The sequence below is a fragment of the Dermacentor variabilis genome, chromosome 11, assembly GCF_050947875.1.
Source record: "Dermacentor variabilis isolate Ectoservices chromosome 11, ASM5094787v1, whole genome shotgun sequence".
NCBI classification, from domain to species: domain Eukaryota; kingdom Metazoa; phylum Arthropoda; class Arachnida; order Ixodida; family Ixodidae; genus Dermacentor; species Dermacentor variabilis.
Genome location: NC_134578.1, coordinates 22,619,622 through 22,763,800, shown reverse-complemented (window position 1 = coordinate 22,763,800; position 144,179 = coordinate 22,619,622). Strand labels below are relative to the sequence as shown.

The 144,179-nt window shown below is 44.3% G+C and overlaps 1 protein-coding gene and 2 non-coding genes across 3 annotated transcripts; all 3 read right to left on the bottom strand.

The window, feature by feature from the left end:
- Window positions 1-1,098: 1,098 nt before the first annotated feature.
- Window positions 1,099-1,182, bottom strand: TRNAL-CAG (transfer RNA leucine (anticodon CAG)). The gene has a single exon. It is a non-coding gene; the product is annotated as a tRNA-Leu (tRNA).
- Window positions 1,183-1,311: 129 nt separating this feature from the next.
- On the bottom strand, window positions 1,312-1,395 carry TRNAL-CAG (transfer RNA leucine (anticodon CAG)). The gene has a single exon. It is a non-coding gene; the product is annotated as a tRNA-Leu (tRNA).
- Window positions 1,396-37,635: 36,240 nt separating this feature from the next.
- Window positions 37,636-121,508, bottom strand: LOC142564489 (galanin receptor type 1-like). The gene is made up of 5 exons (XM_075675506.1): window positions 120,973-121,508; window positions 56,335-56,544; window positions 55,189-55,339; window positions 39,679-39,944; window positions 37,636-38,083 (listed from the first exon to the last, which is right to left on the bottom strand). The coding sequence occupies exons 1-5, from the start codon at window positions 121,506-121,508 to the stop codon at window positions 37,636-37,638; spliced, it is 1,611 nt and encodes a 536-aa protein (XP_075531621.1).
- Window positions 121,509-144,179: the final 22,671 nt, after the last annotated feature.

The following is a 144,179-nucleotide window of genomic DNA, read 5'->3' as shown; positions in this document are numbered from 1 at the left end:
GGTCGCGTAGGCGTTCCTGGCACACCCACCGCCCCGGCAGTCGTTTGCCCTTGCGGTTTCGGTGTTTTTGTCGCTGTGACCTTCGCTTCGTTGGCGCTCCCGGCAGAGGGTTCCTCGGCATCCACTTCATCCATAAGACGTTCAGCACTTTCATCCGCAGCCGTCGTCCCCGTCACGTTTGCGTATGTCCTCGCGCACTGCGACTCGTCATAGCCGTGACGACGACAACGTGCGCAGCGCGGGACGCGGCAGTCGCGCTGGATGTGTCCTGTGCTGCGGCAAAGAAGGCATAGCGGTGCTCTTCCAGGAATCACCACGAGAGCTTCCGCACCGGCCATCCGTAACAGATCAGGCACGTCGTCCGCCCCCAAGCACTTCCTCGGCATCAGGTTGATCAGGCACGTTGAAGAACCTTTATCCTGAAGGCCATGCCCCCGCCACCACTCTCTGGCCACATCCGTCACTGACATCCGTCAAGGCGCCAGGGCTTCACCAATATCCTCGTCTGGCCCATTGTGCAGCATCCAGTGTAGCTTGAGGTGCATTGCTTGATTTCCAGGGTCGACGACGATGCATGGTCTGTCCTTCACCTTCAAGTCGTCTGCCTGTAGCAGTTCTTTCATTCCGACACTACTTTTGAAAGTCACGGCCCACACATGGTTCATTCGATACGCCCCTAGGGTGACAACGTCAGAAAGCAGCTTCATGCTTGACAGCATGTCACGGAAGTTTTCCGCGCGGTATGGCCTTGCACGCATATCAGCATGCAAAAATAAAGTATTCGTAACAAGTCGCCCTGTTGGTAGTTGAGGCAGTAGCAACTGATAATCACAATCCTCATTGACAAAAAAACCTAGACCGCGGCCCTGCTGGGCCACTGAAGCCGCTCCGATGGAGCTCCTCACAGCCATGTCCGTACACTACAGTGGCCGGAAGTGGAATACCGGCCATCCTGACGGGACGCATTTAGAGTGGAACGTGCAACAGCGCTACACGTACTTTAGCGTTGGTTTTTCAAGAAAGTAGGAAAAGGAAAGACACGAAGCGATACCTACTTTTTTCTATTAACATGAGACGAGTGGTAAAAGAAAGAACATTTGTCAGAAGTGGGATTTGAACCCACGCCCGGAAGACCGGACTGCGACCTGAACGCAGTGCCTTCGACCGCTCGGCCACCCTGACTGGACGCATCTAGAACGGTATGTGCAACAGAGCCGCGTTGTTGTTCCAAGAAAAGAGTAAAAGGAAAGACATAAAGCGATACCTACCTATTTCTGTTAACACGAGACGAGAGGTAAAAACTAGAACAATTGTCAGAAGTGGGATTCGAACCCACGCCCGGAAGACCGGACTGCGACCTGAACGCAGCGCCTTGGACCGCTCGGCCATCCTGACTGCACGAGTCTACAGCGGAAGGTGCAACAGAGCCAGCCATATTTTAGCGTTGCGTTTTCAAGGGGAAAATGAAAGACATGACGCGCTACATAATCTTTTCTATTGACATGAGGCGAGAGTGAAAAAAAGAAGCTTTGTGAGAAGTAGGATTCCACCCTACGCCAGGAAGAACGGACTGTGACCGCAGTGCCTTCGAACGCTTGTCCATCCTACTAGACCGGACGATGAAACAGAGTCAATCGTACTTTAGGGTTGCGTATTCACAAAAGAGGAAGAGGAAATAGATTAAGCGCTACCTACCATATTTTTTTCCATGTGGCGACGATGAAAAAAAAAAAGAATATTGATCTTTACTTGGATTGGAACGCACGCCTGGAAGACCTGTCTGCGACCTTAGCGTAGCGCCTTGGACTGCTTCGGCTGCCCTTACTCGACCAGACAAGAGCGGAAGGTGCAACAGAGTGAACCGTAGTTAAGCGAGTAGCTTAACCAAGAACAGCACTATTGCTGTTCTTGGCGATTTGTCACCAAAACTGCACGTATTCATTGCCGAAATTGTCGTTAGCCTTTTGCATGTCGTGTAGACGCCGCGTGTAGACGAATGCAAAAGGTTCAGTGCCGCTGCCAACATTGAAATTTCTCTCCGCAGAGTCTCTAAGCCATCTCCTCTCCTCTTCCTGTGTTATATCCTTGCTCTACTCTGATGATTGTTTGAAAACTTTACCTGCACGAACGTTTTCCTATGATACAATATTTTTGGGAACATATTCTTGGATGCAATATGCATTTTTGCGAGGTGGTGAATGTGGCTTGCTATGTTCACCGTGCTCGGACATACAGATCGTGGCCCAAGTCATTTTGTCTCCACGCCACTGAGGTTTCCGCCACCTTGGCTAGGAGTTCAGTTATAATGGGAGCACACTGAATTTTATGTTTATATGCTACCTTACGCTAAGCGAAATGTTCCGCATGCACTACATAAGCCGGTAATTGCGTACTTGCGAAAGAAGAAGACGAACTTTCTGTAAGTCAATGGGGATCACCGGTATGCCAGGCTTCTGCCCGTAAATCGAGAAACAGTATTGTGAGCAAGCGTCCCTATTGAATTCACACAGCTGCATCCGAAAGTGGACAGTTTGGGCTTTCGGCAAAACTTGCTGTAATTGCAATGCTTGTTCCCTGTTGTACTTGTCTTGGACCCCTTGCTATAGATTTTCGCTAAGGGCGCAAACAGTTGTCGTAATTACATTGTACGCTTTATGTCAAATAAAATTGGTAATATCATTACCTAAATATGGCTACGAAGATTTTCGAGATGTTTTAAACCACCAGCGGTTTTAGGGGAGGTTACAGCTCGGGAGCTCAAATCTATATTCATTCAAACAATGAACTTTTGCTTCGCCTAAACCAGCACATCGTCCTTTAAGCGGTTTATAAAATTTTAATGTGAACCGTAAGATCTTGTAACTGAAGGTGCATATTGTCAGTTTATTCTATGAATGCCGAAGAAAAATTCCCCACTATTAAAAAAAAGATATATTTAGGTAGCAATTTGTTTTAATTTGATTTTATTGTATTTCCAGTGCACTACAAGCCAGAGGAAGGTGTGGCTCAAGGCATAAAAGACTACCTCGCTATGGCCCTTCCACCCATGGACTGTTTAGTCGTAGCGTGAACAAAAATTTAACAGTAGATTGCAGAAGCATAGTACGGGCAAATAAACTTGGTACATCAAAATTAGTGACAAATATTGTGACGCACAAGAAGAAGAACGTAAAATTTATTTTCAAATCAATGAGATCCGACCTCGGCGTCCTTTAGTGGGTCTCGGCACCCGCCGTGGCCTCGGCTCCGAGACCTTGTCTCGAAGCGGCTTCCTCGGCTCGCTGGACGGCCCAGAGTTGTGCTGTCAGGTTCGAGCTGAGCAGTGCGCTCTTCCAGCCCGAGCGAAGGCTGGCGGTGGAAGAAACGGAGGGGTCGGCACTGCCCGACTTGTTAAGTCCTGGCACTCCCATAATATGCAATTAAGTGTGGTAATCTAGCCACACGATGTGCACCTGTTTGTGGCGTACATGTCTGGATACATGGCCTGCACTAGTCTAGGGTTTCTGTAAACTCCGTTTGTAATTGTCTGTAGTGTACTGCTTGCGTCCTGTTTTACCTAGCGTAGGGAATGGGTATACACTTCTTTGTAACTGATAGTGTGTCGTGATGTCGTGGAACCTGGTCATACGATCCTCCAAGCCCAGATGTTTGCAGTACCCCGCGATAGCTCTTCCGCCGATGATGCTCGGTGAGCGAGGCCTCGAGCAGCGCGGTGAGCCGCTTCGTTGGCGGTGCTCAATCCAGTGTGTGCCGGGATCCATAGCAAATGCCTACGGTTATCGAAATCGGCCTCTCTCTGGTGAATGTCACACATGAGAGAGAGAGAGGGAGAAATAACTTTTATTTATATAGCCGGCAGATTGGTGGGGGGGGGGGGGGCAACCCCGCCTAGATGGCGGCAAGAAGCCCTTGAGCTCTAGCGGCATCCTCGGCCTGCTGGACAGCCAAAAGTTGGTCTTCGGGGGCCGAGCTGAACAACACGGCCTCCCACTGCTTCCGATCCTGAATTTTCTGGCCCTGTCGGGGTGCCCGAGGGCAGGCCCAGATAATGTGATCCAGGTCCGCCCTTTCTTGACAAAATTTACAATTGGCCGAATATTGGTCTGGGTAACAATGATTATAAGTCACCGGATTTGGATATGTATTTGCTTGAAGGAGGCGCCATGCCACCGCCTGCTGCTTATTAAGTGATGGGTGTGCGGGAGGAAAACGCACCCTTCCCAATCTGTAATGGTTAGTTATCTCCCTGTAGCCAACCATCCGGTCCTCTGTCAGCCCCAGCCGGTGGCTCAGCTTGCGAGTCCTCGAGCCACGGTGTCGGCCGCCTTATTCACGGGGAGGGAGGAGTGCGCAGGCGCCCAGATGATATGGACAACCCGCTCACCACGGAAGTTTGCCAGGATACGTTGCAATTCCGGCGAAATGCGCTCTTTGCGTAATGTAAAATGGCGGTTTTAGAATCACTGACTATTATCGTGGCCAGTGTGGAAGCCACAGTGTCACACACACAAAATATTTTTTTTACATACATCATACACTGCATGGTGCTAGAGGTCATATGCATTCTGTGACGGTGTAGAGGACAACACAGATTTCACAACACTTTTTGAACGCGACGTTGACATACATTTTTTCCTATTAGAACTTCCGGGTTAGATTTTGAGAAAAAGAAAGGTGTTAGGCGCTTGGGCTGTTTAGTTCCATATTTGGTTATATAGAATGGAACATGAAAGAGGCTATATCTTTGTTGTCATTGCTTGATATTAGCTAATTATGTGTCAACAAATGCAGCGTCATTTTTTTCGAACTCTGCGGTGTGATCGAGCCATCCGAAGTTTTCTATGTGGCGGACAGCTTGTTCTTTAGGGATTGTGAGCCCACCTCAGTCTGTTTTGATCGTGGTGCCCCAAACCAATAAGCAGTAGTATCGATTAGAATGGATGAGTGAGTAATACAACTGATGTTATGACCAAGTAGGAACCACATGTCGGAGTTTAGAAAACATGCGGTTAGACCTAAAGATGCTAGAATATGTTTGATTTATGTGATGAGACCAATTCAAATTTTCTCCGAAAAGTACTGCTAGAAATTTAAATACAAGTACCCCTTCAATTGCGCGCGGAGCAAAACAAAGAGAAATATCAGTGATATCAGGATTGTTCCTAGGCTTAAACACAATAAACTTTTTTAGAAACATTTACTTAAACTTTATTGAGATAACCAAATTCGCTACTCATGTAACCAATCATTTCCCACTGTTTGTAATTCCTCTAAAGTACGACCGAAAAAAAATTCACTGCTATCATAGACGCTGGGGACCAATTTAGGTGTAAGCGGTATATTTACAATATCACTGATTTAAATTATCAAAGATATGGGACCCAAAATGGGCCCCTGTGTTGCACTTCACTTCCTATCACTTTTGTGGCGTACAAATGGAAGACTATCGGAAAACAAAACTGCGAATCAGATTTAAAATAAAAGCTGTGATTTCATATACAGGAAGCGTTTGAAACCTGATGTGATGCCTAATAGAATAATAAGCTTTTCTGAAGTCAAGAAAAACTATGATAGTGCATTCCTTATTATCAAAATTAAGTATTACTGCGTTATCCGAAAAAGTGACTATTCTGTTAAGATATTCTCGCGAAAATCCTACTGATTTTCGACAAGTACCTGTTTTGATCCAGAAATACGGTTAGCCTGATCTTTAAAATTAGTTCTAAAACTTTGAAGTAATAGGTAGCACAGATTTGTACCTGTAATAATTGAGTTCGTTTAAGAATTCACTTTTATGCAGAAATACTGTTCTGGCTATTTTCATACTACTAGGAAAAATCTCTGTAACCCGCACATTGTCGCATATGTGACCTATCGGGGCACACAAAATACCAGCAACGCGACTCATTGGTCCTGCTTTGATTTCTTAATATCCCGTAACACAGTCTATTTTCATTGACTTAAGTAAATTAAAGACAAACTTCACTGCCCGAGGAAAGAAACCGGGTTGGTACTGTCAACTGATGCACAATCATACAGATCTTTTGTGGAATAATACTTGCGAATCTCATTGGCAACCCCACCTTGGAAAAACTGACCATTTAATTTGTTTACTAGTGAAATGTCAGTATATTCTCCATTTTCGAAAATAAGTGTGCTTGGGATCAAACAGATTTTGTGGACCTTGAGTCCCCGAATTGATGTCCATACATTTGAAGCTGTTTTTGTATAGACACAAACATATCAGTGGTATCAGGTTGGGCCTGGTATCACTTTGGTATGTCAAGTTGTGGAAACGTCGAAGTCTTCTTTTGTCTGTGAAATATAACAAATTGAATTAAAGAGAGTCTGGCGGTTGTCTCGTGGTGCTTTCCTGCATTTGCCAGGTTTCTAAATTGTGACATTGGAATCACCCCTGCGCTGAAAGCTCCTGTTATTGCGCGCTTCGCATTGTGTGCATTTTTAAGGAAGAAATGTTTTGGCAGTAATGCAATCCGGAACCATACACAGCCATAGAACTCCAGTTCATTCGAATGCTGCAATACATCTACTGGAACCGCTCAGGTAACTAAACATTGCAATTTTGGCTGCACATGTGAAATTTAGTATATGAGAACCCTGACCCTGCAAGTACCACGGCTAACACAACAAGCATGGGCTTTACAACAACGATCGAGGCAACATCATTCCAACCACGGAGAAGGAAGAAATGAAAGAACAAATAAACATTTTTGATGCTAACGTCGACTCCATTTCGAGCGCCACGACAAAGGAACATTCATATAATAAGTAATCAGAGCCCATGCAAATAAAATTCGCACTCCTAAGAGGTACACGCGACGGTGTGGTCACAAATACTTGAACAACGAAGCGAAACTTCCAGGGAAAAGATCGAATATACGTTACCGTTAGTAGCTTTCTGAAAATCCGGACAACTTAAAGCTGCAGAGGTAAGTACGAAAAAATACCATGAAACTAGCAAGGCACAAAATCGTAAATTCCGACCAAATGTCGAGGTAATACGTGGATTTCGACGCCACAAAGGTATATATATATAACCGGTGAAAAATGCGTGCATACGGAATGTCCAACAGCGGTTGGATCGCTTCGACGTTCATTCCAAAGTTTGTGAAAGGGCGATGAAGTAGCCGGCGCCTTAAATTGTGCGCCAACATCTCCTTATATCATATCAATAAAAAAAAAATACAACTGTTCACGCAGTATGTTAACGGCACATTAATAGCACATTTTTTTCTTGTTTGTGTACGAATCATATGCGTTTCAGAGTTAATTAAAGGGGACAATCATCGCTGACAAAATCCTCTCGCAATGTGCAGCCGAACACGCGGCGAACTCCAGCATGACATGCAGCGGCAAAAGGCAACCAGCTCGAGGGGACAGTGGATTGGGCTTCTGGTCGCTGTCACAAGACAGGAGACAGAAGCGCATAAAGAACGTCTTCTGCGCCTCGGGCCAGAGCATGCGGGACTCGTCGCTCAGGGCCTCTGGTCCGAAGCTCGCAAGCAGGCCCTCGTAGGCCAGCCGCAAGCTGAAGGCCTGGAGGTACATGGCGTGACGCTGCACTTCGCCGCTGCCGACGGTGTGGCGCTGCAGACTAAGTGGTTGTGCAGCCGTTGCAGGCACTGGGCGCTCGCGTTGTACTTGCTCGCGGCTGTTTCTTGTCGTGGCCCAGGGCCGATAAGCGCTGCAATGCGGTGTCCTGTTGAATGAACAAGGGCGGAAACAAAAACGTTACTGAAAGGCAGGAAGTGTCTCAGGTCGGTTATTCGTTTGATTATGGTAATTGCAGAGTCTCCCCGCGAGACAATGCAAAAAAAAAGAGACCAGATCCTCCCGACACCGGAGGCTCAGGGACATTCCGTCGGGAGGACTGACAGGACAATGATTCCGAAACCGAATTATTTTACACAATAATAACCTTATATATACCAATAATAAACTTCACGCTAATATCCCCTCTCACCTCTTGTATACATGTTTCACACCGAAAGAGGGAGCTCACGACCACTTAAGACAAAACAATAAACCAGTAAAGTACAAAAGTGAAATAACCATTCTTTTTATTGAAATGTAGATAAAACATGGAAAAAGGAAATTCAAGTAGAGGAAGAGACACGTTGCCGATAGTTAGAACAGGATTCACCTGACTGACCCTCCCAAGGCTGCATGTGAAACACGAGCACAAATGCCCCAAAATTTCGTACAGAGGCGTGGTCGCTGCGGTAGCTCAATAGTAGAGCATAGTATTTGTAATGGGAAAGATGTGGGTTGGGCGTTAACCAAGGTAAAAATCGTATCTTTATCCAATGTGAAGTCATTTTGCCAATAATATACAGATGCCAGTTGCGTGAACGACTAATTTCTCTTGCTGTTCATGGCTTCATTATACTGGCGTCTCTCGCTTTTAAAAATAAAAAAGTATCGAGACCATTCGCTACCCTCACTCTTGCTCAACTCCACATGGAAGAGCACTCAACTTGTGAATTTTCAATTTCAAGATGACGCCCTTTCGAACCGGCCACTTTTCAGTCTTTCTTTTGGGGGAACAGCCTCAAGAAATACAGTGATGCTGGTGGCGTCAGATACTTGGGGCATGATACACTGGCCGAAAAATTGCTAATATTCAACATTTTTGCCGGTTTTGGGAATATTCTCTCGACTAGAAATGTATCAATGAAAACAAATCACATTTTTTGGTGTGGACTGTATTTATCTGTCAGCAGGACGTGGGGACCTTCGAATCACACGAGCAGACATTACAGGCGGACAATAAAAAAATGTGAGTTTTACGCGAAGGGCGAAACAGCGAGAGAGACATTTAGCGTGATGTTTGAAATCGATGAGTCTATATCCCAGAAGCGACGCAGCAGGTAAAAAAACTGCTGTAGAGCCAAAGGAAGACAGACCCGGACGCTACCATGCATGTCTTGCAACCCTTACGTGATGAAGAGCTTCCCCAGTAGTTTTGAAACTGCAGCGTCATACAGGTACTCGAGAGGGAATTCTGACGCTAGTGTCTAAAGAGTTGAAAGCAGGGCAGACCAGCCAACGTGGCAGTGATGGGTATTGCATCGATTTGCCTAAATTTCATCCTTCTGGTTTGAAATTGTAACGTGCCTTTGTAAAGTAATAATTTTTGAAAAATATGGCGTTTAAAATATTTGAATGAGCATCGTCAAATTGTCCGACGCCAGGATTTGCACTCAGAATCTCTAGCACAGTATCCCGATATTGAAACCCATTACACCACGCACGCTTTTTTTCTTTATTGCCGACATGGCAACAAACAAAACAAGACATTTTCACAATACTGGAATGTAACGGTAAAAATATCTGCCATTGGTAGGCTGACACGGAGGCTAAAAGCGCTTGAAGTTCTCACGTTCATTCATCACATTGAGCCATGCTTCTTTTTGCAAATTATACACTTACTTTATATAACAAAGGGTTTTGCTGAAGTATTCTCTAACAGGCCGGGTGTTTATTTCAGCATGTCGCATGGCCATACTAGTTTTCCATAAGCTATGCAAGGATAACAGCACGAACATGTCATACAAGTACGCTGTCTCCATTTAGAGTAGGCTAGAAACGAATACCCTATGGCGTAATCGGTAAATCCTTCTTAAGGGTTCTCTGTAAGATATACCAATGAAATACGGCATTCCAGAAGTCAAGAAATATGTGTTCCACTGTTTCGGGTTTTCGGCATAGGCAGAGATTAATTTTTCAGGAAAAAACTGAAAAATGCTGAGGCCTCAGCCCCGTAATACAAATCCTCTCAAAGGCGATCGTTCTTCGCATACATTAGTCCTGACGCACGCCCTGACGCCCAATTACGCAAGAAATAAACAACTAGGCGGAAATCAACTTTTTAGATAAACTGAAAAATGATACGCCTATACCCCATAATATAATTTGTCCCGAAAGGAATGGTTCTTCGCATGCGTCACTCCTGACGCACGCACTGATGCCCATTTATGCAAGAAATAAAGAAATTGCCTCAGATAATTTTTTTAGAAAAAAATTGAAAAATGGCAAATATCGTCTTAGCCCCAAAATATAAATTCTCCCGAAGCGATGGTTCATCGCATGCAGGAGTCCCCACGCAGGCGCTACCACCGATTTGCGCGATAAAGAAAAGAATAAGCTCATAATTATTTTCTAGAAAAAACATTAAACACCAACGGTAATTCTATAGCCCATGAAAGTTTGTAGAGCTGATGGTGAAGCGTCAGAGGGCATGCCGTCTGATGGCAGGCAACGGTTCGCGGTCACGAACTAAGAGATTTGGTAAGCTCCAATTCTGTGTAGCCAAATTTCACATGGCCCTCTTTGTTTTTTACTCTATTGCAGTTTCTGAATAGGAGGAAACATTTGTTTTCTTGTGTCATGATTTATTGTTTCTAATAACGTCTATAACCTTTCCTCACTTGCAACTGCCCCTATGGAGCTGAACACCAAGAGAACGGAAATACGCACATATTTTGTAAATATTCCTGCATTACCTTAGAACCGTGGCTTCGGCCCCACCTAGAACGCTTTTAAAGTCTCAAGGCTCCGAGGGGACACGGTTGTTCGACGTGAGAAACACGGGGACACAGCCGGCAACAGCAAGCACGTTGTGTTTTTTTACAGATTTGGTTTACTTAGCGTTCGTTACTGCACAAGTATCACGGCTATACGAATAATAGAATGCTAATAGACAAAGGTAGATTCCACGTACTAAACAAATGTAAAATGAGACAACTGATAAAGATTAAAGGGCAGAAAATAAAGCCGCTAAGCTCGCTGCTTGATGGTATGCATGCACCAGAGTTCAACTAGCGAACTACTGTCTGCCGGCAAACTTGGGCCAACTGCTTTGGCGCGATCATGACGTAAATGTAAAAATTTTCAGTGGACGAAAAATCATCGACAAAAATCAACGGCGCATAGGTTCATAATAAAGGAGAAAGTTGCAAGTGTGCTGCGAAAGCGCGAAGTGCGCATTGAGGGCCTCCTACATGTCTAATGCATAAATTTAAGTGTACAATTGCAGGGTTTAAGGATGGAAACATGAACATGTGCAAAGTGCAATGAAATGCTAAACACTGACTTTTCATCTCAGGAAAACCTAATAGCGTTACTTACGAGCTCCTGACTGCTCTTCGTGTCCGATACGAGCTTACGAGCTCTTCGTGTCCGATAGCACTAAAGGGAAAAACAAGTGCCAGACTGAATTTTACGAGAAACATGTAGGGGGCTGATACACCTTACCTCGACAGAACCGAGCTCCTTGATCAAAAAACAAATGCATGAACGAGGTTCACTCTAAAGCTCAACGTCAGTGATCACTTAAGCGAGGCCACAACAGCGAAGACACCGTAGCAACAACAGTGACGAATGTGAACACTGCCACGATCATACATAACACGAAGGCGACCAAAACAGGGTTCGCAGTGAATGTCTAGATGTCACGCTCAGGATGTCGGCCCACGTAGAAAACGCTGAATATGCAAATAGACGTGCCGGCTTCTCGATTCCATTCAGAAGAACATCCCTGCTGTTTTTCTTTTCTCTTTAGGTTATTCTTTCATCACATAACCATTATTTCTGATGTTTGCGGTGCCGGCTTGGTAGCGAAATTAATAATTTCTTCGCTTTTCCCAAGGACGGAAATGCAAAGTGGCATTTCTTTTCACGAACTGCCGTCGTTGCTAAACCATCGCGGCAGCCCGTTGACAACATGGGTTTCGTTCGCTGGTTGCACACAGCGCGTTGGCCAAACATCAGCACCTCGGTCACGTTTGCCAGGCAACAACAGACACGGCTCCGAGATCTGGATAGCAGGCTGCATCCAAGGCTATGCAACGGAACGAACCCCCCCCCCCTCCCCCCGTCTTCTGTCGGCGTCGGAAATGAGGCTTGTCTCATAGCAGACTGCCGACACCCACGCAGTGGCTCCGGTGTTGTAGCGGTTCCGGTGCTCAAATATGAAGGGACCCGGGAGAGCGTTCGTGCTGTCCTGGCGACGACGGATGTGCGCGGAAATTGGGAAGAAGAGGAATGCGGGCCCACTGTGGTTGTCGTGACCTTCATGCAGGGCTCCTTCTAAATGTTCCTTTCTTCTTTAGATTGTTCACTCCTTAACCGCTTCCTCGCTTCTTTTCTTGTTCGTCCTCCAGGGCTGGTCATCTGGAAGACCATGACGGTGGAAAGTGAGACGTATGGAGGAGCATCTATGGACGCGGTTCTGTCAAATGTCACCGAGCCACAGCACGAGTGATTTGGCCTGTCAGCAGGGCGCGTATGGGTACTTGTTTGATAATTTGCATGTTTTGAAGGCAACGAGCCTCACACCCATGCGGGCGCGTACACACTGACAAACGCACACACCTGTACACACATGCACACCCTCACGCACGAACGTGAGCGCGCACGCACGCACACACATACTAATCAATACTGGCAACTGTCGATACGCCGATCTCAAAGTTCTATTCTGGAATCTCCGATCACATGTTTTTACACTGCAGCCACGCCTACACATGAGAAACGTGTGTGTTTTAAACATCAACCGCTCCCGAGCTGTTTAGTTTTTCGCACCTAAATTCATACACAAAAGTTTATGCGGAGCACAAATCTCTCGCTTCTTCTCTGCCAAAACTCGCGGGGATTGTACTCGCGTAGAGAACAGTTACGCTAAACAAAAAAAGGAACACACAAAAGCGAAGAATGCGTACATTGCAGAACTTTTTTCCGCTTGGAGGTGGCACGATAACGGACCGAATGGATAAGCAAAATAATAACTGCGTTTACTCTCCCTCCCTCCACCGCCCCCCCTCCTTCCGCAATCTCAATGGCCTGTGTCTTTTTATATCGGCTTTCGGGCGAATGCGGATCTGTCACAAACAGAAGTTTCGGATGTAGGCGGAACAAAGGCAGCGGAAGAGGCTTATGCGACAACTTCATTCGCAGTATGCAAAATGTCGGCCACCTACATGTACTTACCGTTTTTCTGCAACGTTAGAAGCAGCAGCAGCAGCAGCGACAATCCTTGCATTGGGAAAAGTGCCATGCTTTCAGGAGTTCAGCATGAGAGAAATACGTCGCAAACGTTTTTTGCGACAGTCCTGGTTCAAAGAATGGGATTGGCGGGTAGCATTGCTACAGCATGCGGTAGAACTGGCTGAAAAAAAATAAAAGCTCTTCCTACTCAGGCGGCCAAGTAAGGAGACCGGTGCGTCACGTCTTTTTGCACGCGTACCAAAGCTATCTCGCGGTTTATGCTGGGATTTGTTGCTGACTTTCTTTTCCAAAAATTTGAAACTCATTCACTTTTCCGGGCAGGACATCGCACTGTAAAATGTGAAAAGTCAGTCGCGTTAGCTCTGCAGAAAGTTGATGGTAGTTAATCTGCAGGAATAGAGTCCCGGCAACGGCGGCTGCGTTTCGATGTGGGCGAAATGCAAAAACACCTGCTCACATAGATTTAGGTGCACGTTGAAGCACCCCAGGTGGTCCACATTTCTGGAGACGCTCGCTACGGCGTACCTCATAATCAGAAGGTGGTTTTGGCATGTAAAGCCCCCAAATTTTTTTTTAGTTAGTCTGCACAACGGGCTCAACCGGTCGTTACATTCTCCTTAAACGAGCTGCTATGCGCGATTGCGTGATGTCGCTAGAAATCTGCTGCTGGGTCGTGCGCTTTTACGCACATTATGCTAAGGAATCTCGGAGCGATTGGTACAGCCACTCTTTTTGACATATTTATTGCAATGTAGATAGAAGAATCTGCACCTGAATCTTGGAAGATTGCTGGTGCAATTCCAAATTCGAAACCGGGTATGACATCCCTGTGCCTGGACTCCTTCCGCCTCATAGCTTGACAAGCTGCTTATGCAAATAATTGGAGATGATTGATAGCCGATTTCAGTGGCGGTGCTAAACAAAACTGGTGAGTTGTCCGATTATTTGGCCGTGTTTAGAAAACAGAGGTGCATAATGCATAGCATAATTCGTTAATTTCGTTAATTCAAGTAAGCATTTTTATATCTCGTGTAAGTAATTACGGCCCCATCCAGTAATTTAGATCACAGGTTAGAACTGTGCTTTCTTCTACAGGCAATGTTTTTTGTTGAATTTGGCGCTGCTCTCTCTCTCTCTATATATATATATATATATACATTGCTCTTTGTATTTATTAGGTTTGGGTAAAAAGACACTAGCAGTTGAACAGGAGAAATAGAACACAAACAAAAATTATGATAGTCCCTCTCCCTTATACAGAGATGAGCAGACTGTTTCTACTAGGATAAACAGGGTGGTCAAACCCTGAGCCCATAGATAGCTTGAAGCTACCTGTATAGTTTATGAAATTTTAACATTGTCTATAATATTAGGACAAATGTTGCTCCATTGTCCTGATGCTTGATTCCCTAACTGCTACACTTTATCCACGACCTTTCAACAGTACGAACGTTTGTCGTTAGCTATATATTAAGCAAATGCATGTTATAGTTATTAAAACAATTATATTACGTTATTTTCTAAACATAAATGTATTCGCTTCATTAATTTGAATCTTGAAATTTTTTGGGGGGTGATGAGTTTTACAGCAATAACACTCCCATGTACATATCCGCCACACATCTAAGTGATACAAGCGCGTACGACCGCTGGTGCGCATACATGTACGGACTGAACAGTCCACATATAAAAATGTTTTTTTCTGTATTAATGCAATAGAAACGTATGTGCAAAGAATGCATAACCCCTTTTGTGAAACTAGCTGTTGCAATAAAAATACCCGTAGTTGATCACATAATTATCATTATACGCCACTATAGGTTATCACTCATTTAAGTATTGCGGTCACGCATGCTGCTCCTTCGACCACATGCTCTGGCTGTGCCTCTACAACGCGAGCTCCGAACTTCAATACAAATCCAAATGGGACGCCTCGCCGAAGAGCTCGGAATTCACTCAGTAACTACAGGCCGTCCAGAGGGCCCATGACGTCGCAGAGAGTCACCACCTCCCGGTCCCGCCATGGGCGACGCCACCAAATCGACTGGCGAGCAATCAAGTTCCTTAGGACACTTGAATAAAGTTCTCGTCAATTGTCAATTGTAATAGCATTCAAGTGGCCGCTAGCCAACTTCAGTGCTTTTAGGATGTCTAGCCCTTCCGCTTGGGAGAGTTGTACATGTTATGACCGGCGTCACGCTGTACAGTGTAACCTGTAGGTGGCGCTGGGATGGGAGCAATTGTCAGCATTTTCTGTGAGGCCTTGTTTGTCTTCTGATAGCCACACTACTTGTCCTTCTCCTGCTTTTTTTTATAAAGGCGTCTAATAGCTGCATTGTTAGTATGGCAATGTCGAAGTTCGTTCCCCTCACCTAACAAACTACCCGAAGTATTGAATAAGTTAAAGTTTTCGTCGAACAATTCAAAAAGCGCCACGAAGTGTTCCATTACCACCGCTTCCTGAGAACAGATAAACAGTAGTCAAAGAACCCAAAGAAACGGAGAAAAAAAATCTTCCAAGTTATGTTTTTGCCAGTTAAAGTCCCAGAATACATTGGGCGGTCACCTAAGGTCACCAAAGCAGCGTTCTGATACGAAGGGTCCGATCAAACTCTTGCTGTCCGATGAATACGGAGCAAGCAACCGTACGCCTAACTACAGAAAAGAAGATAAAAGGAAGCATACAGACACAAAGACACACACACACCGTAGTGAAATCAAGAAGCATCTCCTGCAGTCGAAGGCATTGCAAAACATCTTCCTCGCAATCCCTTTAACGGTCAGTGACACAACACGTGAGCCTGCGAACCTAAAGGAAACAGAGCGTCCAAGGGCCAAGTCCCAGGTCACCGCACCGAACAGCTCTGAAACACAAATCACTACCTCCCCGCCTCCCCGCCCCTCCTCTGACGGATACAACGGTAAGGTAAACAAATTACGGATACAGAATACATTGCTCTAAGGAGCGCAAGAATATGCATGAATGTGCCGAAGTGTTTCGTAGAAGACACGAAGGCGCTCAGCGCTATTATCAGCAAGAAAGCGCAAGCATAAATACCTTTTTCCCACTCGCAAATGCCTCCAGCCTTGTTGTTACTTGTTAACGGAAACAAGAATTTCGATTCCCAAGAGCGCCGTGGTTTTGCAAACACATACACAAGCACTTCGGTGGCAACGACAGGAATACTACGGCTGTATCGATTGACGTTGCCTTACGTTTTTCGGTGACTCAAAAGTACTGTTTATCCAAGGAAACGTGAAATTTTTTTCACGAAAATGCGCTGTCTCCTCTTTGGCTCGGTAAGTGATGGAAGTGGTGAAGGAAAAGGAAGGTGACAAGAGCGTGTCGCTGTGTTGCAATGGACAACACTGGCCAGTGACAAGAAATTTGACGAAATGGGTCCCAGCAGTATAACCTGAGAAAGAAAAAAAATGCCAGGTAGTTGGAAGTTTCGCGGCTGCAGTTTAACTTGCTTGATTCCCTGGAGCCTGATATCCAGGACGTGCAGCGTGATCCACTGTGAAAAAGAGCGGTGCTCTAGCGGGGTGGCTTTTGCTTTTTCTTTCTTTTCTTTATGTAAGAATGCCCTCGCATGGCTCTTTGACATTGTCCTGACTACCAGTATCGGCAAAGAGCTGCGTCAATGAAACGCACAGATGCGGAGAAAAATGGCAACGCCACCAGCCACAGGAAAAGGCTGCTGAAAAGCTGGGTAGTTGTACACACTAGCGAGAGAGAATAAATGGCGCGTGCTCTAAATTCACGTGTTCTCTTAAGCATGTATCGCGCTGCATGGAACCAGAAAGAAAAGGTTCTGTTTTTGTTTTCATCTGCGGTTTCCTGGGATTAAAAAACAGGGCTAAAGCGATTTCTACTAACGAAGGTTTCTGGAATGTGGCGGGCGTCAGAATATCGTGCGATAATGACTAATACGTATATAAACAAAATTTTACTCAATATTTTGCTATAGTTTGGGGGGATTGCTCTTGCCACGCGAGTGAATACAGCCGATAATCAAATCGCAGCATTTTCCTAAGAAACAGTGGGCCTGGTACTAGTGTCTAGAAATATAAGTGCAAGATTAAAAGTGAAACCCATTCTTGTTTTGTAATTAAGATGCATACGAGTATATTGTCTAAGAGAGTAATACTCCAAACTACCGGCAAGCAATACATCTTCGGTGCGTTGCCACCCGGTTACATAAAGAGCTCCTTCAAGCAACGACCTTCAGTCGGGTCTCACCGTTTCAAAGGGAAGTCAACTTTCTTCTTTTTTTCTTTTTTTCATTTTGGTAGTTTGGTACTTGTTTCATATATTATGCTACAAGCACTTCGACTGCACTTTTCGCTTTTGGTGCTAGCAAGGATCTTACGCATGAGCCGGCGTAGAGCGTCCCCCTCCCCCCCTAAATAAAGAAGAAGAAGCGCGAGCGTTCTCATGTTCCTAGCCGCAGCTAAGCCAGTCAAGCCCTAAGGGTCTAAGTGAAATAATAAAACAAGAACAGCACTTTTTTACAGAGATAGGAAGTAGTAGCTGGTAAGTAAGGGAAGTGATTCGAGCCAAGACGGGTTTTAAACATCTGAACTGGAACAACAAAGGACTCAAGTAGATAGACAAGGACGTTGATGTTTAGTGGAAACGAGGAACATCGACGTCCTTTTCTGTCTACCGTATTCTTTTGTTTTGTTTCTTTAGTTCACCTGTTCAAAACTTGTCTTAGCTATAACCAAAGAGCTTTGTTAAATACTATTCTAATTCAAGCTATTGGAAGACCATTTGTGATCTTCAAGAATCAGGAATCGCTATAAAAGCAAAAATCAAAATGTGGACTGTCCTCTTTCGCTAGGTAGGTTAAGAAAATTGTACAATGCCAAAGCATTCTGTAAGCACAAAAAATTTTAGTCTTTGGTCTTTCGCTTTGGTTAAGTGAGCATGACTCCACTCAAGTCAATTTGCATGTCACTAGAAGCCACGACGGAACAGAAAAGATAAAGAAAGGTTACTTTCTCTCGGTTTGTTTCGGTGACGTTTCGCCTTGTCACAATACTTGCAACTATGGCACAACGACAGAAAAAGACAGAAAGTTTGAGAGAAAAGGGGAGGGGGGTTTAGCAGATGACGAAATTCGACATTATGCTCAGGCACGTGTACACAAAAAAGGAAAGAAAGGTCAAAGCATTTTCTATTTTTCGACGCTTTCCTTCTCGAGAAAGGGTATTCCGCAATATTGATGTTACGCAAACCGCCACCTGTGACCGACGATTTGACTAAGCTTCGAAGTTTGTAATCCATAGGCACCTCTAAAATAATGATAATAATGAAAATAAAGAAACAAACCCGATAGGCATGTGCTGGGGCCGCACCTGTTCAACAACGGTGCCCTGAAGACGCTTCGCCTGAGGACGCCTTTTGTCTTGGGGATGCTCCGGGGGCCCTCACTACTTCATCGCATATTAATGAGAGTTCCCTTTCTAACGCCGGCTTCTTCGAAAAGTGAGGAAATCGGCTCTCTGGAGCCTCATCTAGGTATGAGCCGAAATTAGCGCACCCTCTTTAATAACACGCCACCAGCCCTAATTTCTGATCCAGAGAAGCCCTAGACCTCGGATAGAAAGGGGATGCAATAAAGACAGAAGTACAGGATACGAGGTGCGCAAAAGGGAACGTTGATTCTATGAGTTGTGGATATTCATTTTTACGCATTTGTTATAGCGTCACCCCCATACAGCACATGGCAATGCAGCTTGTATATAGGGGCAGACAAAAAAACTTATGTATTGTGCAAGTGATCAACAATGTGTAATCAAGAGAAGCCAAAGAACGAAATGGAGGCGTTGAGCAGTAGAATTAAAATTTTTTACCTTGTTTACTGCGTTTAATTTTGTTTGTTTGTGAATAAATGTTTACTTTTCATTTTTCAAGCTTAAGTAAACGCGGTTGAAATTGTGGTGTTATTTCCACGAGCAGCTGTCACACACCTGATTGAGCTCCATAAGGTTCTCTCCTTCGGCACAGAAAACAGATCACAGAGATTCCACTTTTGTATAATTCTTCCAATATTCAAAAGTTTCCCATTGCCCATTAGCTAAGGCTGCAAGAGAAGCACGAAATAATTAGGGTACAAAAAGTTTAAGATAGTTTCTAGTACGAAAGCGTCTGAAAAAGTGGAGTGCTTTAATCAGATGTATGTCCAATTGCGTCGACAGCATCTAATCAATGAAGAGTCGAGAAGTGAATGCCATAAAAATAACGCTTTCGAGACGGTTACTAATCCTTTCGTCGCATCTGCTCCACATGCTCATCCTATCAATGCACGCTCAAAGTTACATCCTGCAATGTCATCAATCGAAAATTCGGCCTCAAGGAGGTGTTTTGAGCATTAAATATTGCTTACGAGCCAAGTTTGAAAACGCTGAGAACGCGCAGGGATCAAGCGTAGGATGCTCTGCATGTATAATATGATAGGTTACTTCTCTTGATACACAGTCGGTTGTATTTATGAAATCACGTAATGAACGTGTTAGGACATTTCTTCGGATATCGTGCTTATACGCCAAGGATCAGAGGATTTATGCGAACTATGCATGGAACAAGGGGTTGCCCAGCTCAGTGAAGCCAGCAAGTAAGCTTTCAGGTTTTCATTATTAGTAGCACACTCTCGGGTGCTGCTGTCCTAGCGTCCTGAACTTTCTGGCATCTGTCGTCCTGTCAACAAAGGAATTTCTCTCCAACCTGTCAAGCCCAGCTCACAAGAAGGCGCGGATCGACAGGCCACTGGAATACCGACAGAACTGTCACTCGTCAGATGGTGCAGGCGCACCAGGAACCTTGCCTCGAACAAACCATGTTCACGAAGAGAGGCATACAAGCAGTGAACAAGCAGCAGGTCGTCTGTTTCCCATGCCGCAGTGCGCAAATAATGTTGTGGAAAATGGCTGCTCAACTTCTGGGTAAAAGCGCACGAAAGACACGAGACAGAATGAAGGCACGGTGAACACAAGTGCTGAATGCGAACTCAGGTCTAATTCTAAAATGGTCCCTGCCGATTTAGCGGCAAATTAGAGAGAAAAGCGTTATGGGGGCATCATGTCGCACCTATTTGAGGTTCCTTATTCATGATTTGTGCCGCGTTCACCGCTGTGTTAAGAGGAAGCGTTAGCTCGGGCCCAACTCCGACGTGGCCTTTTAAAATACATGTAAAAGGCAAAAAAGCTTTTCTGAGATAACCCATGGGGCCAATTTTAATGAAAGATGTTGCATTTGAGAGAGAAAGTTAAATTCTAGCGACTGTTGGAAGCGAAATTTCCATTTAGGGCTTGAATTTTGTTAAAAATGATTTTCAAATATCCGACAGTTTGAAAAAAGTAGAAGCACGAAGTTTATACAAATTCATAGCTCTGCATCAAGAACAGATATCGTGGTTCTGTAAACGGCATCCATTACATCATTCAACGCAGACAAACTCGATATGTCATTTTACATGTTATGTGAATTTGTTACGTAGTTTAGACGGGTTCTGCAAAAGGTGTATTTCCATATTAATAATTTTTTTACATTCATGTGTAACATATGAATTCTGTCCGCCTTAGATGTACTTTTACTTGCAATTCACAGAATTGTATTATAACTTTTCGATGTTTAGTTACGGAGTTGTAAACATGATAGTATCGTTTTTTGAAGATTTTCGATTTTTTTGAAATTCCTAATAGAAAATTTACCACCTAATTCAAAAACTAGAAACCAACAGTCACTAGGTTTTAAGTTTTTTTTAATGCAGCAAACCTCGTCAAATTTGGTGCAGTGGTCGCCGTGAAAAACGAATTCTCCTTTTACAAGTAATTAGATAGGAGCACCCGAGCTAAAGCTTCCTCTCAAGTGGAAGCTTTAACTCGGGTGCTCAATTAGGTCATCGAATGTTCAGTTTCGAATGTCTCAGTTAGGTCATCGATTTTTTTATTAAACATTGTCGGAAATGGAAATTACCTGAGAAACGAAACTATCAACTTTACAACTCCGCAACTCAACAACGAAAAACGATAATACATCGTTATCGTTACATACATATTACCTAATACATATTATCGTTCAGCCTTCTTCCTGTCGTCGCGCAGTCATCACAACGTGGTGATTTTGCAGCCGTCAAAGTGCCGTCATCTTCGGGCAGCTGTCGTCGCTCCGTAGTCGTCACGTGTTGTCCCTCAGGAACCTGCAGCCGCCATCACTCTGTCACCGTCAGTCCATCTTCGTTCCGTCGTCGCGTGCTGCCGGCGTCGTCATTCTTTTGTCCCACGCCGTCGTCGTCACTTTGGCGTCGTCATGCCATCGTCATCATCCCGTCGTCTTCACATAGTTGTTATCATAGAGCAGTGATGCCTTCGTAACGCGCAGTGATCTGCGCATCATCAACGTCAGGCAGCTGTCACCTCTCTTCCGTCGTCACGTCTTCGCTGTCAGGCCATCGCAGTTCCATCGGGATTGTTCTTTAGTCATATGATCACAACGTTGTCATTCAGGGCCCATCAAGTTGTCGCTGTACACCTCTCGTGTACTTCAATTTAAGAGGATCTTAAGTAACCCCAGGGTGTTACAATTATTTCAACCTCTTCCAATATGGCTTGCGGCCAAATAATATCGTAGTTTGTGCACGTAAAATCTTAAGATTTAAATTGTTTTCTCACTTTTTCAAAGACCACGAAATATTTAAGAAGCCATACCTCTACGCACTCACGTGCACTTGAAGGTGCTCGCAACTGCTGCAAAAATGGTGATGCGGCGCCAAAAGTTCAGTGCGCGCACACTCTAAGACAAGGCGACAGCTATTGCCACTTCATCCATACCGACACTAAGGCGATACGCTGTCTAGTTCAAGGGGGCAGAGCACACATCGGTAAAGCTATCTACGGGCCTGTTTGGGAGAGTTGCATTCTCGTGCGGCTTAGTACGGGTGGGCACGTAGTCATACATTATTTTTCCCGTGTCGCGGGCTTCGTTTTCCAGCCAGAAAAACAGCGGACGTGAAGAGTTTCTTGCTAGAATCATACCACTCTGATGTTTTCTATAGTGATACAACATTTTTGACACCTTGACAATTATAAAAGAAATTATAGTTGCATTGCGTATAATAACTGTGATTATAATAATATTTACCGAAGCAGCTCCCGAAGTCAGGAACTGTAATACCACATGCTGTACAAAGTAATGATAATAATATGAAGTACAGTTGCAATGCGAAAATAAAAATAGCTGCAACCTTATGACTAGTCAAGTAGCTCATTGCAATAAAGAGTGCATAATACTTAGGACCCCATCCTCTACATAGCGTTATAAGAATGAAAGACAACGAAAGACAGCTTTGTTTTCACAAGAACGCGAGTGGGCGTGGCGGAAAAAATGTACGTTCGGGTCCTGAAAGATGGGGAGAATGCGACGTGGGTCATTAGTTCTGCACGCCAGAGCGCCTCAGTCTACTTCGCCACTAAGATCGCTTGACACGCTTGTCTCGCACACGCCCGAAAACACGGCCGATGCGCGTCCGTCATTCGCGTGGAAGCGATTGCATAATGAATGTGTTTTTCGCGTCCCATTGAAGGGAGAATTTCCTTACACGGATCGCGGGAAGGACGAGACAGGGACGCAGAGAGAGAAAGACGGAGGGAAAGTAAGTGGCGCGCAATGCGGCTCACTCGGAACTAACTCTATTACCTTTCAGGTCATGAATCTTTCGTCACGTGTTGCCGTTCTTGGCACGTTGCTACGATTATCGCGCTTTCCATTCGCGCTTGCGCTCAAGCAGCGCATCTTACCGTTTGCGCCCGGAGTTTTACTATTTTGTAGCCTTTTATTGCGTCATCGCGCTGTGATAAACGTCCTTGGAGACGCATCGACTGAACGGGTACAAGCCGGCGGAACGTAAAACATTCATGTCTTTCCACACGGCACGTATTTCGGGAGAGTTCAAATTTCAAATCCGCGGCAGGCACTCAGGCGTGGAAATCGCATGAAAGAAGACGCACAGAGAAACGCGCAATGTGGAGCTTTAGAACAACAGCCACGAAGTTCGGAGCCTCTGCGAGCTTTAGTCCCGGCCGGAAAATATTGTACGCAAGAAATACAAGTTTTAGAATTGGGTGTATTTTTCTGGGATACCAGCGCTATACTGTGCTTCAGATACATTTTGAACAATATGTTAGCAAGAGCAAACGACACATCCTGCTTCAGCATGTTTCATAAATATGCTTGACTGTTGTCAAACGATAAGCGCCGGTTTTAAATTGCATAAGTTTCGGATACGTGTTCATCTCCTTGCGCTCGAATACCAGCGGCGTAACCTTTCCGTTACAGGTCTACCATCTGTCAGAGCTAAGAATTGATCGGAGAAACTAGAGGTGTCGTATCGTCTTATCAGCGTAGTTTACGTGAGGCGAAAACCAATTGTGACTTCCGCCAAGATTCTTTGGCATACTAACGTTACATATGTACTAGCGTTTTGTTGGCGAGTGCTGTTGGCAATTTGCTGGCCGCCTTCCCTAGTAATACATGGAACGTTGCGATCGGTTGGGACATGTTCTAAGGAACAATTCTAGCGCAAAAAGCTTTTTTCTATGTTTTCGGGCCTTGATCTAGTCGACGGTAGGTAAAGGTGTCGCTTTGAGAGCACCGCCACATTTGTTGACGTAGAGTTACGAAGCTAATTTTTTTATCGTCTCACTATCGGGAAAATAGCCATGCTCGAGGTCAAGCGCAAACGCTGTTTGTAGCTGGCGCCTGCGCAATGGAATCAGCCTTAATTTTTTAGTGTCTCGAAATATTTTGTATGTCCAGTTCAATATATTAAGAGTAGTAAGAGTAAGACTAGAAGTAGCAGTAGTAGTTGTTGTAGTAGTATAGTCGTAGTAGTAGTAGTAGAAAAATAAAAATAAATTCTTGGGTTTTGTGTGCCAAAACCATGATCTCTTTATGAGGGACGCCGCCGCAGTAAGGGGTTCCGAATTAATTTTGAGCACCTGTGGTTCTTTACCGTGCACCCAATGCACGAAACAGGCACGTTTTTAGAATTCCTTTATTATATTTTTAGAATTTAGAAATGTGAAATTGTTTTTGGTGAATTTGTCCCTTGATCTTCAATTTGAACTTTTGCGACCCATCTGCTACTGCGGGTTTTCAGTCATGCTGAAAATTCAAAATTTGTATAAAAGCGATGCTTTTCAGCAGGCAGAATTATTCAGTCCATGTAAATTACGAACAGCCTCAAACTTGGGCATGGGATCCTATTCGCGTCGAGCTACTGCATATCATTGCCTCGCGTTATTTCCTAGACACCAACTAGGGCTTACTTTTGCCCTTCATAGACCATGCCTATCAAGTTATCTTAGTAAGCATCCAGAGAAAGAGGGCAAGAGGGAAGTTCTGGGAGAGTCGTGCAGCTAAAGGAGATGACAACTTTCCCTAGGATTGCGGTTATGCGAACCAATCTTTACCCAACGCGGGGGATAACATCAGTTCCGCGAATGCGATCAATATTAGCCCCTCTTTACGCCTATATTGGTCCAGCATTGCCTGCGTTGCTAAAGGTAACATTTAGCGAATAACATTCCGGGAAATAGGGCTCACATATCAGTGCATTTCGTAACGCTGATCGGTTACGGATTGGTGAGCCGATACTTCGGCGAAACCGAGAAGACATGAGTACGTGGAACAAGGCCGTTCTCCTTTCTTGCTGTTTATTGCGCGATTTTTTTTTTAGGGTCTCCGGCGTCGCATATTGAGTTCCTCTTGCGGTAACGTTCGGGTTTCGTATTCGCTGCGCAATTGTTGGCGTACGTGTTGACGTATGCCTTCAGATGGCTGGATGCTTTGCCCAGCCGCTTTCCGCGGACCCCAGATTCAATGCACGTTTCGAAACGTTCGAGCTAGCCCCCTATTACGTGATCCATTGAATGCTTCAACGGGCAAGTGGTTCGGGTCTTTTAGCGCACGTTTATTATTTTCTCACGTTTGTTTCAAAGAAGGCTTACGAGTTAGCTATTTTAGTATGTTTTGTTTGAAATGGGAAACTTGTGATTTCGAGCGAGTATATTGCGTTCCTGAATTTATGCTTTGATCAGCTTGTTTCTTGCCACTGTGCAGATGGAAATTATTTTCTCAAGCACTACATAGGGATATCTTTATCATAAACAGATGCTTTGTTTCTTCAATTTTGGTAAACAGACGAATTGACAATCTGTGTAAAGGAATGGTCAGATGAAAAGGCGCGAATTTCTGGCATTACTAATCACATTGAAGTTTACGATATGTAAAAAGACAAATAACTTCATAATCTGTGTGTATTTGCGTTAAAGCAGATGCTACGTTCGTGTAATTGAAACTAAACAGTTGCAAAGTAATATGCGCTTAGCAGAACTCCGTGGCTTAGACCCAGGTTCAAGAACAAAACGTGCTGAAATTTTGTGGTCGATGAGCTTGCCGCTACAGCTGCGTTTGATCGGAACTACGTTATAACACAAACCCGTTTTTATTCATAGAAATATTTTTTTTTGCTGATTCCGGCAGCTGATCCTGGCACCCCTTCTGGTAAATGAGCCTATTCCGTCAAATATTGACGAGAAAGCTTTTGCTCGGGAACTCCTACGTAAGTACACGGGAATAGAGAAATCGATTTACTCGGCTACAACGGCGTCGACAATGACAAAGCATCTTGCATTTAAATAAAAAAGTGAATATCTGGCAATTGCGGGAAGCAGTATTATTATTCAGGCTGAAAGATTCTTAAAAATTGGAACAATTAAATAAAGCTCTACTATGAAATTTGCAACTCTGACGTGCCTTTTAAGGTAATAAAGCTGAATAAAGGAAGAACCTGCGATTTGCAAGTTCGAAATCCCAAGGTAATCGCAGCATGCACAACATGCTTTACACGTCGTTGTTTCATAAGTTCACAGGGTGCCGGCGTCTTTCTTGCACATGAGGCGTTTCAATAGGTCGTCTGCTTACTTACTTTCTCTTAGAACCGTTTCTGTTTTTTTTTGCTTCGAGAATAAAGTGCGATTCGTTCTGTCCAGCCCATTACTTGAAGATGCAGCAATAAGTTCGCAGCTGCAATTAGCCATCTAACACGCCAGATCGCATTGCCCACGTAGCTCAAGAAATAGAATCCCTAATTAACATTTTTAATTAGTCACCTTGGCCACATATCGTAACTGCGATATTGTAGCGGCGCAGCAACGTACGCTCTACTTACCAGAAGTGAGAAGGCTAGCAGCATTTTCGAGAGGTCCGTGCTTGAGGCGTGCTAACAGTTGCATTGTTCTCCACTTAACAGCTTCCCAAAACGTCCATCTAGCGGTCCGGATGTTCTCATGCAGGCAATTCGACGTCTTTCAGAAAGCCATCTAAAACGGCCTAACGCAATGTCACAGTTAACTTTAGAGAGATCGAGGGAGAGAGACATTGGAGCTAACCGTAATGCACGTAATTTGCTCCAGCACACTAGAGGAGGGGGAGGGGAAAGCAGAAAAGAAAAATAAGAAAGAGATGAGAAGAAATCCATAGGCACAAGTGGTTGCTGAACCTAGTCGTCTCTGGAAAGTGCCGAAGTAGCCTTCTGCGTGCAAGACGATCAAGTCCACGTTTCTAACACATTTTGGTCTATGTCCATATTGTAGTCGAGCTCTGTAAGGGTAAGTGTTCCTTCTAACGACTTCGTGCAATGCCTGTGTCATATGGGCATGTTAAACCGCCGTAGAACTTGATCGACATCGATTTTTTTCAATCCCAATGATAAGGAATGCTGTTACACGGCCCTATAAACCTTATCGTACTGGATGATTTCCAGCTGATTAGACATCGACTGTGCGAAGCCAAGGAAGCTGGCGACTTTTTCTGATATGCATAAAAACCATCGTGCGGACGCCGCCTATATACCATAACGGTCGACAAGCTCGATCGTGATGCCTGTAGTGCGGTCGAGTAGTAACGAACCGAGCAAAGTTGCGATCGAAAGGGCACATGAGTCACCAAAATAAAATGTTTGACGTTTTTCTGTCGAAATATGGCCCATCAGGGAATGGTCAGAACCCTGCCCAACAAAGCGACAGAACAACAGACACTCGCAAAGCAATAAAGTGTGCCCGTGAAAGACGGAGCGGAAGTTAGGGCAGCTCCGAGAAGTTTTCATCGCTTTGGAACCAACTGCTTTGGTATCTGCATCGCATTGAGCAAAGGCCATTATCTGCAACCATAAATCTGAGGGCGCCAACGACGAACCTTTGTTCAGCGTCAATTTCGTTTGTTCTTTCTATGAATTGCTGCCAATTTCCCTTCCTATTTTTCACGTCTGTACGTCTGTTCTTTACGGCTTGACCGTTTGGTTGCATTCACTTCTCTTGGTCATAGTCTGTATGCTTAGGCCTACTCGCCATAGCACAGCTCCTACAGCAATCGTATACTCGAGTGTCGCCTCGCTAAATTTGTGCACTACTGCTGAAGCTGCAACACAGGATGCCAGCCAATAAGAGAGCCGAAATGCAAGCGCTGGCCGCAAGTAGCAGTGGTTTCATGTTGCCCTCTACACTGCCTCACCCGTTCGGTCTCGTGACTGGCTGACCGAAGTGTCGTCGACCTTAGTGGAATAGTTACACTGCGACTAGTGAGAAATAATTATTTGCCAGCAATCTTCCAGCTTTTTTTTTGTTTTTGCCGTAACGTAGTTTTACAATTGCAGTCTGTACCTAATATCTTTCTTTTAGTTTCGTGATTGGCCGAGTCTACTATTTTGTTTTGATGTTATCCGGGTGCACATACTCTGGTCAATCCTGAACCATTATTAGATTAGCAACAACTCAAAGGTTTCTTGATCACATGATTGACCTACTATTGCACTCCGTGATGGCTGTGTTTTCGTTTGGGCTTATCGTGACGTGCCAAGAGTACGGGTTACCGCCAATTATACGCCTTCACTATCTGCCAATATTTCTGACTCACGAAACTCTCCTACTATTCATCCACGCACGGCTCCGTTCCGTGATTGGCTGAAGTGCATGTCATCTTTTCATGAAAATTTGTTACCTGCTCATAGCATAGAGCTTGCCTCGTTCGTAACCCTGTTTGACGAATAGAAACTTCAATGACGGGCTTTTCACTACTTTCTTGTGTAAGACCGCATGCCAGGTCATTTCTTTGGTGATGGTTTAGCTGAGTAAGGCGCCATTTTTGTTACTAAATTTGGGAATTGATTTCCTTTATAACGAGCACAAGACAGTTATATATTGTAGGCACATACTAGGGTTCTATCTTCTGGGGTGTTTTCTATTACTTTACTATATCAACGGTCACCTTTTTTTTTTTTACTGGCCATCGCCAATGATGAATCTAAACCATTTTTTTTTGCTATCACCTAGGCTTATTGCTCGCCTACTTGGCTCAGAAGAATTCTTCCCCGCACAACACTGTACAGATTTCTGTCGCGGGAGCTTAGGTGGAGGGGTTTCGTTGAACATGCCCCCGGGACGTTCTGCGTCTGCTGGTGTGTGTGTGTAGCGTATGCGCTGATCTGCGTGCGTTGATATGAGCGCACATCTTTGTCTGCGAGCCCGTTTTCTTTTTGGCGACGGCGGCCTCAGTGTTCCTCGACGCCGAGGAAAGCGAGTTGCTTTTTGTTTGCCCGTGCTTGGGAAACAGGACACACACCTTCTGCGCCTCTCCCCAATGCCTTGGACTAAATCCTCCGCATGCGATGTAGCGGCGAAGCGCCGGAAACGACAAGGCGCCGCATCTCTACCGAAGTGGAACAGACGCCCGAGGAGAACTCTTTCAGAAAGATCTTTTCACGGACCTCATGCTTCCGCTTGGAAAAGAAGTTGGCGTCTTCACCCTGGTGTTTGATAAAGCTAGGGGCGCCATTCCGACAAGACGGGCAAAGGTCGAGCCCTTTCGCGAAAGAGTAACACCACCGTCTCTTCCGGTATTGCGCCTTGCTTAAGAGAACAAAAGAAAAAAAAGACATTTCTGGTGGATATGAGCCAGCTGTCTTTCAACTCGGCCTTTGTTACAAAAAGATTATCCCTCCCTATTTCATACATTTCGACTGTAGTAATCTTAGCTGAACCATAGCTTCCCCATAAGTTGGAGATTATGCACTACAGAGCAAAATACCAACAGAGTAAACCATCCTGTACGGGGCAGATATACTCTATAGTCTTGCGGCAATGGCAGAGTAGCGCCAGGCATATGGTTCGGCATATACATTTGTGTTACATAATAACCCAAACTTGGGCTAACTTTACAAAGATTTTATATCGTAACTGTTTATGGCTAGGAGGGTTCCGTGAAATTTTCCTGTGTGCGAGCAAAAACTATCATCATCAGCAATGGCTCGTGCCCCTGCACACGTGTTTGTCTTCTTCTTAGACAGCTGGCTCCGTTGCCGCTCATTATGCCAGCGTTCCCATATTGCCGCTCGCGCTCATGACACTGCTCGCGCCTTCGTCGTAGCTTTCTTCCACAGCTGGCTCCGATGGCGCTCATCATGCCAGCGTTCCCATACCGTCCCTACCTGTGCAAAGGCGTTGATGGCACTGGTCCACTGGCAGTGGTTGCGGTATTTTGGTCTCAAACTATTTGTCTCAGTAAATCGCTAAATGAAAACACGAATTCGTATAAGGAATGCGTATAACGAATGTATAACGAGAATGGACGCGAATGTATAAAAATAAATGTGTACGCGCAGCTTACGTTACGATGGTCACCGATCAAGACAACAAATGTGTTCGCAACTTTGTTCGAAATTCCGTGTCACCTCTTTGTCGTTTGCTACACAGCTTCGCTGGTCGTGTGCCTTCAAAGAGTGGAACACGTCATGACTTGTTTGTTCTCATGCGGTTTCAATGATTGACAGACAGTCTTCACTAATTATGAATAACTGGACGTATTTACTGACTGTCTTATACATTTTCCCTATTGCAATCTGCGGTGCTGTTAGAAACAATTATGGAATAATATTTTTTTCTGCCTGTAAGTTTTCGCCTCCATTCACCGATCAATGTAAAGCAAAAACGTAAAAACACCATTACATTGCGTGAATGAAAGCGCCATAATTTGCGCTAGATAATGCTACACAATCTATATACTCCTATTCTCGTTCCACGTGGGTCCTACTAAGGTGAGCATCATTTGCAAATTGTTCCACTTGTTAAGTGGAGCTGGGGTGGATGGAGCTAATGCCCTTGAGGTTTGCCTCAAGCTCGTTGAAGCTTCTTGGCGCTGTTGCTATAGCACTCCGAATGCAGTTCCACGTGAATTTTACTACGTAAATGTAGCATCTTTATCTTTTTGCACGTAGGTTCTCCCAAATAAGTGTAACATACTTGTGTGAACGGTGAATGTTCAACTTACTCCGGGGAACCGTAGCCTCCTACATTTTTCAATGCCAGCCCAGTGAAGCCAAAATCATGGGTCACTAAGGGGGCGCTCTTTCCCAGTAGTTAGTCAGAGTTTATGGGAGCATGGCTTGCGTCACGTCAACTATCGATCCTGGCACTTGATGGGACTTCATGAAAAAAAATATAGGACTAATTGGCACGGAGTGGCAGCCGCGCCGCGCTATTTGTCCATTATCTAGCATTGGTAGAGTTCAAATGACTGGTAATAGCGGGCCACCACAGTAGGCCAATGGCTCCCATACATTGCGGAGCGTCCGGCCACGCATCGAAAAATTTAGGAGGCTATGGCAGAACTGAATTATGAGAAGATTATGATGTCCCACTTAGTTGAACTAATGAATTCTTCGTTTCATAGATTGCGGGAAACGCTGTGGAGTCTAGGCAAGTAGTGCGACCATAGAGGTCTCGTTTCGTACGATTTGAAGTACAGGTGTTCTTAATCAGCACTTTTTTCTACCCAGTAACAACGTCACCCGCCATGGTTGCTTAGTGGCTATGGTGTTGGGCTGCTAAACACGAGGTCGCGGGATTGAATCCCGGCCACGGCGGCCGCATTTCGATGGGGGCGAAATGAGAGAACACCCGTGTACTTAGATTTAGTACGTAAAAGAACCCCAGGTGGTCCAAATTTTCGGAGTCTCCCATTACGGCGCGCCTCGTAATCAGAAAGTGGTTTGGCATGTAAAACCCCATAATTCATTCAAGTAACAACATCAAATATTCGAGATACTTCTGGACGTAAGTTTACGTCAAGTCACGCAATAATTGGGCATAAATTTGCTTCTAGTAGGCGGCGTACTATGTTTTGGTCACGGCGCAAGCAATGTGCTGCGGCTGCTAGACGCAGAAACATGTTACTCCGCTCGTATGGTGGTAAATAGCTTTAGATATGCAACGCCCTTCATGAAATAAACCCGTAATATTTTGCAGTGTAGAAGCAGTGGATATTATGTCGTTCAAATTGCATGGCGAATACCTAATACTTTTCTTTCATGTGTGACACACTGCTTGGTCGCGCATGCTACGTGTGAGAGAACTCTCCCCAGCCTTTGAATCGTTGCCTCCCATCTATAAAGCAGAGTAAAGAAACAGTTTAAACTTTAGTATTTAGCGAAACTTGTGGGGAACGAGAATAATGATGTATGCTTAGATAGAGCCCCACAAGCAAGGGCGGACGGAGAGACGGTGGCACACGATCTATAGTCACCAACTAGGTTTATTTCTATTGACATCGATTATTCGATTATCTTACTCTCATAAGCCACCAGTAATCTGCTCTACGCAATACATGGCGTGCTCCACACGCTTGTCCATCCTCATTTCAAGATTATTTGCCGATGTTTATTTTCTAGCCCATACACCCTTCTTACTCTCTCTTAACGTTGCGTATTTCACTTTTTTTCCTGCACAACAATTATGAGCTGTAAGAAATGCGCTGAAGACAGAGTTACCTCTCTTTCCATTAGGCATTAAAGAGAGTCCACTGACTACTGGTCTTTATTTTTGCTCAAATTTCACTTCAAAATTGAAATTTGTGGTCCGCATTGTTCAGTACCGAACTCGGTCCAGATTCAGGTGCCCCCCCCCCCCCCCCTGGCTCGTCAAAAAATCGAATTCGCCTTCAACTGTCTATAGGCCGCAGGCCTAAAGACTAAAGGCCACAGGCCTAAAGACTATAGGCAGCAGGAACGTGCTTCATCTGGAAGCTGTAGTGTGGCCCGTAAAGATAATGTTTGTGACCCAACCAGACTAGCCATATGACAGGTTCATAGCACAATATATTGGTCTATAATGTTCATGATCATTCTATGTTAGCAGGCATTGACAATGCCGATACTAGAGGGAAATTTGCACACACCTACAGCGTCTCTATGCTCATCGCTTTTGATGAATTCATCTTACCACATTTTCACATTTGATGGCAATAGCTTTGGGGATCATGGGGCGGGTCCCAATTCCCAGGCGCAGGTTTAAGATTGGAGCTTCATCTTGCAATTCTTAAGAGACACTGATGCGTCGGCTGATACTTCGTGTGGCACATACGGTTGTGTCTGTTTTTCTGCTGAGACTATTCACCACGGGCTCTGCATCAGGTCACTGCAGGTCTGGTAAGTGTGTTTTCTCTAAACATTCTGTATCTCGAGGAAACAATACTTGTAGTGCAAGCAGGTGCACAGAATCCGCTGCGACTACTAGATTACATATCACGACAGCTGACTATCGCTTTATTTTCACGCACCTTGTCAGCACCTGATTGTACGCTATTCATATTGTTTTGTTTTGTTGACTTTTTGTTAGCTATTTACAGTTCTCTGCAATTCGTGTCTTGCGTACGTGCGCGCGTGCATGTGTGTGTTTCTGTGAGTATGTGTGTGATCCCTGCTGAAATATATTCCAATAATTGTAATGTACTTAGTTTTAAATATTGCAGGTTTAGTAATCGTTCGCTGGCGCGCTGTTTGAACAGCCATAGGAACTTTCAATACATGTTCTCCCCTTGCGATTAAAGTCCTCTAAACAGTTGATTGAAGAGTTTTTAAACAGTTATCTCAGCGTCATTTTTTTTATAAAACAGCACGTTTTATTAGTTCGACAGAAAATAATCTCTGACAGCTCTGAAACAACAGCATAAAAAGTTTATACAGAACAATTTTCCCATGCTTTAACAAGCACATATGAAGATACGTGACATTGAATTACGGAAAATACAGTATACGTTAACAATAAAAGACACTTTACCATATGGTATGGGAATATTTGCGCAGAGTCACACTGGGAGTCATTTGCTTGAACATAAAGTTTTGTTTTACTTTGTGGTAATGTTGCGTTTAAAAACCAGTTCAATTTATTCTTGCGCGTCTGTTTCGAGCAACAGTACAATTTTTTTATCCAAGTCCTCATCTGTAGGCACACCCTATGTGGGGACTGCGGGTTAATCAAGAGTCACCAAACGGCCACAATGCCACGACGCACGAATGCCAGCGGCAAGCATGTGAGACAGCAGGCTCTTCTTTTGTACCTCCAGTTCCCACAGTGCCCTAATAAAGATGGCTAATACCTGCAGTGCAGCAAAATCTTGTTTATAGCAAGTCAACTATAAGCATTTAAACTTGAATGCACGATTCCGATTTATGTATTAGCTCTTTCTGTATCACATGGCGTCGGTTCTATGGAGAATGTTGTCTTAAGATTTTCAACCACATGGAATGTTGTCGATTCAACTTGGGCGCTTCTTTCTTTGGTCGGGGCGTATGTCTTACGCTCCGGGATTATCCAGGCTTGAATCTCACATCTGTTACAATCAACGTAAGTACACTGTGGTTTACAGCTTAACGATGCAGTTATAGAGTTGTTATTATTCCGCATAAAGTCTGACGCTAAGCGACGACACGCTGAAACTAGTGGCACGTAGATCCCATGTTGTTGACAGGCATATGGAACATTTCTAAAGCAAGTCTAGACAGGATCTCTCTTCCTATAACGACGCTTAGCTGTGCACAGAAAAGTGCTAACATGCTTCGTGCCCCTTCGTTAACAATTTAAACGGTTTACAATGTGTGGTCGTTTTCATACCTGAATAATATCTCTAAGTTTTCCTGCTCGTTTACCTCATTGTTGAGCAGTCTTATGTATGCGCTTCTCCAGCTGGTCTTGTTTGTTCACAAAGCAGTGCACTTGAAAAACTAACATGCAGCTGACAACGCTGATTACTGACTTTGTCATGTTAAAATTCAAGTTATCAATGATCTTCAATGAGTGCTCTCTATAAGACTGGTTTCGCAATGCTTTTAGCCATATTAATTTATTAATATCTGAAGTTGACAAATCAGAATATACCTTGTGATTGTGTGGGCTAAAATAAAGTTCATTGCCTGCCTGTCTGTGTAGCCTATTTTATATTATAGAGCTTATTACACAGTTACATATAATGATCTGACAGAAAAGTCGGGTGAAACAGTGTGTAGATATTTTGGTTGTACACATTTCACTTCACCGAACCACACACATCAGTGGCCAATTACTTGAGTACATTGTGCTCAACAGAAGGCAAAACATTTGACCGCTGTTCAAATAAAGCTTGCTGCAGACAAGTCAACACATTTCTACATTTCTGCTACTTTCTTGTCTGCTACATACCTGTTCTTATCAATAAAAGGCGTTCTCGTACCACTTTTTTCAGCCCAGTGGGACAAAAGAAAATCAAGGGATTTGAACAAAAATTGTGTGTTGCCTTTCGTGTTGTGAAACATATTTTGTGGTTAACCTAAGGATACAACACATGGACTTTGCTGTTGAGTTGACCAACCATCTAGGCGGTAAATCCGCTCCACATAAGGCATCATCAACCTTCACATCGGTCAACTTCCTGAAAAAGACGAAAATTTTCAAGAACATTTCATGTGTCCTTGTAAAATTTTCTGTAGGATTCGCTTGATGCTCTCCATGGCAATTTACTTGCCTGTGACGTAGAAGACCCCTTTCTAATTTACGGCTTACCTTCAACAACACTGAGCTTATTATACCACTCAACAAGCTAAAGGTAATTTTCTTACACAGTGCTTTACGCGCAGTGATCTTCATGCTGACTTTGTAAGAACAGGCATGGAGTTGCTGTGTAAGAACAAAGCGCATGCTACTAATTTCCCTTGCGGGCCTCACATCTTGTAGAAAATTAACCCAAATTTCTAGACCTCCTATATTAAGTGATAGCCACACTTCAGCAAGTCTAATGTTATAAAAGACGTAGTCCTTCGGAATAATGAGGAAACATAATGAAAAAGTAAAGCTACACTGTTTTGTTAAGTATGGGACAGCCAGTCACTCGCACCAAGTAATCACCAATAGTAGCTTTGTTTTTTGTGATGATGTCCGCTTTGATGCACACATCACTTAAGCATAATCAAAGCCACGCAGAAAGGGCTAAACGAGTGGATTATGTCATAAACACGTATATCGAAGTGCATGATGGCTCATAAAGATGATGACTCGACTCACTTTCCGACCAATGTCATCAAGAAATAGAACAGTCAGATATACATTCAGGCACACAATATTCACTATATTCAATACAATGTCATTGAGCACCTTATATTCATAGTACCGCCGTGCTTCTAGCCACCTTCAACACAAAGATGCTTCATAAATGTGGCCTTGAACGGTGCTTGCAGGCCGAGCTTTTTGGTTTTCTAACACGTTGTTTTTGTACAACATGCACAATGCAGATGCTCATGCGCATCGTGCATGTGCGAAATACATCATCATACCACATTGTTTTTGATGGCGCTTAAAATGATACGCAGTACAGACGCCATGTACAGCAATGTTGAGATGGTTCACAACGTTGATCTGCCAGCTCGCACGACAGCTTATAGCGCCAAAAGAACCAGTGTCCAATAGACAATGGCATTCGCGTTTTTTAAAGATTATTTCTTGCAATTGCTTTGTAAGGATATCTCGTCTGATCACATCAAGGACGGAATCATTTTTAGTTCATTTTTAGTGAACAAACTAGACGCACAACACTTCCAACGTAATGAATTTTACATATTCACATTCGGCCTTAAACTTCTGGATGTGTTAGAAGACTTCTTAACAGACACTGCTCAGTTACTAAGGCTTACTATTTTTTACCCTTACTATCTCTGCGCACATCAAACCATTCCTCTTCCTCAAAAGGTTAGTAAGGAACCACTTTCTGAAAACTAGATTGTATACTTGAGAGGATGGTGTTTTTTATAAAAAAACACAGACACTTTATTTCGCCCACTTATAGTGTACATTACTCAGCACCGTTACCATTGTATATTCTATGAACTACAACACGGAACTGGAACTTCGCTCGCGGCAATTTCAAGTGTCGGCTCTTTGACGCTCTTTCTGTACCCTATGATGAAGACAGAATTGTTCCTTAGATGCTATACTTTCTGTTACGGCTAACAGTGCTTATATAGAGCACTATGTTGGTCTTTTCTTCCCTACTTGCTACACCCTTGCGCGCGTTCTCCTGCAGGGTAGCACGCCCCCAAATATTAACCTCTGAACAAGCTTCCTTTTTTTCCTCTAGACTCTCTCGCTTTTGAAGCAATTCGCCTGTCCCGTTTTCACGGAAGCTTGAAACTAGCTGCGGCCACTTGCAATCATATCTCCATCGTAGGTAGATTTCCTTTTAAATCGAGCACCAATACTTAATTACAACCTTGAAGAAAAGTTCAAGCTGCACAACAGTTCCATCTCTATCCTCAGAGCACTGGTATACGCGCCAGATAATTTGCAAAATATTCTCATTATTCTTCTCTATAAGCTTATCATCTACTATAAAATCCCTGTGCAGAGCAGCCGCGCAGCTATCATATGCTGCCGGCAAACGTCTGTATCTCTCATTGGAAAGGTTCTATTTGTATACATGCCTTTGCGATGCCCAGGACACAGATAAACTCACGTAGCACCCGGCTTATGGCCACAGATTGAAGGGCCATTGTTTTTGCACATTCAACCTATACTGCCATTGTACATGCACTGTTGTCTTAAATTCAAACTTAGTTCCCCTAGTTATGTCATCGCTAATCAACACATTTCTTTGAGAACACAGCCGTCACAGGCTTCCGATGGCCTTAACATCCGGAAATATTGCTTCCATCTAGTGACTGAGCAGTGTCGTGCCATTTCGCGTTGACCGCATATAGTTCTCAGAAAAACACGGTATCGTGTAAGTGAGCTGCAAGTAACCTTACAAGGGTAGCGATATGGGTTTGTTGCCGCTGTGTGGCCCCCAGGCCTTTTTTTGCCCTTATATTTTTCTGCTTTCGACTTCCCTTCAGTCAAGTATCCTGAGCAGAGGTAGGACCATGCATGACTCAGAAGATTTTGTGAGCTCACATAGATCATTCAACTTCTGAAGCGAAAACGGTTTAAAAACCTGTACCACAGCCTGAACATTTCTTTCTTCAGCAGTGCATACCGGCTTACCGATATGCTGCAATTATTGTCTTTTTACAGTGTTCTCAAACACGCAAGAAGACTCGAAGACTTCTATGTCGAAACCACAAGCTGGGCAGTCAGGCTCACTCTTCAGTGCCCCAGTCGGCAGATCTCCCCAGGGACGCCTTCAAGCAAGACTTTCTCAGGGACTGGTGAATAGATATCTCAAGGCCGCTAGCTGAAATCTGGGCATCATTGGGTGGTGCCTCGTCGCTTGGACATCGCTCCTGGGTCGACGACCTCCGGCAGCTTCTTGGCAACGGAGGGCAGGCTTCCGTTCTCGCAGCAGCAGCCGTTATGGCGAGTCAGCACCGAGTCGCTGAGGGCCCGGCGATGCTGCTCGGTGATGGGGTCGTCCTTGGCCTTCTTGGAAGCGACGGCGCTCTCGAGGGAGAAAGGTACGGTTTCCATGGTGGTGGCCGCACCTCCCGTGTGGCCGCTTCTGGTGGCCAGTCTAGCCTGCTTCATGTTCTTCAATGCCGCCGACGCCACTCGATGCTGCGGGTGAGTCCCCGGGAGTGCCGAGTGGGGCAGGCTGTCGCTCTGCGACCCACTGGACGCAGTCGACAGCAGGCTGGTGCCGTTCGCCAGCCGATGGAGGCGAAGCCGGAACGACGATGAACAGGCGGGAACCACAGGCCTGCGAGCACGGCCAGAGAAAAGAAGAGTATAGCAAATAAAAACAAGTTGATCAGGCACCCGTACAGCAATAGCAGAGGTGATAACAAAGTGCCAAGCAGAAGGATGCCTAAACTACACCCTCGTGAACATGCATCGACTCTCAACGCAACTCCGTGTGGTAATACATCAAATTTTGAGCCGCTAGAAGTTACTGTGGGACAACCATGATACAAATGCCACAGAAATCGCCAAATTTTGGAAGCGTGCGTAATTCGAAGGAGAGGCGCCACGCTCGACAGCCTAATCTGCTTGACAAGAAGTTAAAGTGTTTAGTTTTGTCGTCTGAATAGACAAAACTGCCGGTTCTCGCCACCAATATTATTATTCTTTCTACATTGCTATTTGGTACCACACTTCGGCAAATTCGACTGTTTCTATAACCATACCTTCATTCCGAGTATACTAATGTGTATATTCAGATAAATGTCATTATTTTGCCCCGTGTCCCATATTTTTGTTTCTCCCCAAAATATTTCCCCTAATTATTGACAGGCTCAGTTTTCAATCCTTCAACGAAAGCCAATGCAAACGTTCAAGCTGCAAAAAATCTTCAAGCTGCAAAAACAAAAACTTTTGCTTTTCACAGCCTCAGCTAACAATAGCACCTCAAGCAACAACCTCTTTGAAGTGTCAAGATTTAACTTCGTTTTAACTTTTCCCATCCTTCAACTTTTTCTTCAGTAGAGAAGCTTCTTTCTTGGTTAAGCCGTATGGGTTTCTCCTGTAGGTTCCTGCTTCATGTGCGGTGACGGTGGTCAGCAGGAGGATATAGCCGAGTAACAATAGCGGAAATAATGAAATACTCACAGAACCTGTTCAAGCTACATGCTGCACTAATGCGTGTGCGTTTCTGTACGTGTTCTTCTCTCATTTTTTATTCACTACATGCAATTCAGTGTTTGCGGGCTTGTAAATGTTTGTAGCACATTCATTTCCGGTTATGCTGTAGAGAGCTTTAAAGACGAGGAGAGTGTCAGGCGCAGCGATAAACGCACAGGAGCTCTCCCGTTTGTTTATCGTTGTGCCTCACTTTGTCCTCGTTTAGCAAGACGACTTCTCTTTTTTATACTCATGAAATTTTTCACGTTCATGAAGAACTACGGAGTTAGGGGCACATGTCTTGGTGAACAGCACCGCTGCGGAGGTTACAAGCACATCTGCTTGATAAACTACGGGGTTAAGGGTACGTCTTCACGGTCAACCCGGGGTTAGGTGCGCATGCGCCGGATAAGCTGCAGAGCCTGGAAATTAGGTGTGCATGTGCCTTATCAAATGCACACGTTTGAAGCGATTGATGCACTTAAATTTGAGATGCAGATGTACCGTCTGGCCGAGACTCATGATGCCTATACGTCAGCAATGCATCATGTTCCACTACAAATGTCATGGAATAAGAACTTATCGAACATTTAAATGAATAGAACATACACTCACTAATATTGCCCAACGCATAATTTGTGTGGGCCAGCTATAGATTGTTCGCTAAGTAAGTCATCGAAAACTGCAAGCGAACAATTGGCGGTGCGGCTCACTGGCCTTGCGGTTGGCGGCCACCTGGTTCCGGACTGGCAACTTCCGGCGCAGGAAATGGGAAACAAGATCCTCCGGAAGCCACCGCGGAAGCGCCTGCTCATGGCCGCGTAGATGAACGGGTTGACGCAAGAGTTGATGAACGCAAGCAGGTTGATGCTGAGCATAGTGAAGAAGTAGTTCTGCTTCTCCAGATAGTTGGTGCCAAACTGGGTCCACATGGACACCAGGAAGTACGGTGTCCAGGACAGGGCGAACGCAGCGGCCACGACCATCACCATCTTGGCGACCTGCGAGAACAAGAAATTTGGTGGGGTCAAGTTTAATAACAGGAGGGGGAATTTCGCAGCGTCATAATCATCAACTCGTTTGATGTCCTGTTCTGGAAGAAGCCCTCTCCCAGCAGCATCCAGAAAACCCCCAGCTTGCGAAAGCTGGAACCGTTTCACGCCTGCGATTTGCCTCCATTTCGGCACACCACCAATTCTTCTGTTGTCACCAACCCATTCTGCAACTACAACAGACCAACGGTTATCTGCACTTGGCAACACATGCCCACGCAGACTCATATTTCCTCTTAATGTCAGTTAACATTGACTACCAACGTTAGCTCTCATATCCACGCCGCTGTCTTCCTGTCCTTTAACGTTATGGCAGAAAAATTTTAGGTTGATCGCTGGTTGCGTGTTCCGCAACGCCTTTAGAATATATTGCTATGCTCCAATCTTCTTCCGTAAATGTTTCACCGGTTGACTGCAGTGATTGCGCGCTTTTGCTTTCTTCAAGGATAGCAGGAAGATTTTGTTTTAAGCAACACCATAATCAACACGTCTTCCTACTTATAGTATATAGTATACTAAACTTCCGCTTAACCGTCTTGCGCATGTAGTTCTCGTAAATCAAATATCACTCCCTATTAGCAATGTTCTCGCATCGAGGCCTTTTTTACTCGCTCTCCAGGACACATAAACTGCTTAGCCAGAAACATTCGCTCATTTCTGCTTAAGAAAATGTTATTGCACTTGCTCTGGATGAGTTTTCGCTTTTACTTCAAATTTATTAGAGCCCATATTCATTGCTGATGTTTGAATCTTCTTTAACGTACTTTCTTTTCAGTTATTCGTACGGTATTTCTTCGATGAAGAAAAATTACAAGTGTGCGCATCGTAAACTGATTTTTTGGACGAAACACGCCCAATTTGCTGAAATGCACTTGTCAAGGCGCTGTGCCGTTTCGATACAAAACTTCTTGCGTTCAAGGGTGGTCAGTGCATTTTTCACAGCATATTTTCTGCTCAATGTCTTAAATATAACGCCAAACTACTCTGCATGCCTGCTCTAACGCTGTCACGTGCTCAGAAAAGTTTGTGGCGCTTCCTCAACGGAAATAACATATCTGTGTCATTAGGTAGCATCAGTGAACGTGTGATCTTCACCATAACATAGTACTCTAAATTCGCATAATTCGTGCGGTTTCGCATTAGTTCTGTCTAAAATTGCGTTTTGTAAGCACAGCTTGCTGGTAGATATAGAGAGGGGATGTTTTGATTCGTGAGCCTTCTTTATAGTTTTATTGCAGCCGATTAAGTTTGCATTACTCTTTTTAATACTGCCCAAACTCTACACCAGTTACTGGAAAATGGCAGCTTGAATTGATCAACTGTACTAAAGCAAAAAAATACCAATTTCACTTTACGTTTCGACAATGGTACTCGTCTTTGACAGGGCTTGTTTTTCTTTTTCCACAACGGCGTTTCTTATTGTGTTTTCTTTCATGTTATCACCCCTCACCTGCTTTCGGCGTATTTGCGAACACATTCTCACACGAAAGCCAGCGAAGACAGCGCAGTTTTGAAGCGATGCTCTCGAAGCATGGTAATTAAGGCATGAATTTCACAAGTTTCGAACAACGATCCAGACGGCAGTGAACCATAAGGATTAAGACACAGTGCGTTTCGGAGATACGTGAAAGGTCGGGTGCTCCAAGCGTATTTCGATCGAAGCACAAGGCAGGTTTCTCAGTGCACACGACAAGGCTGTGAAGTGAGAACCACCCTATCTCTGCTCTGCTGAGCGCAAATCACGAAGTTTCGCTAGGCCGACGCTTGAACAAGCTCACGCTATTAGTTCGGGAAGCGCATTGAGTAGACCACTCATCGCGAAGCGCGTTAAGCTAGAGAAGTAGGTCAAAAGTTTAGTTGAAATAATAGCGGGAGTATAGAGTGCCTCGGCGGCGCACAACTACGCAACGAATTCGTCCAAAGTGTTCTACGATGAGCGCGGTGAACCGAAGAGCGTAAACATGACACAGCCCTGATTATGTGCCACAACTGCACCAGAGCCTCCTTAAAAGGGTTTTAAAGTTAGCTCTTTGGCATGAAGACAGGAAAGCGCTCGTCATGTCTTCTGCCTATCTCGTCCCGGTTTTTAGCGCTGTCTTCTTCGGTGGACTAGAGTTGAGACTTTGCTAAAATTTTATTTAGAGTACATTACGAACAAACGTTTTCTTTTCGAGTGTCACAGTCTCTCTGGTCTACTAAGTTGACATAGGCGGAATACGTAAAACGCGAGGGCCTCAGTGGTCAGCTGAGTGAACAATTCATAAATCAAACCTCAGCACACTTGATCAATTTATTCAACGCAGAACTCACTGCGACGCCAGCAGGTTCTAGAAGCAGCCATCATTTGCATCTGAACGGCGACTGCATTGCGAGAACAGCAAATGTCGTCTTGATCGTTTAGGGCACGGGCATGTTGTGGCCTTCGAAACACTTTCACATATGGGTATACAATCCAGAGTCTCTGTGAGGAGAAAACTTTCTCTTTGCGATGCACACAATTGCGGGCTCATACAACACGCCAGTCCCTAGTGCCTCTGAAACTCAACATACACCCCACTATTTCCAAGGTCTTTGTGGATGGTCCAAACATACGCATACATTAACCAGCGTCACAGCTTTGCGATAGTCCAATAGATGTATCTTATATGTGGGCGATGCACGTGCGAGATTCGCGCTGCATCTCATTTGGAGTGCCGTTTGAAAGGTGTACTTTAAGGCTTGTCCGTCGGATCATCATTCCTTCAGGACGTCAGCACGTTGTTTTCTCCTTTATGTTACAATCGGAAACTATTCTTTTGAAAACATAGTTTAAGAAAGGGGGTTGTTTTGTGCCGCGGTTTACAAACTGTCATTTCTATCCACCTGCTGAAATAGCTGATCTCTGTTGAGATGTATAAATGCCGTATGCTTATATGATATGGTCCAGAGAACAATTCAGTAAGACTTTGATATTACATCTTATACATTCTATTTTCTGTCTTTTCGAACTTTATGTGACTCATCGTAATACATTTTTACGTCAGTTGTCCCGAACAGCCTCGCGCACCGTAGGATGTGAGACAAACGTGTTAAAACACCGCCAAAGACACAGTAGTTCTTTCGGCCGAACTGGATATCTTTATCGGAGGTTCGCATTTTCAAGCCTTTCTTGTGGACGCATGTGTTTAGCATTACTTTCGAATTTTTAGCTGTTTGTTCTTTCTTTAGCATATCTGTTTCCTTGCGCCAACTTTGTAAAGTGATCTCAATATATTTTCCTCTCATTTTTGCTTCTAATATATTCGTGGTCTTTAGCAGAATTTACATGTTATTCAGCAGAAGTAGCCGGAGCCTTCTAAAGGGCCACCAACTCCATGGCGACAATTAATAAACCCTCAAACACCCACACCACCCACGCTCGTGTAACAAACGCAGGACCATGTTTTCCTAAGAGCATGACACTCTAGAGGGACAACATTTGCACCCGTCGAGAATACATCATTCCTGAACTGCCGGGAACAATTGTTACGTAGCTCATTCTTGCAACTAATGGTACTGTATATTTCCTAATCATTGTTTCAGATATGATCATCATTTCAACTAGAGCTATCTCGAAGGTCAAGAGAAGTGGCTGCTGCCGTCGACAGGCAACAAGACATCCTTGGAAACAGATAAGAAAAGCATGCACGCATGCACGCATGCACGAACGCACACACAGTGACACATCCATACAACACACACAGAAAACGCACACAAACTCACACACACGCACGCACGATCACACACGCGCTCTTCCTAACGTCTCTGATATTCTTACGCGACAGCGCAAGAATATGTATTATCTTGGCATCCAAATTATGCAATCGTGCTTGCGAAACGCTTGCAACACTGTGTGGGGCAAGGGCTCATAAAATATACGAGCAATGATGGAAGACGCAATGGGTGGTGCGTTTACAGAGAGCCAGTGATTTCCAGCGAGCATGCTTAGTAACGCAAGCAATGAGAGCATAAAACGTGCATGAAGTCGCTTAGTGAAACCGAAGCACCTCCGTAACACAAGCGATCACGTCTTCAGGAGGCCACCCTAACGCAAATAAAAAGTGTGTTTTTACGCGTCAGAACAACGATTTTATAATACGCCACACCGTGCTAAGGGGACTCCGTGTTAAGTTTGACCACTCGGGGCTCTTTAACGCGCATCAAATGCACGGTACACTGGCGTTTTTGCATTTCACACTCCATCAAAATGTGGCCGCCGGGGCCGGGATTAGATCGCACGCCCCCGGGCTTAGCAGCGCAGAGCCAGAGCCAAATTTAGCTTTAACTTCGCTGTACAGAGTATTTCCAGTAACTTCCACCGAGTACTTAAAAAAAGGGGGAAGTAACCGCAGCTGGGTAAAACCAACGATATCCGGTTTGCCGTCATGTGGCGTTGCTCAAGATATCTCTTGTATTCCGCTTGATTGGGTGATTAACTGAGATCAATTAGTCAAAAATTTAATACTCATTTAGGGCCAAGTGTGTTTCCTTACACTGTCGAGGGGGTTCAGAAACAACCGATCCAATTTTTTCGTGCGAATGTGTATGCTACGTGGTGATTCTATTTTTTGTCCTGTCATTTAAAGAAAGCCCGCGAATTATAAAATACACCCACGTGACCTCGCTCATGCGCTGTCGTATTACAGCACTCTCAACCATGCTCTTTCTTTTACATCTTTTTTTTTTCAAGTTGCGCAAAACACAAGGTACATGAAAGCGTAGTGCCGGCATGAAAAATCTGTAAAGCTGTAAGCACTTTTATATCATGCAATAAAGTTTATATTTAGTTATTTAGCCGTATTACTCCTTTCGTTGATTAGACGAGGCTTAATGGAAACAACAATACCCGCAACAAAAACTGTTTTTATGTCAAACAAAGTTTAAGTTTCAGTTGCAGCGTGAGCCGTGTATCTAACAGCGCCAGCAAGAACATTGTTTAAGTAGCGTCAGCTAGGATTTGCACGGTTCGCCGCGTTACATCGAAAATATTGCATGAATCATTTTTTTTTATTCAAGAATAGCGTTTTCCTGCCACAACTGAATAGCACGTGCAAACGCGTCACAGCCGGTGCAATAGAGATAGAGTATTTCGGCATGGGTTTCTCAAGTCGTTTGTTTTATTCTTTTTACGCAAGACTAAATATAAAAGGTCAGTTTTGTCCATGAGCACGGCACAGAGCCAATCGGGGGCAGTTATTGTCTGTTTTTCTTACTTTGCCTTTGCGTCCAGAATGACGCAGTAGATGTGAGCAAAACGCACTTTCCTGCCGCTTTTACAGCTTTCACGCATGGACGCATATAAGCGCATGTCGGCCGTAAAACCGGTGTTAGAAATTTAATAACTCAGTCACTTTTGTGCCTTATCAAACAATATACACACACACACACACACACACACACATATATATATATATATATATATATATATATATATATATATATATATATATATATATATATATATATATACACACACGCTAACCCGCATGCGTCTTTCTTTTTCTTTTTTACACGGGAAACGCTGCCAGAGAACGATATCTGATATCACGAAGTAAAGCATTACTCGGTGGCTGCACGTTTTATTATTATCTCTTTTTTCGCACGGGCGCTGGTATGAGGGAGTTGTAGGCGTTATGCAATATTATCTTTACCCACCAATGCTGTTATTGATATGTGAACTGAAGCTAACTCGTAGACATAAATACAAGCACACGCGCGCAGACCCACGCAGTCATTTATTCCGTGATTTTATTACTAGCAAGATATCAATGAATGAGTTCCTTTTATCCAGCGGCAGTCACATGGCAGTTTAGAAAGCTGCCAGTATGTCAAGAGGGTAAAATATCCAATTTGAGATTACGCGAACGAATTCGAGTTGAGGAGGTGATGCATTGCATAGAGGAGATAACCGGTGGCCTACCAGAGTACCGAGTATCAGAGTCGCGAATGAGTACCAGCAGAAGATAAGCGCAGGCGTGAATGACAGAGTAGGAGGCAGTGGGATGAAAGTAGAAAATTTGCCTCTACAGGATATAATCAGCTGATTGAAGACAGAGTTAATTCCATATCACTGGGAGAGGTATACTAGCTTCGGAGTGTGCATCAAACAGGTTCGGAAATGTCTTAAGGGTTCCCGATTAGTTGACGTTGGTGTAATCGGTGTTTTTCTTAATACTGGTTGTATCGTAAGATTTCCAAGTTCGTATTGCTAATGGGTTTCTTCTTCTAGTGGTGTTCGATATTATTTTTTATGGTAACACATGTTATTCATGTATTGCGCGTGCCTTTCCTGCTAATCTCCTCTACTGGATGCAGGACAGGAAAAATTTACCGAGAAATAAGAACGTACCAACACGGGCAATACCGTACACGGATGGGACATGTTGTGTAAGGCTGCACAGCGTGGATATTTTTTATGACCAACGAGTTTTCTTGCTTGTCGGAATAAATAATTTTTAGGGCCTCGTAAAGCGGCACTTTCGACAGATCTCGCCGCTACAAGATAGATGGGTGGATGCTATGAGCATCTCTTCGAAATAGGGTGGCGGATTGCGCCACCAAAGCCTTTTTCTCATTTTGCCCAATCCTTGTCCAGCCCAGCCATGTTCCTTGGCTGTTGTATTTATCTGTGTAACATGTTTGTGCCGTTGTCGGTATTTATTTTACTACTGGGTTGCATTTTCCGATTTCCAAGTTTGTGTTGCTGCCTCTCCGCGGCGAACGCGCCCTATTGGCTTCAGAATCTGTGTTTACACAGGTTTTGAAGTGGCAGCACTTGCATTTTCGAAAGAGCTCATATTTTTTTGCACACGTCACTCAGAAAATATTACGGTGCGCCGCTGTGGGTCAGTGGCCGCAGCGTAGCGCTCCTGAATGCGAGCTCACGGGTTCGAACCAGCCACTGCAGCCGCATTCTGATATGGGTGGAATGCAAAACGCTTGCGTGCTTCATTCACCGTGCACGTTAGAGAATTCCTTGTGGTGCAAAGTAACACAATGTCCTCAACTACGGCGTCCCTCATAAGCTGCGGCTCAATGACGGGAGGTTAAACCTCGGCATCTGAACTCTAATAGCGAGCGTAGTTTCATATACGTAATTTACAAAGAGATATCCTGTCATGATATTTAGTTGCGTTTGCTCATCCCCAGTATTACCAACTATAAACAGAAGCGATTCCAAAAGGTGAGGTTAAAGTTTGTAGTAAAATTGCGCTTCATGCCACTTACCTTTCTTTTTGTATAGAATAGTAAAAAACGGTGCTTCGTACTTCCTTGTGGGCGTTCTTACAATTGAAATAATTGTTGAACTGCCTAGTCAGCCTTGCTCACGCCGCTGGAAAATCAGTGCGTTTAAAGAGTGAATCGAAAAAGCTTGCGATAACGAAAAATACACAAAGCGACACAAAATTTATCGGGTAGGCTATGCATTAGACACAGCCGCGGTTGGGTTTGGGAAATGTGTGATGCGTGCGGCTCAGGGTTAATGGGCAATAGTCACCTTGCGGGGCCGTTTGAATGCGACCTATGTTCCATCTACAAGTAAAACTCCGCGGTAGACAGCGGCCATTCGTCCGTAGGCGCCTTGCTTTGAACGTGTTCGGAATTGTCAGCACCACCTGGAACAAACAGCCTAACAAATTTTGGAAGCAAATTGGCAGATACGTTCACCGTGACACTTTCGGTCACTTATCGCGAGACACTTCTCTCGGAGTTGTGAAAATGACGAAGTGCGCATATTCTGCACATGACTGCATGTGTTTTCGATCGACATTAGAAGCGCGAAAAATCGTGAGCTTGATCACATCAAAGTGCAGAGCATAACGCTCAGAAGAACTGCGAGCCAATATTGTTGGGAATGGCGTATCATTTTTATTGCCTCTCTGGCAGTCCGTGTCGCTGACGCTGGGGCAAAAAACGGAAAAATGTCGTAGCGCATCCTGAACAGTACAGGTGCACTTTAGAGTGCAGGAAGAACGTAACCTTCACACGCGGCATTTATTCACGCATTAAAAGGATTACATGCTTAAATTATAGTACAGCTAGTGGGCCTCCTATGGTCTGATGTTTCAATCGCGCTCGTTTCTTGTTTGTAGTAGAGCCGCGGTGAATAAAATGCAGGGCGCGCATTGGTGTCCTTCTCTCCTGCTACCCGAGCCTCTCGACGCCGTTTCTGTACTATACATGTTGAACGTTGTAGCGCCATAACCAAGGAACAGTCAAGTTGCTTGTACAAATTGTACGCTTCCAAGCCATATAACTCCTTATTACCACAAATTCGAATTTCACGGAAAATGCCCACTATAGTTGAGTGAGCTTTGGCAAACGCGACCACTAACGCTCGTATCGGCCGACCGTACTACCCAGCTACGCGTCTCTGAAAGCCGAGCGAGAGGCTAAATTTAGTTCCAACTACGGAATGCTTGGCGCGAAAACTGCGCCATCTGCGCAAGCGACGCACTAACGATTGAGTAATAGCCCCTTTCTTTAAGCGACCTAGCTTCTCTTATTACGTGTAACTTAAGCAAGTGACCTCAATGCTAAACAAACTGGAAGGTGTCCCACGTCAAAAGAAAAAAAAAGAAAAGAAGAAGAAAAACGAGAAATACTTCAAGTAAGGCTTGATTATTAAATTACTCTTAGGCCATAAATTAAACGTCACTTGCCATGAGCAAGACATGTTTCTTTAATACCCTAAGCGTAAAATGTCCTCAGCAATATAGCTTGCCTTGTTATGCTGTAGTGAAAAACAGAGCCAGAGCACGACTGATTAGAAAACGAGGCGGTGACCATTCCAAGACGCTTGTGATTTTCCTGTTCTCCTTTTCTTGTGTTTGATGTTCCTTAGCGCCGTTTGCCACTTTAATGGACCAACTAGCCCAACCGAGTGCTTTGTTCTGCTGATTCAGCTCATTGTCGCATTCATAAATCACAGTTTGACTGCCGGTCATGACTCCGTGAAAGAATTTATCGCTGAGGTGTGAAGATTTTTTTTTAATGCAAAAAATATTTTCCTCGCAACTTTTTCTCAATATTCTGCAGTTCCGGCATGATCTTGGAGCCAAGCGCCTTTCATTTCTAAATTTTCAGCCAATATCGTGTGAACGCAAACTTTTGCCAAAACATGTGCATCAATTAGAATTATAAGTATCGATTAACGGTCACTGTGCGCAAGAAAACGCTCATAATTGATACTTCCCCCATCATGTGAGGACGAGGGGCGTCCTGCTCCTACGTCGCCTTTGCCGTCTTCAGAACTTTCTAGAAAACACTCGATTAATTTAACACCGTTCTTTTCTTTAGTGTATCCTTTTCCTGGGCCTTTAGGAAAATTGAATGAACTTCATTATCCATCATTCTTCTGCAGTTTCAGATCAAAATTTGATATTGAACATTTATTTATTTATTTATTTATTTATTTATTTATTTATTTATCTATTTATTTATTTATTTATTTATTTATTTATTTATTTATTTATTTATTTGGGCCGAACAAATACAAGCTTTGCCCGCAAGGTAAGGCAAAAGGAGGGCGTAATCCTCCTGACTAAGGCCTTTACCATGCTGGAGCAGCAGAAGTAGCAGTTTACTAATAAAACAATATAATCTAATAAGACAATTTACAACTATCAAAACTATTTACACCAAAATTTACACCAAAACGTCTGTTTGTCACCTTCATTTGAAAAGAGAAAGCGTCAATCAAGTGCCTATGCTAAAGAAGAGAAGACCAACAGAAATAGTGGCTCAAAAGACTTGTTGAACTCAATGTTGATTATGTCTGTTTATTCTATTGCAACAAAGCTGTGAGCCTCTCATTCGTCGGCATTTTTCACGTTCGCCGCCGTGGGCAAAAAATGTGCGCCGATCCTGGAGGTTGTGCAATACCGGGCCTATCTGCGGCCCTGGTGAAGCAGGCTTCAAGCACCCAGCAGTGTGCAACTATATGTGCATGCGAACGCATAGAAGGCACCGGATACATTGGGATCGCTCGCGCAAGACGGCTTGACGAAAGAGCCGGCGATGTAGCCATGTATGCAAAGGAAACGTTTTGCTATAGAACCATAAGCTAGAGCCACGCACCAATGCCACCGAGTATGCTGACGTGTGTGGTGGTAGTGATGGTATGCTAATCTTTACAATGTACGTCAACCCTGGAACATCCAAAACAGACAGTGAGAACTTTACGCGAAAGCACTTTGCATAGGTGCGACAAGAGCGAGGCACACCTGCGGTTATTGTGGGCGACGCTGATGTTTACATTGCGAAATCCGACAAGAAGGACGGGTTCCTCTCATTTGTCAGGGACAACTTTGGCCTCGCACGCTACAATGACCCCAATCAACCGACCATGCGGTACAGATCATGTTTGGACTTGGTCATCGCCAAGAATGTAGCGAAAAGTGTCGCCGAAACCATCACGCTCTACCACGGCAACCCCAAAGCTATTATCACTACCATTACTCTAAAGTAATAAAGCATTTCATACCCCAATTAGCAGTTGCAGGACTTTTGCAACAACTTCGCTGGGCATGCCCTGTCGCAGGGCCAGGATGGTGAGTCAACTTTTTCTTTGCGTCTACTTACCATGTCAATTATTCCATAATTTCTTGCAAAGTTAAACCGACCACGCCTTCTTCTGCGTCGACACTTGCTTGATATTTTTTTTTACCAGGTAGCCAAGTGGGATGATCCTGAACATTATGCAGTCACTAAAGCACTGTGAATAATTGTCGACTATACTGGCACTAATTACGCCTACACCGTTAAGTTTACCTACTCTGTGACTAATTCCAGCCTCTTGTGAGCCCCACCGAAGCCACCTTACAGACACCACTACCTCGCACGAACCCTGAATTTAGTCCAAGTAAGTGGCTCCATTGCCCAAAAGCTACTGGTATGGCAGCTTCCCCTCAGCGAGTCTGCATCTACGGCGGTGCACCCTTTACAGAGCGTAGTGCGATGCGAGTAATATTTATTAGATCGGCGTTAATTAAACCTATACCGTGGACTTTCCCTACTCTACGACTAATTCGCGCTTTCTGCCTTGTCGAGAGCTCCATTTTAGTAGCTCTTGTGCCTGGCTAGCACGCTTTCAAGGGGTGAAAGGGCCTTTTTTTATTGCAAGTGATTACAAATTACCTAGATTCGAGATACGGCAAACCCGTGTGATGTCAGCAAAGAAGACATTGTCTGCAAAATTGTTTCGCCAAAAAAAAAATGCACGCATAAGTTTCTGCTGTGCCATAGAGCAGTTCGGCTTGTAGTAGAGGTCAACCAGGTCCTCTCCAGTGGAGAGGTCGAGAGAGCGGCACGACTACAATTTCTCCTACCTTCTTGCACTCGGTGCGTGAATTCTTGAGACAGGTCTCGCACGTACGTGCGTACGTACATACATACATACATACATACATACATACATACATACATACATACATACATACATACATACATACATACATACATACATACATACATACATACATACATACATACATACATACATACATACATACATACACGCGTGCGTAAATTATAAATTCGTCACGTAGTCTGGAATGTAAGCGCAACAAAGGTTAAATCACTGCGCGAAAAGCGCTATGCATGCTGTAATAAAAACCAGCTGAAGCACTTCTCATATACACTCAATGAACTCGATGAAATGGACCTAATGACTTGGCGTTAGGAATACTGCCTTACTTAGCAAACGCGCTAAGAAGATACAAAGCTGATAGAAAATATTTGCCAGTGGTGCTTTTTAAATCAAGGCAAATTACTCTCACAACTTCAGTAGGTGTCTCTCTAATCTGGAATAATTCGTAAGCTTCGTAATAACGTCGGTTAACGCGAACTGTCACAAGTAGTTTTTTCAAGCAAGATATTTGAATACTTGAGCACGAACGCGGCATTCCTCATTTGCATTTCTCACGTATTGCTGATCTCTGCTGAAAACGCTGTGTTTTCTGCTCGAACTTCCTTGCGTATATCGCGAGACTTCATTGGTGACGAAGTTTAATGTATCTTTGCTCCCAATTTCGAGGTAACCATCTAAACATAGTGTAGTCAAACCTCAAGTGCAACTTCGTTGTGATATCACTGCGGACGCTAAGCTGTATCGCATTATCCACGTGAATGTTGCTTGAGCCAGGATTAAAAGGGATTTGTTCGGCGCGCTTTGGAGAAATGGAAACAGCAGTGCTAATTAACAGCCGTTCAAGCGAAGACTCTACACCTCAAAACCTAATTGAAAGAGAGATGGAAGGAAATAGCTCAGTTGTATTTCACGTTACAGAAAAAGCAGAATAAAGTCTGGCTTTGAAAGTACGCGGCAGCCATACACAGCAAGAAGCAGCGGATGCAACGAAGGAATGTCGCTGACACCTTTGGAATTTTAACTCAAGGAAGGAAAATGCAAGGTTTAACGAGAAGGTAATTTCCAAAAAGTCAAAGCAAAGCGTGCGTAACTGAAGTTGCACAAGCAGCATTTTTCAATTCGCTTACTATGAGCTTTTCTTTTTTTTTTGCTTACGAGAAGGCAATTCTAAAACGTCGTCTGCAGAACGCTGAGAATGCATGCGCTTCTTGGGGGATGCATCAGGAGAGAGACACAATTATAAATTCGTGGAGCCTGTTCGTCATGCTAACACGTGGTATTACGGACGGTAAAAGCAATCATGCATTCGCATTGGGAACGTACAAAAATGGGCCGTGAGAAGCAGTATTCACGCTGGTATTAAATTTTCAGGCCGAGGTTATCAGCCGTCTCAGCAGCAGCTTAATCACGTCTGCTGCAGGTTAAATGCGTTTGTCACTCCCTGGTATATTATGATTATTCGTTGAGATATTAGTAATATAGCTGCGATAATATGTTTTGCATTTGTGCACCACTAAAAGTATAAAAACGGCTCGAAAAATAGCTTGGGCATCTAATGATCCGAAAAATTATACAATTAGTTACCATACGGCTTTTCCTAGATTGCTTTTGTGTTATATACCACTCATTTACAAACAATTCACCTGAAGCCAAATTTTCTTACAGCTGGCCTTCAAAGCTATAGTACAGTACATATAAACAATTTCATAGAAACTATATCACAACAGCTGCCGATACAAAGCGATTAGCATAGAAACAATGTAATGACGCGTTTTATTCTCAAATGCTTCACTTCAGTGCATCCGATGTCTTTATTTTTCGTTACCAATATGTTCACTTCCCTGTACCCCAACGCTCTACGCTCAACGCACGTTCTGGTCTCATTTTGTTCCCTGTTCTTAGCTTTACACACTCTACTGCTGTTGATGTTGAAGTTTTGCTTCTTTGTAACTGACTTCTTCAATTTTCTATTAAGTTTTTCAGTTCTAGTCACTTGTAGAGCTTGCTAGCCGAGATCCTACACAGCGACACATATCCATGCGGCATGGTTGGCCTCAAATAGGTCATCATTATGTTAGTAGGATTTTTGCAAAACCCTTGTAAAAGATGTAATAAATTTGCCTGTAAGTCAAACTGATATTTCAAATTTCTCTGCTTTATATCCTTCAACAGATGTAGTATGCAGAACTGCCATATCTGTTCTTGATGCAGAGCTGCGAATTTCTAAACTTTGCTCTACTATTTCTTACAACCTATTAGTTCTTGAAAATTTATTTTAATAGTGCAGTTCTTAGATGAAGATTGCGCTTCCAGTAGTCACTAGAATGCAATTTTCTCTCCCAAAGGCAACAGATGTAACTAAAATCGGTCAAGTGGTTATCTCAGAAAAGCGTTTCTGCGTTTCAGTGTACTTGAATTGATGGCATCGGAGTTGAGCCTGAGTTAACGCTTCCTTTTAACAAGTCATAAGAAACTTTTTATTCTCTTAGCCATCACGTTACCCATGAATGTCGTCAAATGACTACTACCACTTATCCAGCCACATCACTTTATATATTAATTTGCCGCCACTGAAATCTTTTTCTCTATTTCTTAGTATAATTGACGTTTTTCATGTTCACAGGTTTTCCTCTGTGTACTAGACATTTACCCGAATAACGGCTGCAACGACCATCGTGGCTCTTGCGCATGTTCTCGTCACCATAGCCACGTGTGCATTTTTCATGTCACCAATACAAGCAAACTGTGCTGATACATGTTGTTTCCAAAAATTACTACGCCATCATTAGTAGGGCAACCTCCCCCACAGGAAAGCATCATGAAGCAGCATAATCATGTAAATGGTTTACGGTTTTATGGATTTCGGCACACTACGTGGCCTACCTAAACCTGTTTCTTCGAGTTGCACTATATAGGTATATCACCTACACACTTATGCTCTCTAGCCTTTGATGCAGCCAATTACGCTTTTTCGTTACCTGCTCCTTAAGTGGCTTTTAGCTTATGCTTAAGCTTCTTTCTTGTCATCTCTGTTTCCGCTTCATAGATCGGTGCTTATAGCATGCGCTAGTTGTATACATTTTTCTTCAAGGATAGCGAAAGAAAAGAATAGAGGAAATTAAGGTAGCAGAGAAGACCGTTGTTGAACTGTTTGTGGGTAGCAGAGAAACTAGGGTCAGCGAGACAATTGAAGCAATAAACTGAAACTAACTTTTGTTGCTATGCCAGAATTAATTTTGACCTTGAACAATAACAAAACTTCACGATGCATACGGGTAACTAAAAATGCACGAAAGGTATACTACGCCTACTTTACTAATAAAACGTGCGTTTAGATACCGCGCATATGTAGCTTTAAGTAGAACCGTATTGTAATAACGTTTGTGAGAACCCTTGTCTGTACTGCTTGTGGGCAGAACAGAATCAAGGGTCAGTGATAGAATTCAAGCAATGACTCAAAATTCAGGCGTTGTTCCCATGACAGATTTCGTTTAGGCTTCGGGAAAATGCCACCATGGATGTGCGCAAATAAGAACGTCCGAAAACTTTACTCGGCCTATTCTACAGATAACAAGGCCGTATGTTTTCATAAGAACCCTACATAGGTTTCAGCCGAACAGTATTAAAACACCTACTGTGAGGGACGATTGTGAAGCTTGCAGGCCTTGAGTTCTAGCTTTCCGTTGGCTTCCAGGGCATAAAATCCTCACTCAATCAGGCAATCAATCAATCAATCAATCAATCAATCAATCAATCAATCAATCAATCAATCAATCAATCAATCAATCAAAGTTGAGGAGTCACCTTTCTGCGATTGGCCTCCTGTCGGCGCAGGCTTCCTTGCCTGGTGAGAGCAATGCCTTTGAGCAGACAGCGGGCGATACGAGCACACGTCCAGCCGATGAACGCCAGGGGCAGCAGGTACATCAGCACGAATAGGCTCGCGTAGTAGCCCCTGCATTGTGGTCAAGGCGACCGTTCCTTTAAATAGACAATTTCATTTTATCTTTCTGCCTTCGCGTTCTCGTGTTTGTGTCCGCGTTCAATCAAGTTTGATCTCCCGTGCTCGCGTACAAGATGCTCCCAACAGAGCATGACACTTCATGCCCTTTTGCAGACGATCAGAAGGCACTCTAGCACACATCCTTGCCGAGTGCACTAAGCTCAAGAACCCCCCACCATCTCTACCCCCCACCCTCCCCAGCCCCAGCCCCCTCGAGCAATGGGAGGCCTTGTTGTCCAGCCCCGACCTACCGACCCAGCCCGCGCTGGCGGCTAGGGGCCAGCAACTGCTGGACGCATATGGGACCTGAGAGGAAGGTTTCACACCGTCTGGTGCCAGCGTCCACCAACCTTTACTAAGGGCTCAATAAAAGTTAATTCTCTCTCTCTTCTCTCTCTCTCTCCGCATGGAAAACGTAAATTTTCTCAAATTTCGGGAATATTTCTTTTGCTCTTTGTAGGTAAAAAAATTGTGTCGCTGTGCGGTTTCCCTATTTGTGCCTTCTATTTATTATCTGCATAATTTCCAGCCCAATTATAATATAGGAGAGGAAGTCGACACAATCTGCATGCGCGCCTAACTCTCTGTATAGAATAATAAAGGATCGTCCAATGACAGCATAGGGTAAGAATTTTACATCAGCTACATATTTTTGAGCATTTTATGTAGTAGTATTGAATAACAAAACTCTTCGCGCTATTGTTTTCGGCGTTCAGGCATTTATTGTGCGTTGTCGCAGACAGAGAACGGAAAAGGGTACTCGCGCGCTGTGTTTTATACGTGATTCTAAGGTTAATCTTCACTCAAGTGAAAGCAAATGGCCTCCCACTAGATTCCAACGTGGCCATCGTATCAGTTTTCGTTAGTGTCACTCCTCTGTCATTGACAACACAAGATGCCGCAGTCTGCCGCGACTTGGCCGCGCAGGTGGCTTCAGCCAAGCTCACCTCCTAAAGCTTGGATCGAGTGTTATGAGGCAGCTTCGTCTCGAGATGCTGCCGTACTGTGACCACAGAGTGTCAGACTCCGCTCTCGCCGGCTGCAGGAATGGTGACGCAAGCAGGCACGGGGCCGCCCAGACTCCCAGCAGGATGCGCTTCGCACGGGCCTTGCTCTGCTGGGCTCGAGATACGAGAGGGTACACGATGGCAAGATACCTGCGGGTCACGCCAGGAACAGATGTCACCGATATGAACCGTCCATGTGGTAGGAGAACGGGCTATCGCGTGAATATAACCAACAATCAATCAATCACATGATGGCACATATGTCTATTGCAATTGCATTTTCTGCGCGCCCCTGCTACCTCTCCTGATGTGGAAACCAACAGGTGGCCTTTAGAGTCAGGGAGTGAAGTGAGAGAAGATCAAACACAGACAGGCAAAATGCTAGGCTGCTATGGATGCACGTGGTAAAAATTGATTAGTGAAGCAGGCTTGGTAACTATACAGTGCTATTCGGTTTAATAGGGGATAGATACACACATAAAATCCCCACTACATGTTTCACGAGATAATGCGCGAGCGCGCACCTCGTAGGAAAGGCGGATCTCATCGCCTTTCACCCATCTCGAGTAGTGGTGACGTCACTGAACCCGTCATTGCGAAACGTGGTGGTGGTGGTAACAACTTTATTGATAATCCGGCAAATTCGTGGCCTGGGCCTAGGCCGCCCCCGAGGAGGTCCGGAGATCCTGTCTCCTCGCCGCCTCACGGGCTTGCTGGATGGCCCATAGTTGATTTTCGAGGTTTGAGCTGCGCAACGCGGCCGTCCATCGCGCCGCAGCTTCATCTGGGGAAACTGCATTTTCTTTGCATATAATTTCACATTCCCAGAGAATGTGTCTAAGAGATGCGTGAGCCCTGCTGCATAATTTGCAGTTATCATCTGAGTAGATGTCCGGATATATCCTTCTGAGATGGACGGGGTTGGGGAAGGTCTTTGTTTGTAGCTGCCTCCAGTCTACCGCTCGGGCCCTGCTATGCATCATCGGGGTTTGACAGACGAGAACAGCTGAATCACCCAATAAGAGACCCAAGATGCAAATACAACGCACAAGACACAAAACAAGGATAATTGCATAGAACGGTTAACGAATGGAATTATAAAAGGTACAACCAGTATGTGTTAACAGGGAGTTGACAGTAAATACTGCATAAGATATATTCACATGTGCGCAATATCATTTCAGCTTTTCGTACTTCCGAAAGGATTTCCCAAATTTGTCTGGGCACATGCAGTATTGCCACTTCAAGTGGAATCTGGAAAGGGCAGACATTGCAATCATTTCAAAATATTGTTAGTGATATATCATTAGGTCTTACTGATCATCTTATTCACTGGGATTGTTTTGGCAGATGATGGAATTGCGGAAGTGATGCCGGGCAGTGCTGAAGTCAAATATGCTTAGCGGAAGTTATGAGTGCCAAATTTTTCAAGGCATCCGCCTCCATGATATGTTAATTAATGAACTTGCATTCCTGCTAACCATTTCAAATGCCGAATATTTCCGCCAAGGGCATATTGCTTTCTTTAGTAGCTGGGTTCCTTTCTCCTACTAAAACGTGTACCCCAAATTCAACAGCCTAGGAGTGAATTATAAATAGTAAATAAATAACTTGGTTTCTATTTGTGGCAAAAGTGATAACCAGGCTCTCTTCAACTGGGAGGTTTTTAAATACTTTGCTCGAGAAAATAATCAGGAAGCGTGCAAAGCGCAAACGACGGAAGGGCAATGGAACCTTGAATTCAAATTAAAGATCAGTGTGCTCTAACACACTTATACTCTAAATATGCCAACCAAACCAATCATCCGAGTAAGGAGGATAAAAGGCAATGTGACATGCCTTTCCTCTATTGCTAGTGAATTATTCTGTGGCGCTAGTTGCAAAATTGTAATGATACCGTGAACAAAAGAATCAGTCTTTTAATCAACGAGCCAATTAGTCGACGAACACATTGAATCGATAGAACGAAGCAGTCGGTAATTTAGCAGTCGGATTTTTTGATTGGCTATTTAGCTTCCTTCGTTAGCTACCTGAGAAGAAATAATTGCTCCCACGTTCACGGAAGGATCCAATAACCCAACAACTAACACACAAATCGGCCAATGGTTTTATTCTCATTTGTATCACACAACAAATTGGAAAGAACGCAAACCACAAAGAATTATTTGAGTTCCTTAGTAAGTAAATAAATAATGAAGCAATCAGTGTCTCATCTGAGTAACCATCGGATAAGTTCACCAAACAAGCAATCTCGCAGTGACTTCAATAGGTCAGCTATTCATTTCTTTATAGAGAAAGTTCAAGAGAAGTCTAATTCGAAAGTAATTCCTGCGAAGCGAATAACTTTCTAGCTGCTAATTTTTAGGAGATTCTCCTATATCACTGTGCTCTTGGAAATCTGCTATATTAAACACATCGAATTTATTTAACCAAGATGTTTGTAGGAGAAAAGTCGTCCAGTCAATTTGGACGTCGAACATATTATTAGCGAACGTGGCTAGCCAATTTCAAACAGCTCTACCGCATTTTCGTTTTGTTGTTCTTGTCGTGAATATGGCCCCTTCATTGCGGAAAGCATCACAGTCAGCATGCTGCTAATATCGCGAAGCTCGGTTCAATTAATCAGGATTTTAAGCTTACACTCTCTAAATAAAAAAAAATATTCTTGCTTTACATATATATATATATATATATATATATATATATATATACATATATATATATATATATATATATATATATATATATATATATATCACGTGCGTGCTTACTGGCGCAAGAAAATTTCACTAAGGTTAAAGAGGTAAAGGACACAAACACTACACTTTCAAATTATTAGTTTACAAGTAAAAGGAGCATCCGGTATGTACCTCACGCAAACGATATAAAATTAGCAATCCAGGCGCGTCTACACATTCATTTTCATTTCTGCTAACCATACTTTGTCTTCGTGCACACAATAACACTCGTTAAATATACATTGTCGTGGGTTTCTATGGAGTTTTCAATGCATTTACACGCGCGAATCTCCTCGCTCAACATACATTTATTTGACTTTCTCTCGACATAATGTTGCCTAATTTGCCCGCACAAATTTCCACATTTAAGAAACGTTCGCTTAATTTGCAGTTGAGGTGACGCCCTATAGATGACCTGGTTTAATGTATAATCTAAGATCCTCCAGGAAAGGAATCCTTACTGTTATGCTTACAGATGTTTTTACTTAATGACTATTTCGCGCACCTTTCCTTCATATGTCGTTGCCACTGACAAACTTTTTTCGAGCGAATTCCACTGAATAAAAAAAGTTTGCTGATTCATTCGAAGTAAGATCTAAAGTAGAATCCAGTAAAATGGGAAACGGTCCGACGGCAATGACGACACGAGCATCCCTATGGCAACCATTAAAACAATGAAGGCACCATGACAACAGTAAAACATGAGCTGTCATACAGGTCATGAACGCGAGTTTAAATACCGAGCAGAGACCAATATAGACACGATAACACAGCCGACAGTCACAATGAGAGCCGGATGAGATACCCTTGACAACCATGCCATTGAAGAAACAACAAATTCTGCTGCCTACGTCTAAATGTGCATGAGCGATTTTGTTTAGCAAGCTGTTTTGCTTGATGTGGGCTTTTCAGTGACTTGGTATACAATCTACATCGGAATGTTCGTTTATTGTGTAATAGAGCAACGTACTTCATTCCAACGCGAGCGGACACAGGCAAGGTAGTTGCAAATGAGCCTTTGTCTGGGGTTCATGTCTACGTCATTTCGCTCTGCAGCGGAGCGTTCTTTCTTTTTTGCTTGCGAACTATGCGCACGGTGTTCATGGGTACTATGCAGATGCAAATATGCATAAACGTGCATACGCATCCATGCATACATAAGTACTGCATGTTTCTGACAGCCTTTCTCGCCCGTACTGTTTTCTATTTTCTCTCGCTGAACCATTTATGCCACGTGGCGTCTTTTTTGGCTTCTTTAACTAACGCTTAGTTATATCTGCAATTCAGCCAACTAAGCAAGCATTCTTTCGATGGCCATTTTCTTTGGTCCTACCGCTCAGGTTTTCTGCCCCAGCAGTGTTTCTGAGGCCGCGTTGTATTTCTTGATACAGACAAAAATAAATCTGGGTTAAATTTTCTCTTTCGTTTCCTGCGCCGAGGAGGCAGCAAAATAAAAACAAAGCAAGCAATAACCATATTGCAATGCATCTTATGCGAGTAAATTTAACCGTTCGTTCCTAGAAAACGATTTCAGTCACGCCTGCAGTGCACCAGATGGAGTATGGTTTTCACAAGTGTCACCTTTGTGCACGAAGGCTGCTCTAAAATGACGCTAGAAAGGAAACGGTGTGGAAATAAATCGTCGTAGGATTCTCACAGATAATATCTCCTAAAACACCTAATGAAAAACATAAGTTTCTTTCAGTGCGTATGTCTGGTGAGAGATTACCCATTCATGGAATGCCTCTCTCCAGTATTAACAGGAGACTGCGATTTCTCGCCGCGCGCGTGCATCGCCTGATATTTTCCAGTTTATTTATAAATTTTGCGACACGTTCTCATGTCCAATTCTTTCCCAACATCCTTTACGGGGCTGAAGCATTTCGCCCAGCATCAACCCAACAACCCACTGACGCGGACAGTGACGAATATGGCATTCGAATTCCGCGAAAGAAGCCCTTAAACCACGACAACAGAACGACAGTGCGGATTTTAAAGAATACTCAGCCACAGAGGGGCGTGCTGAAACAAAAGTGCGCTCATGTCTCACCATTTCGCTCGGGATACATTCGAAGAGCGAGCTTGTATGGACAGACCGCCCATGCGTTATCAATATTGCAGTATTTATCTGTCGTCATCACGCGTCTCTGACTTGGACGAATAGTTTCGTAGAGGGTGACTTAGTGCCTACACTTTCTTCGACGAAACTCAAAACGCTATTTTTCGCGGTAGTGGACATATGCATCAAAGAAATCGGGCTGTCATGTGGTCTTCGATCCACGTCATCGAGCACAACTACGAATCGCAGAGCTCAATAGCTCGCAGACGACAGACGTGTGTGTCAGAGGAGGCGACACAGCGGTGGCGCGCAAAAAAAGAAAAAGGATGTTTCTTCCATGTTTTAAATATTTACAGCTCAGAGCAGACCATTTTGTTGCACGACAACGACAGTGTTCACTAGGTGCAGCGGGATCAAAAATGGCGAAACGCGTTATATATATCGCAATTCAAATTTCATATTGCTTAACCGTAACTTTCTAGCATGATTCCAAGCATCAACAAGTGATACATGAGTAATGCGCCGCGTTACGCCTTTTTTAGCCCCTCCCCCCGTTCATGGCTAAGATAACGGAAAATGTCCTATGTGACATGTCGCTCCGTTGGCAAGCGCTCATCTTGGCGAAACGACATGTTGATAGATACATTTGGTTACCTGTATAAAAAATAGGTTAACTTGGGAAGACGCTTGGTAAGGTACAGTTCTCCAGATTAATTCGAGTTCCTCGAGCTTTTTTTTAACACGCTGGCAAACCTCCACACATGAGAGCTCTCGCATAGAAATACTATATCAATGTAGTCACCCCGTCGTTTATTGAACCCATTACCCTTGCCCAGCCTCATAGTGTCTTCTGATCTAGTCACCGCGCCAAGCATACATTGAAATTTTAATGCACAGCCACTTACATATAAATGAAAATCCAATACTTGGCATCAGTATCACTGATTCAAAAAATTATCGTTTTTAAGATCCATGCATCAAGGTTATTATCTAGTAATGCTGTTCAGAACACATTCTGAAATTTTGTTCAGAAGCTGTAAAAGCAGAAAGTAGGTTTACGTGTCGTAATAGCTACGTTTGATTTGTTCTTCAAGTGCATGCGGATTAGTTAACAGATGGGGATGAGATAGTGGCCTGTATTGCACACTAATTTTCACATGTGTTCAGTGGTGCATATATATGCAAAAGAGATGACCAAGCCGACATCAAACAAGTCGACTCACCCAACAACTTTCGTTCGCATCTAATTTTAGCCTCCGCAAAAGAATTTCAGGCGAAACATATGATATACGAGTGAGATCCCAAGCCAATTAATCGTCACTCCTTGAAGCTCTTCTTGGCTCAGATCAAAGAGAGCTTGAAGAAACCTTCCAGTCAACGTTGGACTCTCTCTCTCTCTCTCTCTCTCTCTAATGGTGCGGTAAACAGCCCTTTGATGTAGGTCATCTACAAGCGTTATATGTCCTGGGATTGCCTCTGTTTCTGTAAATTACACAACCTTGGTATGAAGACTTTAAGGTTAATGGTACCCTTAAGTGGAAAATATTTACGAGGGATCGTAGCTGCGAGTTACGCAACAGGAAGGAACGATAGATCAGGTTTAAATAACATATCGTTTCATCCATTTGATGAGTACTTGGGACTCAGAGCAGACCTCCCTCAATCGCAGATAACTAAGTCTGTCATGCTACCCTCCTACAGAATTGTACTTTAGAAGCTTGTCTCGACAACTGGAAAATTAAAAATAGCTTTTCCTAAGTGTCATTTTTTCGCAAGCAGCATTAATCTACTTCTGATGACCTCTGTTTGTTCAGCCTTTTTTATTATGGTGTTTTATGTGCCAAAACCGCTTTATGATTATGAGGCACGGCATAGTGGAGGACTCCGGAAAATTCGACCACCTGGGGACCTCTAACGTGCACCTAAATCTAAGTACACGGGTGTTTTCTCATTTCGCCTCCACCGAAATGCGGCCGCCATGGCCCAGATTCGGTCCCGCCATCTCGTGCTCAGCAGCCCAACATCATAGCCACTGAGCAACCACGGCGGGTATTTATTCAGCCTTCGTGTCGACATTCGTGGAGACCATTTTTGTTGAAGGACGAAGAGTACTTGAATTGATTGTTTATTTTTTTATTTTTACAGCCTTGGAACGTTGCTTTGGTAGTGCCCGGAAACAGGTCTTTTAACATTATCGAAGAAGCATTGCGCTCATTAGGAAAGAGGTTGCCTCTGGAATTACTTAATCCTAAAGTAGAAGTTGTGTCTGTGTCGTCTTTTATGTGTCATTGTGCTATTTTATTTAGTTCCATACTCCCAAGACAATAAATCTGTTGTACGAAGGAAAAGGAAAATAGAATAATTCTATAGTGGAGTACAAAGGCAATTGCTTAAGTAACGATTAACCGGCCGATGAATGACAGAATCGAGGCACTTTTTGTCTCTTGTTGCGGTGATGCAAAGGCGGTTCCATCGATGCGAGTTTTCAGGCTGAAGAAATTTTTATAAGCGTTAGTTCCGCAAGATGCCGCAAAAGCGTTGAAGTGGCGATACAAGTGCAATGGTGCATATGTTGTCAGATAAGCAGTAACAACGTGTAGCACTGCATAACACTGATTGATTTTCATACTGTTCTTAATGGTAATCTACATCATGAGGCGTTTTTGTTCACTGAAGGATGGGCGGCACTTCCATCTATCCCCAGTGGTAATGTTATTGTCATTCTTAGTTTACTTCCCCATTTTGACATGCTGTCTCTTCTCGGTCCCCTGAAACGTCGCTCGCGCTCGCAGAATAAGAAATAATATACATGTCCGATTGATTAAAGTGGTAACACGCGCAGATCTGGCTGACCATAAAAATTATAACTTTAAGTGTAAAAAAAACGTCAATGCAATCTCGACGTAGTTCATTCGAAGTCCGATATGCCGTATAACCTCCGCACAAGTGGGCTAAACTGGTTGCGATTAAGAGGTTCCACTCATAAAGTTTTCTCTGTGAAATCCATAAACCGAAGCAATAAGGCTTTGAGAGCGACCGCTACGTATTTTGAGTAAGGTTGTCTGCATCAATACAGCGTAGTTTAGCAGTATGCGTTGTTGGGCAAGTTGGTTCATTGTATTTGGAAAGATTGGATGAACGTGGGAATCGGTGAACACGAAAGGTTTATTAAAAACCGGAAGCAACGTCATTTACCCATGCATTGCCTAGATCATAAACGCAGACCTCTGCTCAACCAGGTTAAGATCCTGCGCAAGTGCAGTAACGAAAAAGCACGGGAACTTCTAGAGGCATATTACATAAAAAAAGAGACAAGAATGCATCAGTGACACATCGATCATACTTTAGAATGGGAGGCACGTTTCCTGGAAAATATGATTAGCTGAGCCACGCCATTGGTTTTTCTCATTTTGTGTTTTTCTCCTTTTATCTGCTGCTGATACTCTGATGCGCCTGCGCTGGTATGAACTGATATTTGTTTCCCTCGAATAAACCTAAGTCGTTAGTTTGCGCCTGCCCCGTCTTCTTCCTTGTGATCGTCTACAAAGCGCATCTAATCTTTCCAAAAATCAATACAGTGTGTCGTGTTGCGTCTGAAAACAGCAAGGATATACTTTGGTGTGCTTCCCACGAAGCGACCACTTTCCCAGCGCCCACCTAAATGACGATGCGACCCGGCACTGACTATTGACAGACTAGCAAAGCAGCTTCCTTCGAGGTGACAGCCACCGTCGCATTCTCTGGAAGCAATATAACGACTGTCCAGGCCAGTCTCCTCGAACTGCGACAAACTGACCGTCACGGAGAGCCGACTAAGTGCGGCAAGGAGACAACTTCGACGACTTCTGTGCGAACAGCGTGGGCCCCGGTTTCCCAAGTCTCTCGTTCTTTACATTGCAGGCCCTGTGAGTTACGGTTCGCAATAGCGCCGCACAAGACACGGACAAGATACAGCACCATGTCATCGTTTTTACCTTCCTTTTTTCTTTGTCTTGTGTTTCGCTGTTACAAACCTTACAATGAATGCTAACCAACTGGCCGCCTCTGAGTTACTGCTGACTTCGAACCAGGGACCCCAGAACTACCCCAATACAATCCCTACGCTTTTGAATGCCAGCCGTATTAAGTTCGGAAGTTACCGTGAGGTAGGTTCTGCAGGATTTTTTTTTTTATTTCTTGCGTCAGTTGATACCAGTATATTCAAGGTTGAAGATACATTTTTTTTCTGGAAGAAAAAAAGGCCTGCGACAAGAAGCTGCCTTGAAGCAACTTGACGTGACTCGGGGCCCGTGTACAAAATGGCAGCAAAGAATAATGAATTTGGCGTTGCTTTCCCGTGCATCATAAGGAGGCCTGTATTCCGCATACAGCATTCGAATTGATGGCAATTGAACCAAATTGTGGAATATTGGCTTGTACATTACATTTCCAACCTCAACATGCAGCATAGAGCTACAACACACTGAGAAAAATAAAATTACGTTTAGCAGAACAGAAATCAAAGAAAAAAAAAACATTCAAATTCTCAACAGTTAAAGCAATGTACATAGCAGAAAAGGAGATTATTACAGAAGGAAAAACTTGATTCGCGCTTGAGCGTAGCACATGTTCAAGATATTGCTGTAATACAGTCTTTTTGTTTCGATTCATATTTCTTGCGAATCTTTTGTTTGTGTTAGGTGTGTAAGAAACCAATAAACGCAACATTTTGGATCCATACATTGCACCAAGTCGAGGTAGCTACCATTTCTCTTTACGTCTAATGCTTGTAATAGTGTGCTCAAGCATGTTACCAATGAACAGTGGACTGTGAACCTAGCCCGACGTAGGTTCAAGCTATTCATGACATGAAGTATGGTAAAGGTATGTAACTTATAGATTGTATACTATGAGCAAAACGAGAACAAGGTGAAAGCAGGAGCCAACGTTTCGACAAGTGGACTTCTTTCGTTGTCGAAACATTGGCTCCTGCTTTCACCTTGTTCTCGTTTTTCTCATCGTCTTGAATTTCCATCTCCCGCCTTCCGCGTGTTTAATAGATTGTATATATCTTATATTTAATAAACGGTGGTCTGGTTTGAGTTAGGTGCTTGGGGACAGAAGCTATTCGTATAGCTGTCTTTCTTTCTTTTGCAGCAGCAGCAACAGTTGGCTTAGCCACATATAGGTCGAAAGAGAATCCTGATTTCTTATTTAAATGCGTAATACACGTCGACATTAAACAAAATTAACAAAAAGAAAGAAATACGTTATGCAAAAAAGAAGTGAGGAGTGCAGACAGGACACAAGAGAAGTGGACAACACGAACGCCGACTATCAACTGAAGGGAGCACTGAGGCGAAAAAAGAAGAAGACACAATGCAAAAAGGAAGTGAGGCGTGCAGACAGGACACAAGAGTAGAGAAGTGGACAACACGAACGCCGACTATCAACTGAAGGGAGCACTGAAGCTAAAAAAGAAGAAGACACAAAAGTCCTGTCTGCACGCCTCACTTTTTTTTGCATAATGAATCCTTACCAACTAGCTCAGCTTTCTCTCGTTCTAAGAAATACGTTGCGGAAACTTGTCAGCACTAGGAAGGACACATCAATAAGAAAATTGGCAGTGGGGTTTGCCCTAGGGCACCTATGGCTTCACTGGACAGTTGTACAGACTGCTCTAATATATGTGATCTGTAGGTGTACATTTCCTTTGTTTTACATCGCATGTGTGACACTAGTGCCGCCGGAGATCTTGGATCAGTCCGCCTCTGCTACACGTGCTTTCAAAAGAAAGTGAATAGCGCGCCAAACAGCTTCCTCCTCGACCTGTGTTCCTGCTCTAAACCAACAAATGATGCTCGCTACCTATTACTCAGTGTTGGCCAAAGACATTTAGGTACAAGGTTCTATCTCAAGGCCAAAATACAGGAAGAAAAGAAATCTGATTTGTTGCGTCTTCGCAAGATCCGCTAATGAACGTTTAATAATTATATGAGCCCATCTGGCAAGTGTTCCATGATTTCTGAGGTTAAATGGCACAAAAAATATTCTAAATCGCATTTTATTTATATAAAGAATTATTGAGCGATGTATTAATACTGCCATGTCCTTCCGTACAGTCCAGCCAGTTTGTGATGTCATGTCTGAACTTCTTGCGCGCTAATTTCAAAGGCAGCGCGATCTAATACATGAAAGGTTGGTCTTGTGATACCAATACACGGCATGTGTTGTCATAAAAGTTGTGATTCCACAGGCTCACCAATAATGAAAAAAAGGATAGGGACATTGAGACATTCTATGGGCGCGATGTGTTGCTGTGTTATTGCTAGCCAGCCATTAGTGCGGAATAACCAACGCGACAAAGACACACTATGCCGAAGTAAATGGTGCACTCAATGTAGCCAGAATCAGTGCATCATCAAATGGCAATAGTTATCTGATGACGAGGGATAGGAGGGGGTGAATTCCTGTTAATCTCGACAGACACGCGGCAAAAGCAATGATGCCAGAATTCTATATTTATAGCTTACAGTGGCTCTAACGATCACCTTTCTTTCTTTCCTTCTTCCTTCCATCTTTCTTTCTTTCTTTCTTTCTTTCTGTTGCTCTTGAGTTTCTCGCAATGTTTGCCTTTGTATTTCATATGCAGTGACTGTTGGTCTCAGATCTTTCAACGCACTGTGATGGTAAACAGATCCGGGACAACCAACGCTCCTTTAGTGCAAACCTGTGACGTCTATGTCGTCGTCAACGTGATTGATCACTGTTCGAGCTTTTCTTACCGTGCCCATATTCTTCTTTGGTCATGGTAACGAGAACCGTAAAGTCACTACGCCTTTAAGCACCGTCTTTGTCGCAAATTGTGTGCAGTGCTGCAAAAGTTATAGCATCCACAGTCGCTTGGACATCTAAAGAACTGCCCTTGCAATGGTGGTTGTTAACAGGAAATCATAAACATTATGAACTGTCCAAGTAGCAGCGCTTCTGTTGCGGCAACTGTGAACAACTCGAAACTGCTAGAGTTTGTTGTGCCTATCCACCTGTCCTACACAGGGGTTTCGCGCGTTGGTATGTCCTTCGTCGTTGGGTCGCTGTCGTTGTTAGGCGACCACTTTTCGCACGTTATACGCAGTCAACAAGGCCTACCGTTCGGCTAGTTGGCTTATAATATTTTATGCAATTGAAAGAACCAAAGAAACATGTACACGACAGATAACAGCACAGGCACCCACTAACCAACGAGGTGTCCCAGGAAACTGTGAGAGAAGTGGTCATGTTGGGTACATGTGCGAAAACTAACGCCAAACTACTTCCGTTCTGTCGCCGTGATCAGAAATGTGTGGGACTCCTTGGGGAAGGTATCCACCGAGCTGCTGTGAATCTCGGCGCCACCGTTCGGAAAAGGGAACCGCCGATGTGCAGGACGTCACCAACACACCGACACCAACACAAGGTGTGGCTGCGTCCCTCGCGACAGCCCAGTAACTGGGGGCTTGGTGGAGCTCTCTGTGGGCAGGTCTCAATCTTCCTGCGAGATTGAGCTCCATTAGCGCGAGAACTAATTTCCAGTGCCGGCGGCGGAGACGCCGAAGGATCCTTGTTGTCATAAATGAAGCCGACATCGTACCCTGACCACATTGCTCAAACGAGCCGCTGTTCTTGAGATGGCATACGTGCTGGAAGTGGTCTACCCTAGTTAGCTGACAAATCATCGGCTTACTTCCGTCTGGTTGCCTGCGCATCTGAGGTGGTTGGCCGGTCCCGGTCATCTCGCGGTTTCAAATACGACATGTATACGTCATGCATTTAGCGACAGATTACCGCAAATACTTTTGTGAATGTTAACTTTTTGTGTCACTTGAAAGGAGTTTCTTTGTTATTTAAAGTTGTGTTATTTCAACTCTTGATCGGTGTATATCTTGTATATTGCCACAAGTACGCGTAATGAATATGTTGCTATGTTGCCGTCTGCTGTTCACGAGTATGTGGAACCAGTAAAGCGGTCGTTAATCACCTTTTATTCTGCCATCTCCACCACTTATGTACATTAGCGCACCTACATGATAAACACACTTCTATCTACCTATCTATCCTAATAGGCGGCTACATCTTCCAGCTACATGCTGCATGTAGTTTTCAGAACGAGGTTGGGAGGGGTACCAGGTGTGTTTCCGGGAAGCCAGTCAGTTTAGGACCTTTGTGCTCCTAGAAACCATTGGTGATTTGGGCACAGTTTTGTCCCCCGCATAAACATCGTGCGCACCATTGCCCAAGATTTTGCCCATGGGCGGTGGCACCGTTACCGTTGCTTGGTCACCACGGTCGAGTGCCGTCGCCTTCGAAGAGTGAGTAGAAGTGTGTGAGGGGAAGTGTGAGAACCACCACCGTGATCCGTGAAATCGCAGCTATTGGTGGAAGCATAGGAGGACGACGCATACGCGAGCGGTGCCACGTGGCCTGGCTCGACACTGCCTTGCCACCTACCAGATCGTCCTCTGGTTGACCTTGACACCTTTATGTAAAAAAAAGAAATCTGCTTAAAGGAGCAGTACCATGTAATGCACGTCTGCAGATGTGTACGTTTCCCCTACCACAAATGATGTCCGGCCTTCTGTTGAATCTTAAATTTACATCTGCTAAACACAATAAAAAGCAAACAGGAAGGCAGCAGGCATTTTGAACGACTTTTGAAATGTACTAGTGCAAGAACTAGATGCAGCATATCACTTTTTATTTCCAGTGCTTGGATTCGGCCTAATTTTTCTCAGAATGAAACTGAACATTTGCGCAGTGTATTTTTACAACTTGAATATGACAAAAATTAAGGCACTCTGCGGCAAACTGAGTCACATTATCTGGCTCCTTATTGGGGAAATGACAACATCGGCGCTTTTTGTGGTAGACCGCGCTTGTCGAGTAGGTCGGCAATCCGTGTCCCTTTCACAACAATGCACGGTACATCTAAGTTCACCAAAGACATCGATTGGAGTGAAGCGGACCCACTTCTGCAGTGTAAACTATGGATATAAAGAAAACAAAGTTTTGAAAGAGTAAAGGAGCACATTGTCCGCGCCATCTTTCTTTCTACCCGTTTCTTTCATCCCGTTATTTTTCTCTCATCTATGGACAGACTATTCTCGCCAGTAAGATCAACGAGACCTATTGAAGGTCCCGCCCGACAATTCACTCGATCATGGACTCTGCTTGCCTCCTAATATTCCTTTCATAGCTTCTTTGTGAAGCAGCAATGCCTCATGTGATAACGCAATTTTTTTTGCAGCTTCTTTCAGGCATCGCTGTTATTAGCGGGCAAAGGACAGGCAAACAAATCGAATGAAAGGGTGCCAGAAAGAGTGAAGAAGAAATAAATAAATAAAAAAGCAAGAAATTGGTCGATCGTCGATCATATTGCACGCTCTATGCAGCCTGTTGGCCTTGAGCACATAGGAAAATAAACACCGTGCACAAGTATTCTATTGGTTCGTTCATTTCTTCACATAAAGGTTGCTGGGATGGACAATAGATATGGGTTTTCTCATATGGTTTTCTCAAAGGATATCGGTTTTCTGTAATAATTAGGTGAAATGAGATTAGGAATGTCGTACAGTAAGAATGACAAGGAGCTCTACCGATGGAAGATCTTGCGCTCAAAGATGTTTGTTCAAGGTAGGGTAAGTGGATCATTTTTGTAGGCATTTTCTAGTTACTTAGCAGAACTGATGGCAAACAAGATTAAGGTATATTTTCGGAGCATCGATCAGACTCAACACTGTGGAGCTACTGCGCTGAACTACTTTCTTTTGCTTTTTCGTTACCCTCACCAATAGTTAGACGCCGAATACGATGAGCTTTCGACCACCCTTGTAAGCCATTGCTTCTATGCTGCAGACGCCAGGCTTCCTCGTGATATGGGAAAACCCAGATCCATTGTCCATCCTAGTGCCCGTTACGTCAAGCCATGATCAAGCCGCTATTTGCGTCAAGCCACTATTCTACCCGACTTGCCAGAGTTTAGCAGCGTTTATCAGGAACGCTTGCTTAGTAACTCAGGGGACCAACTGCAATGCATGCTCACTGACCTGGAGAGGCAAAGCAGAAGAGTGGGTCTAAAAATTAATCAGCAGAAAACTAAAGTAATGCTTAACAGTCTTGGGAGAGAACAGCAATTTACAATAGGCAGCGAGGCACTGGAAGTCGTAAGGGAATACATCTACTTAGGGCAGGTAGTGACGGCGGATCCGGATCATGAGACGGAAATAATCAGAAGAATAAGAATGGGCTGGGGTGCGTTTGGCAGGCATTCCCAAATCATGAACAGCAGGTTGCCATTATCCCTCAAGAGAAAAGTATATAATAGCTGTGCCTTACCAGTACTCACCTACGGGGCAGAAACCTGGAGGCTTACTAAAAGGGTTCTACTCAAATTGAGGACCACACAACGAGCTATGAAAAGAAGAATGATAGGTGTAACGTTAAGGGATAAGAAAAGAGCAGATTGGGTGAGGGAACAAACGCGAGTTAATGAAATCTTAGTTGAAATCAAGAAAAAGAAATGGGCGTGGGCAGGACATGTAATGAGGAGGGAAGATAACCGATGGTCATTAAGGGTTACGGACTGGATCCCAAGGGAAGGGAAGCGTAGCAGGGGGCGGCAGAAAGTTAGGTGGGCGGATGAGATTAAGAAGTTTGCAGGGACGGCATGGCCACAATTAGTACATGACCGGGGTTGTTGGAGAGGTATGGGAGAGCCCTTTGCCCTGCAGTGGGCGTAACCAGGCTGATGATGATGATGATGATGATGATCAGGAACGCTAAAGCTACCTGATATATATCGGTTGTTTATTCACAAGGGCACGTTATTCTATTGAATAGGTCTTTGCGCAGCCCAAGTCGTTATTCTGTAACAAACGTGCGAATACCGCAATTGCTACTGCAAGCGTCTCCAGTCCATAAGCTCAACACTAGAAAGTCCAAACACTACTCCATGTAAAAGAAAATTAGAACTTGACGCGAGGAATACACTTGTCCCAGAGAATAAGGAAATATTGCTTTAGTTAGAAGTGACTTAGTACAAAAAATAGTTATCCCATAATTTACCTGCCACAATTGAGACAATGCTCCAGCGTGATAAAAATGCCGGTTCTTCTGGGTTTGGCAATACGTTTCCTGAAATGTAAAGGAGTATTTTCAAGCATCAAACTTGACTCATGTTGGGCTTTTTTAGGTCACCGGGATCTGTGAGTTAGTGCATCTTCGTTGGCGTGGTTGGCATCTGCTTCTGATCGCATTTCAGTGATTCTATCTCTCGCCAAGCTTTGCAACCATCCTGTATTCCGAATCCATTTGCAGAAGCTAGGAAGTTGAGCGAGTAACTAGGATGTGTCAAAAGGCTTAAAGCTTCCAACTACACTAGCAGCGTCGTCAGTACAAGTGCCCCGTAAGCCAGAAATGCTTCGAAACGTTACCTTGATTATTTATTTATTTATTTGTCATACCTTCAAGGCACATAATTGTACAATTGTACACTGCATGTCTTGTGTTTCACGCCGACTGCTTAAGCTGAATCGACATGACGGAAATATATTCAGCGGACGAGCAGACCGTGGTTGAGCCACAACAAATTGCTCCACTTGGAGCTTGTCTGCTTCGTCTTTGTGCGATTTACTCGTCTTGCGTCGTTGGACAGCACTGACCCACAAAATGCTTGTCCGCGGAGTTTTGCCCATGGTTTAAATTCATTCTTAAAGGGCATGAGCCAGAAATGCATTAGTGAGGTAATGGCTCTATTATAGCAACAAAGGGATTACCTCAGATTTCTGCACAATTTGGGGACTTGACAAATCGTGATAGGATAAGCAATCACCTTAAAAAATTGCCCCTGTACACAGAAAGTAATTAACCCAGACTTGCGGTAATCAGTGAGTTTGAGGGGACTTTTTGCTGCAACGGCAGGTAAAACTGATGATGACGCGATGGTGACTGTCTTAATCCTTATCACCGAGAGAAGTCACATGCGATCGTACCAATATAGATCATTCTTTTGTCACAAGGTGAGAATAACAGTTACGAGGCTTGTTCCCTCATGCAAAGAGGAAACGTGCAGTATAATCGGCGTTTGCTAGTTATACTGCATCCTTTCGAAGGAGGCTCAGCTTTAAAGATGTCGAAAATGGTCGCTAAGCTTTTTCTTCCAAGCTGGTTTATTATTGATGCACACAAAAACATTTGCATGGAGGTTTCCTCACGCAGAACGTTACCTAGCTTTAGAAACATTTTTTTTAAAACAAACTTGTCTAATTTGTTGTGGGATAAATTCGAGATATACTAAAAGGTTCAGTGACATCTTTTTTGCCTTTATACTTTTTTCGTATAACACTTTCATCATTGTTGAAACATGCCTGCTGGATATTGCTTTATATCGCTGACAGTTGTGTATCTTGTGCGATGATATTGTTCAATGTCAACCGTTCCTGATTCCAGGCAGTAGAGTGGCCTTCAAGCCGCATCAAGCAGCCTTATAGTGCGGCGTCCCTTATCCCCGTTTCTACTGTGTGACATAAATGTAGCTCACCTTCAACAGAATTGAAATGAAAAACTCCGGAATCGAGATTACCACGCGAGATTTTGTCTAAGCAGAGCAAAGTGCAACACTTACGTAGGTGGAACGCAAGCACCTCGAAACGAATAATGGTCCATTTGTGCTTCGTTGATTCATACTTGAGCTTTCGTCCGAAGCACTGCCTTGTGTTAGGAACAGCCTTAGCTTCACTTAGCTTGCATGTCTTTCTGGAGAAAGCTTACTTTCGATCGATTTTGCAACTCTGCTTGCTCTCCTTCGTGTCAGTGCTCGCGCTGGCTGCTCTTGGGGCCCATGAAACATAAAAACAAAAACAAAGACCAAAAATGGTTTGCCGAGTACCAACCCACCGCTTCCGAATACAAGCTCATGCAAACCCGAGAATAGAATCGAGCTAAAAGTAGCAGATAGCATTGACCGGAATGGAGTAAGTAGTAACATCGGAGCGTTTTGAACCCCTAACAAGCCAACCTACGGAACAGCATTATCCATCAGCGAAAAGGACAACTCAGCGATGGCACTAGGGAAAAAAGATACAGCGGGGTATGATGGGGGAATTCACTTAGCGGCTGCGCCTCTGGAAATCCGGTTCTCCGCTGTGCCCGTTGGTCGTTTGTTTACATGCCTCCAAGTCATACTTCACTGCGCATCCTCGGTGCATTAGTGAGGAGCGTTCGCTGGCACTAACGCCCGTCATTCCAATCTGTTTACCATATGCACTTTAGTTGCGTCGATAGAACGGCCACGCAAGGGACACCGTCTCACAGAGCTTGCCACAGTCACAGCGTTTCCTGATAAAATTACTTAAACGAAATACTGCAAGGCATTAGTTCGGCCGTCATACGGGCAGTGTATGGATTCTTGTACGTTTTTGGCGCAATTTTGTTAAAACCGCTTGCTACGGCATTTTTTATGGTCCTCCGCGGTTGAGCAGTGCTACGTGTTGCTTGCGCAAAATTTCTGTAGAGCAGTGGAGTGTCTTACGTTGAAAACTGCTATATTTTGCTTATATATTTAAAAGCATAAATCGAGAAACTCTTGCGCATGCCTAGCGCTAAAATTCAATTATTCTTGGATGACGTCACTCACTACGCGTGATTTTTTAGGTATCTTAATCAGATTATTTTTCTTTTTGCTATGGTTCAGAAAACATTACGATAAAAAAATTAGAAGGTCAAACAGGCCCATCTTTGCATGCTTTATTGAATAGCCAATATTAGGTCAAACAATACACGATATGTTGCCCATAGCCAGAGATACCAAGTTTAGACAAATCCAATAAAAGCTCGCCATTCCCTTGCTGGTCGGCGTGTTTTACTGATGGCGCTTGCATACCATTGGCACCGGATTTTCCTCTGCTAATTTTTAGAATGAAATTGTATATCATGGTGTCAAAATCGCACCGCCGCGATGGTGTGCTCTGAGTAACATAAACATATCTCGCCCATCTTTCTAAATGCATGCATCGGAAGAAATTTCAGAGACGGAAATACATCATACACGCCACGATATGTATACCACCTATTGATACAACTACGAGTTTCCTTCAACAATTATAGATGGGAATGCGGCGATGCGATCGTTCGACTGCCGTGAAAATCCCAGTTAGGACAAATCTTTGTCTAATCTTCGTGCTTGCGACTTCAGATGTTCTTCCTTGCGCTGGTACGTTGATGCTTCTAAACTTGGAAGCGTAGCTTCCTAAACACAGCAAGGCAGTTAGTCTCTGTACACGGCGCGATGATTGCACTAATGACGATATATTTGGTTTAGGCATGATTTATTTCTAAAGTGACAGAGCAGTTTGAAGCCACGGGACGAATTTTACGCAAATCCAGAAACAATGAGCACCATTCCCGTGCTGGCTGAACCGACAAACCTGCAGTTCAAGCCGACACTATAGTGGCAGGGTTCCCTCTCAGCATTTTTTTTTTGCATAAAACTTTGTAGATTCAGCATGCCGCAGAGTTTGTCCGATGTAGCGTCAAGTCCGCGGTCACATATGACTTTTCACGCACGGAACACGCGGATGAACGTCAGTGTGGGATGGCAACCACGGTTGTAACCCGCGCGCTAAACAAGCTTTTGTTAGGTGCCACGTTTCAATGCACGTTCGGTGCTCAGCCAAGCAGAGCACAAATCTCTTCGAGTTGTACACGTTCACTGGTGGGGCACAATGTGTGTGCTTTTGACTTCTTTGTGCATGCTTAGCCAAAGAAAAACTAGATGCCACGGACAGATGTGTGAGTTATGGTGCCGTACAAAGCGCCCCGGCTCATTGTTCAGAAGTATCAATGTCCTCACCTGCTAGTAAAGGCTCACTAACACTAGGCCGACCCGAAAACGATTTCGGTCTGCCGACTGTCGGCGACAGCGTTTTTTACCTTCTTGTCGGCGGCTCTGCCACACTGTACCGACGCCCACAATCTGCCGACGGTCGGGGGAAAGCTCGGAGTCGGTAAGTGAGACAGAGGCCCCGACACGATGGTAAAAAGCTCTGTCGCTGATAGTCGGCAGACCGAAGTCGGGGTCGGGTCGGCCTAGTGTGAGTGTGCCTTAAGAAAGCAGCCAGCTGAGCGAAATGTCAAATGCCAGCTTCTTCTTTTGCCACAGTTTTGAAGTATGAAGTTGTAATTTATGTAATGTCGCGCGGATTCGCGCCGTCTTCAACACCGGAGACCCTGTGCCACATTTCGCTCGCCACCAGTCCTGTAGTAACAATCTACAAAGGAAATTACCTTGCAAATAAAGATGTACTGAATCTGCAGCAGTAAAATTGACTACTGTGGAAGCTGCGCTGACCTTACGCTGATGCAGGGATTCTTCCTAATTACCGCTGTCCTTAATATGCACACAAAAATTTCCCTGTACCTGCTTAATTCATTCGTCAGTTTCTGCGTCCTCTTGTTAAAACTTGCTCACGGGACTTATGTACTCCTATACTTGACGATGACGACGATGATTGTGAAGAAACTGCAGAAAAGACGGCAGTAACCGTTGGAAAATACGTAAACCCGCAAAATCGCTGAATGTTAATCTTGCGCGCCTTGAAGTGTTTCCCCTTCGTCCCGTTTTTGTTTAGCGTTTCTGTCAGGCAAGCTTAACAGAATATCAAAAAGATAGTAGTGATGTTCTCTGAGCTTTACGCCGGATATGAGTGAGATGAGCCAAGCGCAATTTTCCAACTATGCAACTCGAAGGAAAAAAAAACATACCCACCATGCCACGCCGGCGGCAGCTCTATGGTTCAAATTCGCAGAGCAAAAGGCAATATACAGAAAGCTGGTCGCGGCGTGAAAGGTGCAATTTGCGAGAAAAAAAAAGAAACAGACTTGAAAATGGCAAATACCGATATGCACAATGTAAAATGCCAAAAATAAGCGAAAGATATGAGAGTGGGGAAGCATGTTAACGACGGCAGTTCCAGCCGACCTAGTTTGGCCACCACAAAACGCTGCATTCGCATAGGCAACTTCCCTTTATAGTACATTTCCACTACGTCACCACCAACGACAAAATTTAAAGGAAAAACCCAAAGCAACAGAGCTGCATACTCCACTTGCTTTCGTTCAATAATTTTTGCGGAGCCTAAACGTATTTTTGTTTCTCACCGTAACCTTATTTCAACGCTGTTTCACTATTGGTGCTTCAAACATCCGGAAGCGGGTCTTTCGCTGGACGCATTAAGCCAACCGCCTCTCTCGCACACCATGACCTAGTGTAGCGTATTTGTGTTTTTCTAGCGTCCGGATGAAGCTTGTCGCCATTGATGCGCTCATCATGGAAACTACGCCTTGAGTCTAAACTGTTGACGACTAACGTGCGCCCGCGAGGGCCACTTCATAAAATCGTCGGCAGGAGGAGAATCTAGATAAAAGCCTTACGGGAACATGCAACACCACCTAGATGGCACAAGGCCTGTTTGCAACGATCCACGCCGTCATTCTACGTAATGAATACATTGTTGCGCCAACTCACCCAGCAGCAAGTTCTACTCATGATACCTGGCCCGTTATTTTCATTGCCAAGGCTGGCGTGACGAAAGCGCTGTCGTCGAAACTCTGGCTTGCTCGCTCCCATTCATGACGTCATGAATGGGAGTGAGCAGACCTCATGCTACCTAGACGGTGTTGGCACATGTCCTCACGTACGCAACCTTATTCTTTGCCTTGGTGATTGCTTTCCCAGAGGCAACGTCGTTATCAGTCATTCGCTTCACTGCGAGGCGTGATCGCTGCATAAGATTATGTAACCGCTGTTGCGTTAGGAGCGCTGTGCCGAATCTAATGGGTCTTATACAGAAATTGTTCTTGGGTAAGATTGTACGATCTTATGAATGCACCTTTAATCCTATCTGGAACGAATTCTCTTACAGAAGTGGAAAATTGAAATCAGGTGAGCAGTGACCTCCGGACGGTGATCGCCCTGGTTTTTTTTTTCTTTTCTTTTTGAGGAGCGGCGATCAGCAGGTTCGCAATGTTCTACCCGTCCCAACGCAGGTTCCAGCCTTAGAACCTCGATGCCTGGTTCGTCACGCTGGAGGTTGAGCTAACTGACAACTGGATTGTCATTTAGCCGACACCGAATAAAAGCCGTCGGCAATAGCCAGCGCACAAAAGAAGTACCAGAGAAAAAAAGCACGCATAAATTAAGCTTTACGTTTAATGCCCCATTTCGCTCAGAGCAATGTAGGCACCACGCTGCTGTACACACACAACTGCTTGGAAGGAATGCCGCGCACTACGCTCACGTCCGCAGTGGAATTTACAGGGGCCAATGCGCTGCCCTGGCTCCAGCGGAGGTATTCCCCAGGTGTCCACCTAGTGGACTGCCCACTTAAGCCGTTCCTGATTGGCTAGGGCCGCTCGTATACTCCTCGCTCGTACAGCTGCATCCGATCAGCAGCAGCCGAAATAGACAGGTCACTAGGTGGACTCTTACAGAATACAAGTTCCCCCCCCCCCCCCTGCCAGGAGAGAAACGCCACAGCGGGCGCACTTTGCCTGGTCGGTTTTGATGCCGTTGACACTTAGCGGCTCCGGAGACCTTCGAACCATCCGCGCGTTTCCCGCGCATGCGCCGTCCACGGCAGACAGCACGGGCGCAAACTGCGCGTCGAGCCTCCATATAATGAATTTCGCAATAAATGCCTGACAAATTCCAGGCTGTCTCCAACGCCTTCAGTTCTTGACGCAGTGCATTCGATAATGCATACATCCCTCGTTGCACTATATTGTCATTTCGATGTACCTCACTCCTTACTGGATTCTACGTTTACTCTGCTGAGGAGTAGTGGCTTCAGCCAGACTCGTCCGACTTGACTCTGCCTATTTACACTCACAAGACTCTCATTCTACTCACTGCAATAAAATGCGTCAATACGTTGCCAAGAGCCCTACCTGTAATTGTTTATAGCGTTCGCATTTAAGAGTATCAAAATGACAAGAACTGTGTGTGTGTGTGAACTATGGGAGACTGGTCATGTGGTAGAGGAAGAGTTAGGATGGGAGCGCTTAGAAGAGCATTTATGTATGTATGTATGTATGTATGTATGTATGTATGTATGTATGTATGTATGTATGTATGTATGTATGTATGTATGTATGTATGTATGTATGTATGTATGTATGTATGTATGTATGTATGTATGTATGTATGTATGTATGTATGTATGTATGTATGTATGTATGTATGTATGTATGTATGCATGCATGCATGTATGTATGTATGTATGTATGTATGTATGTATGTATGTCGCGTAATATTCTGAAACGCAATGCAATTTGCTGAATGCGCTTTAAGAAGCGTAATCGTAATGCCTAACGTATTATTCTCGCATTTACCACTAAATCGCCGTTGAATTTTTTTGTCTGCACTTCGGTAAAAGTGCCATTCATATGCATGAAATAGGACTTCCTTCAACTTAGTAATAAAATTAGGAACAGATAGCGTTACATTGGCCCCCTTACTCAGGTACTCGTGAGCAGGTAACATATGGCATTGATGTGGAGTGTGCAATACACGAGACTAAACAATAAAATTCCGAGCCGATAATGTTACCTTGGTCGCCTTACTCAGGCACTCTGTCAGCAGGTAACAAAGGGTGTAGGTGTGGGATGCGCAATACGCAAGACTGGAGGCAATCGATCAAACGAGGCACCAAAAGAGCATGTCATGCTGTGAGCTAAAGGCAAAGTCCCGTTTCACGCTACGCCAGCTGCGCTCGTTTCGGTATAGGGGCAATCGATACGACTCGGCTGCAGCCTTTGACGGCTCTTCGTGGCATTTTCGTGACATGGGCGAGAACATACTGACAGTGTTAGGTGCAACCTAGTTGGGAAATGGCGTTGCCTTTATTTAGCATCGATCAATGTTTCTCTCTTACCTGTCCAAGTAAGGCGAGAGGATCCCACGTGCTTCTGTGACTACTTTGCGAAATACCGTTACTCAAGCCAAAGCTTGGCTTCCAATCTTGCACGTGTAGCGTGGCTTTGAAAGCGTAATTTTTGTGGCTATTTATAAAATATTGACGATAACTATCGAGCAGTCTTACACACTCATCGCGTCAGTGTAAGCAGCATCATGGAATTTGCGAAGAAGAAAAAAAATACTTGTTTTGCCGACATTCAGCTGGGGAAAATGCAGATTAGATATGTTGAAGTAACCCGGTGAAGTAACCGCATATCTTTTCCATTTGAGAATCGATGCATGGGCGGGGACAAAACTTATTCTGCACTGAGTAATCATGCACCGAAAAACCTGATTAGCTTTTTTCATGATAATGCATCTAATCAAGATTCCAGAAATAGCTTCGAGACAGAAATGTCTAGCTCTAGCAGTTTTGTGCAGAAGCACGCTTCAGACGCTGATTTGGTGCTTTGATATCACTACAGAAGCCAACAATTTCGCAAACTGAGAAGAAATTACCAATTGCGACAGGTCCAAGATGCTGTTCACGTTGGCGAATTTGCCAACGCTGGACGGCTTAAAACGTCATCATTCACTCAATGTTTGGCCTGAACGTACGCCGGTGATATACTGCACTGTATCTCACTGTTTTACGCGCTATGGTTTACATGTAGTGTGTGTTCTTGAGGAACATACGACGAGTATCGAATGTCAATGGACCTTGCGCGAGAGCTGCATCGCGTCGGACAGAATTTAATTACAGCGCAATGAAACGTTCGCTTCAAGGAGGAATTAATCACTCGCACGCCCCAGCAACAATACTGCTCGACCGACATGACGCTGATAGCGCTTTTGTGTTGATGATTCCAGAAATCCAAGAACGGAAGTGCAACGTGCATAATAACGGTTTGCTTCGTTGTTACTATTCTAAAAGAACTACAGATAGAAACGCCAAATTCTTTTTCATCAATAAACGATTCTTTCAAATCTGTGTTCTCGGGATTAGAAGTTCATTATCAAGAGAAATAACAAAGACCATACTTCCTTTTTTTAGATTTTACGATGGAGTCCTAGGGCCAATAGGTTTGTGTCAAGTCACAAATTTCAGACTTTTCTTGTGTGTGTTCGAGCCATAGAGAACTTAGTTTAAGTTCTCCAAACTCGCTAATTTGAGCCTATTGCTTGCTTGGAATACAGTGTAGCCCCCAGCCCCTCCACTTTCCCCACCGATTTAAAGTTTAGCTACGCCCATGTAGATGTCATCAACCTTTTTGAAGTCACAGCGAACTGATGCGGCAAGTTAATGCAACGTCGACACTCTCATTTCGCTGAAGCGTCGGATCAGTCCTGTGAAGGCTCCTGTCAAGGTTTAAGAGATGTAAAAGTGCTTTTTTTTTTTACTTCAGACGGACGGACTTACTGCTACGTATAGAACCTTTTTCGCACTTTAGTGATGGACAAACGGGTTAAAACACATGGGGACCACTAACGCTGGATAGGGCGTTTCTGGAGGCTTCACCAGTGCCAGGTATGCAGCCATGAACCACACACATACGCATCACTTCTTCGTCAGTCTTTCAAGTTAGAGCAACCGGTACGCCTACGTTCGCTGTATTACTTGTGCTTTGTCCTATTTTCTTGATGCGTAAGCATTTTCAGGGTATCGCACCTACTTTTCGGGGCTACCTATGTATCTTTCTATCAATGTATGTTTGTATCCAACCATCTTCCCTACTACCTGGGTCGTTGGTTAGCCAGTGGTCGAATCATTAACGCATCGGGCTGCTGGGCTGAGGCAAGAGGGTTTCACACCAAACATCGGTCCAACTTGGGTAGCTGAGTATGTGGCAATGTGCACATACGTCCGGCTCTTCAACGAACCTCTTTCACGCTGACATTGGTCATTGTAGACGCGGGACTGGGTAAGTACCGCTGTTTGAAGAAACTATTTGACTGTCCAAATACTGTTCACGATTTAAAACCTTTGTAATGCAGTCTTATTTTATACTGTTTGGGCCCCGTACAGGTTCAAGAAGAACACACAAGCTTAAGGCAAAGCAGACGCAGAGAGAAATGCGCGTAATAATTTCAACCTGAGATAAATCACACGTCTGTCTGGTGTTTCTTTTTTTTATCTGAGGGTAGCAAACAGGGCGTGCGTGTACTGAATCCGCTTATGTTACGTTTTTTATTCTCTACATGATTGAGTGATTTATTCTGATGACATTGCAAATATCAGGAACTGTAGTGTCCCCGGCTTCTCCACAAACAATAGATGGACGTGCGTGAATTGAGCGAGCTTCCTGGCCCTCGATGGGCAAGGCCGTCACGGTGTAGAACAGGAGCGGTCACATCTGACGCCGCAAGTCTCATACTTGGTTATCGGGAGATTGCTTGCGACGTTTTTACTTCCTCTCTCTCTCTCTCTCTCTCTCTCTCTCTGTCACTTTCTACCTATATACCTCTAGGTATATTCTTATGGATACTCGGCTTCCATTCTTCTGAAAGACTTGTTCATTCCGAGCCGCCCTTTGCGCATCGTTCCGTCAAGACGACAAGCGCTTACCTCACGTGCCATCTGGGGGAACTGACATATTTCCCGTACATGACATCGACGAATACCTTCACGTCATCCGTAAAAGCGGTAGTGTGGGTTTCGCGTTTCGCGGTGCTTCTCTTGGCGGATGAGGAGCGCTCGAATGACAGGTCTGCTATGGCCAGTACAGGAGGCTGTGGAATGTCCAATGGTTCTGTGTATGGAAATACAGATGAGACATTCAAGTGCTTCCCAGGCGAATGCCGCAACGTTTACTCGGTTTTCTCGTGCCGGTTACACTTTGCGGCACCATCGTCCCGGAACAGGTCACTTCCGGGCAGTGAGAACAAGCATATCCAGTTCTATACACGTCCTATAAACGTCCTAGCTTTAATTTCCAAAGCTGATTCCTTAAGGTAGCAATATAATTATTATACCTTTCTAGTTGGATTTGCTTGAAGGGAAGAATATAACCTGCTAAAGAAATTGCGATGCCCAGGTCGGTACTTCAAAACATGTACTGCGACATATCTGTCCTTAAAATGTGCTACAAAATACAAAAGCGTTTACGTCGACAGTATCCCTGAAGCTTAGCTCTAACACTTCAGGACGATTTTTACTAAAACGCAAACGCATATGGAGAGAGAGAGAGAGACAAAGAGAGGTAGACAGAGGGAGATATGGAGTGAGGATAGTAGTAGCTTTACCAGTAAATGTCTGCCCTACACAGCGTTTGCAGAAGAGAGTAGTTAGTTGAGAGAGAGAGAGAGATAAAAGGTTCTTGTAGCACATGGACGCACAACGAAAGCTTCACAACAAACATAACAAAATGGCTTCCGTGGCTTCATTCGTGGCCCAATTTCTGTGCCAAATTTCTAGGAAATCAGTAGTCTGTATTTGTCCCAGTATATCGAGGGACGTGTATAGAAGTGGATATGCTTGTTCTTACTGGCTGGAAGTGACCTGTTCCGGGACGATGGTGCCGCAAAGTATAACCGGTACGAGAAAAACGAGTAAACATTGCGGCAGTCGCCTGGGAAGCTCTTGAATATCTTATTTGTATTTCCATTCACAGAACCATTGGACATTCCACTGGCTCCTGTACTGGCCATAGCAGGCCTGTCATTGGAGCGCTTCTCCATCAGCCAAGAGAAGCACCACGAAAGGCGAAACCCACACTACCGCTTTTACGGATGACGTGAAGGTATTCGTCTATGTCATGTACGGGAAATATGTCAGTTCCCCCAGATGGCACGTGAGGTAAGCGCCTGTCGTCTTTGACGGAATAAACTGTTTCGCCTGAAATGTCAAGCATCGACTGCGATAGCAAATCAGTCGAAAGCAACAGGAAGGAAAGATGGGGGTGGTTATGATGATGGGAGGAAAGTGGGGGGAGGGAGGCGCTGTGAATGCGCACGGTACTTAAGTGCGTGACTCCTCACGTGAGGAACTGGAAGGCTAGTATGACTGCTCAACTTTTGTTTTACTTGACTTACTTGTTTATCGGCTCATGTTTACGTATAATGACGTGTTATTTTTTAAAGAATTTCGGCGTTTCCACATAGCCAATACTATAATGGGAATATGAGGAATGCCCCAGTCGCAGGAAAGCGTCCGTGGCGTAATGGTTACAATAACGGGCCTCTGTGCTAGAGCTACTCTGTTTGAATCCAGTCTTTGCACAATTCTGTTGATTATATATATCCAGAACGTCCTCGTGACCAGCAGTCACCCGACATTTTTAGGCTGCGCAATTTCCGAGATAAGCCCATGACATCGGTGAGAAACACGGCAGATACAGGAAAGCGGGGGTAACGCGCCAAGAAAGTCCTTATCAGTAGATACCTATGTCGATGAATACCAGATTGGAAATGCAATTATAGCTCCGCTCGCAAACATTGCTTTCCGCCTAATTTCTAAAGCGTCCAAAATTCGCTGTGTTTGGGTGTATGGAAAAGGCGCGCCCACGGTTGGCAGAGTTCCGCTATATATAATTAGATAGATAGCCGACGAACTCCTAGAGAGGTTCGGGTCCGTGCGCCATGGGCTCGTTTCTCGCTTTCTTTCCTCGTGACAGCTCGCGCTTTGCGACTCTCCGTCAGACTGCACAGGCTGCGGGATCCACCCTCATGCCCCAGTCTTTTCCTCGTAGAAGCTAGAGCTGCGCAGAAGCCGCGTGACATTGTACCAACCTTGTACGCATGGTCCGCCTAGATCAAACAGTTGCATCGCTTCATTACTGGAGTGAAAATGTCATCCTCGTTTTAACAGTGACCACATGATAGAGACGTCGGTACATGGGACTGTACAAAATGTCGTCGCTGATGACACCACAATCAATGTTTTTCTCTCGCTAGCCCACGTAAAGTGCCTATGTAGAACTGAGCAATCAGGCAAGTCGCAAGAACGGCGTCTAACAGCGCCAGTAGAAATCATGGCGCGGTCGTCACCGTCGTCTTGGTGCTGTGTTCAATTACACGCTCCCGTCAGGTATAGCTGCTAGCCTTACACAAACACGTTGCTCCACCTCGTAATGCTTTGGGTAACTCAAAGCGATCCAGGTTGCCAGTGAAGTGTTTCGCATAAGTTCGATTCTCTCAATACGTTGGATGTGCATAATTTCTTTCGCTGACGAACCACCCACAGCTATAAAATACTTTCTGCTCTCGTAGTGGAAAATTTTTTAAAGGTGTTTCATTTGTGTTTATTGTTTCATTTCGCTCTCTCTCTCTCTCTCTCTCTCTCTCTCTCTATATATATATATATATATATATATATATATATATATATATATATATATATATATATATATACGTTTGTGTGTGTGTGTGTGTGTGTGTGTGTGTGTGTGTGTGTGTGTGTGTGTGTGTGTGTGTGTGCGAAGAAGAAAGGGGGATAACCCAGGGGACCGATTTTTACTTGATCATATCATGAGAAGCCAACAAACATTGATACCAAGGAGAACATAGGGGAAATTACTTGTAGTTAGTAATTGAATTAAAGAAATTAGACATTAATGGCAATGAAAGTGGATGAAAAAGAACTGGGCGCAGGTGGGGAACGATGCCACGTACCCACATTACGCGTGCGATGCTCTAACTAATTGAGCTACTGCGGCGCCGTATTCCCATCCGCTTTCCACTTTCCACCCACTTTTCCCATGCACTGACCGAACCACTCCCAATGTTAGTTCTATTAGTACAACCTAAATACCTGATAAAGTTGATGGGGAAACGGCGCCGCGGTAGCTCAATTATTTGAGGTAGTTTGTCGTCGTCATCACCATTATCATCATCATCATCACCATTATTATTATTATTATTATTATTATTATTATTATTATTATTATTATTATTATTATTATTATTATTATTATTATTATTATTATTATTATTATTATTATTATTATTATATACGCGGATAACTCACCAAGTAGTGGGGGTGCTATCGTGAACTCAAGAGCGATATGGATATTGAATTTATTTCAGAAGCAGCCCCCTCGCCAGAAAGGAATTCCACTCCCGCATGCAACTTCCGCAAGCTCGCGCCATAGAGCGCCAGCACTCCGGCCGTCACTATGCGCGTCTTACAGGAAGCCGCGGACATGTTTGTATTGGGCCTTCGATAAGGACCGAGCGCCTTTGAGCGCAAACATGACTGTCCCGCGGCGAGTTTATTGACGTCGCACTATATTTGAAGCACGTGGGCGACCTTCTCGTCGACGCGTGGCTGTTCTACGCAGTACACAGTTCGCAGAAGTGCTGAATAAGGAATCCTGTCCCAGAACGTGGATCAATGCGCAGTTTCTGCTTATTAAACGACGAAGCAGTTAGTCTAACACATTTTTCCGCATTTCAATAGGATCTACATAATATTTCTTTTTTTTTTCTCGGAGTGTTAGAAGCAATGTTCGAACTCGGTACGCAACAGCGAACACGCAAGTAGACAAACTGGCAAGCATGTCTTACATGCACGATCTCGTTCAACGAGAAATGGCGGGAAAGGAAAAAAAAATACACGGATGATTTTGCTCTCGTTCATGTCTGGCCACTTTCGAAGCAGGAAAAGCCCGCTGAAGCCGTATCGCTTACCTCACGTTGCCAAATGGATGCGAGGGATTGGTCTGAGCGGTAAATGAACTCAATGTAGCGGCTCCGAAACGCCGGGCGCTCCCTAATCTGAATGAACGTGGGCCGGCCCGCGAAGCGCGCTAGCGCCATCCGAGAGATTCTCGTTGCCTCAGGGTTTTGCTCAATCGTCCATCTGCATCTGGCTCTCGGTCATCTGGTACTGAAGACGGTCGAAGGAGCGCGAGAAGAAGCAGGTTAGGAGAGGGTAGTTGTCGTACGGCGGGATGACGTCAGGAAAGAAAGATACGGAATGCAACGGACGGCCCCAATCGATATGTATGCCGGGCGCAGGATTCCAGAACGCCTGTTTTCTGCGAGCGGTTGCAGCATTTCCTGCGCGCGTGCTACCCCCACGCACGCACACACGCACATACGCACACACACGCACGCACGCAGAGAGACGATGCTGTTTCCCCTCAACGTTCAAGCTATCACGTAGCTCTGAAAGCTGCAGTGCTGTCGGCAGAAGACGCTGCTTCTGTGCCTACATCTTGAACTCTAGAATGTTTGTTCTGCTGCTTCGATTCCCTGATTTTACTTTTCTTTTTCGCTTACGTCACCCTCGTTTGTCGCCCATTATACATGCATACTGCACAGCTCAGAAGAGGATCAACCGACAGTCAGTGGGGTGGTCACTAGGACCTTAGCAGTCGGCATAAGCCCGTACGATGAAGGCTCATCCCTACATGAAGACGAAGGCCAGCGTCTTATCTGTCGCGTATCCTGGCTGTGGAATCCAGCAAACCGGCATCCTCTAGTAGAGCAGACGGTTCTGCGTAAGCTGCATTACATCTGGGACTGAGGATAGCAAAAGTTTCTCTCCGTCTTTTCGTCTGCATCCTAAGCACGTTATTCCCTGTGCACTCGTCCCCTTAAGCACTGCCCTTCGTGGATATTCGGTAGGCATACCAGCAGACAACAAACACAGGCAACAGACACGCACGAACAGGAGTTTAGAAAGAAGACGACGATTCTGGCGCCTAATTTTCGTATGAATGTTTTTTTTCCGGATGAAGAAACATAATTGCACCTAGGGCAATAGGACTCAGCATTACAAATTGGCAACAAGAATTGACAAGTAAATGAAGTATTAACCCTTAAAATGAACACACGTATCAACCGGATGGCAGGTTAGCTTAACAGCCATAATTTCACTTTTCTATGAATCGTGGAGAACAAAAATGAAATAAATTCTATTATAAAAAACACGATCTTTCACGCGCGGCCTGCAACTCCGCCTGCTACAACATTGCACGTGTATGTTGACGCGTGTACTTGTTTATCTTTCTTGGGCGACCGTTTTTCACCGGCTAACAAAGGTTGAACGCTGTCGCTCAGCGCAGGACGTGCCTGCATGTATCGGAAGTTGCTCGAATGTTATAGATGATTCTATCTGTTGTCACCGAACCCTGTGCAATCCAGTTGCATGCGCGACTCGAGTTGTGTAGTACTTCCATGAAGACATGCGGGTACCAGCAACTATTCTGTAACCGTCGATGACACATGTATATAAACCGACGCGCTTGCCCCACACATCAGGTTTCGACGCTCGCCGACTTTGAGTGTCGACGCTCGCCGACTTTGTGCTTTGAGTGTAACTTGCTTTTGCCGGCTCAGGTGACGATAAAAAAGACGTGCAGCACGAAGGACAAAGACTGCGAGAGACGAAGCAGAATGCGCAGTGTGTGTCGCCTCTTGCAGTCCTTCGTGCTGTACGTCGTTTTTATCATGAATTACCAACTAGCCCAAGCAACCGCCCTAGAACACCACCGACAGTCACCTTGGTGACCAAATAATGGATCTAAAAAATTAAACAAAGCAAACCTTCTGAATTTAAAAAGAAAGCATTGAGTATGCAATTTAATAAAACAACAAAAATCGTAATAAAAAGAAACCCATTGTGATATGTGCCTCCTATTTTCAAACAACATGTTTATTGTCAACATATTTTTCACTAATAAACAGGTGTGCCGGTCATCCACCTTCACGGACTGGAATGGTTCTCAATTTTTTTTTCTTCGTGCTTCGACCGAGTGGCATGCTCCGAGCAGCCGCTGTCTCCCAGTAACACCGAAACGAGGAGCCTGCGACAAGTGGCGAAATGCGCGGTAGTACTGGGCAATGCGCAACGCAATCCGCCATGATGTATTGCGGGATGCCGAGAGCGTCTTTCCTGTCAAACGCGTCTGGGTGAACGGATTTTATCGCCACCGGCCGCGGGTGCAGGGCAGCCGGTCCCCGGAGGTCTTTCTTTATATCGACACGCGCGGCTGCCCGTACTCAAGTGCGTTGGTACGTTACGAGCGTATGACGTTGGACAGGGATTTAAAGAACTGTGGGGGTCCCAACCCACGCTGGAATAAGCGAGGGTGTCGAAAATAACCGCGAAGTAAACCGGTATTCGACGCTTCGTGAACCTACGCATTGTGAACTCTGCATCGCGAATGCCGAGTCGGGAGAATCCTCGAGAGCTTTAAATACGATGCGGCGTCGAATCGCCAGAATCGTTCGCTGCTGCTTTTCGGGTTTGGGCACATCCAGCGAGAAAGAAGTGAACTTTTGGCAATGTGGTGAGACTTCGGAACACTTTATTTTCTGTGACTTAGATTCATTGCATTTATACATCCCATTTTTCTTTTTGTGACACAGCAATTTATTCCTGCTCTTCTGTTTTATTCGTTGCACACAGTGAAAATGTTATCTCGCATTCCTTCCTCCTTAATGTATGGAACTGAAATAATTGTGGGTACAAATTAGTATTTCTCCATTGGTGATGGTTTGTGGCCTGTGGACATCACGACACGATAACCGAGGACACAAAAAACTGCATCAAAGTGAATTTCCTTAGCATGCAAGTCAAACGCTCGTGCGAGGTGTATCGGTGCGCACCAGGTGATTTGTGTAAGTATGCAGTTTTCAACCGCGCAGTGTTATTCTCCGGCTTTTCGCCTCTTCCAAACTTCCGGCCTCAGGTTCCCAGCGGCCGTCAAGTGTCCCATGTTCCTCAATTAAGACATAAAAAATACACATATAAAAAAACTTAGTCTGAAAGACCGGGGCGGCATCGATGAGCCTTTGCCCACCGGTTTCGACATAGAGTCAGCTTTCACCAGAAAATAATAAAACAACTATAAAAAGAAACAAGCAATCTCTTGGAATGCAGGCATGAAGAAATATTTGGCTTAGCTGTCACACCGCCGGCAACCTAAACCGAGAACTTGTCTTTGACTCCTTCCTTTTCCGAGTCACTCTAAAGTGGTTCAAGCCTCCTGATCTTTCGCAGAAGAAACGGAGTGCTTTTCTTCCAAGACAGTTTTCCTCGAGGCTGCGTACCCTTAAATTCCCGAAAAGGCTGAGAAACTTTACCCTAGTTTGCTTTACTGTAACGGCGCGAATCCTACCTCGACGCATTACGTCACCGTCTCTTTGCCATCTGCCATGTTGCGCAGCAAGATAAAATACAAAATAAACAAACAAATCAATAGGACATTGCTGTGAAGGAAAGATGCATGGGTGCAGGGCACGATTTCGGCAATACATTTCCAACCGAGCATCTTTCTTTTCAAAACTCATCGTGCTTCAACTACTAAACGGCAAAATTATCTTTTGTGTGTAAGTATTGGTGTGTGTGGGCGTACGTATTTACGTGAATGTGTGTGTGTGTGTGCGCATTGTTGTGCACATATGTGCGTGTTGCTGCTTGGCTCTCGGACTCGCTTTCTTTCAACCCCGACCCTCCTTTCAGCTTGAGTACACTATGCCAAGCCCTGCCGTTAGGCTAACCAACACCCATACTAGGCCTCTCCAGCGCGCACTCTTATGGCACACTTAGGGCACTCTCGAGCACCCTAGAGTGCCAGTTCTTAAACGGGCTATTGTTTTGATAAGTTCCTCCTACAATGAAGAAAAGAGATGCAAAGTGACTGGTTTGTCTGCTTACTTTTCTCTGAAGACCGGGTCTGGAAACTTTTTCCGGTAGCGGCTATGAAATTTAAGGTGCCTCATACCTGCCGCTTAACTGAATCACTACATAATAGGGTTATCAGTACCAGCTTTTTTTATCATCACTTTGCGCCTCGCAGTCGCAGCTGAGTGATTTCATTAATAAAGCAGAAGCTTTTATCTCTTTAGATGGTGGAACATACCGTCAAAACTTCATCGAACAATCTCGGAGGTCCGGTTCACAACTTCATTTCCTTCTTAGACACGCCCTGCACTTCTGAGACCCCAAGTGCCGCTTAATGAGAGACTCTGAAGGTACTGAGGCTAATACCTTCGGAGGTGCGTATTGAAGCACTTTCTACCTCCTCATGCAAGATAATTTTGCGCGCTTTTACCTTTTCTCGAAGTGAAGTTGGTGGTTCTATCATTTCGATACGCCTCCGAATAAGCGAACTTAGCACGAACAGCTAAAATTATTGTGAACGGAAAAAAAATAATGTGAATTTCGAATGGCAGATGAGCATATAAGGCTGTACTGGCATTTAGCTGCGGGACAAAAATCATAAGCTGTGTTTTGCCGTTATCAATCGGATCAGTTGTTTCTTTCAACCTCGTTATGTTTAGAGAGGTGGCATCAAGGCAGTAAAGTGTGTTAATTTTCACCTAGCAGATGGCGTCACAGCCTCAACCCTTGATGAGCAATACGGTTAAGTCGGCCTTTTGCTAGTCTTATCTCACGCAGAGGAGAAGGCATAATCGATGTTTCGCCGTTAGTATCGATTTCGGCTGTTTGTTCTGACAATGCTACATATCTAGAGAGACGGAGCCGAGGCGGGAAAGTGTGTAGAACCCACCTACCAGATGGCGCCCCAGCATTTAGCGTTCATTAGCATAATGCAATGAATTAGTGCAATCTTCCTGATGTTAATGGACGCACATTTATGCATCGGTGCCGTCTGTTAAGCTCCTACTGCGTCAAAAAAGGTACAAATTAAAAAAGAAAATTGCCGACATAGAATAAAAAAAAGCCGTTTCTGTCACTTGCTTCCTAAGTCTGTCATCATAGTGAACCTCAACTACTTTCGATTACGCAAGTTCAATCTGCCAGTCCAGCTTAACCTGGTACTTTATAATTATATTTTGCTATTTTTAATAACTTCAGGCTGGGATATTGCGGCACTTTTCTTGATTGCGCCTCTGAAACAAAGGCTAACCTAACCAAGACGACTGATAGGAGGCATTATGATTTGTCGCTGTTGCTTTTTATTGACTCTAGACTAACGGAAAAACCTTGCAATATATCCCCTCTTTGGTATTGAAGGTTGAAGATGTTGAAGATAAAAGAGAAGGACACATGAAAGCCCACGCAACTCGTCAAATTTCTGCGACAAACTCTGTTATAGCACTTCCTGAGAGCCCGATCACTTGGGGCCCATAATCCTATTGCGAATGTCCCAGCCATGTTGGCTGTTGATAGGGCCATTCGGGGGGCAATGTGATTTCTCCACAACGCCGAGAAACTTATTGAATGCGAAGGGAAACATATGAAACGTTAGTACTGAAATCAGGCGATACAACAAGGCTGTAGAGAAGCCCACAAGATCTACAACTGGGAGCCAGAGAAAGGTTATAGAGAGAGAGATAGCAGGGATGTTAAGTGTAGGCTTTCATTCAGGAGAACCTATCTCAATACACCAGAATTGATTTTCTTCGGGAACTACTGCCTCGAATTCAATTAAGTTTGTTGTATCAAAAAAGCAAATAGATTATGTCTACCAGCTGCAAGAAGAACTTTGTTTGTGCCATTGGATTCTAAACGAAATTTCTTCAATATCCACGAATATAAAAAAAACTCGTGTATCAAGCATCAAGCGTCCAGTTCATAACTTCATAAGTAGGGGAAAAAGCTAATTTAACAATCCTATCAACGTCATCTATATGAACCTCTATGGCGGCCAAATTTGATATACTTTGTGCTTCTCTAAATCATATCAACAACTGACGAGTGGGCCTTTCGCAGAACCTTCATAAGCATCGCGAGTATTTCTTGTAAAATTCACGTCTCATTTTTTCTCTTCCAGTGTTCTAACGTATGCTGTTAGAACACTGACACGCCCTCCAGTTAGAACACTGACCCTCCAAACACGCTGCGACATCTGGCGGCACCGCCAGGAAGACCGCGCGTGGCGCATGGATTAATGTACAGTATTCCGACGGAATTGTCCGGCATGCGGTTTCGATTCCGCCCAGCGACCGAAGTTTGCGTCAGAGAGGTTCACTGAAGGGCGGCAGATACGCAGTGTCGCATATTAAGTAACCCCAGTTGGTCCAGTGGGTGGCGTCCAATCACTGGACGCCCACGTCAATTACGTCATGGACTACCCGGTGACCCAAGTTGAAATGACGCTCTACGTGTTTGCAGATAGGGTAGTCAAATATATTGATCAACTCCAATCACAATAATATCGACATTCATTGTGAGATGGGTTCTGCCCATTTTCTTCTTTGTTTCTACTTCACACGGGACTATGTTTAGGTATATCTTTTACACTATGACGTACCCAGGAGGTTGTGTTCAGCATGCACGAAGTTTCATAACTATCGGAAGCACTTCTTCTTACCAGTGAGGGTGGCTTACAGGCCATGGTGTTGCTCTGTTAAGCACGAAGTAGAGAGTTCGATTCCCATCTGCGACAGCCGCATTTCGATGAGCGCGAAGTGCGAAACGCTGGTGTGCTGTCCATTGGGTGCATGTTAACTAATCTCAGGTGATCAGAATAATGCCTGATAGACAGATTGTAGTTTTCGTATGTGAAACTGCCGAATTAAAATTTTCATCTTCCTTTCTTTTTCAATATATTCGGCATATGGAAACAAAAAAAAATTGCTTCGTGACTGGCCACTCCAGGCACTTTGCGTATATTCCGGGGCTTCTCTCGTACTTGGAAAAAAACGCTTTTTTGTAGCACGTATTGGGCAACAGAAAGCTGTATCGGGACAGTTTTTCTTGTTGCTCTACAATTCTCTTAGTGACACCTTTCATATAATTTTATTATTTCAGATATTAATTGAACAATCGAAACTAATTATGTAATTCGCCGGAATGCGGAAAGAAATTGTCTGAGTACCTCCAAGTTACGGCATACAACATTATTTCGGTTCTGTCCAGCTACATGGTATATGAATTTTTTTAGAGTTTGGCTCAATTTGCATGGGACATCCTATATATGTGGGTCAAAGCAGACAGAGTGGTGAAGATTAGTTAAATAGCACTAATTGAAAATACAAAATCAGGAACGAAAGAAATTTTAGGTAATGATATCAGATTTACCGCCGAGGTTGAAAACAGAGATGGAAAATAAAGTTTGAACACGCGCACACTTCATAGAATTTAAGAGAGTAAATTATTTAAAAAAAACGAAAATAAAGTTGATACAAGCATACTCAATCAGTGCTTTGAAGCAAGGTTGCGCGAATAGACAAATTCTTCATGTGTGTAGCATAATTTGCCGATAAAACTAGCAAGGACAATTCAAAATGCTCGATGTTTCTGAACCAATCATGCGTTTCAACATTCCACTTCGCAACAAGTCGACGGGCGCGGAATTTCTATTTCAGCACGCGACAGAAGACGCCGCGTCACATCGGTGCAGAAATACATTGTTTTTCGAATATGTCTGATCCATATGTGAATCCTTACCTGTTGTAAAAGACAAGTGGAAACATATTGAGCCTACATTTCGGGCCAGAATGGCATTTTTGCACCTAAACGCGACACTCCAAAAAATTTCGCCGTTGGCGAAACGCGAGAAATACCGTTTCGTTTCGTTTCCGTCTTGTGTGTGTGCGTGTCGAACTGCAGGCAGCGCGAAACGCTAAAGAAACAAAGTGAGAGCGCAGATCTAATGAGTATTTATAATCGTCTCGCATGTTTGTCTTTATTATTGTTGTTACCGATGTCGTTGTTCTTATTGTTCATTTCCTGACACTGTTTGTTTGGTCGAATTAGTGCATTTTACCACAGTGTTCAGTTTGCACGCTCGTACAACAGAATAGCACGTATTGCAGAAGCAAATTAATACTAGTTTATTTCTTATTTGGTATAGAACAGCAATACTAGAATATGCGGGTCATATAGCGAGTTCGATGAAGGCACAATACCTTTCTAAGAGTTTTATGGTTTTTAAAGCATGACATGATCCCATAGCGCACTATTCACATCAACTTGGCTCACTAATTTTATTAGAATAGGCGAGTGGCTGTTCGTCTACCCAATTTTAGCAAAACAAATTGTTAAGTTGTAGTTTTGAAGCTTACGTGTGAACTGTGCAGTCGAAGCTAGGCGGTTCGAACTATATACGTTAATTCATACACGGAAATAATTTCTTGGTAAAGCTTTACTTGTAAAGCTCGCCCTGATGTCTACATATGGGAAATTAATCAACTGATGAGCGTCTTGTTGAATTCACTTGGCCGACATAGAATCACATGCAGCAAGCGTCAGTTGTGTTGGAGCAGGAACACAGGACAAGGAAGAAGGCTTACATATGACTCGCTGCATTTTGAGACTACGGTTAGAAGAGGCCGGCCGGTGCAATGTCTCGTGCTGCAATGCTGTCACGCTCCTAATGTAAAGCAAATGAAATATACAATTATGCTTTATATGTCATGAGTTATTATACGAGTTATTAGGTGCCCTCCCACCTGTCATTTTGTAAGCTGTCTGAGCGAGTGCCAAACGAAGCACTTGGGGGCTTGGAGCGAAGCCCACTTACCCTTTTCTGCCTGGCATTGATCCCAAATTGCGGAAAATCTCCTCACAAACTATTCTTTTTTTATTTTGGTTCAATATTGTTGCCACCGGTCAACTTTGCACGCTCAAATAAAAAAAATCAATTATTGGGTTTTACATGTATGGCTCTTACAGGTTTAAAAATGTGAAGACTACTTTTATCGCTCGCCGTGTAGCTTCACTGCTACGCCTATGGTATGGTATCTTTGTGGGAGAATGCTGCAGTCGTATTATACGAGGTCGAAATTGAAAGAACGGCTGAAGTCTGCCATCTTTTTTTTATTTTTTTTTTAATGCTTAAGCGTTTGTATGCCTACCCAACGAGAAATTTGTCCGTCCTTCACGTAGCACGAATGCAATGGCTTATACCCGCATAAACAAGCAAAAAACGTAACGGCTCATAACGACATAAGGCAGAGGCTACAAGCGCTCAGAAAAGTGAAGCGAACAGTGCATATATATTCATTTAAATCACCCATGCAACACACGGAACTACATACGCTTCCGTAAAGAACGAGCTCAAAACAAGCATCTGAACAATCAATAAAGCATTGCATAACCCTCTCAGCAATTAATGGTGGCTTTGCAACAGCTTCGCTGAGGCATCCATGTTGATAAAGACCGATGAGAGTTGATAGCGTTCCGATCATATTTGTTAAGGATGACAACGAGCCGATAAGGATTGATAAGGCTTTATACTGGTTGAACAAAGCTTCATAACATTGATAATGACAACGCGCTGCATGGAGATCAGAAAGTGGCACAATGCTTACGCACACTTAGACAACTACCAGAGAGATTTCTGCGTGAATTTATTTGTGTCGTTAGCCTTTGGGGTTTAGGAGAAAAATGATCTCCTGCAGCTCACTTACGTAACAAACCTCTAAGAGGGTTCCGTGACGTGGATACATTAGGCTTTTAAGTTTGCAGCCCAATTGGTTGAACTCTCCCGGAGGTAAGTGCAATTTAAATAGTTCTCGAGAGTATGTCGACGCCAACATAACTCTAAGTGGACAGTGACAGATTATGAAAAACTTGCGGCGACGCAGTACGCTAGCAGAAGCAGAATGCGCGGAAGGAAAGAAACCAGGGAAAAAACTTACCTTATGACGAGAAATACGAAATATCAATTGCGATTGCAAATTGGTAGACAGCAATACGAAGTAAGAATAGTATACTTATCACCGTCTAAACTCGTAAGCATTCGCTTACCAACTAAATTAACCAGCACGGTGTCACGCGCGTACAGGCAAACAAACATCGCGCCCGATCAGCGGACCCTCGCTGTCAAAATGCTGGCCTGAGGAAGAATGGTGGCAGCAGCAGCGAGCGAATTGACCCTGGTGCTGCCCCTCGCCTCGATGCAAACTAAGCGGCGAGAACACAGCACACACGACGCCATGGGATCCCGGCGAACCAAAGCTGTATTCGCGCAGATAGTTTTCAACATAGAGCCCGCGCGGCCGCGCCATACGCCGCAGCCACCGCAGTAGAACAGGCCTCTCCCTCCTTTCCTCCTTCACCCCGGTTCCTTGTAACCGACGGAAGACAGCGCACTTCCTCCCCGCTTTCTTCTCTTCAGCACGCGAGATTGAGCCGCCATCGCCAGCTCACCGTCACACGCTTTCACTCGCACATCCAGCATAGGGCGCCCGTCGACGACGTTATCGCCCTTGGACTTTATATAGAAGGTCACGGCGACGCCGACACCGGAAGAAACGGCAGAAATGCGCCTGGAGTGTTCATATAGTTGCTATCGCAATAAAATTGGTTGGTCTCAGTTATGAAATAGGAGGACGCTCTTCCGCAATTTCGCGAAAGCTTGCGGAATCTCAGCTCGGCAAAAGAAGCGCCTGGATACCGGCGAACCCATTTCCCGGAGCCGTGACATACATAACCTGCTTCTTTTTCCGCCAGCCGACGTTATTGTTGTTACCATTTCTAAAGAGCTTTGATCTACCTGAGTTTGGGATTAAACAAAATGGTGCAGAGAGGTGTTTGTTGTGCTTAATGTTGTCTTTCGGCACATCAAGTCTTACAGCTGTCCGTCCGTACGTCCCTCCATTTATTTTACGCTTATCCGTGCCGTGGCATTTCACGCCCCCCCACCTCCCCATTGACACATAGCTATGCAGGCGTCAAATAGGTTAATTGAAGTGCCCAGGAGCGGCAGCGGCCAGAAACGGGACAGGAGTGTGACGACCAGGAGCGGGACAAACTCATGGGAACGGTCCGTATTTTGACACTAAGCTATCTTCGCGACCTCCCCACGAGAACGGCGACCTAGTCGTTGAAGAACACTGGGTTGAACTTTCCAAGACTGATGCGAATTGAAAATTAGGCAAAAACCAACGGAACGCTCGGCCTGTCCTCTCCTCACTTCTGTGTCCACTTTATTTTTGTTTCTCTCTGTGCAAAACCGCCAATATTGTTTTCTAACACTTTCTGCCGCGCTTAAAGCTTCATTATATTTACGATCTAAGCGGAATTCTTCCTATCCGTCTGCCCCGGCGAGTCTGTCACACTGCCGACAACTTTTAAACCGTCTCTTACTTGTAGTCTCGACTGCCCCGATTTTATTTCTGTTTCCTCCCCTGTGGTGCTTCAAACATAATTCCTTAATACATGCTACAGCTCCCCCTTTTATCGCTAGATATATACTCCCACAATCTAACGGAATACGCTTAAAGTGTCCTGCATCATTTCCAGTCGCTACGCAAGAGGCGTCTGCCCCGCGCCTACTTCAAACAGCGAAGTACCAATTATCACAAAGCATTACCGTTCCGAATCAATTTTATTTGTTGTTTCATATTGTTTCATATTTGACTTCATCGCCATCTATTTATATCCTGCCGAAATTGTTACCAAACTGTCACGCTTCCTGTTATTCCAACCTGGCCACATCGGAGGACAGAACAAGGCCACAGGGGCGCACATCTAATATGTGTGTTTTTTTTTCTTTGCGCCGTTGGAAGACAGAATCCGTTCGAGAAGCAGCTCCGGGAAGCCCCGTCGGGGCTCAGGAATTTCTTGATAAGGCCGTTTTCTTGCTGCAATCGAGAGAAGGACTAAACCCGGAGCAGACTGACTGCTCTTTCGCCACAGTGGAATCTCGTATTTCTCAGTAAGCCGGCACCGAATAAAACTGTCACGTTCGGCGTAATGCTTCATCATGGACGATCAGTTCCACTAGTGTCTCGTTCTTCATGTTCACAGAATGATCCGCACTGCTTACTACGTCTGTGCACATGTACCGATACGCCAACCTTAATACAGACTCGCAAGGCAAAAATACGTTCAGTACCGCAATTCCGCTAGAAAAGCGGACCACGTCAGGACACGCTGATTGGTGTGGTACGTCGTAGCCTTAAAAGGTACTGATAGGCAAGTTGGTGAGCCATGATAATGAAGCAGTGCGCTTTCATCTGACACCTACACGTACACAGAGAAAAGACATACACATGCACTGGACTGCAACTACTGCTTTATTACTCAAATACCCGTCTTTTTGTTGTGTCCCTAGAGAAGCACACGTGCTGGTGCGCTTTGAAGCAATCAGAGCACGTGCACTTCTCAATAATAATATAATATATGGGGTTTTACGTGCCAAAACCACTTTCTGATTATGAGGCACGCCGTAGTGGAGGACTCCGGAAATTTAGACCACCTGGGGTTCTTTAACGTGCACCTAAATCTAAGTACACGGGTGTTTTCGCATTTCGCCCCCATCCAAATGCGGCCGCCGTGGCCGGGATTCGATCCCGCGACCTCGTGCTCAGCAGCCTAACACCATAGCCACTGAACAACCACGGCGGGTATGCACTTCTCAAGGTACACTGCAAAAGAAGGGTCTTTGAGCAATAGAGCAGTAGTTTCAGTCTGGCGCCTGTGTTTATTATTTCTATGTGTACGTGTACGTGCCGCATGTAAGTGCGCTGCTTCAATATCATGTCGTAGCTCCGCCCGCGTTCATGCAAAATTTGTGTGTGGCTGTTCTGTCACTACTGCTTGTAGAGCGCAGAGAGGCTCTGCAGTACTGCACTGCAAGTTGATGCGTGCCGCAGATACGAGCTTAAGGTATAAAGTAATTGCACTCAAATACAACTGAATATAACCACAATGTTAGCGCATGTACGGCCGAACGCCAATTCCTCATAGGTGCATTAAATGTTACTTTGAATCCATGATCGCCTCGGTGTGCCGAAAAGTTTGATTAGGTTTGATGCGTGCGCAGTTGCCAGACTGCCTCTTCACTTCTTTTAACGTCTTTCAATTATAAATACCGTGCGTTTCATTTAGCTACAAGGAAGCAATAAAAATTGAATTAAAGATGAAGATATATATATTGTATAAGTGATATACCCCACATATTGCTCATAGCGCAATTGAGTTAATGAGAGTATATTGAAGTTACATTAGTTAGTGACATTTATATTAGACCAACATTTAAATATTCGTTTTAGGGCGAAAGTCGCAATTAACAAGTTGTAAAGCTTATTCAGAGACAGCAAGAGATGTTCTTTCCACGTCGTTATCTTATACGCGACGATCTTTTTTAGCTCTGCAGAAATCGCGTGAAGTATGAAACAAAGAAAAAAAACATCACTGCGTATCTGAACCTCTAGATTGCAGCGCTCTCGGTTATTTTCTAATCAGCGAAGCCCACACACCCATTGAAAGCCGACGAATGACCTTGAATCCTTGTTCAACTATGGCCTCTCTCTTATCCTTTAAAACCGTCTGGCACTTTCAGGGCCGACTTCATAAGGCCTTTCGTTTAAAAATGGTCTTTATCACTGGCCAGTCACATGCGCTAACAATATGTTCAGTATCATAATTGGTTTTACTTTCGTCGTACGAGCAATTCTAGCTTAAGAAGTTTTCGTTAATATGGGCCTCGATCTTCACACTAAAGAAGCTGTCGTACAGTTGGAATCATAACCGATCGCTTTATTGTGTTTCGGTCGGTATGCGACATACATGCCCATCAAATAAAAAAATATGCATCATTATTGTATTTACAAAATATTTAACTGAAATGTCTATGTAAGCTTTCCCAGCTTCGCTTAACATACATGTCAGTAAATGCGTGGGATGTACCATATGTGTGCTTCTTTTCTTTCTTTTCCTAAGTTTACTCTTTTTATCGGCTAATCAATGGCAGTGCGAAAGGACTAATTTAGTTCTGCCAAATTGGCGCTGTTATAGCAGTGATCCAATAAAAGAGGGAATGCAGTATCATAAAACGGGCTCAGGATCATACAGGCTCCAACTCGAAGCATAAGATAGCCTGTGAAAAGTTTTATGTTCGTTCTTCGGAATGTTCCGAGGACATAACTGCGCCAACGTGCATGGTGTTCTGGTGTCGCAAAAGTCTGCATAAAAAAAGCGAGAATACTTCCCGATATATATATATATATATATATATATATATATATATATATATATATATATATATATATATATATATATATATATATATATATATATATGGATATTTACCGCTGAATACATGTGCACCCGCTGACAAAAGTTCATGGACTATGGGATCTCCTAACCGTTAAATTCGCGCGCAGCCTGCAGCAGTAGCCAGTAAAACTGTATACGACTATGTCGTATGCAAATTCCAGTCGAGGCCCGGAATGAAAATACCAGTCTGCGTTGTGAGTTTGCGTAGATATTCAGCATTTTTCTCAGATCACGTGCCCTGCAATATTTTGTCGCGGGCTGCACGTCTGGCACGGGCTAATTTTTCTTGCAGCTAGGTCGGTCGTAGCGTGAAGATTTCACCAGACATATATGAACATTCTGTCGGCGCCAAAAACTTGCCGCAATTTTAGCATGAACTTGTCTCAATGTTGTTTGAATGCACCTCAACTTCAGACAGTATTATATGTTCCGGATTCAAAGCTATAAGAACACTTCGTTTGTGAAACCCATTGAATATGAATGTCACAATCATCATCATCATCATCATCATCATCAGCCTGGTTACGCCCACTGCAGGGCAAAGGCCTCTCCCATACTTCTCCAACAACCCCGGTCATGTACTAATTGTGGCCATGCCGTCCCTGCAAACTTCTTAATCTCATCCGCCCACCTAACTTTCTGCCGCCCCCTGCTACGCTTCCCTTGCCTTGGGATCCAGTCCGTAACCCTTAATGACCATCGGTTATCTTCCCTCCTCATTACATGTCCTGCCCATGCCCATTTCTTTTTCTTGATTTCAACTAAGATGTCATTAACTCGCGTTTGTTCCCTCACCCAATCTGCTCTTTTCTTATCCCTTAACGTTACACCTATCATTCTTCTTTCCATAGCTCGTTGTGTCGTCCTCAATTTGAGTAGAACCCTTTTCGTAAGCCTCCAGGTTTCTGCCCCGTAGGTGAGTACTGGTAAGACACAGCTATTATATACTTTTCTCTTCAGGGATAACGGCAACCTGCTGTTCATGATTTGGGAATGCCTGCCAAACGCACTCCAGCCCATTCTTATTCTTCTGATTATTTCCGTCTCATGATCCGGATCCGCCGTCACTACCTGCCCTAAGTAGATGTATTCCCTTACGACTTCCAGTGCCTCGCTGCCTATTGTAAATTGCTGTTCTCTCCCGAGACTGTTAAGCATTACTTTAGTTTTCTGCATATTAATTTTTAGGCCCACTCTTCTGCTTTGCCTCTCCAGGTCAGTGAGCATGCATTGCAATTGGTCCCCTGAGTTACTAAGCAAGGCAATATCATCAGCGAATCGCAAGTTACTAAGGTATTCTCCATTAACTTTTATCCCCAATTCTTCCCAATCCAGGTCTCTGTATACCTCCTGTAAACACGCTGTGAATAGCATTGGAGACATCGTATCTCCCTGCCTGACGCCTTTCTTTATTGGGATTTTGTTGCTTGCTTTATGGAGGACCACGGTGGCTGTGGAGCCGCTATAGATATCTTCCAGTATTTTTACATATGGCTCATCTACACCCTGATTCCGTAATGCCTCCATGACTGCTGAGGTTTCGACTGAATCAAACGCTTTCTCGTAATCAATGAAAGCTATATATAAGGGTTGGTTATATTCTGCACATTTCTCTATCACTTGATTGATAGTGTGAATATGGTCTATTGCTGAGTAGCCTTTACGGAATCCTGCCTGGTCCTTTGGTTGACAGAAGTCTAAGGTGTTCCTGATTCTATTTGCAATTACCTTAGTAAATACCATGTCAAATGTCACAATAGTAATTGTAAAAAGGAAAATACCTTTTTTTTATTTCCTGACAGAAGCCATCCTAGATAGGATGAGACTATCTTTACATGCGCCTACTGAAAACGCTGGTTCAGGAGACGAATGAAGCCACGGTTGCGTGCTAAATACTGCACAACATGAACGAGAACGAAATTGCCATGAAATATTTCTTGAATATCTCATTGCCTGGCTCCCCTTTGTTCATAACGTGGCGTAACGTTTTATTAGTTTAACTAACACACATAACGTCGTAACTTTTAAAACGAACGACCTTTTATTTTTACACATTTTTTTTTCATTTTGACCATGCTCAAAGCTATATTAAAGTGCACCCCGTTGTAATAAAAAAACATTGCGATTTAGTATATTTCCGCCTACGCGACAATATTTTTGTGGTTCGTTCCCAGTCGCCTATTTGTACGGTCCATCAACCTTTCGCTGCTGATTGTATTATTGCTGCACCGTCACCTTTGACAGTACACGACGAGCATTCGAAGCTCTGAAGAATGTGAATAAATTTACGAGAGTGTACGGCAGGTGCAGTCAGTGTCTATGCTTCTCTGTCTCTAAAAATGCCAGAGGTCACGGCTCCAATTCATGCGATTAACCGTGGTTGCACGTTTCTTGGATGTCATAGAAATAAGAAAGAAAACGTGCCAAGCACGAAGTTTTAGTTTCTATCACGAGTTTTCCAGATGCACCTAATTTTACAACGTAATGCAACACTTATCTTAATACTCGCAATGCTTCTTTTTTATATTGCACAACTCAACTAGCTTCGCTCCGCAATTTATAAGCTCAAACACCGTCGTACATTTGTTGTTAAACTGCAGTCTGTTTCCATAAGGACGCTATTTTTGAGACAGTTGAAAACAGTCACCTTAACTTTGAAGACCAGAATCAAGGGTTAGCAGTTTTTATTTTCATCAAAAAATATATTACTAACCGCTGCTTTATCTTGCAGTGCAGAAGAAAGGGTAACCCCCTCACTTCTCGGGTAGGGATCCGTAAAAACACCGAGAATAACGGGAGTGGCTGGGCACCGGAACCCACGTGGGAAGTATCGTGCGTGAATCACAGACGGTACGGTTATCTATAATGTCGATGGTACACGGTGGCTGGTTAGGCTCCGCCTCACCATAACGCTGCAGCACTGACAAAGCAACGGATCGCTTCAGGCAATAAAAAAGGAGATCCAGGCTACTGTTTCTAGAGTGCCTACATCACCTGACTCTACAATTGTGAGTTTCATGCTGCAATTACTGCCACCTTCCCTTTTTACCAGTGCTGCGCTGTTGTTACATCTTTAGCGTGAATTATTTGTACGTCACCAGAAGCAACTAGAAATATTCAAAGGCGCCAACACGCAAGAGGCCAACAAGTAAGGCCACCGGAATCATCATGTAAAACACAATGCTAAACACAGGTGACAAGAATGTTATCTGCCTGGATAGTGTGATTTCTTGAGCCGGCGATTCCGGGTCTTCCAGAGCGCTTATAAAGCGGATTAAAGCTGCTATCGCTCGGAGCAATATTTCAAAAGTTGTAAGACAAAATGTGCATACGTATATATATATATATATATATATATATATATATATATATATATATATATATATATATATATATATATATATATATATATATATATATATATATATAGGGGAGGCACGGGTTGGATGGTCATAAACGAATACCCAACTAACTTGACGAATTGATAGCGGTCGCCATATCACAATAAATAGTGCAACGCACACGCAATGCAGAGCTTGTGGTTTCTGCTACCACCTGCGGGAAGTCATTTTTCGTGCAGTTTCATATTTGCCCTCTCTTAAATACTATCTTTAGCGACAATTTGAACCCAGATATGTAATTTCCCCGATCCTTAAGTTGGCTTCGTTGTCTGTTGACTTTATATGTTCTTGACTAACAAAAATGCTTCATTTTTGTTAATCATTACTATATAAAGCTAACAGACGATGAAGCTAAGGAAAGCATTGGGGAATTTACATCACATCTTGTTCAAATCGAACTAGAGAAAATAATACTAAAGGAAAGGCGACTTTGAAAGCGGACGAAAAACCGTGGCTTCGACTGCGGTGCCTGGATTTAGCGACATAGCGGTGTCTAACAAATCCCGACAAAATCCCGCCTGGCTTAACACGAGGAAAGAGTGTGACTATTCCGAAACAATGCGCACAGCCGGCGATTCTCGACTATTTTGTTGGCCGCCTTTATTTACTGATCCTCCGACGTTCTCGTCTCGCCGGTGTTACGCCCGCTAAGCCACGAGTCAACAAGACACGCTCACAGGCATCGCCGAGATGGGCAACGCGTATTCGGTAATGGAATTTCGTGTTTGCTGTCATTCCGAGTGCTCGTAGGGCGCAAACTGTAGGAAGGTGCGCAAAAGAGACGACCACGTGACATTTGCACAGGGAGAAAGTAACGTATTTCAGTTTGCCTGCGATACTCTTTAGAAGCAGTAAGACACAAAGAAAAAAAAGCGGGAATTCATTGTTATTCAGTAAATGTTCATGGAAGCATGTGTTTGAACGTGCTATATGGCAATGTCTTTTTTTTTTGTCTGGCCGTGTTTTCAAATTTCCTCAGCGTTATCTGTAAATCCAACCCCTCTATGAACAATGATGTAGAAATGTAGCACATGCCGCTCCTGTTTCAACACCCACTATGACCTCACTTCGTACGTACGACTACACAGTCGTTGGTTGTCTTTCAGGATACTCTAGAGAGGAGTGACTACGGCCTTCACAGGAAATGGCAGGGACATTCCCACCAACAGATTTCCAGTAACAATCACTGGCGTGATAAAACATAACAAAGCATGCGTTCCTCGGAACCGCATTGCTACAAACAGAACTTCCTTACGCGCCACGCACGATTGATACGGGGTGCAACTATGCTACTGTTTAAAGCTATCGAAACATCAGCACATTTTAGTGGGACATCAAAACCGCCGTAGCGCTTCCCCTTCTGTTCTTTACTAGCAAATAGCTGCCTGAAGCTGTGTATGCTAGATCCTTGCACACCGGCTTAAGGCAGGCGGATAGGAAGTGCGAATGAAGCGAAACGACAAAAAATAATCATGTCTTTTTTTTTATTATTGACTGCTGCTGTTGCACTGCTACCTTGTCACTTTTGCACAGCCGTCAAGTCAACCATTTCGTAGAGCCAGTAATCAGTGGTATCCAGCTTAATACACGCTGTCCCGCACTCGGTCCATATGTTTATATGCTTCACAACTTTGAAAGGCATAAAAGAGCTATACAGCTAACGCACCCTGCTGAAAACTTCGGAAAATTGTCTTTTCATATACAACACACAGTTTCACATTAAAGCATGCGGTTTACGTAAATATGTAACTATTTATTAATTTAAACAATTAAGAATGCCTAGTTAGCTAATGATGATAATGGAAGAAAGTCTAGCTTCGGCAACGATACTAGTAAAAAAAAACGTCATTGGTTCCAGCCTTGCAACTCGTAGCTCCTCTTTTTCTTTAAATAGCTTAGCCATAGTTAGCTGGTGCATGTTTAGCGTTGTATGTGGTATGAACTAGTTAGTATCGATCTCCATGTTTCCTGGAATCGCAAAGATTACCCCATATACGCTACCCGATAGACTACATTTAATACTTAGAAAGCTTTAATAATAAAGTTAATAGCCTTCATTAATGAACTTCAATAAACTTGGATATAAGATAAAGTTGCACAACAGGAATAACTGCTTTGCATGAAGCTCCTTGGTCCCGTGAATTGGAAGGGCTTGACTCGCATTTCGGGTGAACTTACAATATTTCATTTCCTTCTTTGATGTGATTGTCAAAACATAACGTACCTGCAAGGATGCCCTACAGACTTCAAATATCATCTCTTTGCGCTCGGGAATATTCCATATTGAATAACATGAACATACTTTCGTGTATATTTGACTACATTCGCACGACGACACATCGATCCGACTAAACGCTGTAACCACAGCAGTCTCAAAGGGTGTTATTCTTACTATGCACATAAACAAAACGAGACAAGTTCGAACGCTTATATCTTGAGGCCCCCTCAACAGCAGCCGGAAAGTACCTAAACTATCGGCGCTTTACAAACACGTGCTTTCATCGACACTCCTAGCTCACCTACCCTACCTCCCCTTCCAAAAATTCCAATGGTCCCTAAACTCCTTAGCGCGAGAAACCGACTTTAGGCAACGCAAGCCAGTTTCCGGCTCTGCTCAAGAAAAATAAAGAAAACACTTCGGGCTCTTTTGAATTTGAAGCTTTACAGAAGAATAGACGTGCGTGTCTTGCGAAATTTTGTGCGCGCTCATTTCTTGGAAAAAACTACTGAAACCGTGCTGAAAATTGAACGACGCGATACGACTCACGAATTTGTTTTTGTCGGTGTCCTAGCGTGTAGGTATTAGCCGCCGTCGTTCTCTCTATGACGTCGTTGGACGGCTGACATAAATAATAAAGTTAGACATGCAAAGTTAGTGCGGAAGTTGCTGACAGGTCTATCCTGAACAGTGAGCTTTTTTTCAGATACCATTAGGCATTCTTGGGGTACTTAAAGAACTTTCAGGGGTCATCTGGTCGGTCGATTGGTCGCTCCGTCCATCTGTCCGTCCTTATTTTCCTGCCAACTTGGGTATGTGCGTCACACGTGATGTAATGGGTGTCGCATCGGGTTACTGAGATGAAGGAAAAAGATTTGAAACCAACCGTATAGGACCAACTTGAGTCGCTCGGCACGTACGGTAATACAGTTCAAATGCGTACTCAACCCATTTGTTGCTGCCCTGTTGAATTGCTTCTAGAGATCTGAGTTCCCTATGAGACTGTCATGTAGCTAAGCAAAAGAAATCGCCGTTTCGTCTGAAAGCAAAGGAGCACTTGATATGAACACAAACAGACGTGGCGGCGCTTAGCCTCCCGTTTTCCCAGCTTCAACCGGAGATGCCAGTTTCGCGTACAACCGCTCGGGTAAGAGCAAAGAAAGGAGACAAGCAGACGCCGTGCGTGTACTCTCCAAAAGCAAAGCCGAACCAAGCGTCGCATCTGCAGTAGTTGCGTGCCTTTTGCGAAAACTTCCGCTGCGTCATGAGTACGCTGGTATTCGGAGAACAGTTCATTGATTCTTTGAAGACACAGACGTGCGCGTAATACGAAAGAGAAATAGAGTGCTCTCGAGATAAAAATAGCCCGTGCTTGTTCAAAGTAAAGACGTCTGCTAGCATTAAATAAAGGGGACAGGGCATTGTTCTTAAACAAACCTTCAGCTCTCCCATCGACTGGAAGCGAGGAGTGTTGGGAGAGGCTGGGGAGCGGGGGGAAGGGGGAGGAGTAATACTGCACTACGGTTTGCGCGCGAAGCCTTGACGTTCCAAATGGCATAGAACAGTGCGACGTGCGTTGGCCTATTTGTTGTTCTAATCGCCTACAAAAATTTATCTTGCCAGCTCTTTTCCTGTATATGGGCATCACCGCGCAATGAGAACTACAGGCTGCTGAAATCCTCGATTACAAAATCCAGTTGTCTTCGATTGTCCAAGACAAAGCGGGTAGACCATTGGGGAAGAGTAAATCAAGCATGTTCGTTCGCTATGGAACGAGGTGGGCTCCTGCGAACGTAGCGTGTGGCTTTTCCTTGAAACATTGGTCTGTTTCGTGGCCAAAAGGCGGACTAATGCGCAATTTATGGCTACTATGGGAGCCATTTTTAGTAACTTTAATGGAGAAGGTGGGTGATGAAATTTAGGTTACTAATGCTACGGTTCACTAATTTCTTCCCACGTAATGACTTCGAGCCAGTTATTTCTTTAGCAGTAGGAAGAAAGGAGTTCCCTGTATTCAGTTGCGTCATTGCTCTGTTAGAGCAGTGTATTCGCAAGTGGCATTGTGAAACATGTCTTTCTTTACGTTTCATGCTCTGACATCACGCATGTTTCTGCCATTCTGATTCAATTTGTCGTTAAGCAATTTATCTGTTATTGCCATAGTGTTTTTCAAATACATTAAAAGAAATTCTAGATTGAAAACCACCTTAACAGTGCTCCTAGACATCGTTAGACATATATAACAGATACATTAGTGAATGGGTCTTATGAAGCACGATCTTTTTTTTTCATCGCTCTCTCCTTCTCTGCGTTGGGATTTTTTTCCTTTGTCGTTCTGTCTCCCTTTCCCTCTTCCACAGTGGAGGGCAGCAAAGTGGAATGCTATCGTCCGGTTAACCTCCCTGCCTTTCACATCTTATATATCATTTGATGAATGGGCTGATTGATAGATGGAATGTACGATTCATTGAGAAACTTGTCGACTAAATGTTGCACAGTACAATGAATAACTGAGTTATTAATTTTATGTGTGACTGCTTTATTGACTCATTAATGTTTGATTTATTGAAAGAGTAAATTTATCACAGTTAAAATTGGAAGCGACGTCCTAGGCTGAAGTGTAAATTGTTTATTTCGTGCCTAGAAGTGAATTCAGGTAAAACGCCAGCAAGAAAATGCGGTGCTGCCTCGCTATCCGATTGTTTTTGATATTACTACATTTAAAGCCACGAGGCCTTTAGCCAACGATTCACAGGCCAACGGCACACGATTCCAACGTCGCCGCCATTAAGCATGAAAAATCACGATACATCGCCCTAATATGCGCAGCTCGGGAGTTCCAAAGGGTCCGCTGAATAGCTAACATTGATTTCTTTTGACAAGGTTCTTTTCACCTTTCGCTCTTAATAAAGAGAGAATGCGCACACATTTCTCTCGTGAGCTAGAACGAACGCGACATTTGCTGCTTACGACAGGAGCCAGGAAGGTAATTTAAAAAACTATAATACTTACTCACGCCCTGTAGCTCGCAATAGGCAGCAAACTGACCATCGTCTTAAAGTGCTCGCCAGAGCCCTTACATTCCTCCTGCTCAGTAAGGTGCGAAAATGTCTGACAATGTTCTCGCAAGAATGAAAGGCTATCTGCTCGAAGCAATAACGTGTCCCCTTTGAAAAGTTGGGCCACTCTATCCAAGGTGTTGTGTTCTTTTTAATCTGGTGGTAAGGTCAAGGCACGTAAGGCCCGGGAGCTGTAGAATTCATTTTGAAGACCTTGACATAGAGTCATGCGGATGCCGAGTGTACCTAGCGCCGGAGCGAAGCGTCCGCTTTTGTTTTATACGTTTTCGTTTTTATTACGCAAAGCACTCAAGAGCTTGGATTCGGACTGTCTTCGGAATGTCAGGTTCGAACATCTCAACAGTGACCATCATGAAAGAAAATATTTTGTTTTAAACTGATTTCAACCAACTACCCTGCGACTGTGAACAGAATGCTCTACCAGGACTGCACACGCACATCTTTTTATTTCGTTATGTTTATTAGAAAAAAGAAAAATACGGGTAGTAAAAGTAACACAATTCGTGCCCTCCTCTAGCTCACATTTCGTTAGTCAATACAAGACCCACACTTCACTGCGCTACGCGTAACGGAGACTGTCCAACTTTATTTCTTTTTCAGAATGGAAACACGAATCTAAGCTGCCCACATTTTCTCTCAAATCTACGCCGCTCTCTTCCTTCCTCTTAAAGTTGAGCCTATAACTTACCACGCCATCGCTCGTTTCTTAATCATCAGCTAGACTATGTTATCCTCCAAGACTCAGCCCCATAACTTGCACTTTTCCAGCTATCCGTCTACAACTCTCTTATACACACCACCGCTGTCCGCTTCAGCTGTAACATCGTCATGTTCACGTGATTTTCTGTATTTCCGCTCTCGAAACCGGAATCTTGGTTTTACAAAAACACGGCCTTCTATAGCACATCGATTTTCCGCAGAGGCATTAAGAATTGATCCGCATACCATTCCGACCCACAATGAGAAGTATCCGATGCTGCTCCAAATATGTCTTACCGAAAATTGGTTCCACCGTGTGCCGTGGTCCATATATTATTCCCCCATCATACCCATAAATCTCTTTCTTATCGTAATGAATTTTCTTCCACCATTTATTTGCCATCCTTACTTTTTCTACCCGTTGCTCGTTTTTTCCAAGACATCGGAAAAGCGAGCAACTGTCAGTTTTGAAAAAAAAAATGTCCAGGAAGTTACTGACATAGTGATATCTATCGCTGCCCTTACTGAAAGGCTAGCCGTAAGGGCCTCTGTTTGTGGACATTCCTGTTACGGACCCATTCTTTAGGGCTTTGCATTTTTAAGCTCCGCGTCCAGTGCAGAAGCCTAGCGGGAGACCAACTCAATCTTCCTTTAGCCCAGCGCAGCAGCCAGGCTGCGTTATTGGATTGGTGTGTTTGGGTTTCTCAGTCAGTTGGTGGTGTAAACCGCATCGGCATACATCGCATCGCATCGGTTGCTTCTTGGACATACCACTGTAGGAGGATGTTTTTGGCCACATATCATTTCGCTGTGAGAGATGATGTTTTCGAGCAGACCACCCGAGCAGGACACACGTGGGCATGGTCAAATTATGATTGACAGTGAATGCATCAGGTAGATGGAGCTACTGCATCAAAGCTGACCCATTCTGTGCCCCCGCTTCTTATAGATCAGAGTGATCAATTGCGTCGAATTCGTGTAAAAGTAGTAAACTGCGATAAATCGTATTAGCAGCCAGCACAGTACACGCTGAATCACCTTCCTGGTACCTGCGGCGGCTATCAATTTTTGCAGTGACCACGGTGTATTACGCTGTACAGGACCCTATTTGTTGGGATAGATATTTCATTTTAAGTAGCCCCGTCTTCGACATGCCCTTTTCTAGTAATTTACCAGACCGAAGTGAAGCCCTGCGATCATTTTGGCTACCAAGGTCGAGATATATGAAACGCCGTTTCTGATGTTTCAATAATTTTTGTGTAACGCCCTTTTATCTGAGTGGGAAATGTTTGCAAAATGCTCAGCTTAAAACGGGAACCTCAGTAAAACGAGATGAAAAGTTTTGTAAAGGTTACAGAAATGACCTGTAAAGTGCGTGAACACGAAGACGAACCGAGGGGCCCGATTTTTGTTAACCACAATTATGCAATACCAATAGGTAATGAAGCCTCGAAAATGTATCTGTAGTTGTAATTGAAGTCTGCAGGTAATGAGCTAAAGGAAACTGAAAGTAGAAAAGAAACCTGCAGACGATGGGAACCGAACCCACAGCCTCCGTGTTTAGGCGTGCGTTGCACTAGCAAGTATTTGTGCTACGGCTGCAGCTCTTCTAGCGTCTGCATTCTTGGGTATTTTCCCATTTGTGCAAGATTTGACCCTGGGAGAGTTAACCAGAGCCACTTAGGACCTGGTGGCGGATGTAGGACATCGTTTTGACCGTAGGCACCATGAATCACATGACCTTTTTTGTTTTGTAGGAAGCAGGTGACCAATAAACACTCCTTTGCTACCTAGAGGCATCAGACCTGTCGCGGTCCAGTCTCTCAGCATGCAATTCAAACAAGAAGAAGGGAAACGGAGGGGCGTAATTTTTGATAGTCGCCATCACATGAAGCCAAAAACGAATCAAGTTAAGGAAAGCACAGGGTAAGATATGTGAGTTGGAAATATTTAACAAAATGCCTGGTGTACATTGTATCGACTAAATGGCTGGTGCTTCAGAGAGGCCCACAAATAAACGTTGATGACAGTATGATTGAGATAGAGCGCAGTGCTTACCATTATAATACGTGTGCCCATGAGTATGACAAACTTACATATGAACACTGACACAGTCAATAATGAACAAATCTGCATTAAGTACTACATCGCACACGCCAGACCTCAAGTGTTTCGCAGAGCACAAGCTTGCAGTAATTTATTACTCTGTTCAGGAAAATTACAAGAGCTTTTTAAAAAATACCTAGGCGAGTGTGTGAAGACATACGCAGAGAAACTCGGTTGGTCTTGAAAACAAGCCGTTTGGTTTATATTTAAAGAAAATATTTCTTTGGATTTCTATATTCAGAATCTGCTTGCAGGCCAGCAGAGCTCACGAACCCGAGCAGAACCGTGACAGCTTTTTCTTCGGAGAACAAGTAGCTCGTGAAGACCATTGTTCTTGCAGGAGACCAATTTTGAAAGGCTTTGTTCTCGTAACAAACATACTCAAACATGTGGCACGTGGTGAACTCGCGCATCTGGCCTTTGTTTTTGTTAATTTGTTTATTGGCAGAAAGATTGTTTCGTTAAGCCGTGTTCCTTTCGGAATTTTCATTAACTCTCATATCTATGCGGAAAACACGAAATACTTTGAAGTTCCGTTTCTGCTATTGCATCGACTTTTGTGTTTCGCGTGCCATTGTTCGAGAGAATTCGCTGATCGCCTGTAGTTGCCACTAGCGAAACGGCGCAATGCGCTAGCTTCGCGAGCAAATGGGGGAAAAGAAATTGGCGGCAACCGGCTTAAAGAAATCAGCTCCCGAGCTACAACTTTCAAATCTGCGAGAACACCGGCAATCTTCTCACTAGGCCGAAGCCTAGCACTTTCGCGTCGTTCTTACAAGTCGCATACAGGGTGTATGTAATTTACTCGAACGAAGGCTTACATAATCTCACTGTCTTAAACACGTGACCGGAGTTAAGGCCTTTTCTTTGCTAAAACAATTCTATGCGTATCGCGCGACAAACAGGATTCAAAGTGCATCGCCAGCTGCATATGGCACTCACGTTCTCGACAAGTGCCGAAGTAACGGCATTGCAGGTGAACGCTAAAGCACTCCGTGTCAACCGATGAAGGTATTTCGCTTGACTCGACACAACCAAAGCCGAATTATTTTGCATAAAGAAAAACTAGCAAATAATACTTCCACATGAAGAATGCGAATACATTCCAATCCCAGTAGTCTCCCTAAACTTAATGACCTACGCTCTCTCGTAAAATTACTGCTTCATGAATCATAATGGCCTAGACATACGCAAAACTCGGGCGTCGGCTGACTGCGCGCATAAAGCCGCTTGCATGTAGAGAACAGAAGCTTTAAAGAAGTTATTTAATTTTTGTTGCATACTTTCGTTTTCAATTGCATAGGTCGACGCACGCCCACGCCTCGGAAGCTCTATTATTGGTTTCGTTAAGAAATTGTCCAATCGCAGGAAAAAATTGCTGCCAGCTCAGCTGTACTTTTGTTTGCAGTCAAGGAACCTCTTTTGCTTCCTTTCTTCTCCACTCGAAAGAAGTCCGTATATAACGAACGCATCATAAAAGTTCGTTAAAATTTCTTCTAGTCTAGTAGAGGTGTATTAATAGGTATATCGAACCATGTTTAGCACGTAAGCCTGTTCCTTATTATGACGTTTGACTTCGAAATGTGAAGTTCAACTTGATTGAGCAAGGTGTCTAGTTCCTACTGAAAATAGACTAAGTAGGGTTAAACCGTTTTAGGCCTGCTTGATTGCTCAGATGGTAACAGCCGAGTCAATGAAGCTCAAAAGTAAGACCAAGAATAGGCAGGCAAAGCAAGCCGAATGTTTAAAACCGTAGTCCGAAAGAAACTAACAGGCAACTCACATCGCTAATGGATGCGCTAATTATGCGCGTTAATTTAGGATGACGCTTTACCTCGGGGTATCGTACCTAAATACAAGCATGGCAAAAAAGAAATCACGTTTATAGGCAGCGACTGCACCAAATTTGATAAGGCTTATTGCACTTAAAAGAAAAAAAATAAAATCGAGTAACTGTTTGTGGGAAATTCTAGATATAGATCGTGAATTCTTTACTATAAATTGTTCACCATCGCAAATTTTCAGAACTAAACTATCACGTTAACAACTTTGTAACTAGGAAATGAAAACGGATATCAACATTATGTAAATTACATCTATTACAGCATATAAAGAAGAAAAAAATTATGTATACTACATGGCTCGCAAATAAACTAATATGTGAGTAGAACTTTTGCGAGCCCCTTGTAAACAATGCGAACATTTCACGTGAGATATAAGTTTACATGTGACATTTGTGCGCTTACGATGCTCTAACGGGTGCAGTTGAGAGAACTGCGATATCTGCTGTTGGTACAGAACTACAAATTAGCAAACTTCGTTCTTCTATTTATTTAATTACCAATTTCTCAAAACTTATTTTGGGAAACGCAGGCCTTCAAAAAATTACGCTTCCGACATTTGCTGTAATTTGGCTTACTCTCTCAAATTCCACGAATTGCAATAAAATTAGCCGCGTGGTTATCTCAGTAAAGCGTTTCTACTTTTTACATGTATTTGAATATTCGACATACCAGTTGGGCCCTGGCTATAGGTGCCTCGTATCGTCAGCATTAACTCAAGGCAGACGAAAGCAGAGGTTTCTTCTCCTTATCTAATTACGCGGGATAAAAAAACAAATCCCTAGCGAGACAACAGCGCCGCTGTCTTGAAATAAATCTGCATCATTTCAAACACAGTAAAATGAGGAATGTTTTTTTTTAGATTTATGAGACTGGCGCAAGGACGACCTAGCAGGATGTCTCTGTCACATGCAAAAAAAAAGTAGAGCAATACCTAAAACATAGAAAATGTGGCTGTAAGGAATTAGATATATCGAACTTCAGAAGAGTAGAATATTGGATCACGTGGTGGATGCAAATTTGAGCACGGGGAAGCGCGATAAGCGGAACAAGGTAGCGCTATACGGACGGGACAAGCACCACTGCCAACTGTGTACGCTTATTGGAGAATTTCGCTGGAGCAGGCCGGACGAGCGCAAGACACTTACAACCCAGAAATGTCCCTACGAACATTCACAGTTTTCAGTAGCATATGTCCCGTCGGTTCGGACTTACTTAGTCCCATTTTGCGTGCTTCACATTACTCAGATACACATATTGCTTTTTAACGGCTTGCAAGGCGGAATATATAGATTTTCATAACTTGCCACGGCCTGTAAACACAAACAATTCGTTTTGATCGAGTGGCCGTGAAACAAGAATGTATGGTTTTTATGTTTGCTCTTTTTTAGCCTATATCTGTGTTGCGATCCTGCTTGTCTTACGGCTGCAATGCGACTTTAGTTTAAGAAATAAAAATTTTTGAAAAGAAATTTAGTGAAATAAAAGTGATGATGGCTACACCTTATTATACATCTGGGAAATTTTGTGTTATTACACATAAATTCACCTAAGACATCACAAAATTTCAAGGCACGCATAATGGGGTACAGGCCCTACGAAGCCTGAAAGATTGCATTGGTTTCTTGCCCGTATACATCAGAAACCCTGGTCCTAAAACCAAATAATTGAGTGAGAACAGAAAAAGAAAAAATACCCTAACAGCAAAAAGCGAACAGGCTATTTGAGCGTGAACACACACACACACACACTATATATATATATATATATATATATATATATATATATATATATATATATGTGTGTGTGTGTGTGTGTGTGTGTGTGTGTGTGTGTGTGTGTGTAGCTTCAAGCAAGGTAGTGTAGAGATATTTTCGCTGATATAAGGTTATAATTGGAGAAATGGTGCGCTTCCTAAAAACAAATGTTTACTTGTCGATACTTGAGTCACAGCCCGGTTTATTTCATTGCCGGGAATGGTACCGCCTAACGCTCGCAGGGTTTCATATTTTGCACACATACTTTGCCCTAGAAAGTGACGGGGGCACAGCCGTCGCCTTAGCACAACTGGTAGTGCAACGCACGCGTAATGTTGAGGTTGTGGGTTCTGTTCCCAGCAGCCGCAAGGGTTCTTATGGTGAAGCTGTTAGCCTCTCGGCGGTCGGAATTTCTCGTGTCTACCTGTCGCAAAAAGTTATCACCATCAGCTGAGGCTCACACCCCACTAAGCAAGAAAAAAATATTTTATCGCCCTCGCAATGCAGAGGTTACGAGAACTCAGTAAAATCAAGCGAACAGTGAATACATTCACTGGAATCACGCGTGAAACGTACGGAACAGAGTACGTTTCGATAAAGAACACGCTCAAAACAATCATCTATCATCATCAGCAGTGGCTCATAACCCCGTAAGGAAGAAAAAATGCAATGGCCCACGCGCCCGTAAGGCACAGGCTACAATCACTCAGCAATGTGAAGTGAAGAGCAAATACATTCACAGAATTTACCCATACGACACACGCAACGGCACATGTTTTAATATATAACAACCTCAAAACAAGCAACCTAACCATCAACAAAGCATTGCATACTCCACTTAGACGTTGTAGTGGTGGCATTGCGACAGCGTCACTGGCTATCCACTTCATCAGCGCCGTGATGACGAGTTAATTTTTATATGTAAGCTAACTAATGTATAACCCACTTTACTAACTAAACCAATGATTAAGCTATCTGACGTAACTGCTTCTTAACTTTATATATATATATATATATATATATATATATATATATATATATATATATATATATATATATATATATATATATATATATATATATATATACACTCACTAACGTAGACCCACGGAAACGCGCTATTATTTATACATAAAGCAATTGTCAGATTACACAAAATGATGTTCAATATATTCAGCGTACACAATAGTTGATAAAATTACGAGTGTATATATATATATATATATATATATATATATATATATATATATATATATATATATATATATATAACGCCGACATGCAGTAAAGGCAAAGAAAGCATCGGGGACATTAGGCGTGGTTGAAGTTCAAATGTAGCAGACACAGAGGTTAGTGAATCTGGAAGCATTGGTGCCATTAGGAATCATAGGAGGGTTTGTTAGCCACATGCCCGCTCTCCTGAGTTCATGATTTACAGGAAGTCATCACGCAAAGAAAGGATGATAACATCCTCCAACCATGGCTCTGAGTGGCCGCGGTAAAGTCTCCCGTGGCTAAACCTAGTAAAAATCCGAGGACGCCTAAGCACTTCTTATGCGTTGCGAACGCGTCAGCTTAACACAGAGTTCAGTGGGTTGCGAACGCGTGAGCATAACACAGAGTCCGGTGGGCTTACGGGCCAGCTGGCGAGCAGAGACAGCAGCGGAGTGCCGCACGATAGGTACAGTTTCAGCTTAGCGGTCTCTCGCTCGTTGGAACAGAGTAAATAAGGCTCTTGACCTGAGCGCTTCACTGCGCCGCCTGTTTAACAAGATAAGAGTTACTGTGAAAACACAGTACGCTCGCTTCAGGTTCTCGATTGAGGTCGTCCACTTGAAATCGTTGACTTTGCTCGCCTGCAGGCCCTTAAACCCCCTGAGCTATAACTCTCTAATGTCCTATTGAGTGCCTCTGCGCGGTTCTTCTGGTTTTTAATTTATCCCAGACAAGCGAACGTGTTGAAAAGCTTGGCCAACGCCTCCTAGAGAGCACAATGCAGATGCACTTCGATCCGTGACGTCACGCTACCTTGCCCGACTGCCACAGAATGTAATGGGGACGCTCCTGAGTAAGCCGCGGTGATTCTGACGTCACCACTTACGTCACGCTGGGCTTCGCAATGGGAACGGTGGTCCAAGTAGCATGATGTGATACAGCAGAGTGCAGAGGCCTGCTCTTTAGAAGGCGCTAGTTTAGCCCAGTGGCTGAGACACTCGGCCTCTGAGCGTGGGGTCGTAGTTATTCAAATTCAAATTCAAATTCAAGTTTATTTACCAGACAATAACTTCCTACCCCAATGTTTTTCCCTTCGAACATATTATGTTCCTTTAATGAATAGCTTCTTTATAGCTATTGCAGAGACGCGCCTCACAATCGAACCGTGTTTTTCGCACGTGAAACCTCAGCATTAACTTATTCCTTCGTTCAACTATTACAGAGGCAAACCCAGCTGGAACGCACACGAGTACTTGCAGGGACACGGAGCACGTGGATAACGCAGCTTTCCAGAGGTAACGTGGCGATTCCCTCTTTCCCCTCACGCAACACCTGGCTTGGGAGGAGAGACATCACGTGCACTCAGTCGAGGTGCGCACGTGAAGTGGCGTCACAGCCAATGAGAATACAGGTGCCTTTCCACTGCTACAGACGCCGGCTTTCTCGATCAGCGGGCCAGATTTGATGCTCTCGCACCAAAGCATAAATATTCAAGTCCGTGGCTGGACTTATAACCGTCGCCGTAGCACTATTCATATTGCAATAAACGCGTAATGCGGAGGTAGCGGGTGTGGCTCCCACCGCTGTCAAATTTTCTTTTAATCTATTTTAATTTAAAACGGTATATACTGCTAGACAATTTATGCGCATGTCAGGTAACATCTGTTATATCCATCAGCTCACTTACGCTTTTGTGATTTCCCATGGGTACATTGTGTCCATATATAACGTTTATAAGTTTTCGCTGTTCTCTCGCTGCAATAATTTGATGCAAAGATATGCTTCCTGGCGTCACAACTCTATCCGATTTTTACATACCATGTTCATCCACCTTAACTATCTGCTTTCACTAACTGAGACAATCTTTCTTTGACGACTAGTGTATCTCACGCGCAACAGCTTTGTCGGATCTCTCTCGATAAGAATACGCTCAGATAGACCTAAATATTGAATAGTCGATTTCTCAGCCAGTCTTTCCAATCTTTGTTTTTCACTGACTGGCTCAGATCGAAATTGTCGGACAGAATACATGGGAAATTGAGTAGTCCACGCGAAGTTTTATTTCCTTCAGCGTTTGTTGGTTTAACTGAAAAGAACTGGAACAGACCCCGGTCAATATTTAATTGCAAACACGCTGCAGGCGTCGCTTGCTTTCCTTTCGGTAGGGCTGGCTGTCCCTATTTAGACGCATTCTCTTAATGGTTGATCGAATCGGAAACCGCTATCGAGTCCGCTATCAGAATAGAGAATAAGGTGCAAATAAGAATAAAAAAACATTTCTCGTGCCAACACATCTTGGATAACGTAGAACACAGGGGTGAGCAACAGCCACTGTCATTTTCTTTGTAAGAAAAAAAAACGGTAGCCACTCATGCGCCCATGGCGTTTTCTAGAAAAATTACTAAGAGGAACTCTGGCGCGGGGATTATTCAGCTATGATGGCAATCATGGTTAGAACATAGATTTTACTGCTGTTCCTGCTTTCGACTTCAAATGTTCTTTTGATGTTACTTTATCTCGCTAAATTTCTATGCATAATTTTCTAAACTAAGCAAGGCAATAGTTTCCTGCGCACGCACGTAATCGAGTCACTCTGTTGCCCTTAGGACTCGAATTCTTTACGTTTTTCAAATTCACACAGCCACTAGAAGCCAGCAGGGCGAAGTTTGAGAAAATCCATGAATGAACCCTCCTTCCCATGCGAGATGGATTGTCGTAATTGCAGTTCCTGTAGAAAATAGAGCCAAAATTCACTGTAGTAATTTTTGTAAGAAACTTGATGTCGATATTTTGACCCAACTCTGAGCAGTATTGTGTGGAGTGGGAAAATCAATACTATTCCGATCCTATCTGGTGCAATTGCATGCTGCTCGCAGTGCTTCCGCTTATGTTAGTTACATGGAGTGGATTATGTTGTTGCAGTATTGGAGCAGTCGGTTGGCTTTTATTCCATTAAATTGTAGACTTGTATAGTCTGGTGCTCGGCCTGTTGGTCCGCAGCTTGAAAACCCACTGTACACCGATGCACCGATGCTTCTATGTCTGCTTGTTTATGTATGACGCATGTGCGATTTTGTTTCTTTCCGACCCCATGTGCTTCACTAAACTCTGTCGCTAGTCCCAGCGTGTGCGGTTGCGCAACTTCTCTCCTCTTCTCTACGCATCTTCGAATTCTGGGTTTTGTCGTTCTTCAAATTGTAGGGTGGTTCGTCTGCTTTCGACAGCTTCGAATGCTGCATATGTGGGCCTGTGAAAATATCGGTAAGAATGTTAAAAAAACATGTTATCGATGTTCTGCCACACTTGAGACAATGCATGCTTACGGCGGATGCACCAGAGACGAATCGGGGCACTTGGCGCGCGCGTATCGAACGTCTGCCTGCGGAGTTGAATAAGTGAGGGACCATATGAATCTATTATTACATCTTCGACGAGTTTGAAACACTGTTCACTCCATTCAGGCTTCAAGCTGTGGCCGCTACATTTCCATTCTCTTCTTGGTTGCCGCAAAAACTGCGACTAATCTCAGATTCATTCACAGTCCGGTACTGTAATTTTTTCCGTCAGGAGTATCCAGAAATAAAAAAAAGGAGAATTTCAAGGAGTTGCAGCTCCGCCGGTCACTCACCTCTCCAGGCAGGTGGCGACGAGCGTCAACACGGAGGCGAACACTACGACAGTTTGCGAGTAGAGCAGGGCCGTGCACAGCCAGTCAGTCATCAGCGACCACGAGGCCGGACCGGCCAGTTCCATCAGCTTGACCGGGAGCACGAAGGCGCCGACAGCCAAGTCACAGGCCGCGAGGTTCACCATGTAGTAGTTGACGGCCGTGTGCATCTTGCGGTCCGAGAGCACCGTGTAGCACACCATCGCGTTGCCGACCAGCGATAGCACCATCACTATTAGATAAAGGAGGACGAAAGCGCTGCACACTCCCGGTAGCTGCGTGAGGTCTGGGTAAGGGACGCCCGGGTAGACCAGAAGCGGGTCCTGGTGGTCTGCGTTGCCGGCGGTCGCATTGAATGGGGCCCTGGGGAATGCCGATGGCGACGAAGACATGGAGGATGACCCGGCGGCATCGTCGACCACGGCCGCTACGCGGGAAGACGCGTTCCACACGCCGCCCGCACAGCTGTCGCCGATGCCAGTGGGAACGGGAGTCATTGCATTCGATAGCACTAACACCGCAATTCTAGACGGAACAACACGCCCAAGGCTGGGGAACGTTTCAAGAGGTGACGGTGTACCGGGTAGGCGAGAGGGTCATGTAGCTCATTCGCTTTACTTTGTCGCACACAATCACGTCAGTTTAGAGTCGTGAAACACACATGGCAGGTGGAAGCTCAACGCGCAGCTTTCGGGATGGAGGATGATTTACGAGATGATCGGGATGTTACCAGTCGTTGAAGTAGCCACAGGACTCACGCGTGTGGAGTCTCAAGCCAAAGTTCTCAAACCAAAGTTCTCAAACCAAACCAAAGTTCTCAAGCCAGAGTTCTCAAGCCAAAGTTTAGTCATGAAGCACACGCAGTCGCAGCAATGCAGCGTAAGGACCAAAAGCTCTTCACGAGGTGGCCATGATATTACCTATCTGAGAGGTATTCACGGTACTCAAGCAGGATGCAGTTTATCACTTGCCATGAGAAAATGGAGTCATATTACTCGCACACTCACAGCCAGACGAGTGGGAGACGGGCGGAGAGGAAGCGACGAAATGTATTTTTTTTAGGTTTCCGTCGGACTGGTACCAGTTATCTTAGTGGCCACGACACTTACACGCAGACACAATGAGCGTAAGAAATTATGCTGAGGAAAGTCGAACTCCGTTCGTAGTGAGTCCGTGTGTGCAGCGATGGCGGGATCTGCAGTTCTGGGATACGCAAGAAATTGTGTGCCACAAAGGCCGACGCAAGGCGGACAGGAAAGGAGAATAATCTGCGATGCAGTACGGCTAGCACTGGTCGAGAATGTAGACCCGCGCCGGCAAAAAGAAGAAACTAGGCACACACACACTGTCCAGAAATCTAATTTGATTCGGAACTAGTTCACTAAGGTGTCGTGGAACGCGCACAAGATGAGCCGACGTACACTCTAGCCGTGAACGTGCGTGGAGAAATGACTGGACCAGTACCAGCGGGCGTTGGCATCATGGGAATCGCAAAAGAAAGAATTGGGACGCACGGATAAGAGGCGCTGGTGAACGAACCCGAAGTTTCGTACTATACCGAGGTCGACCTGCATGGAAGTCAATTATAACACGCACGCTCACTGAGAACCGTTAGCCACGATTGCCATCGAAAGATGGGGTCAGCTGGGGCCAGCGACCGCTAAGTGCCGACGCAAACTTCCGCACCGAAGCCTTCAGCTGATGCGAGCACGAGCGACAACGCTTCCCTACTGGCGTCGGGAGACGGGGCAGAGCTGACTCCTGCGCCGTCCCGCTTCCCGGAGAAAACTGGGAGCTCCCGCGTGCGCGCGTCTCTCCGCACCGGTTTCCTCCTCTCCACTTCTCTCCTTCCCTAGGAGTTTTGCTGAGAGAGAAGGCGAAAAAGTTCGCAGCGCGCTAGCGTGACTTTCTCAATTTCTTCTCCTCTCTCTCTCTCTTCCTACGCTTTCCGCGGGGAGAGGAGCAATCCGTTTTCTCGCTCTTTGTTTCCTAAGGGAAGAATTCTCCTTCTTTCCGCTTGGTCACCTGTTGAGAAGAGGGTTCCCCCAAGCAAAATTTAAACTCTCCACATTTTTCTGTTGCTCGCGGTATCTGTCTTATTCACACCCGTTGTAGTAATGTATTATACGCCCCCAAAAAATATACAATATATGCATTTTGTTATTTGCGTGTACTTCCTAACAGTTTTATATGTTAAGAAGAGTGCACGTACGACAACCCTTAAAGCTGTTTTGAGGTCCTGCCTGCTTAAAGCTTACACATAGGTTAAGAATAAGAAAAGTGAATACCGATTGATTGATCAATTGATTAATTTATAACGAGAGAGCTTGCAATCTAACTAAATTGACTTATTGATTGATTGATTGATTGACTGATTGATTGATTGATTGATTGATTGATTGATTGATTGATTGATTGATTGATTGATTGATTGATTGATTGATTGATTGATTGATTGATTGATTGATTGATATCTGGAGGCACGGTGTGCGCTTTTTGTCCTTCGTTCGAAATCATCATATAAGGGAAGAACAGTTGCATTGCGATAAATAAGCTTTTCGATCGGGCTGCCTGTTGCATCAATCGAAGAGGTTCATGAGCGAAACCCCTCACTCTTACTGGAGAGAGTCGTTCCGCGGACCCGGCTACAAAAACAATAAAGTTGTTCAGTGGACCGCTAGAATATAGCCATAGCTGAACAAAAATGCCTTAATATCAGGGAAACATTTTGTACACCCAAAATAGTGCGCAAGCTTGGAAAACCTGGCGAGCCCCACACCAATAGCTAAATATTCGAAAAATGTACTTCTCTTGAACAGGCCAATACTCCTTAGCTCCGACCGCTTTAAGAGCTCCTTAATCAAAATGTAGGCTCCAGGCTGTGCCTTTCCTTGTTCGTCCAGTGTAGATCGATGAAAATACTCCTGTGATCCCTTTGTATCGCGCAAACACGAGAGATGCGATCGCTTCTTCAGTGCCTATCACAGCTGAATCATGCATCTTATCAAAAATAGTAAAGACCCCGAAACAAGCCGGCGAAGAAATGTCCCAAGATTCGAGTAATTTACTCGAATCATGGGACATTTCTTCGTATTAAATCGCACACTACCGAAATAAGGAGTAAGGAAATTGTGGGAACCATATTGTGTACGTACACTGAAAGCGACAACTATATTGATCCACTGCCTGTAAAGCGCAGCGAACCCAGTCATTTCTGGATCGCAGGCTCAATGGATGTGGCGTCACATGCTACTATAAGAAGCATCGCAGCTAGATAGATGTACGCATGGACGCTGTGGCTGCACCTGCCCAGCCTCAGCAGGAAAAGGTCAATACACTAGATTCATCCATAATGTTATACTGAGCTACTGTTCGATCTCTTTGATGTTTCATTCGCGCATCGAATATTAAACGCTAGGCGCAGGAGATCGCATGTTGCTGTTCTCAGGGGCGCCGCCGCGTTGACACAATTGCAGCCGCATCGGTGGCGCCATCTAGGAGCTGTAGGGCGAGACTAGAATTTCTGCGCCGGCTCGGACGATTGCAGCACCGTAAATTCGCTTTCCCTCGAACCTTTCGCAACGCCTGTCCGCCGTATGTCGAAGTTCCGAGCAGTGGAGCGGGAGATACCGGCACGCCACCAGTGAGTGTCTGACAACGAATGCGGAGATTAGCATCCTGTTCTGCTAATCCGTATACGTGATCCCTTCATCTCAGCCGGAGCAGTCAGTGGAAGAAATAGCGGCTGACAAGGGGTTTCGTTGGCAGACAGATCGAGTTCTTGGTCGCGGCTACCTCGTCAAACGGGACGCGCCTCTTCCACTGCACTGCATGTAATTGGGGGAGACCGAGCGTAAGTGCTCCCAGCGCAGCTTTGGGACGCCTCGACCACAGCGCGCAGGAATGGGGTAGAATGATCGATGCGAGGAGCCTGTTGCGCACTAATCGCTTTGTCTCAAATATAAAACTCTGCTTTCTGCAGTCCTTCTTTTTTCTCTGCCTTTCCTTTTTATGGTGTGGTCGCTCATGCCGTGGAAATCCATGCGAGCACGTCGTTGCTTTTCGCTTTCAGCCAGGTCAAGTTTAAAAGGTCTTGAGATAGAAACACTTCATTAGTTTAAGGTGGTAAAGTATATAATCAGAACGCTATCTTCAATATTCTCGCTGTAAAGAGTCGTTTATTAGAAGAAGAAATGAAAACAAATGTTGCTATATTTGAAATTCCCACCGTAACTCCCGCGCCTGAATGCAGTGTGATGTCACGAATTTGAAAGTTATTTTTAAAGCGCAGCTCTTATGCGCCCGTTCCTTCTGCTAGTGTCGGCGGTGGCGGCGTAATCGAACGTACGAGCGCACCGAAAGATGAAAGATTGAAAAGCGGTGAGAGGCAAGAAGAGTGAGGAGGAAAGCGGAAAGGGTGGAACCGTGAGGCGGAAAGCGGAGGAGGGTGTGGCGAAAGCGCGAAAGCGCGTAGTGCGGCGATGACGACTAGGAGATGGAGCCACAGTAGGGCGTGTCGTCTGGGCGGTCTGTCGGCGGCGGCGGCTGCTGTGAATCGCGACCAGGCGTCACCCGAGCGACGTCTCTCGGGATCTGAAGACTACCGAGGCAGTCGCGCCACACTTCGTTCCATTTGCAGCGTGTCGCTCGAGACACATTGTCCGCGCCAGAAAATGCGTAGCGAAAGAAAACACGTGTAGAGCTGCGCACAAATTTCGCATGAAGGCGTATCGTAATCGCCGGTAAATGTTTCGTTTATGTTTTTTTTTTGCCATTAGTCCTCGTGGCGCGGGCAATATTCTTGGTGCTAGCTAAGTTGGGTCTGGTTTTGTGTTGGACAGTGTGCTGTCAATCTCTGACGACGACGAAAAGAGTTTAAGAGGTACTGGTTTGTGAACCGTCCTCGAAGGCCGCGGACCTGCGGCTTTCTGCAAGACACTAGCCTAATAAACGAGAGTCATCCTGGATGTTGTGTTCCTGCAAATTCATCAAAGCACAATGTAGTCCATCTTGTACGATGTAGGCAGATCCTAGATTCACTTCCATTGATGCTGTGACATGGGGGTGCTTTCTTTCAAATGTTGGATGATTCAATGTTCCAACAAACACCTAAAGGTCATAAAGAAAGAAAGAGATATAGAGAGGGTGAGTTGTATGCAAAGCACGGAAACAAAAAGAACACTACGGGTATTTACCAAAAAGCAAGGAAGAAATCATGAGGTTAAAATCTGTATGATAACGGAAAGGGCAGTTCCTTGCTATTTTACGCCCGGGCTGGCGACCTGAGGGCGAAAACGCACAGGCGCAAATATGCGTCACAGCATGAAGCATGTGCGTGCTGAACAAAAGAAAAAGACAACTCGGAAACGACTGGGCCCATCGTAATGGAATGCCAAGATATTCAACCATGGAGACCCTCATGGAGTGTTCAATAAGACTTGAATAAATCGAGTTTGGAAGTTGAGTATTTGTCTCCACAAGCACGGACACAAACAACCACGCGTGCAAGCACACATATATTGAAATCGTGACAGTGACAGGAAATTCTACCCTTCCAATTTTTCTGCAACTAAACAGGAAAAAGAAAACATAAAACTGTGTCACAGACTTTGTTGCCATGGCCACTTCCACTTAATAGCGATAATTCTTCAGTGATGATTTTCTGTCTTTTCCGTTTCACCTATAAACGTTTATCTCCTTTTTTTCGTTTCAGCCCGGAACTGCTTGGTGCCGTAGCAGAGGCGTCTAAACGATGTCATTGGAACTGTTGCGAGAATAAAAAATGACAACGACGGGACAGCGACACATTGATTTTGCTGCGCTTATTGCAATTTCGCTGCGGACTGCTATGGGAATGTTGCGTGGCATCACCAGTTCCGTGCACTGCAGCGAAAACGACGCATTAGCGTCAGCCAACCGGAAAGGACAACGAGAATATGGATTTTTCTCTATTGTACGCCTCTCACTGGCTCTTTGTGTCGTCAACTGACTGGAAGCTTCACGAAAACGTTAGTACATTCTCAATCTTATTTCACATATAGAATATATTTGCGAATGCGTGCCACTTGTTAACTTGTCGAACCCGTATTGAACGAGATTAAGCATAATACACAGGAGAGGCAAGATGCTCCAGCTGCCCCTACTAGGGTCCACTTAATATATGTAACATTCTTTTATGTTTCACCTAACGGGATATATGTGGAACAATATTAACCGTGTATCGCTCATTGAGCAAGCCATCTTTCCCCTTCTTCTCTTGGCGATGGAGGGAGCTGATTGGCTGACACCAGTCATACCCTCAGCTGCACTGCATGGAATTGGTGATACTGCTTGTGCCTGCAGCAATACTTCAACGATCGCAATCGGCGTTCATTTCAACGTTACCTGGGTACTTCGAAAGCAGTGTCGTCGATATCACAGGTATTATATTGTCATGGTTGGTTTCAGGGTGTTTTTCCGTCATCCTAGAACCTATCCAGTCTTCTCTTCCAGTCGAGCTTGAGAAACTTAAAAAAACTACGTAGATAAAAAAAGATTCAGAGAGGGGTAATTCCTCTTTATTGGACGACATTCGGAAGTGTCGAAACGAGGACAAGGCACTTATTTCAATGCACACGGCTTTGTGTTGTTGCTTGTGTTCTTTGCTTGTTTGTTTGTGTGGTTCTTCGTTTATTTGACGTGCTTATCGGTGCTACTTCAATTTATGGACTGAAATTTCGGGAAGTTTGGTTCGTTTGCAAGAACTGTTTGGAAAGACTAGATTCGGCTTAATGCCAAAGCCAAGTTTTACCGAACTGCTGCTGGCATAGTGCCGAAGCTCGGTTTCTCAAACTGGTAGCAGTTGAATAAACAAAAATAAATCTTTGGTTTGTCGCTACGGCTGGCATCATTTGCCGTAACATGGCCGTGCAAATAATGGCATTGTCCTTCTTAATTTTTTTACAGCTTTCTGTCTGATATGGCGAAAGTAGAGAGGTGGTGACTGAGTTTCAAAGTTTTGAATAAAATTCGAATAGGCTTTCCAATGCGTCAGATTATCAATCCGAGTATTCGAATGATTTTGCGAATCGAATCGATTCCTATGTTTGCTCATATCTCCCGGTTGGCATATATAAGTGGCAACAATACTGTCCGCAGTGTACGCGCTAAAGACAGCTTCAAGTGCCCACAGTTTCTAATAATTCTCCTGCAGAAAATCCGCTATTTCTGCGCCAGTTTCTGAGTGAACGCATGGAACAGCTCAACAATCTGCTCAATAATTTTGACTTAATTAGAATGCATTACTTTACACCGAATACGAACTTGTCGCCTATTTGGCAATCCACCTTTTAATGGGCCGACCATGTAACGTTGTTTCATCATCATAGACATGTAGGCTGTACTGCACTATAGTAGTTAGCACGTTTATTGAACCTATTCCGACGCGCCGCGTTCCTTTCTTTCAGGACAGTTTGTGTGTTTATTTATTTATTTATTTATTCTCGACGAGAAGACACTGCAGAAACGAGTGGGGAAAACATACAAAAACAAAATTAGAATAGGATAATACAATTATACAATTATTCCCGTGATGACAATTTTGAAGATATTTGTACCTGTGATTGAAGCAATGACTCCGGCAATGCCGTTCCAGTCGGAGCTTCTAGAGGGAACACATGAGTTAAATAAATTGTTACGACAGCAAGGTACACCCACTTCATAACAGTCGTCGATGCGTTGGGAATTATGTGGGGGCGGTAAAAAACGTGAGTGACATAGAACAATGTTAAAATGATACATTTTATCGAAAGGACAGATACGGGAAACTTTACGACAAAGTGACAGATCAAGAAAGCTAAGAAATCATATCAGTAGGGTGACAATAGGGTGACAATAGGCTCCGCCAATAGTTCGATATAATAAAGATTTCAGAGCGATTGTGGGTTGCTTTGATAGAAAGAACATGAGGGTTAACATGGGGGCCCCAAATGGAAGACGCATATTCCAATTTAGGACGCATTAATGCTTTATAAAGTAAGAGTTTGGAACTGTTCAAGAGGCCTGTGAGAAATTACGCTCTAAGTAACCGAGTGATCGATTTGCGGGATTGATGATGGGATTTCTGTGTACTTGTCATGAAAGGTTCTCGCTAATGTGGACACCTCGGCATTTGTACGAGAAAACTTGTTACAATGGAACGTTGCAAGAGAATACTTGCAAGGTGGAAAATTACTAGCATGCCGGGAAATTCCCATTACTGTACAATGGGTTATATTCAGTTTCATAAGCCAGGTATAGCGCGACTCTGCGCAAGTCTCCCCGAAGGATGACATTATCAGTGGTTAATATTTCGCGGTAAACTGTACCATAATCAGCGAAAAACTTTATAGAAGAGGAAACGTTATTGCGTATGCAATTTATGTCTATAAGGAAGAGTAAATGGCCTAGAATTGACCCTTGATTGTCATGGTGGAGTGCACGAAATTTACTTTTCATTGGTTTCTTGATTACAGTTCCGTCACATCGCCAGACGTTCAGTTGTGAACTTAAGTACAGGGCTAAATAATGTAAAATAAGCTGTTTTTAATGAAATGCACATGTAATTGATTATTTATGTGTTGTTAAAGAAATAAAAATTTTCGGTATTTGATTCGGTATTCAAACTTCGTTGTCCACGAATACTCGTATTCAAGTACTCTTACGCAATTTTTTCTGGCATTATTATTTTCTTTGCCGCCCAATGCATGTCATACAAAACGAGGCCTCAAAAGTAAACCTACTGTCAAAACATGTTTGCAATGAAAGCCGTGTGTTCACCAACAAAGGTTTAAAACAGCGGAATAAGTAAAAAAAAACGAACATATTGGAAGTAAACCAGCAGAGCAATGGATGTTCCAAGATTGCATAGGAATGAAGAATAATTAGCACCTTTAATGGACAAGCCCTATAATCACGTTAGTAACAGTCATCATTTAGCAAGCATAAAAAGACAGATGTTTACGGGACGATCGACTCAAGAGGGAATCAGCAGAGTTCCAAGAAGATATGTCGTTGGAGCCGTCGTTTCTACAACATGCTTTCGTCAGAGGACGAACGCACGTTCTGTTCTTCTTCCTTGATTCTTCTAGCTTTCGTTCTTTATTTTCTCTATTTTTATTTTAACCATAAAATCCAGATAGAAACTCATGTGGGGTGCTTGCTGCGCTCAATCACCATACTTATTCCACGGTTCGCACTAACTCTTCAATAGACGACCGCGCATCGTTGAACGACTATTCAACATCCACCTCGACTCCCTATTTCCCGCCCCGTTGCAGCTCTCAAGCTCTCACTTCACTGCACTATCTGGTCGGCTCACGCTGGCATTAGAATGCGCCCCAACCAATACCGTTTCTGTATATGGCTCCCGTATACAAACACCCAATGAACAAGTACAACTTCCCGTTTTCTTTTTCTTCTACTATTTTCCCACATCCCCGTCGTCTTCTATGCATTTTCTCGCAACACAACACTGCTCACATTAAAGCACCAGCCGCCAAGTTTAATATAACGTTGAAGTTGCCACCAGTATACCCTACTTTTCCTTATTTGTATGCATGTGTATTTGCTTCGAACTTCGTAGACAGTGTTTGCAGTCACCACAAAGCCAAATATTGCGCAAAGATCCCTTTATACTGCTTCCCTATCCAGCCGCTGTCCCTCGTTTCCGAATAACTTATTGCGTTGTTATTCGCTTCGCGCGGCCTCGAAGGTAAAATAAACAAGAAATAAGAAGAAAATAAACATGATAAGCAGTCCGAAAGCTAGAAGCGTCTGTTCCGAAGTCACTATAACCCGTTGTCTCCTAACTATACCTTACTAGACTAAAACCATACCCTGCTGTGAAAGCTAGAATTGGTTCAGGCACAAGAGCCAGTAGCCGCAAGGATGCTGCAGCCTTCCACAGCGCATGTCTATCCGCGATACCATGCTGTCTGCACCTCACCACAATTTGCAGACGACGATCCGCCGACTGTCGATTGCTGTGCTCTGACCGCTATATTGGTCGTTTCGGCAATAAACCTATACGGCGTTTTATGTTCTATTAAAACTTCAAACTACATTATTTTATTGCCGGTGTGACTGGATCAGAACGGTTGGTGGAGTACAAATAGCTGCACTCTTTTCGGGAGCGGAAGCGTAAAAGTAGGCGCTCTGCGAGAAGTCGGTATATAGCTCCCTGTACAGCCGTTTTCTGCAGCCGCTGTTCGCAGCCCGTTCTCCGCTTCAAAATCAATTTCACACGTGTGGTCTGAGGATCACGTGCATGAACGATGCGATGAATGTGAAATATAGGCGCTGGTAAAACCGTTCCATGGCTTTATTTCGAGCCCTAGCCAAGGCCTCAAACGCCCGCTATCGGTGCTTGTCACTAGGCTGCACCTATTTCGGGAATCAGATGCCAGAACGACAGTTTGACTCGGTCGCCGGAACCACTGTTTACGACCATTTTTTTTTTTTTTGGTTGGCGGAATGACGTGAAACCGTATTGCGTTCCCGGTATTAGGTTCTGGCCGACGAGGTTCCAGAATGGCGTTCGAATTAATGCGGGCGACCGACGGGCGACCAACGAACGGCGGACGTTTTTGTATACGAAGTCTGCCGCCCGACTGGGCACCGCGTAAACGGAACTTTCCGTGTGCGGAGAATTGGTTTCCCTACCATCGTGGGTGAGGTAAACGCCGCGGACTGGTAGATGGGGCCGTTCCAAGAAATTGCACCGTTGACTGGAGTAAAACGAATACTCCTAGGACGCTTCTAGACTCATTCGATGGACTACCCATCGAGCAGTACGAACCTTTAAGAGGAAACTTTCGCTCGGTATTAACTCATATGTCCTTCCTCAAATTTCCTCATTTCTCAAGTATTGCGTCGTTTCGAATAACACTTGTTTCGTTTCAGAGAGAAAGTAGAATTTGTGCAACTCCACTAAGTAGAATTTCTTTTTGTTCCAGCGTTAATTTCTTCTTCAATTTGATGAAAGTTAGTGAGTTTAGAGGACTGAAGCACGAAGTTTACTAACTCGTTACTCTGCGCCACCAAAAAACAGATACTGTAGTCCTGTAAGCTGCCTCTATTATACCATCTCAAATGGACCATGACACCCGAACTTACAGTTCAATAAACGGGGCAATTCGTTACATGTTCTTCGTTCTCCCACATGGGTGACCACATTTAGTACAAGTCATTGTTAGACGACTCATCATGTAAAGCAAGTTGCATAGGTACTTTCAGTCTAAATCGGTTAGTTAAAGAGTGCACATAGCACGACCAGTGCATGTAGGCATAGGGAAGTCTGTAGGGAACTCTGCAGCGAAGGTTATCCGTAAAATTTCCACCAAAGCGAGTGCTTTGCCCAGGTGTGCGTAGTCGTATTCGACCAACGTATGCGTCAGCTTTTCTAATGGCAGATTGTGCCATCATATCGCGTTCGGCCGCCTCCGTTGGTCTGTCGAAGCCTTGCTGCGGGGACGTCATTCTGACGCAGCCCAATGGCGGAAACCGTGTTGCTCCCTATTGGTCCGGCAAAACGACCTGCCATTTCAATTCTGGCGTCACTTGCAGGACAAAAAGCACTGCGCCCGTAAGCCAACACTTGTTACTGGCTCTTAAGAGAAATTCCTTACAGATTGTCTGTATTGTTTTTATTTCCAGAGTATTTGGGACAAACCCACAGTATCCTATATATAAACTCTATGCGGCAAAGTGAAGTCTATGGGCGTGGTCTGCCAATGAACGAGAGAGAGAGAGAGAGCGAGAGAGAGAGAGGAGAAAGTGAAAGCAGGGATGTCAAGCAGACGTACGTCCGATTCGCTATCCCACACAGGAGGAAGGGAGATAACAAAAGAAAAAAAAAAGGGAGGAAACACTGGTGATGTTCATCCAGGGTTTCAAGTGTACGTCTCAGTTAGTCACTGAAGTCTGCAGACTGGAAGAACTGCGGCAATTAGCTGTCGCTTTTTGAGCTATAGGCATATTGGCTTTCGTCATGGGCTGCACCGCACGGAGAACATATGAGAGATTTGAACAGATATGAATTATAACTTTGCTGCGCTCGCTCACATTTCGAAAAGTCTGTGGATTGATCGAGAGCTGGTCGAGCATATGAGAGACCCGTGCAGATATTATACGAACTTCGATGTGTTTGCCGGATAACCAATCAAAACAGACAACCAGAACAAACTGCTCTACCACAGTCGCTCTGGGTTCAACCACTGCGCAACTCCGGCTGATTGGGAGCTCCAAGTAAGGATTAGAAGCTTTGAGGGAAACTAACCAGGACGGATCATTATTTTGCGCACTGAGCATTCGCGAGCCAACTCCCCGTGAATCAATATCGTTCACCTTCAATCGATCTCAAAAAAGTATGCCCAACACGCGAGCCTACTCTTGGAAAACTTGGTCCAGTAGTCTTGTCCCCCAGCAGGCTTCGATAGACGCCAACTTGTTCGGATGCTTCAGCAGGCGCTCTGCGTACGTTTTGTGCAATATGGTCGCGAAACTTCGCTCGGTTATTGCAGCGTATGTATTTGCGCTTTTTGTGTATGAAAATGCTCCACCACTGTCTGGTAACCTAGTAAGCACTGTGTTCTCAGAGTGACCGTGAAAAATCACTGTGTGATAAGCAAATCGAATAATGCGTATTATACTTGTCTTTGCCGCAGCCTGTTATTTCGGCTGCCGCGCATTTATGTTACAGCAGCAATAGATTTCTTATGCACTGTTTTCTGTGCAAATGCGAGTTGTTACTTGCAGTTTCACATATTAGTTTAGAACCCCTATAAGCCCATAGAAAATGGTCTAAGCCATGTTGCCTACTTTCATACATTGTAAATAAAATAACGTGTAAGACAAAAGCAAACACACAAGCAAACCAACAAGGGACGGTCGCCCATTGTCTTTTCGGAAGAGCTTGCCCTGAGAGCAGCAGGCACGGCTGTGAGACACATCAAAACCTACCGTGGTCACTAAAACCGGCCGTGGTCACCTGTTGGAACTACTTTTTCTGGCTCCAAGTTTGTTGCCTAATACTGACTTCTAAGCTTCGTTCCTTCAAGAGTGAAAACCTTGTTCTGTTTTTTTTTTTAGACTCTGCAGCCGGCTCTCGTTAGTGCTTTGCTTACGTGGGCCTAGGCCTTCGCTACGCAGCGTGCGATTAGCAATATTGAGCGTAGGCTCCCAGCTACCGCAGTGTCAGTAGCGTACCTCTTATGGACTTTCCTTTCCTCACTCTCGACACAATTTCTTTCGTTTCGTCTTGATTTTACTTTCGCTGCGATTTGACCGGCAACGCGCCCTACTTTTCCTGCCGACTGCGCGCCATCTGGCGGCTGACCGGAAAGCTAATGGCTCCCGGGTCGTTACTGCCGCTCGTGAATGCGACAGCTGGCCTAGGTCGAGTGCTAGCTGCTTCGATCTTTCGTTTCGGCTAACCGTCTTCAGTAGCCCACGTACGCTCCCAAAGCGTCGGCCATTGCAGCGGCAGCGACGCGGTGATTCCCGCTCGATTGAAGCTTAAGCCTTGCAGTGGTGTGCCAGTTAAAGCTAGCGGAGATGGCCGTCTCGAAGAAACAAGGTACTCTTCGTAGCAACTGTCGCACTCACTCTGCTCGAGTTTCTAATCGCGCGGAATGTTCTCCGTGATGGGAGGACGCCGGGGAAACGAGGCGTACTGTGTAAGTAAGCTGTAAGTATAATGTATGCGACAATGAGTTGCTGCCCCATAAGCAAACGCAAGCACTCTCCGTCTGATTATTGCAGTTCTTTTCGTTCCCTTTTTTTTACAGAAAACAGTACTTTGTTTGCAACAACTCTTTTCACCTAATATCCACTTTTTAGTACAGCAAATATCACGTGTGTCTATCCTCCCTGTGCTTCCTTCCATTCGATTTCTTTATGTCCTAAGATTTTATTTGCTTACGTACTTGTATAAGCTCACTTACTTTGCTCCTATAACACTACGATTCCCTGAACTAGCCTCGCTCAGTTATTTCCTCAGCCTATATATGATGGCCTGCACAGCTGCTTCCGGATGGAAAGTGACGTCGTCAGCCATTAAAACCTATCCTCATTTTCTCGCTTTCTTTTTGTGGTTATAACCAAGCTGCTGCCACAGCCTTTCGCAAAAAAAGAATGAAAATGAACGTTCCTGTTTATTTTTCAAATTCCTTCGTTATTTATACGCGGACAACGACGCAAAAATCAGAAAGTGCTCCATGCGGAAGCCAACTACGTGGTACGTACATTACACTCTTTTCTAAAGTTAATTTGCCCCTCAATAGGATTCCTCAACCACGATTGGGTGCAAAAAGACTACACGTAAAGGTCGCTCGCTCTACAACAAAGTTAGGCGTCGGAATCGTAGGTTATCTTCTCTTGAATTGCCAGAGGTTCACCCTGTTGAAGATTACCGCAGCGTCGCCAGGAGTGATGTCGCCGTTTAGTTTTTCCTTCACACGAGTACTAACACGAAATGTCCGACTTGTCATTCATTTTTCGTTAATCTCCAAACTAATTCTAGAAAGTAAAGAAAAAATACTGGCTGGGGTATTAAACAATGTTTGGCAATAAACACCATTGCATATTCGCTTGACATTTTTCGATTATTTGTTGGATTTTCATCATTCAGGCCTTAGATGTATTTCCACACCGTTTAAATCATTTATTCACGTCCATTCTTTTTGTCAGTTGCCTTTTCTTTGTGCGCATGTAAGTCGGCATTCTTTTTCTCGTCGACTTGGGTTAAAATGCCTTTCTTATTTTTTTACCAAGATTCCAAGTGGGCCAATCCCGAAGATAGAGCAGTCTATGATGAAATATAGATATTTTCGCCTGTAATGACTAATTACGTGCGTACGGTTTATGCTGCTTTTTCTGCTACTATTTATCAGTTTTGCCTCACTGGTGTCTGCAATAACGTACATTTTAGGTTACTACGACATTATAAGATAACAAAATTTACCCCTTTATGAAACCCGCATAATGTCGATGAGGGTGTCTATATGGGCTTCCTAGTGCGGCACCTTCCACTTTGGCATGAAGTAGCCAAAGAATACCTTTCCTTCAGAACAGGAAGGCACAGCTGGCACCACTTTTCACGTCGTCCTTGTGTTCATGATTGCGTCATTTGACGCGTAACAGCTATAAGCAGCCAAACTAAATCTAGATCCTTTTATTGCTCTCAGAAAAGAAAAAGAACACCTTAGGCTTCAGCGGCCTAATGTGCGGCCCATTGCATACGCACTGCTCTGTATACCTCCACATATGTCCTATCTAAACATTCTATCTATACATTTGGGCTGTGTTTCAAGGCATTTTATCAGCGGCTGTGTATTAGCCTACGCTCGCGCCAGCTTTGTGCCGAGCATCAGAGCCAGTGTTTTGTTCGCAACACTTTTCTTTTGCCACTTCCTACGTCCTTTCTTCCACTCATTGTGCATTTGTACTCCAGATTTTGTTCGTCGAGACGCCTATGTGTGCTACATTGAGTCGTCATGCTAGCTCTAGTGTTCGACATCCGACTAAGCACTTGCTGCGGGTCTTTGCTGCCTGTGCGACTACTCAGTTGGTATTTGCGCCTTATCTACTACTCCGACTCACTGGCTGGTTGTTGCTCAATAAACAATCCGTTGGTTTAGTTAACCGTCGGGCTTGCGCCATTAGCTTGGCGCGTGACAGCCCAATTGTATTGTGGATTAGCCTAAGTCGCTGTCTAGCTTGCGTCAGTTATGCAATGTGTAACTAGCCTTCTCGTCTTCTCCACCTACCTACATACATGATCTTATCGAGGTTTTCGCTCCATTCTTCATGTGTAGCGGTAGTATGTCAGAGAGCTTTGGGAGAAAAAAAATTGCTGACACGGACCTGAGTTTAAAGGTACCCAACTGTAAAAAGAGCCAGACCTTAGGGAAGAAAACAAATAAAAAGCCATGCCTCCGAACTTCTCCACCATGATGGAGCGCCACTTAAACAAAATGAATATGACATGGACTAGAGTAACCGTTTTTGTTGCTGTTATCCAACAGGTACACTCTTAACGGCGTTTACTCCATTTGGAAAGTATCCTGTTCCAAAACAGCAATCGGCATGTGCCTTGCTTGCATTTATGTTTTTGAAAAATCTGCTTTGGGTGCTCCTACTTTCTTTTTTGAAGGATGACCATGTCACGCTGGTAACCCGCATGCGGCTGGTGACCTGGAAATATCAAGCGCGAAGCGTCAAAGAAAGTAAATTCACGCAGGATAGATGACGATCAATCTTGGAGCGCAAGGTGAGCTCCAAAGAATGCGATTTGTTAAAGTGTACGTGTCTCATAGGCAACATGGAGAACTGGCAGAAAATTTGGTAGGTGATTGCAAGTAATAATTGAAAAAAGAAACGTTCCTATTTTCTTTTGCAAATCAGACTACTCGCGTGAATTGCCGAACGTTTTCTCCAACCTCCCCGAAGAAAACACTGCAATACTGACTGCGCATAACATTGCCCTGCCGCAATTGTGCCACTTCGGTGCATTCTAGCGAAACGACTGTTATTGCGTTTCGGCGAGAGCAGTCATGCAACGTAGAAACCTGTATATTGTGTCACGGTTAAACAAGACGCTGCATCACTATTAGCACTGATGCCGCCGTCTACAGAGAACTTTAGCAGAGCGTCACCGCTCAACCTTTAATGCTGCCGTTGCGGTCAAGCTACGCATACGCAGTTGTTGGCAGTTGATAACGGTAACGGAGGCAACGCTATCCGGAATCGAACCGGTAACCTGGGCCGGGATGTGGTAACGATACTGTTACGACGTTGCTTTTCACAATTCATTGTTGGTGCAGGCGACGCGCCACACATGTTAACGTCAGTATCGCAGCCGGTCGTTAACGGTGTGCGATAAGAATGCAATGAGGCCGTACGCATAGGATCGCTACGTTGCACTGGCCCCGATTATAAACGCGTTGCGACATCGAATTGGCCACAATCTTGATGAAATTTGGGATGGGCCGGTGTATTGTAATATAACAACAAAATTATGTTCATAATACATCTGCATATTGCAGAATATAATAGATTGTATTCTGCTTATATATATATATATATATATATATATATATATATATATATATATATATATATATATATATTCTACAAGGTCTACGGCCAATCGAGCCCGGTGATAAGGTGGATGGAGCGCCACTCGGACCCCCGAATGATAGCGCAGAGGGACATATCGCATTACAATACAATCGCTATGTTATGCCGGCCTTACAAATGGTTCGTGCACCGAATGATAACGAGAGCGATGATTCGGCGAAAGTAGTAACCACCGAAAGAAAAAAAAAGCGCAATAAAACAATTTTGCGTGCAATTCTCATAAGCCCTCTACTCGAAGTTGGCGCGCCTACAATTACTGATTCGTGGATTGTGCAGTCCCGAAAAAACACAGATGCTATTGAAGACGCCTCAACGGAGGGCTTCCAATTTAATTTCACGACATGAAATTCATTTACTTCGACAGAATGCTTGACACACGATAATTCTTCCATTTCGCCCAGATTGCCCTGCGGCCGCCGCATCTGACAAGCAAAGCCGTGACCTTCGTAGCCTAATACTATGAGCACTAATCCACCGATGTGAGTGGTTAAGCTATCGCCGCCTTCTTCTCGCTCGATGCAATGTATAGCTATTGGTCAAACATGTCCACAGAAATTAATATGCACAGCCTCTGACGAACGTATACGGTCTATTTCCATTTTCAACTTATACCTTCTTCGGCTTTTCTCTGCAGTTGCTGTCGCGCCCTTGCCACTCAAAACTTCGGTATGGTCAATAGGAAAAGTATTTCCATGCTTGAGTGTGTTCAAAGTTATGGCCGCCTGTAGTACGCGTGGAAGTAATCCGCCTGTAGTACGCGTGGAAGTCACAAACAACGCAGCCCCCCCTTATTCTTCTTCTTATTTTATTTAGAGGTACTGCCCATTGACTTCAAGCGTTAACAGCAGTGAAGCACTATTCTGGCTTACACGTCGGAGGAAAGTCAAAATAATGTCCTGCAGGTCTTGTGGTAGTAATGATAACAATAAACATTATCGTCTTCATTTGGAGAATGCCTCTGTTCTACGAAAGCAAAACAAATAGGTCAGTGACCTTAAGTTCGCCGAGCGGAGGAAACAAACACGCCTAATGTAATGACTCCGGGGACAACACAATGGAATAATGCGTGCTAGACCACTTTACTGGGCTGCATTCGCCGAGACTTCTTTCCGACCATGCCCCCTTGTGGTGGGGTCGGGCACTAATCACATTTGCAACCACAGCGGCAGGAAGCCATGGACCCTAACCTACTTTACTATTTACGCTCCTTGTAGGTCGGGGATAGTTTCCTGTTACCTTCCGTTCCTTCATTCCCACCCAGTTCCTTGTTAGCTAATTACGCTTGTGCCAGTGTGACTATTTATCTTGCTCCCTTGGCCTCAATGCAGTGACCTTTTTTGGCACTCCATGCAGGCGTCTTAGTGGAGGCTGAGCCCGCGATGGAACACTTCCGTTGCCACGCGACACGAAGTAGTTGGGTATTAGTTTTGTCGTTGTTTTTGGCAGGCAAGCACCACTGTGATATCCACTACTACTGAAGAACACGGCAGGCGTTGCTGAGCATTGAGTAACTCCGTGTTGGTCTTCGAAAGTCAGTGAAAGCTGTGCTTGACGAAAACGAGCACAGCACAAAGTTGTACCGCCCATAGAAACTAATCAGTTAAATCCATCGATGCACAGAACATAGTTATTGTTATCGTCATTGTTGCTGTTATTACAAGCCCACATCAACTGTCTGTTCCGGCTCAATGATTATGTGATTTATGGCCTTATTACTTGCTGGACTTTAACTGGAACGCCTTTTGTGTGTGTCTCTATGTGTGCGTGTTTTTTTTCTTTTTTTGCGTTTTCCTCTCTGTTATCTTTCTAACCCCTGTCCCCCATCCCCAGTGTAGGACGCTCATATCTGGTTAACCTCCCTGCCTTTCCTCTTCATTATCTCTCTCTCTCTCTCTCTCCCACATCGGACGCATCTCGATGGGGCGAAATGCAAAAACACCTGTGTGCTCTGATTTACGTGCTCGGTAAAGAACCTAAATGGTAAAAATTGTTCCCGAGTCCCCTACTATGGTGCTCCCGATAATCAGATCGTGTTTTGGCACGTAAAGCCACATATTTTATTTTTTGCTTACACTGTGTCTTGTCTTTACTTTAAGCCGTACGCAGGTGTGGGCAACGAGACAATATAAAAGAAAACACTCTGCATTTCCCAAAATATAAAGAGCTGAAGACACAAAACAGAGAAAAATGTTTTAAAGTTGAGTACACAAAGCAAATTAGGCTCAGTGCTTACTTGGTGTTTGTACTGGTTCATGAAGTCTTCCGAATAAATTATCTGTTTTCTTTATATATATTGGGTCCTCATGTCTGCGACTTACATACTCACGCAAAATATTACCTGCGGCAGCAAGTACTTAGTGTTTGACCAATGCAAACACTGAGTATGCCATAAAAAAGCAATTCACTCTCGTGAAGTCTCTTGTGCGTCATATTTCTAATCACACAACGAAAGGAAGCGGCACAATAGGCAGAAAGTGTGTACCGAAATCTCTGAGCCCACAGCCATCATTCGTTAACTACATGCGATACCACTCCAGAGTAAAGCTTCCTACAAGAATTACTCAAGAGAACCCCAGCGCTGTCATGGCACCGCCTTATTGGAGTGATCGTTATTACTATATGGATTTGCCAAACCGTCGTGCTTATGACTTGAAAGGTACTTGTGAAGTTATTCATCACGCTTTAGCTTTCGAAGTTTCCAACCACTAGTAAGTCTCTCAACATGGTCATTCAGGTAGTCCACAAGAAGGTGCGTGATCATTGCGAGTTGTGGAATTTAAAAGGCAAGATTTTAAGGAATTGAAGAGCAATCTTTACTTTTCCAAGTGCCGAAGGCGCTGCGAACACGCACCATCACTACTAATTGCATCGGTTCAGCTTGTCTAGGTGACGTAATCTAAACTCGTCAACTGGCTCAAGGCACTGACTTGCCCGCGATAACTTCATAAGGGCGTTATATATCACTTGTAGATCCGTGCATTTTTGGCGTAACGATTTCAATATCGGACATCTGTGCTGGAGGACCTGTGTTCGAATCCCTGTTATCATACAACTTTAACGATGTTTGTTTAATTATTTATTATGCGACACATAGTTGAAAATGACGAGTTACAAAGTCACGAAGCCGTTTAAATCCAAAAGGATGCATTTTAGGCAAATTCACGCACTTACAATAATTATCGTGCTGGCTCAACCGCTCCCGTTACAGCTCCCGTAGCCACTAGCTCCTGAGTTACCTCTAGTAATTACTAAATGAAACTCTATGGTTCCTATATATAGACAACCGCGCCCGAGCTCCCTCTCGCAGTTTTAAAAGCAAACCTTGTGCGTCGCCCATTACGACACTAAAGACAGCCCTCGAGATTTTCGTGCAACCGGCTGTTGCAACAAAGTGTAATTACGCAATATAAGAGGCCGTGCAGAACCCGGTGCACAATGGGGACTTTTGTCACAGTTTAACGAAGCTGGGTCGTGGTTACTATAAATACAAAGCTTGCACATTACCTCCAGGCCCGTATTACTTTACAGTGAATACGCCACTGTCAACGCCGAGTTGTTTTTCCATTTATTTTGTAGGAGGTTTGCAAATTGAAGAGCTGGGGAAAATGAAAAGACTGAACACGAGCAGAGAGACGAGTGCACTTATACTCCCTTTAACATTATTTGCATAACTTAAGATCTGGAGTTCTAATTCCCAGAACCATGATATGATTATGCGGCAAACAGTGGCGGGGGGGGGGGGGGAGGTCTCCGGAATACTTTGAGCCACCTGGGATTGTATAACGTGAACGCAATGCTCGCTACGTCGGTGTTTTGGCATTTCTCCTCCAGTAATGTACGAACGCAGCCGCCGGGATTTAAGCTGCGCCATCGGTCTTAACAGCGCAACGCCATAGCCACTAAGCCACGCCGGTAGTCGCCACATTTAGCACCCTAACGTTAAAGACCAAGTGTCACAAAATATGCGACGAAAGTCGGACGTCGTATCGCGAATGCAAAAAAAAAAAAAAGTCATTCCGAACAACAACTACGCAGGCCCTCCTAGGGGCACAGAGGCTTCACTGAACTAACTGAATTCCTCAAAGTCAAATGCGCCATAAATATTGTAAAGTATGACCTACACACAACCTACATACATGATAGCGTCGGAGTGTAATTTTAATATACGAGAAAACAGGATTCCGTCACCCGGAAGCTCAAACACAAACCATTTTTCCAGCGTCTCTGCGATTCATAGAGTGGCGCGGCCCGCTCAATTCTTCGCAATAATACCGACCAGATGGCGCTCGCCTCTGTTGCGGTTAGCTGCGGCTACCGGGAAGCGTGAGGCGCACTCAGGGATCTTTGAACGCTATCGCGTTTCACTCTTAAAGGCGAAGCTTAAGCATCCTTCAAATTTTATTACCACGTCGCATCGGTTTCCATTGCTGAAGGAAGCTGACGGTGGCGTTGTTTGGTGGAGGAGGGGAAAATACGTGCAATATGAACGTCTTCTCACCACCACTGAGCTCTACCCTAAACGCTGAACAGTTGACAACAATGTCTCTAAATTCCTTTTTATTGCGCCACGAAATAAAGTGTCTGAAGGCTTTCTATAGCGTTGGACACAGCAGAAATGGGTATCAGATAGATATCAGACAGATACGTTGGCTTCGCACAGAAAGTAACCGAATATCTTTGTCAGATAACTAGCGACATGAATGCGCGGTAAAAACGCTCTACGTTTTACGTTTTTGGTATAAATCTGTCTTTTGTGAAGTAAATTATGCTTGCATTCCATCATCTGTGGTGCCTGCATTTCTTCTCCGCGAGCTGACTCTTTCGCTCAGGCAATGCCAATCAAGAATCTCGCAACCACAGTTACAGAGGTGGGATGTTTCGAGCCGAAAAGTTTCGGTTCAGAAGCGTCGATTTGAGCGATTAGCGATGAGCGTGAAGGGGGCTGCGATTGCGGCATCAAGGTCTGAGAAGCAGTGGAGTGAAAGCGCGTTTAGTCTGAGACGTCGTACTACGCACAGTCATCAACAAAACGTGAAAACTCCGTGCCTCCGTGATCGGCACGCTTCGTGAAGCATATGCGCAAGCTAATGCCGGAGAGCAGCCGAAGTAGATGGCGAAACGCGTAGTACAACACCCGTAGTGGGGCCCAGGGAACAACCGCGACTGCGAGAACATTGGTAACGCGAGAGAGCAGCACTTGCCCACTTTCGCTTAGTAAACGCAACCGGAAGCAGATGCTGGAGGTTGCCGTATTAAATGAATCGCTGTCGCAATGTGTTTGGGTCAAGTGAATAGTAAGACTTTTTTGCGAGGCTTAGTCACGATGACACGGCAAAGAAAAAACTTCATTTGCATGCAGACACCACAGGAAGTCTTTCGCCATTCTTCGAGGGCACGACGACACACTGGCGCTGCATACTACGAAATCATCTGCCTTAATGTAGGCACAGATCCTTAGCTTCGTCTCAAGTCATAGTTAGTTGGGGTTTACGTGCGGTAAGCCGAACCCACGAGCGAAACAAAAGAGGATTAAGCAAGCCAGCCTATACGGTTGGACTTCGCGTGTCTGCGAGCAGTAGCTTGAACAATAGTTGAATGATCGGTAGCTTAGAGGGCGTATTCATGACAGAAACTTAACTAAGCCTACTTCATTATACTCGCCGATCACGTTCTGAAAAGTGATCAAGATGACTGATTTACCACAGTTGTGAATTTACCGCATATTTCTTGCTCATTTAATTAGTCATTTCGATCAACAAGACGACGTCCTATACAGAATGTGCCTCGTTCCTTTAGCTATTCATGAAGATCTTGTTTTGCCCAATCTTGGGAGGTCATGCTTTCAGACAGGCGTGGCGCTTTTTCGCTGCTGCAAAGACCACGGCCGTGCTGGAACGCGAGCACAGCGCTAGAGTTTCAAGCGAAGTCGACGCAGCGTCAACGCCATGGTGCACAGCCTCAACGATCGGCGCATCCAGCGCAGTGTTCTGACTTCCGCTGCTGCAGAAGAG

Bases quoted from the DNA above. Each gene is read 5' to 3' on its own strand.
- LOC142564489 (XM_075675506.1), bottom strand. From the start codon at position 121,508: ATGACTCCCGTTCCCACTGGCATCGGCGACAGCTGTGCGGGCGGCGTG. The intron at 56,545-120,972 runs GTGAGTGACCGG...CGTGACCCGCAG, and splicing joins GTCGCCACCTGCCTGGAGAG to GTATCTTGCCATCGTGTACC. The intron at 55,340-56,334 runs GTGAGCTTGGCT...ACCACAATGCAG, and splicing joins CTCGATCCAAGCTTTAGGAG to GGGCTACTACGCGAGCCTAT.